Here is a 144,179-nt window from a genome sequence, read left to right on the forward strand (position 1 = left end):
AAATGAAGTCCGTCCCATCCATTCAAAAGCCAAGAGGTGGACGTCTAGGCAAAATATTGGAATCAACAAGTCGGCTCATCACAAGGTCTATCAGTTCTGGCGCGACAAAACATAATAGGGAGATCACAGACATTCATGCAAGGACCATGAAATGCATGTTACACAAGTCTGGAATGGTGGCCCGAAAAAAGGTGAAGAAGCCTCAATTTCAAGATTGTCATGAGAAGCATCAGCTCAAGTTTGCAAAAAGTTTCTAAAAGTGGACAAAAGAAGATTGGAAACGGGTGATTTGGAGCGATGAGACGAAAGTCAATAGACTAGGCTCTGATGGGTGCAAATGGATCTGGAAGAAACAATGGGAAAAGGGGCTAACAGATCAAGAAATTGAAGGAACTGTCAAGTTCGGTGGAGAAAATCTGAGGATATAGGTTTGTTTCACAACCAAAGGCATTGGATACTTGACCAGGATCAATGGTGATCTCAATGCTGAGCTATATGTCAGTATCCTACAAGACCAGTTACTTCGTACACGTGAATACAATGGATATGAAAGGACGACAGTGTTCCAGCAGGACAACCACCCGAAGCATAGGTCGAGATTGGCAAAGAAATGGTACAATGACAATGAAGTAGAGGTGCTGGATTGCATTAAGAGGTCACATTTACTGAAATCAAAAGCTTTTTCAATCAAAAACATCTTAACAGGCCAAGTTATATGTAACATAGGATGCTTCTTTGATATCATCTTCACAATTCTTGCAACCACTTAACTTGTGAGTTTTTAGATAGTTTCTGCTTGACTTTATTCTGCAGAATGTCAGAATGGCCTCCCAGAGCTGCTGTTTTCATGTAAACGGCCTCTCACTCCCATAGATATTTTGTTTCAGGTTGCACAAAAGGTTCTCAATAGGGCTGAGGTCAGGGGAGGATGGTGGCCACACACCATGAGTTTCTGTCCTTTTATACCCATAGTAGCCAATGATTCAGAGGTATTATTGGCAGCAAGAGATGGGGTATTGTCAGCATGAAGATGATTTTGCTAAGGATGGCATGGTTCTTCTTTTTGCACCATGCAAGAAAGTGGTCAGTCAGAAACTATATATTTTACTGAGGTCATTTTCAGACCTTCAGGTATCCTAAAAGGGGCCTACCAGCTTTCCCCACATGATTCTTGCCCCAAACACGACTCCGCCACTTCCTTGCAGACGATGCAGCCTTTTTGGGACGTGGTGGCCATCCACCAACCATCCAGTACTCCATCCAGGGTTGCACGGCAGTCATCAGTAAACAAAGTAGTTTTAAAATTAGTCTTCATATATGTTGAGGCCCACTGCATACATTTCTGCTTGTGAACACTATTTTTGATGGCCAAATAGTAGGTTTATGCACAACCGCAGTCTCAGGCGGATCCTACACCTTGAGGTTAGCCAGACTCCAGAGGCACCAGCAGCTTGAAATACCTGTTTGCTGCTTTGTGATATTTTAGCAGCTGCTCTCTTGATCCAGTTAATTTGTCTGGCAGAAACCTTCCTCATTATGGCTTTATCTGCACGAACCAATCTGTGCTCTGTATCAGCCACAAATCTCTTCACAGTTCGATGATCACGCTTAAGTTTTCATGAAAAATCTAATATTTTCCTACCTTGTCCAATGCATTTCACTATTTGATGCATTTCAGCTGCAGAGTGATCCCTTTTCTTTCCTCTACTACTTGAAACCTGTGGCTTGTTTAATAACGTGGAACTCAATTCTTAAGTAGATTTTCTTTAATTGGGCTCAACTGGCAAACTAATTATCACAGGTGTTTGAGATTGATTTCAGTGATCTAAAGAGCCCAGAGACAAACAATCCATAAAATTATGGGAAAAACACAATCACATCTTTATGACACTTAAATCCAATTTTCATAATAATATGGAACACCGTTTAGTTAATACAAACCCTGGCAAAAACTATGGAATCACCGGGCTCGCAGGATGTTCATTCAGTTGTTTAATGTAGTTGAAAAAAAGAAGATCACAGACATGGTACAAAACTAAAGTCATTTCAAATGGCAACTTTAGGGCTTTAAGAAACACTAAAAGAAATCAAGCTAAAAAATGTGGTACTCAGTAAGGGTAATTTTTTTCAGACCAAGCAGAGGAAAAAAATTATGGAATCACTCAATTATGAGGAAAAAATTATGGAATCACCCTGTAAATTTTCATTTCCAAAACTAACACCTATACTTGAGTATGAATTTCAGAGCCCTATTTTTCTATTGCTTGTTTTCTGGCAACATATGGCTAATACGGGTATTGGACAAAGTGAAACATTTTAGCACCATTAAAGTGTACATTTTTTTTTAAACATTTCAACCACTTAGCCACGTAGTTATCACTTTTAATTTGTGACATGGCCTCCATCATGCTGGAAAAAGCAAATGTTCACTACCAGATGTGTTCTTAGGGAAAATTATGAATGCGCCCACTCCATGGATGAAAACACATGTATGGTCTCAGGATGATCTACTGTTGGCAGACACAGGACTCATGGTAGCGCTCACTTTTTCTTTTCCGGACAATCATTCTTCTAGATGCAACAAACACAGTTTGAAGGGAACTTCATCAGAGAAATAACTTTACCTCAGTCCTCTGCAGTCCAATCCCGGCACTTTTTGTAAAATATTAGTCAGTCCTTGATGTTTTTCTTGGAGAAATTAAGGTTTTTTTGCTGCTCTTCTTGACACCAGACCAGTCTTCAAATGTCTTCACCTCACTGACACCAGCATTCTGCCATTCCGGAGCAAGCTCTGCACTGGTGTTTAAACAGCAGATTTTTCATATAAGATATATTACTAGGTTTCTTAATTTAATTTGTGCTATTGATTTATGAAATAAAAATTATAACAATGGTTATGCTTTAAACAGAATAGGTTTAGTAGTACACGGCGTAACTCAGGAGTAACACATGTATAACGGCCACTCAATGTAAATCCTTAATCTAAAACAATTTGGCCTTTTGATTTACCATAATAGAACCATAGAGAAATTTTCCATACTATAAAACATGAATTATATAAATCAGAAATGCACACAGGTTTCAAAATTAAATATAAAAAAAATAATCTTTAATTCATATAAATTCCCATAGATTGTGAGCCCTCGGGGGCAGGGTCCTCGCTCCTCCTGTACCAGTCGCTGTCACATTGTGTTCAAGATTATTGTAATTGTTCTTGTATTATACCCCTTTTTCACATGTAAAGCACCATGGAATAAATGGCGCAATAATAATAATAATAATAATAATATTATTATTATTAATTCCCCATCCATGCCCTTAAGCTTCCTGGTCCTTCCTCGATAAACATTAAATTACTATTTACATAAAAACTAAATATTTTTCCCCTCCTGCACACAAAAAGCAATACAAAAATTAAAGTGCTGGGGAGGATGACTTGCCAGGAAGTTTGTGTGATCGGCTGTATCTGCTGTTAGTGTAAGGAAATAAAAAATTAGAAAAAAAAAATAAAAATTGGGAATCATCAAATGGGATGTGTCTAAAAACTTATTAGGGTATCCTCCCAATCAATGTGAACTTGACTCCAAGCATCAGGATTTAATAGCATACCTTAAATTGGTGATCAACCCAATGGCCATTTATTAGATTCTTAAGCTCCAGCAAAAGATGTGATGCATTATCTGAAAAATGCTCCAGTCATAACCAACCTCCATTGCCAATTTGCAGCATGGGGGGGGGGGGTTTCTGCCCCCCTTGTCAATTTGAATGGGAAAGATCCAGATGTGCAGCTCGAGTGGCTGCTACTGGTCATACCGTCTAGCTGCCAGTGCTTGTTTAGACACCCATGAAGTTCTAGCCCCTTTGTTTCATGCATGATTGCATGAATATATTAAGGGAGACATACAATAATAATATTTATTTTTATATAGCGCCAACATATTCCACAGTGCTTTACATACATTATCATCACTGACCCCATTGGGGTTCACAATCTAAATTCCCTATCAGTATGTCTTTGGAGTGTGGGAGGAAACCGGAGAACTTGGAGGAAACCCACACAAACATGGGGAGAACATACAAACTCCTTTCAGATGTTGTCCTTGGTGGGATTTGAACCCAGGACCCCACTGCTGCAAAGCAACAGTGCAAACCACTGAGCCACCGTGCTGCCCTATACAATACTATTAGTGATGAGCGAGTGTGTTCGCCACTTGAGTGACATCGGTGTGCTCAGGTACGTATTGAGTATCGCGGGGTGCTTGAGCGCCATGTTCGAGTCCCCAGGGATTACCTGCCACACATGGTAATGCCGTAGCCAACAGCCGCTAAACATGTGGGACGGGGACTTCGACCATGGCACTTGAGCACCCGCGATACTCGATACGTACCTGAGTACCCCAATGTCGCTCGAGTGGCAAGCACACTAGCTCATTACTAAATACTAGGCTTATAGGAAGAGGCTCCTGGTGTAAAGATGAGAAGCTCATCACATTTAGACTGATGAAAGGAATACAATACTTTATCTTGGGAAAAAAAAAAAATAGTCTCCAAACTTGTGAAAACTGCACAGAAAATTTTATCAGCGTGGCATTATGATACTATGAGGTTTAGTTGTTGGGTAAACGCGAATGGTTGCACGAGGAAGCAAAACAACTGGCCCATACAAATACAATACACAGACTGCAGACTTATCCATTTGGACAGGACAACCCCTTTAAAGCACTGATGTCAACTGATTCACTAGGTGGACATACAATACTGAATCCTGTAGCGATAAAGGGGAGAAAAACAAAACAAAAAAACCCACACATACGAAACAAAGTTTGTACAGCAGAATACTCCGAGAACCCCATGCTTGGACGGTGTAAGCTCATTCAAAGCCAGATACAATGTCCGAGATCTGGATCCATTCTTAATTCCTACTACTCTGTTCACTATACCCAACGTAGACCATGTCGCATAAAGCTGGGCATCTCTCCAGATGAAAATAGAGTTAGTCCTTACTGGTAATTCTGTTTCTCGGACTTCTACGTGACAGCACCACATGAGGTTAATACAGCCAGGAAACAAAAAGGAGGCTCACAAGTGTTTTCTGAATCACTTGTCAGACATAGTTTACTCAAATCAATATTTACACCAGATAAAAATACTAGGAAAGTGGAGGAAATATGGATTCATAGAAACCGAATTATCAGTGATATATCTAATTAAATCATCCTCCCTGACAGAGCCACAGGAGAATGCTAAACAACGACATTCTTCTAGAAGAACAATTCCTTAAAGAACTTTCCTCCCAAATGCAAAGTCTTTTACCGACAACAGATCTAGTCTTTATTGTTTGGAGAATGGCTGGTGATGAAAAGGTTGTAAATCTTCTCAAATGGAAGTGAGTCAAGGGGACAGATACAGCCCTTGCCAAAATTAGCCCTTATTCAGCTGAAGATCCAATTGCACACTTTTCTTCCTTTATTGGCTTATAGGAATTAGACAAAGACGTTGATCTCTTCAAGCCTTGGGCATTTTCTGATTTTTAAAATTGTTTTGGGTATGTCTAGAAACTCTTCATAATGATCGTAAGGAAGTTAAAGAAAACAAAAAAAAAGGAACAAAATGTCCTGGGCTAGGTGGACGTCTGAAATGACTTTTGAATGAAATGATGGCTCTAATCTAATCTAAGATACCTGAGCTATAGCACCCTTCAAGGTGTTATCCTCCAAAAAACATTTATCCATTCACAGGATAGGTGATAAATGTACGACAGCAGGGATAGGCAATGCTGGAGTCCACAAGATTAGATTGGTAATAGCATTTTTTGAGTACAAACTGCCAGAATTGTCTTGACTTCCAATGTTCTTACCTTGTGTAGAATCCTTGGGAAAGGGAATAGTGGGAAACTCACAGGCTAGGTTAGACTGCCATGACTAAGCTGGAACATCAATTCCCATACAAAAATCTCTTGGAATTAATTTGTGATGATCTAAACATACAAAGTGATGTACCTCTCGCTGGCCCCACTTTGCGGTTATTAGTTGAAAAGTAGTCGAACATACTTCATTCTTCTCAATTTAGGTCTTTTCAGCTCAAGGAATCTGATATGTTAGAGGAGCCCTTTTGAAAAACTGCAGATAAGACACAAAAGAAAAAAGTCTCTACTCAACAAGATTCTTCTATTCTGTGCCCAATGGTGATGATGATGGGCACCTGCAATCATATTGTCAGAGTATATTCTGACATGAATGACCAATAGGAGTTCTTCATATCGTCAGAGCTTCCAAAACTGGTTTCAGCTCTTGGAAATTTGAAGTGTGCAGTATCATTCGAAGCTAGACTCCCTGAAAAAAAAAATCAGTGCGGAATTGGTTAGACAAGTGAAAGACACTTGTCCTGCAGGAACAGTAGTGATTGAAGTAGATCCTAGAAAAAACATGGCACATCTTGCCCAAGACTGTGATATTAATAGGTCAACAAAATTAGAGGAGTGGGGATGCAAAGCTCAACACCCTCACCAATGAGTTGCTATCAGCTCTGGCTGGATGTAGACCATGTACGTAGCAGGAATAGCAAAGCTCAGCCACAATTAACTTTCAATAGGAGCTCAAAAGTGAAAGAAATCAAGGTGCAATAGCTGTGGACAAGGTGTGATGGTGTTTTTTGGAAGACCGTACCAAGGTTTTTGATAAATCTCAACTCTAGACCTCATATAAGATTATGATGGTAAATTTCTGACGTTCCCTACACCTGTGTCACACATTGATCAATAATCACACATTCCACTACAGAGTCCAATGGGTCATTTCTTTTTTCCTAACTAAAAAGCAAAAAAAAATAATAATGAGAAGTAATTGTCCTAAAGGGACCTTTTCTTTAGAGGAGATTTTTCTCAATAACTTAAGTCTCATACCCATAAATCTGATATATGGGACATGTGGACATCTGGTGCTGGAAGGAAGGCTTGGATGAAAGGCAAATAATCCTTATTAAACGTGATGGGAGATCTCTTAAAAGCCGATTTCATTCCTTTACGCAAGATCAGCATCAGAGCTCAACGAGCAGTGATTAAAACTGCAGCCTTAAAGTAACATTATCAGTGGCACTGTATGTGAATGGATACCTTTTGAATAACATGAATAACACCAGACACCCTTAAAAATTACAGCGAGAGAGATAGATATATATAGATATATAGATATATATATATATATATATATATATATATATATATATATATATATATATATATATATATATATACACATATACATATACACACACACACATACATACATATACACACATACATACATATACACACATACATACATATACACACATACATACACACACAAACACACGCTGCTGACATAGTTGCATTTGAGACACTGGAAATTAGGAATCAATATTTTCGTCAAAGTCAATTAAAGCAGATTTCACATTAATTCAATTGCATCTCTTGTCTGGAGCATGGCATGCTTTTTCTTTTCTAAACTCATCACCGTACGTTTCTATACCACAATCAAATATTTCCCGCATATGTAAATGAAGCATGTAATTTCAGAAAGGGCAACCTCTTTCCCCCCACTTTATCTTAAGGGTTGTGGGAGGGTTTGCCATTACATATCTGGTAGGCCTATCCTAGGGTACAATGATTTGGGATTAGCTTTTTACTACCTTCTACAGACACCCAAGTTTCCCTTACTCGATCTCCAATGGATACATTACTGAACAGACCCATACCGGATATCACGAAACACATACAAAATGAATCTTGTATGTCCCTTGCCGCCAAAAGTAAGGTTGAAACTCTTCTGAATCATGGTTAACAAGAAGCTCTCCAATATCCTTTTACAGAAGGTTACCTTATTGGAGAATACCTGGATACCAAGGATCCAATATTTGGAGTATATAAGATTACTCACCATAGACAGCTGATGGACCAAACAGCAGTTTTGCCTCATGGAATTGGGGACCGGATGAATACTGAATTTCCCCCCTTTTTCTACCTATTCTTTGCTTTTTTCTTCTGTTCTCTTTAAATTCGGTCTTGTTCTTTTAGTTGTTTGTAGAATTTATTTTCGATACATTATTATGATCTGATATATCTATGTGTGCGCACAATTATATACATACACTTTTTTTCCAACCACATATCACCAATTTATTGTTAATTATGTCTTGATTTCTAACGTCCTCATTTCTTTTCGCTTTTTTACTTGAGTGATGACAAGTGTTGTCTTCATACTCTCATGAAGGTAAGTGTTAAAAGAAACTTACCCGATCCTTTGTCCTACTGTATTACTTAAAAGGGTTTTTCCCACGAACAAAAGTTCATTTTAATCAACAGATCTTGGAATAATAATAACTTCCACAATTGGATGTGTTTAAATAAAATGTTCCTGTGCTGAGATAATCTTATAAATGTGCCCCTGCTGTGTACTGTGTAATGGCTGTGTCTGACCGTACAGGAACACGGTCTGATCATACCACATCTCCTGGGCAGGGGGTGAGAAAAAGAGTATACAGACATTACAGCACGGGATCACAGCTGATTCTTTTTGTGAGTTAAAACATTTCCCTTTCTGTTTTTAAATAATGTTTTGCCTCAAAGAAAGAATGTACGGTCTCTGTATGATCAGACACAGCCATTACACAGTACACAGCAGGGGCACATTTATAAGATTATCTCAGCACAGGAACATTATATTTACACACATCCAATTGTGGAAGTTATTATTACTCTAAGATCTATTGATTAAAATGAACTTTTGTTTGTGGGAAAACCCCTTAATGACCAAAGCATTTTCCGTTTTTTTTTTTTTTTTTTTTGCTCCCCTTCTTTCCAGAGCCAGAACTTTTTTATTTTTTGTTCAATATGGCCATGTGAGGGCTTATTTTTTGCGGGACAAGTTGTACTTTTAAACTACTCCATCACTGGTTTTACCATATTGTGTACTGGAAAACGGGAAAAAAATTCCAAGTGCGGCAAAATTGCAAAAAAATGCAATTCCACAGTTTTTTTTATTTTTTACCACGTTCACTGAATGCTAAAACTGACCTGCCATTATTATTCTCCAGATCATTACGAGTTCATAGACACTGTCCGATCGCCTCTGCTACATAGAGGTGATGAGCAGATCGCCTCTATGTAGCAGAAATGCTCCTGTGCTATGAGCGCCAACCACTGGGTGGCGCTCATAGCAATCGAGACATCACAACCAGAGGGGTCTGCTGCAGACCCCGGGTTGTCATGCCATCGCTGACCTGCGAACCAGTGACGGGGTCACTGATGGGTGGGGCCTAGGACACACTTCCCGGAAGTGCGAGTTAGATGCCACTGTCAGAGATTGACAGGGCATTTAACTGGTTAACAGCCGCTGGAGGATCGCGATTCCACCTGCGGCTGTGGCAGGCACATGTCAGCTGTATGAATTAGCTGACGTGCCTGGTTCAGTGTGGGCTCACCGCTGGAGCCCCCGCTGAACTGACCTTTCCGACGTGGTGCGTACTATTACTGACCAGGTCGGAAAGGGGTTAAATTCATCTTGCGCATACAAAATGTGTAGTAACTAGTAAATGTTTTAATTAGAAGGATATACACACATGCACATTATATTTATATATACTGACTCCAATGTAAGGATACAAAGTCACAGACTGCCAGAAAATCAAGTGTTTTTGGTCAAAAATATGAGAAATGCTTTGCTTACTACTTTCTTTAACTGTTACTTACTGCTGCGTGGCCGTTTCCTTTTTTCTACGAATGGATTTTTTTTATTCTAGAATAGATAACGAGCACAAAACAGATAAAACAAACTTTGGAACATACTGTTCGAACGGAAATAGCAACTAACATGTGAAAAAGAAAAATCACTCTTTGCTGCCACATGTTACATATTTAATTGATATCAAGTCATAAAAATGTTAAATATTGAATAATATATCAGCAATATTGATGTATAGCATAGTTATCAAGGGCTCCAGGGAGTGAGGTTGAGAGTTTATAAAAGGTTACACTTAAAAACATTTAAAAAATCATAAAAAAAATAAGTTAAAGTGCTGGATAGAAAATCATAATAATACTGGTGATTATATAAAAACACATGCTCTTCGCATACTTAAAATTAAAATAAAAAAAATGTGACAAATGTCCAGAAAAGATGGTTTATTTAGGTATAGTATTTTATTTTTTAAAATCTGCAGCATGCTCAGAATTTTTTTTATTCTGTAAGTGAATGGAATTGATTAAAAACCCATTTATTTATATAACATATATATAAAAAAATATATATATATATCAGCCTTAACTTGTAAGTTCTGTACAAAAATCTGACAAAATATGTTATCTACATATTGTTAATAACAGGCTGACATTTTTTAAATGGATTTCCGAAAATTACCTTTTCGTGAACAACTCTAAGGACTGACAATTTTTCATTGAATGGCATATAAATCAGCAACTATGCTGAACAACGTAGCTCAGTGAGGAAATGGAGAAAGTCTGAATGCAAAGGAATGAGACTTCTTTCATACTTGGATTCAACTCAGTGTAGTTAACATTAAGCATTAAAGAGTATTATTAAACATAAAAAACATAACAGGTTGCTTTGCCATCCTGTAATTTTACAATGTTAAATCCGAAAAATGTATATTGTGCAATTTTTGTGGCTTTTTCTCCCCAGGTACTTTTGATTTTTCTTGCCGATTTACAATCAGTCCCCTTGTTTTATCCCCCCACTTCTGCAGCGCTCAAAACTAACTTTACAAAAGTAATTTCAAAAGCAAAACACTGGTATATACAAAATTTTAATCAGTTTTTTTCCTACCACCAATGAAAGTCGTTATTCACATGTAAAGATAAAATGATAAATGAATGTACATTAGAATGCTAAAAAAAAAAATCTAAAAAATACTATTACAAATAAGCAGTAGGTAATGGATAAAATAGCTGAGAGATAATCCTCCCAAGCACAAAAAACCCACATTCTAAAGAAATAGGGACAGTAACAAAAAGGGGCTGTCACTAATAATCACAAAGACATTTTATTTTTAAGCAGAAAAAGATTTGTATTTTTGCACAATTTATTCTAAAACTAGGAATAAAAAAAATGGAAAACGTAGTTAGTATTGAATTTAGAGAACACCAGTGGCTTTAAGATGATGGTCACCAAAGCTTAATATATTGCAGCATGCATTCAAACATCTGGGAAGCCAAGCTTGTATCGGAAGATCTTTGACACCTAGAATAGTGAAGTCCCGGGTTGACTAGTCATTGTGCCAATCTTGGATATCAAAGGGTATTATCAAGCAAGTCTCCAATGGGAAAAAAAAAAACTTGTAAAAATTATCATAAATTGACAGATCTCTAAGCTTGTCCATCATTTAACTTTCACGACAGAAGGAATTTATAAAACCTTGTGTCCAGACGGAAGTATTTCACAGTAAGGAAGGGTTAGCTACTGGCAAAACTGGACCTGCATTTTGTTTCCCATCTTCAGATATTTCCAAAGATCCTTCCTTTTTTGCCATAAAGGACATCCACTTACTCATTAACACAGAAGCAATTTCCACCTATTAGGCAATTTAGTTCCTTATAGCTGTCTGCTTAGTTTCTGAGCTTGCCTCTCCTTGGCTTCGAAAGCAAATTTGGTGTCTTGAAGTTGACCAATAGCTTCCCTGGCTTCCTGCATGTCTTGAGTAATTTGAGCGTACTTTTCAGCCAAGTCCTTGTTCTCTCTCCGAATGTCTTGTACCAGTTGGTTGACTTCTTCTGTTTGCTTGGTACAGTGGACCTTTAGCTGCTCAACCTCAGAGAGCATGGCTTCCATGGTCTTCACAAGCGAATCCAACTTCTCCTTAGACATGGTGCTGTGACTGTGCCGAACAGCTAGTTCAAAGGAATCGGCAAGCGATGTGATGTCTGTCTGGCTATCAAGTAGTGTCTGTTAAAACCATCATTTATACAGTCTGCGTTCTCTGAGCTTTACATCATCACTAAGCCGATTTCCCTAAATAATCTCCGTCCCCCACTCACAGTGGAATAATCCATTAGGATTTGGGCCTTATGCTGACTGCTACACATGTAGCTCAATATGGAGACACAGAAGACATTACATTGGTAATCTCTTCACTGTGATAATTATCTCTTTCAGATTCAGAACATACCCAAATACTACATTTAGAGTTCATAATTTCCAACTTCATGATCCTTATAATTAAAATCACCCAAATATCACATTTGAGAAAATTATTTTTTTCCCAGCATAATTTATTATGAATGCATCCTGAAAACTAAAACACTTGGTCTATCTGTAGTATTAAAGAAGTTCTCCACTACTTGGACAACTCCTTGTCATTCCCCACGCTTGGCCCCAATAAAATGAAAAAAAGATTATACTCGCCTCCGGTGCTGGCGCCGCTCCCACGGTGTCAGCACTCGCTCTCCCCAGGGCTCCCGTGCTGTTGTTTTGACACTGGCGCCCAATCAGCACTGACGTCACAGTCTCCATCTCCTGTCGAATTGAACATGAAGAGGAAGTCAGAGATCACCTGGAGCCCGGACTAATCTTAATGTTCAATTCGACAGAAGGCGGAGATAGTGATGTCAGCGCTGATTGGGCGCTGGGCTCACATGTCACAACAATCACTCAAGAGCCCTGTGAGAGCAGACACTGCTGGAACGGCACCGGCATGGGAGGAGAGTATAAGCTTTTTTATTTTAATCGGGGCCAAACATTTAGATCAAGATGGGTTGTCCTAGTAGTGGACAACCCCTTTAATACCAGTCCGCCATGCACCTACATACTCACAGCAAAATCACAGGCTCACTCCAAATCTCATCAGATCTTAGAGTTACTAAATAGACCAGATCTGTTTGGCTCTTACCGCTCCCCCCTTTTCTAAATGCTGTCCAAGTATCTGCCATTACTACCTCCTGGTGTGTCCCATACACATGCATTATTCCCACATATAGGTCTCTCATACAAGTTCAGTTATACACCACAATTGTTCACCACTTGTGTTATGTTCAGACGTGTCGGATTTGTACATTGTAAACTGGATAATTACCATGTGATCCGTAGTAGAATTCTGAGGGTGACACCAACCTTTTCTCAAATTTCTTAAAAATAAAAGCCAACACTTATGATTTTTCCAGCAGTATTATATACAATTACTATACTGTCCACAGGTCTGTGGAGTCGGTAAGCCAAACCTCCGACTCAGACTCCTCAATTTCCATGACTCCGACTCCCTCATACATGGCTCATGTTTAAGTGATAAATTCACTGTAGCACAGATTCATCTCCGCTAAAAGTCTAGACCCTAAGATCAGGAATAGGACAGACATTTATAGGACATTTCATAACTTTCCCAAATTCTTATGAAAAAATATTCCCCACAAACTGCATTGAACTACTGTACCCAATTTATTATATATTTTAGGAGTCGGAGTCGGTCCATTTTATACCGACTCCACCAAAATGGGCTCCGACTCCAGAGCCCTGAATTGTCTATGTACACAAGTAGAACTCCGCTAACTACCCCTCTCCCAACCTTATCTTTTTCAGCTAGTTGTTTCTTCCGAGAAATGACCTGGTACTCCATGAACCCTCCATCATTATACAAAGGTAGTTTAACTCAGATGTTTTATGAATGTCCTTGTGACAATAAGGAAATTGGAGTATAATATTAGGCCTATTTGTATCAAGAGCATATGGTCATACTTGAGGGCTCATATAGGGGGCCACAAGTCACGTGCGATTCCCACTGTCCTAGAGACAAAGCACAAGTTTGGGCGCTTGACAGATTGGCTCAAACCGGGCTGCTAAGCATCTTTAAAAAGTGGTTGTCTGGGTGTAGGTCATCAATGACAGGTTGGTTAGGGTTCACATCCGTTGCTCCCATCAGCTGTTATTTGCTTTGGCGCAGGCCGGGTGTAAACACTTCAAATAGCGATGCGCTGACCTGCTCCATTCAATGTGTTTACATCTGGCCACCGCCAAAGCAAATAACAGCTGATCGGTGGAGGTGCCAGGTGTTGGACCCACACCAACCTGCTATTGATGACCTATGCCCAGACAACCCCTTTAAAGTGTAAAGATCATTTTTCTTTTGTTGTGCCCCTTTACACTTCCTGATGATTGCTATGGACTTGGGTCACCAGGTCCCAGTTTCTAGACCTTCAATGACCTCTGTTGAATACTTTGACCAACCTCATGGAAACAGACCAAAAAAAACTTTTATTAACTTTTTCCCTTTTTAAAAAAACAAAACAAAAACATTTAAATGGCAGTCATTCATATTCTCCAGTGTGACATCCCTTAAAGCAGGCAAATTAAGGAAAAGAATGAAAACATAACAGTAGTTTATAATAGTCTGGAGAGTGCAGTACTTATATTATCACCGTCTCAAGTCTGCAAAACAAACTGTTCCCAAAGAAAGGGCGATCTGGGATTTGGTTCATTTCCAATCCTAAGTTTTTCAGATGCAGATATTCCGGGTAGAGAGTTTTTCGGTGTATCAAAACCACTGTCATGGATTTCAGTAAGGATTCCAATAAACAGTGTAATATGAAAAAGGGGAAAAAATGAATTATAGCATACAAAAGAAAAAAAAAAAAGTACTTTTTATATTCCCCCACTGCGCCCTGCTTTTCTGTAGTGCGACATCTACCCCGTAGGGTAATAATATAAATGAAGGTCTCTTTCTACAAGTGCCTTAACACAAGCACGGACAGTAGAAGACAGGACTTCCTCCCAGTAAATACTTTTGCATTGATATTTCATGAAAAAAAAAAAATTGGTTGAGGCAGAAGTTAACGTAAAAGTATTGGCATTTTCCAATAGTGTTTTATTACAGGAAGATCATATTTGTTCTAGAGAGTATTGCTTTAACTGAAAAGTACTTGCTCTCCCCGCTTAGTGGAAATTTCAGCCACAAACGTCCTGTTCTCCAACTGGCTTTTTGCATTTCTTGCTGGGAATTAAGTAAAAATCCTCAATGGTTTTCGCACCATTTTACCATCCTTTGGTCTCATCTCTTATCTTGCTGCAGAAGGAGTTTCTCACTTTTCGGGATACAGTACAAGGAAAAGGATTTCTATTGTCACCTTAAAAAGACTCCTTGATTTCTTTTCTGCTGGTAAAAGGATTACAATCATTCTGAAAACCTTTAACCATCAAAGCTCTGGGTATGAAAACGGTCCAAAAACAAACAAAAACAATGCACAGGCTTGCTGCGTTTTCAGCATTAAGGGAGTAAATTACTCAAACCCTTTGACCTGGGGAAGAAAAAAAAAAAATCTGAAAAAAAAAAAGCAAAATGCTTTACTTGTATGTATCCATGAACAGTCACATTGACGGAATCAAAAGTACAAAAACAAAGAAAACAAAAGTTGTCCAAAAATGTTAAACATAAAACTGATGGAATGCCAACTGATCCATAAAAGGCCGCACTAAGTTGTCTGTAGCAAAGTAGAATACAAGTCCGAATGTGATAGAGATGGGGAGCGCAGGCAATGCCTTCTTGAAGATTGCAAGAAGCAGGAGGGTAAGGCACAGGCCCTGTGAAAACAGCATCATTATCCAATGTTATTACACCATTGTAGTTGTCCCACATTATTATCGAAAAAAGTATTCAAGAGGGAACTAGAAAAAAAGATTCCGGATTGATTGTAACCATGGATGAACAGAAGTATTGGCCATACTGTAAGGTGCAACCATCTTTCCAATCATCCCTAAATCAATTAGTACCCCCTGAAAAAGGTCTGAAATGTTAAGACCCACCTTAAATTATAATTGAAAGGGTATTGTACAAGTATACATGACTGCATGCGGAAGTAAAAAAAAAAAACAACACCTCTCAATAAAACAGATTCCTTCTCTAGTTGGTTTTAGTAATCACATTACCCATCGAAAAGGAGGTCTGAGACATTTTTTTTTGCTCCACGCCGCATACAGTAGACAGAATACCAGTGGTAGTTTTTTCTTTGCTTGTATACATTGTTGGCCAAGACGAAGGAGAGCAATTCACTTCATTCCATCAGAGAGGAATAGCTGCAGCCCATCAGTAATGGCTGACCAGCTGCAACAGTCACGTAACTGCCAGGAGATACAGCGATGAGATAGCAAGAGCCTGAAGGCGAGTCATGCACTTTAATATATATTATACGCAGCAGACTATACCTATAAAGAAGGGGATGTGTCCAGTAGTGGACAACGCCTTTAAAATCATTGATCGCGTACCAAGTACCAAACTAGGGTTGGTCCTTGTCCTTCTCTATGGATTTAATAGCAGCAGGATTGACTCTTGTGGTACGGCCATCACTGCTTAAAGAGGTTGTCCACTAGTTTTTCATTGATTGCCTATCTTTAGGATTGATGACCTATGTGTGATCGGCCGGGGTCAGACATCCCGCACCCACGCCGATCAGCTGCTATCGGTGTTGGCGGCGGCCAGAAGTACTCACTTGCCGAGCTGCTCAGTCCTTTGATAGTGGCTGCCGCAGGGTACTACACATCCGCTCCCTATTAATTTGAATAGGAGGCAGATGTGCAGTGCCCTGCCGAGGCCACTACAAGTAGATTGAGCAGCTCCGCAAGTGAGTACTTTCGGCCAGCGGCCGCCGACACCGATTAACAGCATATTGGCGGGGGTATCAGGTGTCAGACCCTGGCCAATCAGACAATGATGACCTATACTAAGGATAGGTGAACAATGAAAAAGTAGTGGACAACCCCTTTAAATAAGAATCAGCAATGGTGGAAGTGTTTAGTTATAAAGAGAACCGAATCGGGACTTGTATGCATCACTTACAATCAGTATAGCAACAAAACAAGCCAGGGTCGTGTTCCAGTCCCCACTGGCCGTGGCTGAAGCTTTTCCCACAAGGACACTGTAGAAGATGAAGTCTCCAAGTCCAAGTTTCACACCCCCTAGAAAAAGAAAAAAGTAAAAATATAACAAAACAATAATAGATCTAATTGTAGAGAAGATTCATGAGGAGAATGATCATTTTACTTACAATTAGGATTATTTACTTCCTATAATTATTTACTTCAACAAGTGTTTTCTTAAGACTCTGACAAATACACCTGCACATTCATACGGACAAGCTCAAATTGATGAGACTGTCAGCATTAAACCGATGTCCCCGTGTGAGCCAGGAGGGGTAGAGCAAACAGCAAAGTGTGCATGCAGGTCATGAGTTCAGCTTAAAGTATATTAATTGGAATTCATAGAGTGGCGTCGGGGGGGGGGGGGGGGGTTACAGGCATTACTTGTTTTTATAATGACAAAGGGTCCCAACTTGTCACTTATTACTCTGCTTTTAACCTGTTCATGACTTTTGACGTATCCATACGTCCAGGTCGCTAGGTACTTACTGACCTTTGGCATATGGATGAGGCATGACACAAGCAAAAAACAAGTCACCATGCAGCTCAATCACCAGAAAAAAAAAAAAAAAAAAAAAGTTATAGCTCTCAGAATAAAGCGATGCAAAAATAATTATTTTATCTATAAAATAGTTTCTATTGTGTAAAAGCGCCACAAACATAAAAAAATTATATAAATGTTGTATCGCTGTAAACATACTGACCTAAAGAATAAAGCTGCCACACGCGGAACAGCATAAAAAAAGAACAAAAAAAAACAACAATTCCTGAATTGCTGTTTTTTGTTCATTCTGCCTCACAAAAATCAGAATAGAAGGTCAAAAAAATGTAACGTGCTCGTAAATGGTACCAATAAAAACGTCAACTCGTCCTGCAAAAAACAGGCCCTCACATGACCCGGTCAGCCGGAAAAGGAAAAAAATTATAGCTCTCAAAATATGGCGATTCAAAAACTAGTTTTTGCAACAAAAAAAGAGTCTTTTAGTGTGTGACAGATGTCAATCATAAAAACTCAATATAAATCTGGTATCGCTGTAATTGCACAGACTCGAAGAATAAAGTAGTCTAATCAGTTATACCGCACGAGGAACGGAATAAAAAATAAATAAAACCAATTCTTCACCTGCTGTTGATTTGTTCATTCTGCCTCCCAAAGACTGCAGTTAGGCTCGGCGCACATTTATCCTGCGCTCTGCGCTGAGCACTTACAATGGGATTTCAGTGTAAATCTCTGAAATACGTGATTCAAACGAAACCCCCCGGCCGAAGATTCCCGGTAATGAGGCAGATAGAGGCACTGTGGACGCCGTCTGACCTGTTGCCTGGCGGTGTCCGTATTTTTAGGCATGCATAAAAATGACGTCGGCCACAGTTTTGTGCACTTATGAAAAGAAGGACACTGCTGAACAGAGGCCAGACAGAGTACAGAGTAACTCTGCTGCCTCATTATAGTGAATGGTTCCCTCGGGGGTTTCATCTGAATCACATCACTTGAAGATTTAGATTGAAACCAAGATATAAGCTCTCAGCATAGAGTGCCGGATAAATGTGATCCCAAACGTTATGTGAAATGTTCCTAACAAAGGCATCAAATCAATCCACAAAAAAATCACTTACTCAGGTCAGTCATCTGTTAAAGGAAATATAGGGGGCTTCCACGTTACTGGTAGTACAAAGGGCTCTGAAAAATCAAAATGGCTCCTCACCCCCCAAAAGAAATCCGGCAAATTCTGAGCTCCCAAATCCAAATGTCCCCCTCCCTTCTAAGCATCACAGTGTGCCTAAACCGCAGTTAGCGTCCACATGTTTGGCATTTCTGTAGCGATGAGAGCCCGCCTAATTTATGGGTGCGTGTCTCCAGGAGCACGAGCTGGGTATAACGTACTGGTCACTACAATGTACTGGTCACTACTACGGCAATTTGCAATTTTCACTCAGCAGCATCCACTGCTGCTTGCTCCTGAAAAACACCCATGGAGTCAAAATCGTCACTACACATGTTGATAAATTCCCAAAGGGAATTTCCAAAATGGGGACACTTGAAGGGGACTCTACTCTTCTAGCCCTTGGGGCTCTATATATGGAGTTTGCAAACTATTCTAGGAAAACCTGCGCTCCATCCCTCCCAAGTCTCGCCGTATGGCTAAGCAGTACTGCACAGCCACATATGGGGTATTTCTACATTCAGCAGAAGTTTGGGACAAATTTTGGTGCTAATTTTACCCATTTCCCAGTGTGAAAATGTAAAATCTGGGGGCAAAACAAAATTTTGGTGGCAAAAATGTAATTATTTTTTCCTTCACTGCCCAATGGTATAAAATTCTGTGACTCACCTGTGGTGTCAATATGATCACTGCACCCCTAGATGAATTCATTGAGAGGTGTAGTTTGTAAAATGGGGTCTCTCTCTTATGGGGGGGGTGTTCTGCTATTCAGGCACATCAGGGACTCTGCCAATGCGATATGGCGCTTCTTCCCTTCGGAGCTTTTCACTGTGCCTCAAAAGTAGTTTTCGACCACATATGGGGTATCTGTGTACTATAGGAAAAATTGCACAACAAATTTTGGGGCTTATTTTCTCCTGCTTTCCTTGTGAAAATGAAAAAAAATTGGGGCTAAAACAACATTTTTGTGGGAAAAATATTTTTTTTTCATTATCACAGATGAATGTTGTAAAATTCTGTGAAGCACCTGGAGGTCCAAGGTGCTCACCACACATCTAGATAAGTAGCCTGAGGGGTGTAGTTTCCAAAATGGTGTCACTTGTTTCCATTGTTTAGGCACATCACAGGCTCTCCAAACGTGACATGGCATCCACTAGTTATTCCAGCAAATTTTGCATTTAAAAAGTCACATGGTGCTCCTTCCCTTTCGAGCCCTGCCTTGCACCAAAACAGTAGTTTTCCCCCACATATGGGGTATCAGCTTACTCAGGAGAAATTGCACAACAAAATTGTATGGTGCAATTTCTCCTGTTACCTTTGTGAAAGTATAACTATGTGGGTCTAAAAATAAAATTTTTGTGAAAGTTAAATGTTTATTTTTTTCCTTCCACATTCCATTAATTCCTGTGAAGCACCTGAAGGGTTAACAAACTTCTTGAATGTGGTTTTGCGCATCTTGAGGGGTGCAGTTTTAGAATGGTGTCACCTATGGGTTTTTTCTGTCATAAAGGCCCCTCAAAGTCACTTCAAATGTGATGTGGTCCCTAAAAAAAATTGTTTCGTTAATTTTGTTAGAAAAATTAGAAATCGCTGGTCAACTTTTAACCTTATAACTTCCGGACAAAAAAAAAAAAAATTATATTTCAAAAATTGTGCTGATGTAAAAGTAGACATGTGGGAAATGTTATTAACCATTTTGTGTGACATATCTCTCTGGCTTAAAGGCATAAAAATTAAAAGTTTGAAAATTGCTAAATGATCAAATTTTTTGCCAAATTTCCATTTTTTTCACAAATAAATGCAAGTACAATATGTCACAAAAAAAACCCCAAATCTCGGAATCAGTGGGATCCGTTCAGAGTTATTACCTCATAAAGTAATACTGGTCAGAAATGTAAAATTTGGCCTGGTCATGAAGGTGAAAACAGGCTGTGGGGTGAAGGGGTTAAAGGGTAATAAACCTAAACAAGCAAAGGGGCACTGTGAAAGCTCCTGAAACAGTGTCATGCGTTTGTCATCCTCAGACAGAAAGAGACAGGACTTCCCTTTTTCTTGATTCATATTAGGTAAAATGGGCAGATATATAGACGCCAAAAGATTCAATTATTTTATTTCGTGCACAATCAAGGATAAATTTGTACCATATCGCTAAATAAAGGAAACACCTTTTTTTGTGCAAGAAAACATCACGTTTGCTTTGCTCAGGTATGTTGGATTTAATGTTTGAGCAATTTAAACTTCAATTTACACAATTATGTTACAAGTCTTTATATTAAAAAGGCCCTCCAGTGATAATTCATTAACTAGGAACAGGATAGGTGATGACTTGCTGATCAGTGGGGGTCCATCCACTGGGACCCACAGCTATCGGCATAATGGAGAATTTTTATCCCTGATTTGTCAGACCTCAAAAATGGAGCCGAACCGTTGCCCCAATTTAGTCTCAATAGGGCTGCTGGAAAAAGCAGAGCATAGAAACCAGAGGGAATGAATGGAGTAGTAGGTTGGATGGCGAACCACCCCTCCATTTATTTGTTTGGGACTGTCAGAAATAGCAGAGAATTGCGCCTGGCAGCCCCACATGGAATGAATGGAGCGACAGGTTGGATGGCGGACCACCCCTCCATTTATTTGTTTGGGGCTGTGGGAAAAATTGGAGCACAGCGCTTGGCAGCCCCACAAGGAATAAATGGAGAGGTGGTCGGCCATGTATACAGCGGCCCAATTTAAACAAAGATAAACGTTCCCCCAATCAGTGCAGGTCCCAGCAGTCAGACCTCCCCAACCACAATCACATTGATCCTACACCTGAAGTTTGAGAGACCCCAATGTTCAGCCATTACGTCTTCGGCCAGTTGCCACAATCTACCTCCGAGAGATATTATGTAATAAGCTGGTTACGGAGCCTACGTGCACTTATGTGCAACTCAATGGCATTAACTATTTGTGGAGACCTCTGCTGGTTAGACAAAAGTTCCTTTAAGAGCCGCCCTATCCAAGAACTTGAGATAAAAAAAAAAAAAGTTACTAAAGCAAAAAAGTTAGACGGTGGAATTTTTTTTTTTTTTTAAACACTCCTAAGATAAGATGAGTGCATAGAAAAGGTACGTACATAGCTGCAGGCAAAGTGTCTTTACCAGCATTAAAGGTCACTGTGCGCTGCCGTCTGCCAAGTCGTAGTAAAGGGGCGAAGGGAAGAGCAGAGAAAAAACTAATTGGCCACTTTCAAGCTCACATGAGCAAGTGTAACGCAGAGCAGCCTTTATATTTGTACTGGGAATTAAATAATATAGACATAAATATAATTCTGATATTAGGATTTTAAACCAAAACTCCATTTTGAAAGATCTACTAGGAAACCGTAAGAATACAAAATGCTTCATAGCTGTGGGCGTCATTTTACATTTCCTATGTATCGGTCAGCGAATAGAGAGGATTACAGAACAGCCTGTAGGGTCGAGGCCAGTTCCCATTCCAGATTTTAGTCTTTGGAATAATCTCCATAATTGGAGATTTAATTGTTCGGATGAAAATATACTTAAAAAAAAAGTTAAAAACTAAGGTCAAAGCCCCAGAAAAAGATTGCCACATAAGTGCCGCCTAGGGTGAGCAGACAATATGCTGAACCACTGAGCGGAACATTGGAGAACGTATACAGTATAGTCCTTAAGCAGTTCTTTAGTTATAAACCCATGGGACATCTGCACAGTAACATCGAATAGGTATGTGTCTGTCCTGTGTTCACTCAGACCTTCTGCACATTCCTGCGAAGCGTGCCGAGGGCCATGAGACGGCCCAGAAAGAATCTCATTACATTGCCTATAGGAAAAAGTTTTGATAAAAAAATGTGTCCTGTAAGAGCACACGCCCGGGAGCACTAATCATCTTAGACAGTTTTGCTTCGTAGCAAAATTGGGTGTGGGATACATAGCTGCAGTTTTTAGATCGGTAAGTCCCCCCCTCAGTGCTGGTACCCCCATATTAAGCACTTTGACTACATAACTACCGGGAAGTTAATGAGCAGGTCTTAAAAGGGAACCTGCCAGCAGGTTTTCCCTTTAAATGCATTGAAGCCACCTCCATAATAATGCACATCCTTAAAATCTCTTTACAGTTGCGCAGCACCCCTTCGAAAAATAGATTTATTGATGTCCCGCACTGCATGAGAGGTCTGATGGGCGTCTCCAGACCACGCTTGGCACGGCTTCTCTGCCAGCAATTGCTGCCACTTTGCCTTTGATTGACAGATGAAGTCTCCATATCAGCTGTAGGAGACGTCAATTAAAAGGCAGAGGGGCAGCGATTGCGGGCCAAGAGGTGGTGTCAAGTGAGGGACATTAAATAATTTTCCAGAAGGTATGCAGCGCTGCTGAGAGGCTTTAAAAGGGGTGTAGTTATGTGCATTAGGATGCATAAAGGTGGTGGGCGCAATATCGGAAAAACCAGCCGACCGGTTCCCTTTCAGGACCTTTGACATGAGCCAACAATTTTTTTTCAGACTGGTGTAAACATTCCCAGCAGTTGGCTGATCTTTTCTGTGGAGGGCAGAATATCCCTTTTTGTTAATGTCCTGCCAACAAAAATGACAAAAAATTGATTGTTTATGTAAACTCCTCCTAATCATTATTAGGCGAATGTCATAATGTGAAGTAAGGTGAGCTTTCATTTAAGGCTTCAGATTATTATTTAATTTCTCAGTGGAGTTCGTTGATAAAACATCTGAACACTTACGTTCTTCAGGGTCTTCGCTCGGAGGAGCATTGCTAGGCAGAGCTTGGATAGCTGCCCGCGACTCCGGAGTAGAGTCCAGTGGGCCGATTCTAGCATTATTTTGTAATTCCCAATCAGGATCAAACCCTCCGTCATCCAACGGGGTGCCATCACCAGCTGCCTCTACCGAAACTTTGTGAGATATAAAATTTGAAAAAAAAATTAGCTATAAGCAAATGCAATGAAAATAGTTCATCTTGTGCATCTAATAGAGTAATTTTGCACTAAGTACAGCCTGTGTAGAAACCAAATCTCAGTCCATGGAAACATCAATTTAGGCTTGGCTTTAAACCTCATTCGCACATCAGTGATTTTTTCATAAGAAAAAATAGATCCAAGTTTCACTAGTTTTCTCGGATGAGAAATAAAAAATTTATTTTTTCTATATTTTTTCAGATTTTTGTCATTGACACAGACTTGCCTTGCCCATTTGATAGCTTTTATAACCAAATAAATAATAAAAAAGTATTAGTACTCATCATCAACCCATTGCCACTTCTGTGCTGGACTTCAGAGGACCTAGAGGCTATCGGAGTAAACCTAGCTCCACTAAGGAGTTTGTATGTTCTCCCTGTGTTTGCGTGGGTTTCCTCCAGGTTCTCCGGTTTCCACCCACACTCCAAAGACATACTGATAGGGAATCTAGATTGTGAGCCCCGATGGGGACAGTGATGATGTATGTAAAGTGCTGCAGAGTATGATGGCGGTATATAAGGAAAATATAATAATAATACTAATAATAATGTCAGGTTTCTCAATATGTGACCGATCGCCGATCACAGGAGCGGCAGAGGCTTACTATGGAGAGAGCTCAATACTTTTGTTATTTTACATAATTGTCAGACATTTCTAAATGATTTTATAGAGCTGGAAAACCCCTTTACAGCTACAGGATAAGTCATCATTAGTAGATCGGTGGGGGTCAGACACTTTAAACCCCACCGATCAGATATATTTTGCTCCGGCAGCTATAGGATGTAAGCACTCTATGCAAAATGTAGCGGCGGCGGCCGATGACTATAGCAAAGCAGAACAAGAGCTGTGCTGCAATTGCTGCTACACTTTGAAAACCGCTGATCAGTGGGATCATCCGGTGTCGGATCCCATCGGTGGGACATTGATGACCTGTCCTGTAGATAGGTCATCAAATATCTGTGCTCAGACAATCCCGCCAGTTAGAATACTTATAGAGCTACTTACAATATCATAAGCAAACATGGTAGCACGGAATCGGCTACCGGACCAGAGTAGGGAAAAAACAAGCCGCGTTTATGTACATAACATCCAGAGCGCGGGGAGTCATTCGCACAGAACGTTTCCCTTGGCAAATATGTTTATGTCTACAGTGAGCCTTTGACAAGACATCAAAGCAACGAGTGGTCACCACAGTCCCGGCTTTAAAGAAATGGAGGACACTGCAGAATGTGACCACGGGCTAATTCCTTTCAAAAGGAGAGAACTAAAAAAATCAATTGTAATAATTCTTAGAATATGTAAAAGGAGTGTAGTGAAATGGCAGGTATGTAAGACAAGTAACTGTTCAGATGCGTGTACATTTTTTTGGGGAACATAATAAGTCATTGTTTTTACCATAAGAATCTGTCAGAATGTGGACATAGTCATGATCAACAGATCTTCTGTATACAAAACCCAGGAGATTGCAAAACACAAGCACAATGTGCACATATCGATCACGACAGAGCTGCCCCCTACCTTGCGAGTTGTGTGAAGGTTGCTTTGACCCACTCTGTGTGAAGCCTGGATCTCCATCGGCCATCTTCACTAACCAGATCATTGTAGCTGAAGACAACAGAAGAAAAATCCAATATATTAGGAGATTTTACTGATTTATGTAAATCAAAATAATTTTACTATCAAACGGATAAATTAAAAAGGCTTGCTCTCAACACTGATCTTCAGGAGCACACTGCTCCCCTGCCTCCCAACTTCCTGCCTGCCGGGGAGCAGTGTGCTCCTGATGATTGACAGTTTAGACAAGCGGGATCATCACTTCACTGGCCTGAACTATGCACTCTCCGATGATTATGAGAAACACTTTTGCCTCTGCGATATCTGTGGAGCACAGGGGCACTGAAGCAATCTGGTCGTCTGCAGAGCAGCGCTTTCAAGCTCTACAGAAAAGAGCTTGTATTTACCGCGCTCCTAACCTAGGAGACTGGCCACTGCTAACAGATTGCAGAGTTACGCAGTATACAGGGAAGAAGAGGTAGGCAGTAACCTAGGCAAGAAGTGGTATAAAATAAAAAAAAAAACCCTCTTTTCTTGAGAACAAAGATTCTTTTTAACAAGTAAATTGCAAAGTTACTTGTTTGCACCAAAAATTTATAAAATTTAACCATATGGCTAAAATATGCTGATGTCTACAAATGACAAGCACAAATGGTGGTGACAGAGGCTATGACTCAACTTTAGGTCAAGTGGCAGAAACTATAAAAATAGATAAAAAAAAAAAAAAAAAAAAGGATACGTTGTTCCTGCCAGAGAGGAAGACAAAGTAGTACATTGTACTGTGTCGAGGAGGAGGAAGAAAATAAAGAGCAAGAGGAAGGCAACCACTCTCATCGATAAGTAATAATTCAGCTGTAATTATTCTCTGACATAAAGATGACCGCAAAACGACTTCTCTGAGGCTGGTAAATAAGGATTTAAGCTTTTTTTTTTCTAAAGACCGTGGCAAATACCCCTGGTAATCCCCTTTAATACAGCATACATACAAGAGTAGATTAAAGCTGGGAAGAGGGTTTCATTTCGCTCCTGAGCGGTCTCCACCAGCATGCGGAGGGGACCCTTCGGACACAAAACAGCTATGAGATCTAAAATGAGAACAAAACCAAAATAGTATCAAAGTCACAAACATTAATGGGGCTGTCAGATCTAAAATGAAAAGTTTGCAGTCATCTTAGACTGGACAACCCCTTGAAGAGGAGATATTTTACAATGATGAATTGAAATTTTGATCACACATACATATTATAATATATATATATATATATAGATTATAATATAATATATACACATACATATATATATATATATATATATATATATATATATATATATACACACACACACACACACATACATATATATATATATATATATATATATATATATATATATATAAGTTAATTATATACTCGATAATCAACGTAGTAACGCCAACATATTCTGTAGCCTGGTACAGAGAATGCTTGCATCCCTAATACAGTCTCTCCACTCAAACAAACCATGCAGATATATATATACGGCACAGTATTTGGAATCGTTACCATCTCCTAAGGTGAATCTGTCACCTGAACCACTATACAAACTGCATTCATGATTAAATACATCCCTTACACCTGATAAAGACTGGTGTTTTTTCTTTGAAAATCCATGTGAGAATGGCTGTATATTCCTCATATTAAGATGAGAATTTTATGAGTCCAGCAAGAGAATCAGACCGCTCAAAAGTCCAATGTAAACAGTCTCCGCTCATCCAGTCTAATAGACAGCTGCAGTGCGCACTGAGCAGGGAGAGATCTCGGCAGCGAGGAGGGACCCTGAGGAGCTGTAAATAAAGCTAAGGGGGTGGCAATTGTATTTACTGTGAAATAGCTGTAAAATCTTTTATGAAAGTTTAATATATCAAAATGCATCATAGACCTGATAAGAATGCTGTGCAAAATCTGGCAACAGATCAGCCGTAAAAATCTTCTAGTGTCTAAGAAAACCTCTTAAAATCATTTTTGCTCCCTTTAGCTGTGATAGTCAGCTGAATCTGACGTACTTCTCTCCCAGACTGGAGCTCGTTACCCATGTTCTGATATGACTCCTATACGGCAGTGCATATTATACTCACCATATACAGATATAACTGCGAGAATAAGCCAGGCCGTCCACTCTGGAAGGTACTTGATAAACACCAAAGCCATTAAAGCGCTGATCATAATAAGATAGGCCTGTTGTAGGAGGAGAGGACCCTTCCAGTGAATGCAGATCATACCCACTACTCCAAAATTCCAGATCATCAAGGCGAGAGTGATGTAATCCATGGCTACATTGTACGTCTTGAACACTTCTCTGGAAAACAAATTTTTTTTTTTAAGTTTATATATCATTTTTTTTTTTTTTTTAAGTTTTAACTTAGCCCTAGCTCCTGGCAAAGAGCTGGCTGAACTTACAACTAGCCATCAGGTCATTTAGGTGTCCAGGAAGCAGAGAAATTGATTGCTGTATAATATTATATACACATACATACATATATAATATTGTGTACTGGTGTAAATGCCGCTAGTCTCCTGAATCCGGCGCAGTTTTTCTTTTGTTCCTGCGCTCTCTGTTTTGGAGATATGGCCCTCTCTTGCCTGTATGTAAATCTAGTTGTTAGGTTTAGCCAAGTGGGTACGGCCTGTGCTTGAGGACCACACCCAGTTGGTGATAAAGACTAGATTGACATACAGGGACGAAAGGGCCATATCTCCGGAACGTAGAGGCACAGGAACAAAAAGGAAAACAACGTCAGATTCAGGAGAACAGCGGCATTTACACCAATTAAGAAAACTACATATTTATGGCAAGTGCCCGGCAATTGATACCATACAGATTTTCGCTGGTCTTTTTTAAAGATAAATGAAGTAACAGCTAAACTCAACTCTATATAAACATTAAAAGACGATTTTTCTTATAGTCCGAAAAATACGGTACATAAAAGGGGAACGGACCATTTCTAGTTAAATAATTTGTGCTTACCCCAAATAGATGAAAGAGAAGAAAAATAGTAGCAACAACGAGGAAATGATCAGCCAGCCGTGAATGACCTGCAGAGGGGAAAAAATATATATAATGAAAAATTAGTTACTTCTGAAAAAGGCTCCATACACCAGGAAGGGGGAAGGAACGTACACCAGGAAGGGGGCTATATATACCAGGATAAGTGATAGATATACCAGGATGGGGGATGCACACCAAGATGGGGCCCAGAAAAAGGGATATACAGTGGTGTGAGGTGTGGAAAAGGTTTGCCCCCCCCCCCCCCACCTCCTTAAAACATAAATTATCTGTGGTTTATCACATCTGTGGGAAGCAGAGTTCAATTTCCCTAGCCACACACAGGTCTGATTACTGCCACACCTGTTCTCAATCAAGAAATTCCTTAAACAAGACCTGCCTGACAAATTGAAGTAGACCAAAAGGTCCTCAAAAGCTAGACATCATGCTGCGATCCAAAGAAATTCATGTACAAATGAGAAACAAAGTAATTGAGATCTATCTGTCTAGAAAACATTATAAAGTCATTTCTCAAGCTTTGGGACTCCATAGTGAGAGCCATTATCCACAAATGGCGAAAACATGGAACAGCGGTGAACCTTCCCAGGAGTGGCCAGCCAACCAAAATTACCCCAAGAGCACAGCGACGATTCATTCAAAAGGTCACAAAAGACCTCAAAACAACATCCAAAGAACTGCAGGACTCACTTGCCTCAGTTAAGCTCAGTGGTCATGACTCCACCATAAGAAAGACTGGGCAAAAATGGCATGTATGGCAGAGTTCCAAGACAAAAAACACTGCTGAGCAAAAAGAACATAAAGGCTCGTCTCAGTTTTGCCAGAAAACATCTTGATGATCACCAAGACTTTTGGGAGAATACTCTAGACTGACGAGACAAAAGTTGAACTTTTTGGAAGGTGTATGTCCCATTACATCTAGAGTAAATGTAACACAGCCTTGCAGAAAAGGAACATCATGCCAACAGTAAAATATGGTGGTTGTAGTGTGATGGTCTGGGGCTGTTTTGTGGTGCTGCTTCAGGACCTGAATTTGTTGTGTAAATGGAAACATGAATTCTGCTGTCTACCAAACAATCCTGAAGGAGAATGTCTGGTCATCTGTTAATGACCTCAAGCTGAAGCGCATTTGGGTTATGCAGCAGAACAATGATCCAAAACACACCAGAAAGTCCACCTCTGAATGACTTAAGACAAACAAAATTAAGACTTTGGAGAGGCCTAGTCAAAGTCCTGACCTTAATCCGATTGAGATGCTGTGGCATGACCTTAAAAAGGCTGTTCATGCTTGGAAACTCTCCAAAGTGGCTGAATTACAACAATTTGGCAAAGACGAGTGGCCAAAATGTCTCCAGAGCGTTGTAAAAGACTCATTGCTAGTTATCGCAAACGCTTGATTGCAGTTGTTGCTGCTAAGGGTCCAACCAGTTATTAGGTTTAGGGGACAATCACTTTTTCACACAGGGCCCTGTAGGTTTGGATTTTTTTCCCTTAATAATAAAGACCTTCATTTAAAAACTGCATTTTGTGATTACTTGTGTTATCTTTGTCTAATATTTCAATTTATTTTGCGATCTCAAATATTTAAATGTGACAAACAGGCAAAAGAATAAGGAATCAGGAAGGGGTAAACACTTTTTCACACCATTGTATATACCAGCCATTGGACTCTAGTTATGCCACTGTGCACACAGTCTTTGTAGGGTTTTTCGAGCAGAACTTCCAAGTTTTTGAGGAGGATTTAAAGTACCGTATTTTTCGGACTATAAGACGCACTTTTTTCCTCCAAAATTTTGGAGGAAATTGGGGGGTGCGTCTTACAGTCCGAATACTATCTCCCTGTATATACCATGACTCTGCGTGGTAGGAGGTCTGGGGGAGCAGCAGCGGGGGATCAGCAGGGCACAGGAGGCAGCAGCCGACTGCTGCAGCCTGCGCTGTGCCCGCTACTAAAGAAAATTAATATTCCCTTCTCCCCACGCCCATGGGGAGCAGGGAATATTCATGTTCCTTAATAGCTGGCACACTGTACAGCAGCGCGGCTCCTGCTGCGCTCTGAGGTCTGTGTGCCTGCTATTAAAGCTCATGAATATTCCCTTCAACCCACTCAAATGGGTTGTAGTGAATATCTATGGTCTTTAATAGCGAGCACACTGACCGCAGAGCGGCAGCAGGAGCCGCGCAGCGGTACAGTGTGCGAGCTCTCACACTGTGTGAGGGCACATGGCAGGGACGCCATGCGCGCCCTGCAACGCGCGGCTCACACAGTGAGAGAGTCAGCAGCAGAGCGGCACAGTATGATTGTTTTTTTTTGTGGGCAGCAGGATGGGGGAATCAAGGGGTGCCATGCATACCTGGATGGGGGATAAAGGGGTGCCATGCATACCTGGAAGGGGGATAAAGGGGTGCCATGCATACCTGGATGGGGGATAAAGGGGTGCCATGCATACCTGGATGGGGGATCAAGGGGTGCCATGCATACCTGGATGGGGGATCAAGGGGTGCCATGCATACCACGATGGGGGATCAAGGGGTGCCATGCATACCACGATGGGGGATCAAGGGGTGCCATGCATACCTGGATGGGGGGGATAAAGGCGTGCCATGCATACCTGGATGGGGGGATAAAGGGGTGCCATGCATACCTGGATGGGGGGATCAAGGGGTGCCATGCATACCTGGATGGGGGGGATCAAGGGGTGCCATGCATACCTGGATGGGAGGATCAAGGGGTGCCATGCATACCTGGATGGGGGGGATCAAGGGGTGCCATGCATACCTGGATGGGGGGGATCAAGGGGTGCCATGCATACCTGGATGGGGGGGGATCAAGGGGTGCCATGCATACCTGGATGGGGGGGGGATCAAGGGGTGCCATGCATACCAGGATGGGGGGGATCAAGGGGTGCCATGCATACCAGGATGGGGGATCAAGGGGTGCCATGCATACCAGGATGGGGGATCAAGGGGTGCCATGCATACCAGGATGGGGGATCAAGGGGTGCCATGCATACCTGGATGGGGGATCAAGGGGTGCCATGCATACCTGGATGGGGGATCAAGGGGTGCCATGCATACCAGGATGGGGGATCAAGGGGTGCCATGCATACCAGGATGGGGGATCAAGGGGTGCCATGCATACCAGGATGGGGGATCAAGGGGTGCCATGCATACCAGGATGGGGGATCAAGGGGTGCCATGCACTCCAGGATGGGGGATCAAGGGGTGCCATGCACTCCAGGATGGGGGATCAAGGGGTGCCATGCACTCCAGGATGGGGGATCAAGGGGTGCCATGCACTCCAGGATGGGGGATCAAGGGGTGCCATGCACTCCAGGATGGGGGATCAAGGGGTGCCATGCACTCCAGGATGGGGGGATCAAGGGGTGCCATGCACTCCAGGATGGGGGGATCAAGGGGTGCCATGCACTCCAGGATGGGGGGGGGGGATCAAGGGGTGCCATGCACTCCAGGATGAGGATGAGGGCCACGTATACCAAGATGGGATGGGGTCCACATATACCAGGAAGGAGGGGCCATACATACCAGGATGGAGGATATTAACAGAATTGGAGGACATCACACCAATACCAGTGTCAGCAGCAGACTCCCTCCCCTATAACAGGGCATCATGACCACATTTTTTGCTTAAATATTTTTTCCTATTTTCCTCCTCTAAAACCTAGGTGCGTCTTATGGTCCGGTGCGTCTTATAGTCCGAAAAATACGGTAATAGCATAGAATACCCAGTAACATTAAATCAGACAGCCTGGTAGTTTCTATTTTTATTGTTTATGTCTAGTAACAGCTTTTAAGGCTGAAAGAAGATATTCAACAAGTTCAGCTTAACCTGCAGCGCCTACTATTTTAAACAACGTCTACTTTAGGCAATTTTGTAATACTTTGGCTAGAACCATCACCTACCAAAGTTACCATTACATCCCTTAAACACATTGCATTTCCTACCGGTAAATAAAACCTTTATTTATTTATAACTTGATGGACACATTTTCTATTCCAGAAACAATTTTCCCATCAATAAGTTGGAGGTTAAATAGAACGGTGAAAACAAGAAATTTAACAGAGCTTTACTAAGAAAAATAAAGTATTTTTTAGGCCTCAGACTTCAGTGATTTTCCTCGTACGCAAAAAAAAAAAAAAAGGTCAAACGTTTCATCAGAGTTTCATTAGTTTTTCTCGGATGGAAATAAAAAGAAGAACCTCATTCACTTTGCGGTTACCAGGGAATCCTTCATTTTTCTCATGCTTGATAATTTTACATAGTCTTGTATGACAAGAGTACTGGATTCTATAGTATTCTTTATGTTTGTGGGAAAGTTGTTCAAACGTGTAAAAAGCTCCGATTTGTTGGGCAGGAAATAGGAGACAGTGGCTTCTTTCTACTAAACATTGCAGGTCTATGAACAATCCGTAGAACTGACAGCTCTGCTATGTGACATTACTAATTGTCACACAAGGACATATTTGTCGTGATTGTTCCAAATACTTAATTTAACAATCTATCAAAATCTTGTGCTCAATACCTGAAGTAATAAGTGTCCATCATCTAAAAACAACCCAAGAGCACAAGAGGATGCTTGGCATTTTTTATTTTTTTTACTGTGAGCACTGTCAGGTTTATCTCATGTCAAAAATTAAATTATTGAAAGATTGCAAAGATACAGACATGCATAAGACATGAGAAAAGTACGAGAAAATTAGATATTTCATAGCTGGGGTCACACACAGGACAATGTTGTAGTGCAGTTCTGTTGCTTTTCTGGTAAAATCAGATCAGATCATGCAAGTTAAGGAGACAGATTTGGGGGGAACTTTTCATTTTTGCATGATTCAACTGGTCAGAAAAAATGTGAGAGTTTTACTTAATTTTCATAAGGAGGTCAGGACTGGTGTCATTGCCTCCATATGCCTGGCCGAGCTAATTTACGTTTCAAGTTTATGGTCAAGCTTTAGTAATACGCAAACTTTGTCTTGCCCACATACTTTGCAATTTTTCACATTGACCACTGGAGATTTTTTTAGGCTCATACTCCCTGTCCTTAAAAAGAACAGTTTTCAGCAGGCTCATTATCAGCAGAGGCAGGATTACTCTTACAGGTAACACCTCTATACACAGCTGATAACACAGGATCCACCATATCACAATAGGTGATGTCACAGCTCCCCTGCTCCTCCTCGCTTCACAATGAATGACTAGTTCATTAGACACCTCAAAACAAAAAACAGGGTTGAAGTCTGACCATCGAGGCTGTGGTATGGGTGTGAAATAACAGGAAGTTAGAGTCTAAAAAAAAAAAAAACTCCAGTGACCAAAAGAGAATACTGAAAAAAAAAAAAAATTAACAGAATTTAATGTTAAAAAATATATATATTTTTTTAACATAAAAATATTTAAAGAATACCTTTAAAAACACAAAGATTTGATTTAAACATTAAGTCATTTTCTGACTATAGGATAGCCTACTACTTAAAAAAGGAGGAAAAAAAAAAGGTTTATCCTGGAAAAAAAAGATTTAGAGGGAAGCTAAGGATTTTTGTAATGCACCCTTGTAGAAAATGGTTTTACCCATCTGGCGTTTCTGCATTTAGTCATGTGACCAAAATTGGCGACCATTCAAAATCAGCAACTTTTTTCCACTTGTGTATAAAAATAAAAAATGTGAACAAATATATTTTTATTCTAGGGGAGATTATGGTTGTATTTTACAGTAAATGCTGCTCATGTTTTGTCATCAGTATATTGAGCTATTGACATGCAGCAAATAATTTATCATTCGTTACTGATTGATGATCGGACTTTTTTTTTTCTCACCACATCTTTATGATTTATCGTGCTTGTAATCTACCCCAATGTACCTGTTGTCACTAATGATGACCGTTATCCCCCCAAATGTCACAAAAATGTGCCTGTCTACAGGATATGCTTATTTCAAGAGATAAGTCAATACCAGACATTGATTTAGCTCCAAAGTAAACAAAGGATTGGGCATGATGAAATACAACATGCCTAATCTTTTGATTTACAGGGAAAACGTCTGCGCTGACCTAGCACACATACACCCTGCTGCTGAACGAGCTGTATTTGGTCGGATCCAGACGACATTTACCTAAGAGTTGTATGGTATATCAATTCAATAATGTCAGAACATTAATGATCTGTCGGCTCACACAACTCATCACCAAGAGGGAAAAAGGAGTAGAAACTCAAAATGTGACCGGGGTCATCCATAGGCTCCTTAGTTACTTATTTTCGACCTGTGGCATTACTCTGAGATGACAGACAGTTTGATGACCACTGATAACTGATCCAACCGGCTCTACCCTCACCACCCCACATCTGGCCAAGGCTTAGCACATAGTACAATGTTCGGCTGCATTCTCCCTGTAGGCTCATTTCTATGTGGTTACTTGTGTTATGTACTAGATTTCTTAACCTTGCACAAGTTTTTTTTTTTTTCTAAATTCTGATTTTTATTTATTTTTTCTTCCCCTCTCTGTAAAGCGGTTTGACAGCATTTTTACATAACAAATCTATTAAAATGTAGTGAAGCTGAAGGGGCCAAGACAGGACTCAATTTTTGATGAAAATTCTGAAAGGTTGTAAGCTAATTTATATGCAGATGTATACCATTATGCTTGCTGTGACCTGAAAATACAAAGCAGTTATGGGGAAAAAAAATAGACTTTTTCTATGACAGTTTTTTTTTTTTTTTTAAAAGGGTCAATAGTAAGAATCTAGTTGCTGTTGGTCCGCAAAAAAGGACTGTTGATAATCAGAGAGCGGAGTTCACTGCAGTAGGTGTAAGCAATGGATACCCACTGATGTCAAAAGTCAAGAAATATTACCCCCTTCCCGGCGCGGCCAATTTGCATTTTCGTGTTTTCCTTTCCAAAAGTCATTGCTTTTTTTTTTAATTTTTGCATCCACATAGCCATATTGAGCTGGTTTGTTGCAGGATAAGTTCTACTTTTGAATTACACCATTCTTTTTATCATCATCATGTGATGCACTAGAAAGAGTAAAAAAAATTCCAAATGCATCGAAATTGCAAAAAAAAAAAAGCAATTTCACAAACTTTTTTCTATTTACATATTCACTACAGTAAAAATGACCAGGGAATATTATTCTGCAGGTCAGTACAATTACACACATACCAAACATGCATACATATTTTTTTATTTAAGTGGTGAAAAAAATAAATAAATCGGAAATATGTATAAAAAAAAAAAAAAAAAAAAAAAAAGAATTTTTAGCCTGTGTCACCATTTTCTGATACCTGTAACATTTTCAATTTTTGGTTGATGGGGCTGGGTGAGGGCTTATTTTTTCCGCCCTGAGCTGAGATTTTTATTGATATCGTTTTGGGGTAGATATGAGGTTTTGATTGCCTCTTATTGCACTTTACTTGCAGTGTTGAGGCAGCTGAAAAAAAAACGTAAATTCAGGAGTTCTGATATTTTTTCTCATTACAACATTTACTGTTCGGATTAACTTATTTTACATTCCGATAGATTGAATTTTTACAATACTAAATGTGTATTTTTTTTCCTTTATTTTTAATGGGGGAAAAGAGGGGTGATTTGAACATTTTTTTTCACTTTCTACTGTATTCAATAGTCCCCTTAGGGGACTTGAAGATGCGATTGTCTTGACTGCTTGTACTATACATAATAGCAGGGCTTCAGCACTGCTGTGCATAGCAAAAAATCACTGTCTCCTATGAACACCAGCTACAGGCTGGCTTTACAGGAGTACTGTTCTGACAAGCATAGAGGTCTTCCAGAAGACCCCCGGCTGTCATAGCAACCCATCGGCACCCCGTGATCATGTCACACGCGGCTCAAAGGATGATGTGCCCTCCCTGCCGGTGACCATTAGATGCCACTGCCAGGGATTGACAGTGGCATCTAACAGGTTAACAGTCTCATGATCCGCTCGCTGCTGTTAGAGGGAAGTGATGGCTGAATTACACAGCCATCATCAGCCAGGAAAGATGCAGGCTCAGCTTGCGAGCTCACATTAAAGTCAGGGACCCAACAAATGACGCAACTATACGTCATATGTCGCAGAGAGATTAAAAGGGAATGGGTCAGTTGATTCATGCTGCACAAACCCGGGGCATCAAAAATCAGAGTCTGGTTGCACAATTGAAGCCCAGCATATTTTTCTCCTAAATATTCTGATGTTGTAGAGAAAATGGACTGCACCACAAGTCTGACACAGATGGGAAGATCCTATGTAGCATAGTGGCACCATCTAGATGGAATCTTATCGTTTATCTCCTGAGCACGGCAAGTGATAGGTAATTTGTGGGAGAGTATGAATGCTTATTGTCAATCCTACCCAATTACTTCTCCCAAGCCCCAGTAAAGGGTAGAGGGTCTTTGCAGGTGTCCCTTTGTATATACAAGTTAGACGTTTAGTACAAGGACCTACTTAAGTGATTAAAGGGAATCTGTCGGCAGTTTTTTGCTACGTAATCTGAGAGCAGTATGATGTAGAGGCAAAGAGCCCGATTCCAGCGATGTATCACTTACTGGGCTGTGTCCTACAGTTTCAATACAATCAGTATTTTATGAGCAGGATTATCACTGCAGGACCATGTGTCATGTGCCAAGCAGTCCAGCTAATCTGTGTAACCACGCACCCACCTCTGATTGGCTGCTTGCCACAGGAAGCTGCCAATCAGCTGTGTGGGCGGGATTATACCGAGCTCAGCATTCTGACCACTGCTACATCTAGGAGCAGAGATAAACAGGGATTCTATCAAAACTACACCAAAAAGCCCAGTAAGTGATATATCACTGGAATCAGGGCCTCTGCCCCTACATCATGCTGTTCTCAGATCACATAGCAAAAACCTGCTTTCAAACCTGAGTGAGTTCATCCTTTATAATAGCCAGAGATGTGTGAGGATTTATAAATAACCTGAGCTGGAAATAAGCCAGCCAGGATAGATGCCTACCTGGACATGAGCCTCCAAGTTTTGTAAGGGAAGGAAAAGAGCCTGATCCCATGAGAACGCGTCTCAATCTAACCCCGGCGGATCTGTGCCAGGTTAGAAATGAGTAAGTACCTGAAGCAGGGGGAAATCTGGGTTGTCAAACAAGGTCATTAATGGACCCAATCTATGTGATATAGATGATGAGTTTTAGGCTATGTTCACACACGTTGTGTTTTTTTCCGCAGCTTAATCTGCTGACAACTTTTCTGTGGCAAGAAAACAGCTGCATCAAAAACGCAGGTTTTGAAGCGTTTTTGTTTTTTTTCACTGTCCTGTCTCAATTCATACATGTACATAAAGTTCTGTGGAAAAAAAAATTCTGGTTTTAGCATAGTGGGGGAGGTGAATTATTCAGGAATAGTTTAGACACTGGCAATGCATTGAGTTTGTATGACACTATTTGCTTTCACACTATGGGGTCTGCCATTCAGTTTGCACATGCATTGTTCAATTTCACACCTCAGTGGGCCACAGGTATTGTTCAAAATCACAGGTAGGTCAGGTAATGTTTTACTCTACACATCACTAACTTATTTAAACTCTCCCAATACAAACAACCATCTCAGTGGCCAAGACAAGATGGTTAAATCACAAAATAAAACCCATATTTTGCCATAAAAAAAGCTGAAAGAAAATTTAGCTGCGTTTTTTATGCATTTTTTTACACCACCCACTACTTCCTATGGGGAAAAAAAACGCTGAAAAGTGACATGTTCTATTTTCCAAAAACGCAAGCAAGGTAGAAAATATGCAGCAAACAAAAAGCAACATGTGTGAACAGAGAATTCTGTTTTTTCATACACTTTGCTGGTACTGCAAGACGCAGCTGAAAATTTGCATAAAAATCATCTGCTGCAAAACACAACATAGTGTGTGAACATAGCCTAAGACTTGCTCCCATGTTTGTAATAAAAAGTGTTGAGCTAGTATTGGCAATTGATTAACCTGTACATATACATATTATATATATATATATATATATATATATATATTAGACACACACTAACAGTCCCTGTATTACATTACACACAAACAGATCTTTAGAGAAAGTATTTCTAAAGTCCATTTATGACATGTAAATGAGGGCTTTGACTAGTCGGCCCACTTAGCATGTTATTACGCCCCTGTGGACGTGATAACTTACAAGCGCCGGCATCATTGCTACCGCTATACTTGCGCGCGGCTTCTTCACCTCGCCTCATTGATCCTCTGTAATACAGGGACTGTTAGGCAGTGTGTTAATATATGCAGACCCAACTGCTGGTAGTTCTGGGGGCAAGGGAGAACTGACAGGTTCCCTTTAAGTCCACAGACATGAACCAGTCCACTGCTCATAAGAATCGCAGACGGATGGTATTTTTTCAGATCGGGCAGACTAGTATTCCCTTTATTCTTGGGACGATAGTATTTTAAAATGTATCCTAGGCCTCGACGTTCCCCATACAAACTTGCTAATAGCCTTGTTGAGACTGGAGAAAAAAATCTGAGGAACACAGACAGGAATGGTCTGGAATATATAAAAGAAGTTTAGGCAAAATGTCCATTTTGATTACACTGTTCAAAAAAATAAAGGTAACACTTGAACAGCACAATGTAACTCCAATCAATCAATCACACTTCTGTGAAATCTACCTGTCCAGTTATGAAGCAACACTGATTGTGAATCAATTTCTCCTGGTGTTGTGCAAATGGAAAAGACAACTGGTAGAAATGATCGGCAATCAGCAAGACACCCCCTATAAAGGAGCGGTTCTGCAGGTGGTGACCACGGATAATTTCTCGGTTCTCATCCTTTTTGGCTGCAGTTTTGCATTTTATCATTGCCCTCACCCCTAGGGATACAGTAGCATGAGGCAGTGTCTACAGTACAACCCACGGAAGTTGCTCAGGTAGTGCAGCTCATCCAAGATGGCACATCAATGAGAGCTGTGGCAAGAAGGTTTGCTGTGTCTGTCAGCGTAGTGTCCAGAGGCTGGAGGCGCTACCAGGAGACAGGCCAGTACACTAGGAGACGTGGAGGGTCTGTAGGAGGGCAACAACCCAGCAGCAGGACCACTACCTCCTCCTTTGTGCAAGGAGGAACAGGAGGAGCAGTGAAAGAGCCCTGCAAAATGACCTCCAGCAGGCCACTAACCTCCATGTGTCTGCTCAAACTGTCAGAAACCAACTCCATGAGGGTGGTATGAGGGCCCGACGTTCACAAGTGGGTGTTGTGCTTACAGTCCTACACCGTGCAGTACGATTGGCATTTGCCAGAGAAAACAAAGATTGGCAGATTCCACATTGGCACCCTGTGCTCTTCATGGATGAGAGCAGGTTCACACTGAGCACATGTGACAGATGTGACAGAGTTTGGAGACGCCGTGGAGAGCGATCTGCAGCCTGCACCATCCTCCAGCATCACCAGTTTGGCAGTGGGTCACTAATGGTATGGGGTGGCATTTCTTTGGAGGGCCACACAGCCCTCCATGTGCTCGCCAGAGGTAGCCTGACTGCCATTAGGTACAGGGATGAGATCCTCAGATCCATTGTGAGACCATATGCTGGTGTGGATGGCCCTGGGTTCCTTCTGATGAATGACAATGCCAGACCTCATGTGGATGAAGTGTGTCAGCAGTTCCTGCATGATGAAGGCATTGAAGCTATGGACTGGCCCGCCCGTTCCCCAGACCTGAATCCGATTGAGCACATCTGGGACATCATGTCTCGCCTCATCCACCAATGTCATGTTGCACCACAGACTGTCCAGGAGTTGGCGGATGCTTTAGTCCAGGTATGGGAGGAGATCCCACAGGAGACCATCCGAAACCTCATCAGGGGCATGCCCATGCATTGTAGGGAGGTCATACAGGCACGTGGAGGCCACATACAATACTGAGACTCATTTCCTTGTCTTGAGGCATTTCCACTGAAGTTGGATCAGCCTGTAATTTGATTTTCCACTTTGATTTGGAGTATCATTCTCAATCCAAACCTCCATGGGATATTAATTTTGATATACATTGATAATTTAATGTTTTATTGTTCAAAGAATTCCACTATGTAATGAATAAAGATTTGCAACTGGAATTATTTCATTCAGTGATATCTAGGATGTGGGATTGTAGTATTCCCTTTATTTTTTTTGAGCAGTGTAGCAACACCACATTTTTGAAGTTTGGTAATGGTGTAATTCATCTATTCAATATCTGCAAAGAGCTGTTGCATTTTTTTTTTAACACATACTTTTTAAAAGTTTTGCCATAGGATCAAAAATCTGTCAGATGCCAACACCTTGCACTTTGGTTTTAGGAGTATCAATTTGACGTCTCTAGATAAGAAGCAGATGACAAAACTGGAACTGGCACACGGCAAATCCCGCAATGTTTCCCCATTTCAGAGTTTACAACTCTGACCCATGTTTTGTTGTTGCTTTATCAAATAACCAAAACTGCAGCAACATTACTGAACATTCACGAAGCCAAGGAGCGGACCACAGGCCAATTCTAATATCTGTCTAGAGCATACAAGTCAAACTCTGGCCCATTGGCCAAATCTGGCCCGCAGTGTCTTTAGATTTGGCCAGCGACACCAGAACTGCCACCACTATGTGGGGCCCATTATTCTGTATGGAGGACAGTGTGGGGCCCATTATTCTGTATGGAGGACAGTGTGGGGCCCATTATTCTGTATGGAGGACAGTGTGGGGCCCATTATTCTGTATGGAGGACAGTGTGGGGCCCATTATTCTGTATGGAGGACAGTGTGGGGCCCATTATTCTGTATGGAGGACAGTGTGGGGCCCATTATTCTGTATGGAGGACTATGTGGGTTCCATTATACTGTATGGAGGACTATGTGGGGCCCATTTTTCTGTATGGAGGACTATGTGGGTTCCATTATTCTGTATGGAGGGCTGTGTGGGGCCCATTATTCTGTATGGAGGACTATGTGGGGCCCATTATTCTGTATGGAGGACTATATGTGGCCCATTATTCTGTATGGAGGACTATGTGGGTCACATTATACTGTATGGAGGACTATGTGTGGCCCATTATTCTGTATGGCGGACTATGTGGGTCACATTATACTGTATGGCGGATTATGTGGGTCACATTATACTGTATGGCGGATTATGTGGGTCACATTATACTGTATGGCGGACTATGTGGGTCACATTATACTGTATACCGATAGGCCCTCAACTTTGTCCAAGTAGCCCTCTGTGTGTTTGACATCCCTAGTCTAAAATAAGAGACGAGCAGTCACCTTGTAACACCTGTACTTGTAGAGGACCACTAGCAGGATGGTCATCACAATAATGACGCTGATCATAATTGCAGTATTGAGGATGGAGTTCAGGGCTCTTTGTCCAACCGTTTCTGTTTCTTCTGTGAATGGGGTGTAGATTCTAGAAGAAAATAAGTAAAAAATTCAGAAAATTACATCAATATGCGATCACCCACCACACCTAGAATTCTAGAAATGTTAACATTTGAAACCAGCGCATAGCATTGCAGCAAACACAGAACGGCCTATTATTAAGAACATTGTGCCGACATTTCGAAGGGTCAAATATTATATAATTGTTTAGTAATGTATATCTGCTGGCATTTGTTTAATGGAACGTTTCTCATATAATGTTATATATCTGTGTATATATATATATATTATATATGTACACACACACACACACACCCCCTTGAAAAAAGTAGTCATACCGGTGGGGAAATTTACACCCACAAACTTAAATGTTATTGGTATTTTATGTAATATACCAACACAAACTAGCAAGTATTTTTGAAGTGTAAAGGAAACAATACATGGTTTTCTAAATGTTTTAAAAATAGAAATCTGAAAATGGTGTTGTGCATTTGTATTCAGCCCAGAGTCAATACTTTGTAGGACCACCTTTCGCTGTAATTACTGCTGCAAGTCTTTTGGGATATGTCTATCAGCTTAGCACATCTAGAAGATGAAATTTTTGCCCATTCTTCTTTGCATATTCACTCAGTGAGTTTGGATGGAGGAGACTGAACAGCAATTTTCAGGTCTTACCACAGATTCTCAATGGGATTTGGGTCTGGACTGTGACTGGGCCATTGAATATACTTTTATCTAAACCATCCATTGTAGCTCTGGCAGTATGTTTAGGGTGGTTGTCCTGCTGGAAGGTGAACCTACATACCCCAGTCCCAAGTCTTTTGCAGCCTCTAACAGGATTTCCTCCAGAATTACCCCGTATTTAGCTTCATCCATCTTCTCATCAACTCTAACCAATCCCTGTCCCTGCTGAAAAAAAAGCATCCCCACAGCACAATGCTGCCACCACCATGTGTGACAGTGGGGATGGTGTTTTCAGGGTGATGCGCAGTGTTAGTTTTCCACCACACACAGAGTTTTACATTTAGAAAAAAAACAAACAAACAAACAAACAAACAAAAAAAAACCAGGAACAAGCTCTTCCACATGTTCGCCGTGTCCCCTATATGAAATTTTAAAAATGGGACTTATGGCTTGCGTTCAAAAAAATGCTTTGTTCTCGCCACTCTCCCATAGAGGCCAGATTTGTGAAGAATATGACCAATAGTTGTCCTGAGGACACATTCTCCCACCTGAGCTGTTGATCTCTGCAGCTCCTCCAGACCATGGGCTTCTTGGTTGCTTCTCGAATTAGTGCTCTCCCTGCTTGGGATGTTAGTGCTCTCCCTGCTTGGGATGTTAGTGCTCTCCCTGCTTGGGATGTTAGTGCTCTCCCTGCTTGGGATGTTAGTGCTCTCCCTGCTTGGGATGTTAGTGCTCTCCCTGCTTGGGATGTTAGTGCTCTCCCTGCTTGGGATGTTAGTGCTCTCCCTGCTTGGGATGTTAGTGCTCTCCCTGCTTGGGATGTTAGTGCTCTCCCTGCTTGGGATGTTAGTGCTCTCCCTGCTTGGGATGTTAGTGCATGTGAACAGCCATGTCTTGGTAGGTTTGGAGTTATCCATACTCGTTCCAATTTTGGATGATGGCGTGAACAGTGCACCGTGAGATGCTCAGAGATTTCTTTCTTTTTTTTTTTTTTTTTTTTTAAACATACCCAAAGAGTAAAGCAGGGCTAGGTTATGTGCCCACGATGCGTTTTTCAAGCGTTTTTGCTGCGGAATTTTCCGCAACATAAACGCTTGGGAAACGCATGGTAAGCCTTCTGCCATGGTCTCCTATGCAATTCCGCACTTTCAATGCCCATGCTGTGCTCAAAAATCCGCAGCATGTCCATTAATTTTGCCGAAGCGCTGCGTTTTCGCCGCCATTGACTTGCATTAGACCGTGCCAATTCTGCAAGACTGCATCTGTACTTGCGTAATTGGCGCGTTCTAATGTGCGGATGGTACCCGAGTGTGGAGAAGAGAAGACTCTCATCCACACCCAGGTACCATAGAAACTGTAAAAAAAAAAAGAATAAAATAAAAAATAAAAGATTATATTCACCTTCTGACGGCCCCCGGTCTCCTTCCCTGTGCTTGCAGGCAGGACTGAAGGACCTGTGGTGACGTCACAGTCATGTGACCGCAGGCCCTTCAGTGCAGTGTCCCGCGATCAGCTGGCAGCCAGGAAGGAGCGCAGCAACACACGCATGGCCATCGGAAGGTAAGTATAGGTTTTTTATTTTTATTTTTAACCATTCTAAAAGGTCACACCTAGTTGTCAAGCACTTTCAAAGTGATGCTAAAAATCGCTTTGAAAGCGCTTGTCAATCCGCATGCGGAAACGCATGTGAATCCGCATGTATTGCGCAGGAAAAAAGCATGTACAATCTGCATGCGTTTTTTCTGCTAGGGAGATGCAGAAATTTTCTGCATCGTGGGCACATCGCCTTTCGCTCAACTTTATCCCTGACCTGTTCCTTCGTTTTCATGATGTGGTTTGATCCCTAATGTTCTCACACAAACCTCTGAGGCCTTCACAGAACAGCTGTAGTTATACTGAGAATACATTTACACAGAGGTGAAGTCAATTTACTTATAAAGGCAAATGGTCACGCAGGATTTTATTTCGGGGTTTAAGACTACAGGGGGCCTAATACAAATGCACGTCACAATTTTCAGCTTTAGATTTTTAAAATAATTAGAAAACCATGTGTCATTTCCTTCACACTTCACAAACATTGGATACTTTGCGTTAGTATATCACATAAAACCCAAACATAAATGCATTTTATTGGGATATGTGCACACAACATCTTATAGATGCAAATGCAGCGGCTGAGGTTTTCCCAGGGAAAGCAGTTTTTGGAAGTTACCGGTGGTCATTTTCATGAGGCGCTATTGCCCGTGCTCTTACAGCGGCAAAGCCGCCGCCGTCTGAATCCATACTGTGGAGTATTGAGAGCTGGTGGCTTCCAAGTGGAAGTTGCTCAAAGAATGAACAGGTCATTTCTTTTAGCCAGGGCTGTGGAATCAGAGTCGGAATAAAATGGACAGACTCCTAAAATATGGAATAAATTGGGTACAGTAGCGATGGAATTAATGGCGTTATGTAAGGAAAGCATAAAAAATATGTATATATAATTTGCTATTTTTATGAGCATGTAGGTCTTTTAACCACTTCGCGCCAGAGCCTGTTTTTGCCTTCGTGACCGGGCCAATTTTTTCAATTCTGACCACTGTCACTTTATGAAGTAATTACTCTGGAACGCTTCAACGTATTCCCCTGATTCTGAAACTGTTTTTTCATGACATATTGTACTTCATGATAGTGGTAAAATTTCTTCCATATAACTTGCGTTTATTTGTGAAAAAATCGGAAATTTGGTGAAAATTTTGAAAATTTTGCAATTTTCAAACTTTGAATTTTCATGCCCTTAAATCAGAGAGATATGTCACACAAAATAGTTAATAAATAACATTTCCCACATGTCTACTTTACATCAGCACAATTTTGGAACCAAAATTTTTTTTTGTTAGGGAGCTATAAGGGTTAAAAGTTGACCAGCGATTTCTCATTTTTCCAACAAAATTTACAAAAACATTTTTTTAGGGACCACATCATATTTGAAGTCACTTTGAGGGGTCTTTATGACAGAAAATACCCAAAAGTGACACCATTCTAAAAACTGCACCCCTCAAGGTGCTCAAAACCACATTCAAGAACTTTATTAACCCTTCAGGTGCTTCACAGGAATTTTTGGAATGTGGAAAAAAAAAATTAACATTTAACTTTTTTCACAAAAATGTTACTTTAGACCCAATTTTTTTTATTTTCACAGGGGTAACAGGAAAAAATGGACCCCAAATTTTTTTGTGCAATTTCTCTTGAGAGTGCCGATACCCCATATGTGAGGGAAAACCACTGTTTGGGCGCACTGCAGGGTTCGGAAGGGAAGGAGCGCCATTAGACTTTTTGAATGTAAAATTTGTCTGAATAATTAGCAGACGCCATGTTGCGTTTGGAGAGCTCCTGATGTGCCTAAACAGTGGAAACCCCCCACAAGTGACACCATTTTGGAAACTAGACCCCTTAGGGCAGGGTTCCCCAACTCCAGTCCTCAAGGCCCACCAACAGGTCATGTTTTCAGGATTTCCTTAGTATTGCACAGGTGATAATTCCATCACCTGCACAGGCAATAATTCCATCACCTGTGCAATACTAAGGAAATCCTGAAAACATGACCTGTTGGTGGGCCTTGAGGACTGGAGTTGGGGAACACTGCCTTAGGGAACTTATCTAGATGTGTGGTGAGCACCTTGAACCCCAAGGTGCTTCACAGAAGTTTATAATATTGAGCTGTAAAAATAAAATTTTCACATTTTTCCCACAAAAACGTTTTTCATCCCTTAATTTTGCATTATCATAAGGGTAATAGGATAAATTGCACCATGAAATTTGTTGTGCAATTTCTCCTGAACACGCTGATACCCCATATGTGGAGGCAAATTACTGTTTGGGCGCACTGCAGGGTTTGAAAGGGAAGGAGCGCCATTTGACTTTTTGAATGTAAAATTTGTCTGAATAATTAGCAGACGCCATGTCGCATTTGGGGAGCCCCTAATGTGACTAAACAGTGGAAACCCCCCCACAAGTACCACCATTTTGGAAACTAGACCCCTTAGGGAACTTATCTAGATGTGTGGTGAGCACCTCGCACCCCCAGCTGCTTCACAGAAGTTTATAATATTGAGCCGTGAAAATAAAATTTTCACATTTTTCCCACAAAAAATCTTTTTCATTCTCTAATTTTGTATTATCATAAGGGTAACAGGATAAATTGCACCATGAAGTTTGTTGTGCAATTTCTCCTGAACACGCCGATACCCCATATGTGAGGGAAAACCACTGTTTGGGCGCACGGCAGGGTTTGAAAGGGAAGGAGCGCCATTTGACTTTTTGAATGTAAAATTTGTTTGAATAATTAGCGGACGCCATGTCACATTTGGGGAGCCCCTAATGTGTCTAAACAGCGGAAACCCCCCACAAGTGCCACCATTTTGGAAACTAGACCCCTTAGGGAACTTATCTAGATGTGTGGTGAGCACCTTGCACCCCCAGCTGCTTCACAGAAGTTTATAATATTGAGCCGTGAAAATAAAATTTTCACATTTTTCCCATAAAAAATGTTTTTCATCCCCTAATTTTGCATTATCATAAGGATAACCGGAGAAATTGCACCATGAAATTTGTTGTACAATTTCTCCTGAGTACGCCGATACCCCATATGTGGGGGAAAACCACTGCTTTGGTGTACGGCTGGGTTCGGAAGAGAAAGGAGCGCTATGTTGGCTGGGATAGGCAGCAGACACCATGTCACATTTGAAGAGTCGCTGACATGCCAAAACAGCAGAAACCCCCACAAGTGACCCCATTTTGTAAACTACACCTCTCAAGGAATTCATCTAGGGAAGTAGTGACTATTTTTTAATTTTTAAATTTATACCATTGGGCAGTGAAAAAATCAATTATATTTTTACCACAAAAAAATGTTTTACCCTCAGATTTTACATTTTCACACAGGGCAATGGGTAAAAATGGTGCCGAAATGTGTCACACAATTTCTTCTAAAAGTGTCAATACCCCATATGTGGCTGTATCGTACCGCTTAGCCATACGGTGAGATCTGGGGGGGACGGAGTGCTATTTGACAATTGGAGAACAAATTATTGTAGAATAGGCATTTGGATTTGGGAGCACAACATTTTCTGAATTTCTTTTGGGGGGCAAGGGTCATTTTGCTTTTCCAGAGCCTTTCTGCTACCAGTAACTTGGAAGTCCCTTATATTTTTAACAGATGACGGACCTGAGTGGGGACTAGCTTTTTTTGAGGACTGAGTTGAAGCTTTTATTGGGAACATTTTACGTAACATTTATCCGGCGCTCTAGGCTGAGCACTTACATCGGGGTTTCCATCTAAATTTCCAAGTGATGTAATTCAGATGAAACCCCTGCAGGATCCATTCACTGTAATGAGGCAGCAGAGTTACTCTGAACTCCGTCTGGCCTCTGTTTAGTGGTGTCCTTTTTTTCAGAAGTGCACAAAACTGTGGCCAACCGCACTTTTATGCACGCCTAAAACAAATGACACCGTGGGATCCCAGGCTAGACGGCGTCCACAGTGGCCTATATCTGTCTCATTACAGGGAATCTTCCGTCATGGGTTCCGGCTGAATCACGTATTTCAGCGATTTACACGGAAATTCTGGTGTAAGTGCTCAGCGCAGCGCACAGGATAAATGTGGGCAGAGCCTTACTGGGATCTTTGGGGACATAATAAACAAATCAGTAGCAGGTGAAGAATTGGTTTTATTTATTTTTTACGCCGTTCCTAGTGTGATATAACTGATTAGATTACTTTATTCTTCGGGTCGGTGCGATTACAGAGATACCAGATTGATATCGGGTTTTTATGACTGACCGCTGTCACACACTAAAAGACGCTTTTTTTGCAAAATCTAGTTTTTGCATCACCATATTTTGAGAGCTATAATTTTTCCATATTTCGGCCGACAGAGTCATGTGACGGCTTGTTTTTTGCGGGACGAGTTGACATTTTTATTGGTACCATTTTTGGGGACGTGACATTTTTTGATCGCTTTCTATTCCGTTTTTTGGGAGGTAAAATTAACAAAAACAAACAATTCAGGAATTGTTTTTTGAGGTTTTTTTTTATGCCGTTCTGCGTGTGGTAAAAGTGATCAGGCAGCGTTATTCTTCGGGTCAGTACGTTTACAGCGATACTACACTTACTGTATTTTTTTTATGTTTTGGTGCTTTTACACAATAAAACTATTTTATAGAAAAAAATATTTTTTTTGCATTGCTTTATTCTGAGCGCTATAACTTTTTTATTTTTCGGCTGATGGAGCTGTATGGCGGCTTTTTTTTGCGTAACAAGATGACGTTTTCAGTGGTACCATTTTTATTTCTATTTTGTTTTTTGATCGCATTTTTTTCCACTTTTTGTTTGGCAATATGATGAAAAAGCATATTTTTTTGCTCCGTTTTTTATTTATTTTTATTACGGTGTGCACAGAAGGAGTTAATTAGTGTGACAGTTTTATAGCTCGGGTTGTTTCGGACGCGGCGATACCAAATATGTGTACTTTTTTTGGTTTTGTAAAAATATACGGATTTATTGGTTTAATATTTTATTTATTTATTTTTATTTATTTTGTGATTTTTTTTATTAATAGTTTAAAAATTTTTTTTTTACTTTTTTTCACATTTTTTCTTAGTCCCTGTATGGGACATTAATTTTTATTTTTCTGATCTCTGATCTCATGTAATGTAATAGACATATATTACATTACATGAGATCTTCCCTGACTGTTTCAGTCAGAGTCTCCTGTCTGGCTACAGCTGCAGCTGAGCCAGACAGGACACCATATATGGCAGAGCTGGAGGCGGTCATGTGACCTCCAGCTGCCATAGCAACCCCAGGTCCTGGAAGGACTCGGAGGTCTTCGGAGAGGTAAGTTGACGACCCCCTCTCCTCCTGCTGTCTCCTATATGCCGCGATCACTATAGATCACAGCATATAGAAGACAGCTAAGGGTTAACATCACTGGGACCTGATCTAATCAGGTCCCGATGATGTCCCCTGTCAGAGCTAACGCTCTGCACCGGAATCGCAGCGTTTGCAGGACCCTGGGGGTCCTGAGCGCTGCGAGACCACCCACCGTTTTTAAACGTCGGCGCTGCACAGAGCCCGGCAAGCGCCGACGTTTATCTACAGTGGGCGGTCGGGAACCGGTTAAAGACAACTCCAGCAATACCTTTACATGGCCAGCCCACTCTTCCATCACTGAGAAATCATCATTTTAAGTGATATGCAAATGTCGCTTAAGATCTGATGCCTCTGTCACTCCAGCTCTATTCCTTGCCCAATGTTGCCTCCTCCTACTTAACAGACAGCCTCTATGCTGTGTGACCTCAGGCGAAGGAGCCATCAATTTAGCGGATCTAAGCAGGGTTGTGGAGTCGGGAGTCGTGGAGTCTGTGTCCATTTTGGTGGAGTCGGAGTCAGTATAAAATGGACCGACTCCTAAAATATATAATAAATTGGGTACAGTAGTTCAATGCAGTTTGTGGGAAATATTTTTTCATAAGAATTTGGTAAAGTTATGAAATGTCCTATAAATGTCTGTCCTATTCCTGATCTAAGGGTCTAGACTTTTAGCTGAGATGAATCTGTGCTGCAGTAAATCTATCACTTAAACATGAGCCATGTATGAGGGAGTCAGAGGTTTGGCTTACTGACTCCACAGCCCTGGCTGGGGCTTTGATCCTACATTGGTAGAGCCACTGAGCTCAGTATTTGGTTGCCTTGCTGCAGATGTGACGTCAGTGCTGCAACCAATACCAGACACCACGAGAAGAAGCAAAGACACAAAAGTGGACCCGGGGAAGGTGAGTGGAGCGAGTTTTTATTTTTGATAAATATAAAACTGCACTCAGGGACAAACATTAACTGGAAAGGGACAACCCATTTAAATAAAACAAAAGGTGATGACAGGTAAAAGTCACAAAAAAAGTCCTAAAGCTGGACACAGATATAAGAAGTATTATTGCACAGATTGGGCTGATGGCTGAATAATGGGGCAATTATAACACGACCAGATCAGTGAAATAAAGATCAATACAGCCGATTCTCTGCTCTGCCAAAAAACGTGGGATAATGACAGGAGCGCCAAAAAAGCTCTTACCCTGACAATATTACACTTTTCCATCTATTCACAGTTGCCTCCATAACATACATCATGAGGACTAATTTATGTTTAAAAGCTTGTCAGGGAGGCTGTAAATCAAAGAAATCCACAGTCTGTAAATCATACTAGATACTTTTAAATGCCACATCAGCATGTAGCAGAGAGATTAATGCATTCTTTGGCACAAGCCCTTAAGTGCACGTACACATGCCGCACTTCGTACATCTAAATCTTGGCGAGGAAGTCAAAAGTTATAGAGCTGTCAAGCTGCAAATGATACTCCAGAGGGCGGTCTCCCTGAGAAAAGGACATACTGCAGCCAGTTGGTATTTTTTTTTTTTGCCGGTAGCCCGCCACCATGCATTACTACATAAACTCAACGTTTCTAATCTTGCTCCTCAATAAGAAATCCAACTGAGGCAAATCTTAGAAGTTACTCCACAAAACGTGTAGAACAGTATAGACACCATTAACGTAGAATAGTCATCTGGGAGGAGTCCAGATCAAAAACAGTCATGAGATCAGCGCTAAGCCCTGCCCCCGCCTGGCGTTCGTGACATTCTATGGTCACCAGCACCTCCTATAAAAGAGGTGTCAATCAAGCCAGGATGGGCGGAGCTAGAGCGCTACATGCATGACTGCTCTCGATCTGGGCACCGCCCATATAACTACATATGGCAAGCAGAGATTTCTAAAGTGATTTCTAGGATTGGTTGATGTATTTTACAAAACAGGGGCATGTTTAGATATTAGTCTATGCACTAACACATGGCAAGAAAAAAAAAAAAATCAGAGTGGACAGGTTCCCTTTAACTATAAGCACTTTATAGATATGTAACTATGTACAGAGTGCCCGGCAACCTATGTAGAAATAAAAAGGACACAGATTGAACTTTATTGACCTTTCTCCACCAGTTACACTTCTCTTCTCCCATTTCTCAATCGCTAGATTTATAACCCACAATGCCATATGTTGTGAGAAAAGTATAAAGTCCCTTCTTTAAATGCCGTTTTAGTATCTGCCATTACTACTTCTTGCTGGTGGACTCTCTGACTGCTCTAACTGTAGAGAACCCTTTCCAGTTTACATGCTAGAATCGCCTTGGAGAGAAGCCATTTCTTGCAAAAACTGATAGTATGCCCCAACATGCATTTATAAGAGATGGCCTGAATGTGACAGTTGATACACAAAATCCATGGGCAGCCTGCACCGGGACTAGCTCTATGATCTCAGTCAGGCATGTTTGACTCAACAGGACATTTTCTCTGAAACATTTAAATAGGCGTCGGGGACTGAGCCTTGCTGGAGACTAGTCGGACGGGAGGGTCCTCGGCAGCTTCTCCCCACCCGCTGCCCTCTACTGTCTCGGTGCAGGTAAGCAGAGACTTGTCACTCCAGGGCAGCAGGTGACGGGCGAGTCCAGCACGGCGGTACCTGCATCAGACATTTGTGGCATATTCTGTATAGGGAATAACCTTTTTAAAAGAGGAATTGAGATCCCGACTTAAACCTCAGCAAAAAAAAAAAAAAAGAGAACAAACAAAACCGCTTAGCAAGCAATTCCAAACCAGCGTGAGAACGATACAGGAACACGGTGAAGATGCACGCAGCGCTAGATCATATCTGATCATCTGTGACATCTAGTGGCAGAAGAGAAAATGACATTTAATGCATAGTGTAAGAAGGTTTACACGCGGAGAACACAATCTGCAATGACCAGATAGACCACAGGTGGTCCTGTACAAATCTTCGAGACAAAGTGAATCATTGGTTCAAAAAGGCAAAAAACACTCTCCGTGCACGTGACCTTCTCCAGCTAAAAATACTTATAACGACTACGACGCTAGCAAAATGTGTAGTTTTATTTCTTTCGTTATACCAGTGACGCAACTTAATTTTCTCTCAATGCTGTTGTGTATTTGTTATTTTGTGGATTGAGTTACACAGAGACCATTGCTCTGTTCTGTCCCTTTGGCTGCAGTTTGTCACTTTTGCATTTTGTCATTGCTCTCACCCCTAGAGGTTCAGTAGCATGAGACTGACTCTACAACCCACAGAAGTTGCTCAGGTAGTGCAGTTCATCCAGGATGGCACATCAGTGCAAGCTGTGGCAAGAAGGGTAGATGTGTCTGTCAGAGTAGTGTCCAGAGCATGGAGCAGATACCAGGAGACGTGGAGGGGGCTGTAGGAGGGCAACAACCCAGCAGCAGGACCGCTACCTCCGCCTTTGTGCAAGGAGGAACAGGAAGAACAATGCCAGAGCCCTGAAAAACGACCTCCAGCAGGACACTAACCTCCATGTGTCTGCTCAAACTGTCAGAAACAGACTCCGTGAGGGTGGTATGAGGGCCCGATGTCCACAAGTGGTGTTGTGCTCACAGCCCAACACCGTGCAGGGCGATTAGCATTTAATAGAGAACACCAAGATTGACAGATTCCACACTGGCGCCCTGTGCTCTTCACAGATGAAAGCAGGTTCACACTGAGCACATGTGACAGACGTGACAGTCTGGAGACGCCATGGAGAGCGATCTGCTGCCTGCAACATCCTTCAGCATGACCGGTTTGGCAGTGGGTCAGTAATGGTGTGGGGAGACATTTATTTGGAGGGCCGCACAGCCCTCCATGGGCTCGCTACAGGTAGCCTGGCTGCCATTTGGTACCGAGATGAGATCTTAAGACCCCTTGTGAGACCATATGCTGGTGCGATTGACCCTGGGTTCCTCCTAATGCAGGACAATGCCAGACCTCATGTGGCTGGAGTGTGTCAGCAGTTCCTGCAAGATGAAGGCATTGAAGCTATGGACTGGCCCGCCAGTTCCCCAGACCTGAATCCAATTGAGCACATCTGGGACACCATGTCTCGTTCCATCCATCAACACCACAGACTTCCAGGCATTGACTGATGCTTTAATCTATGGCTGGGAAGAGATCCCTCATGAGAACATCCGCAACCTCATCAGGAGCATGCCCAGGCATTGTAGGGAGGTCATACAGGTACGTGGAGGCCACACACAATACTGAACAGCATTTCCTTCTCTTGAGGCATTTCCACTGAAGTTGGATCAGCCTTTAATTTAATTTTCCACTTTTTTTTTTTTAAACTTGATTTATTAAACTATTTTAGATTGCATTTAATATTGGAAAGTATCCAGAGATATCACATCAACATAGATATACATCAATGAGGACATATTAAAGTAAACAGGTCAGATGGGTTACAGATAGATAGATATATGGTATCTTCCTAATTAGGATACAATCCAAACTTGGAACTCTCAACCATAACTTATCAAACGTCTGCTGTCTTTTCCATGCTCAAATTAACTCAAATTTGATTTTCCACTTTGATTTTGAGTATCTTTCCAAATCCAAACCTCCATGGGATATTAATTGTGATTTACATTGATAATTTAATGTTTTATTGTTTTCAACGCATTCCACTATGTAATGAATAAAGATTTGCAACACAAATATATCATTCAGTGAAATCTAGGATGTGGGATTTTAGTAGTCCTTTACTTTTTTGAGCAGTGTGTGTGTTTGTGTATATATCATACCACACATACATCAGATTTTGCCATACGGTTTAACGTCATAGTATGGTTTGTAACGATTGAAGTGGCACCAAATAAATTTATTTTTTTTATATTGTCAAAATGTTTTCTGTTATAATCTTAAATTATCTATTTTTTTTTTAGCCCCACTAGCAGGTCATATGATGCAAAATCACTTGACGGCTTGTATAACTCTGGTACGCTCAGTATATTGACGCTTTGTCGATCAGCGTAAACCTGCAGTCAGCCATGGCAGGCTTGTTATCCTTTTTTAGACCCCTAGCTGCAATGACAACCCAACAATCTCTCAATCGTGTTGATCAGCAGCACACAAGGGTGTCAGACTGATGGGGGCACAGGCTCCATCTAACATCACGGTAATGGGGATCTGCAGAAACACCCAGCACCAGCAGAACGTAAAAGTAGCTGAAATACATATACGGCGGATTACAGGTACAGTGAAGGAAATAATTATTTAATCCCTTGCAGTTTTTGTAAGTGCCCACTGACAAAGACATGAACAGTCTATAATTTTAAGGGTAGGTTAATTTTAACATTGAGAGATAGAATATCCCCAAAAAAAAAAATCTAGAAAAATCACATTGTATAAATTAGATACATTTATTTGCATTTTGCAGTGAGAAATAAGTATTTGATCCCCTACAAATCATTATGAGTTCTGGCACCTACAGACCAGTTAGACGCTCCTAATCAACTCGTTACCTGCATTATAGACAGCTGTCTTACATAGTCACCTGTATAAAAGACTCTGGTCCACAGACTCAATTGATCAGTCAGACTCTAACCTCTACAACATGGGCAAGACCAAAGAGCTTTCTAAGGATGTCAGGGACAAGATCATAGACCTGCACAAAAGGTGGAATGGGCTACAAATCCATAAGTAAGACGCTGGGTGAGAAGGAGACAACTGTTGGTGCAATAGTAAGAAAATGGTAGAAATACAAAATGACTGTCAATCGACATCGATCTGGGGCACCATGCAAAATCTCACCTCGTGGGGTATCCTTGATCATGAGGAAGGTGAGAGATCAGCCTAGAACTACACGGGGGGAACTTGTTAATGATCTCAAGGCAGCTGGGACCACAGTCACCAAGAAAACCATTGGTAACACATTACGCCTTAAGGCTATGTGCCCACGATGCAGAAATGCTCAGGATTTTTTCCTGAGCGTTTCTGCATCTCCCTGGCAGAAAAAAAGCGGATTGTGCATGTGTTTTCCTGCCAGGGACATGTGGATGTGAAGCGTTCTTCACTTGCATTTCCGCATGCGGGTTGTCAAGCGCTTTCCAAGGGATTAGCATCACTTGGAAAGTGCTTGTGACAACTAGGTCACACTAAATAAATCCATGCAAACGGCATGGATTTATATAGTGTGACCCGAGAGAGTGGTTAAAAATAAAAAAATAAGCCTATACTTACCTTCCTGGCCCCCGAGACTTGCTGCGCTCCTGTGCTGGCTACCGGCAGATCGCGGTATGCTGTACTGAAAGACCTGCCGTCACATGACTGTGACATCAGCGCAGGTCCTTCAGTCCTGTGCGATCTGTCGGCAAGCACAGAGAAGGAGTCCGGGGGCCGTCGGAAGGTGAATATAATCTTTATTTTTTATTTTATTCTTTTTTTAATGGTACCTGGGTGTGGAGGAGAGTCTCCTGTCCTCCACACCCGTGTACCATCTGCACATTAGAACGCGCCAATTACGCAAGTACAGATGCAGTCTTGCGGAATTGGCACGTTCTAATGCAAGTCAATGGCGGCAAAAACGCAGCACTTCCGCAAAATTAATGGACATGCTGAGCGCAGCATGGGCATTGAAAGTGCGGAATTGCATTGGAGACCATGGGGGAAGGTTTACCAAGTGTTTCCGCTGAGGAAATTCCGCAGCGTAAACGCTTGAAAAACACATCGTGGGCACACAGCCTAAAGATTTAAAATCCTGCAGTGCCCACAAGGTCCCCCTGCTCAAGAAGGCACATATGCAGGCCCGTCTGAAGTTTCCCAATGAACACCTGGATGATTCTGTGAGTTATTGGGAGAAGGTGCTGTGGTCAGATGAGACAAAAATTCAGCTCTAGCATTAACTCAACTCGCCGTGTTTGGAGGAAGAGAAATGCTGCCTATGACCCAAAGAACACCATCCCCACTGTCAAGCATGGAGGTGGAAACATTATGTTTTGGGGGTGTTTCTCTGCTAAGGGCACAGGACTACTTTACCGCATCAGTGGGAGAATGGATGGAGCCATGTACCGTAAAATCCTGAGTGACAACCTCCTTCCCTCCGCTAGGACATTAAAAATGGGCTGTGGCTGGGTCTTCCAGCAAGACAATGACCCAAAACATACAGCCAAGGCAACAAAGTGGCTCAAAAAGAAGTGCAGTAAGGTCATGGAGTGGCCTAGCCAGTCTCAAGAGCTTAATCCCATAGAAAACTTATGGAGGGAGTTGAGGCTCCGAGGTGTCAAGCGACAGCCTCAAAATCTGAATGATTTAGAGATGATCTGCAAAGAGGAGTGGACCAAAATTCCTCCTGACATGTGCACAACCCTCATCATCAGCTACAAAAAACGTCTGACTGCTGTGCTAGCCAGTAAGGGTTTTGTCACCAAGTATTAAGTGTGGTTTGCCAGAGGGATCAAATACTTATTTCTCACTGCAAAATGAAAATAAATGTATCTAATTTATACAAATTTATCTATCTCTCAATGTTAAAATTATAGACTGTTCATGTCTTTGTCAGTGGGCAAACTTACAAAAACAGCAAGGGATCAAATAATTATTTCCCCCACTGTAACAGAATAGTATATGTCATGTGATAGGGAAGGAGTTAAAGGAAAATCTAGGCAAAAGTGACTTGAATATGCACAGCCTCCTCAGGCCTTGCAATAAGCAGAACATTGCTTTTCTATGGTGTACTATGCATTAGACAAGTCAGTTTCTCCTGGAGGGTTCTATTAAGCAACCGTAGATACTTTATAAATAACTGACACAGGTAAATCTAGACTGGGGGTATCATTTTAGTTACAGAAATATGAAAAGTTTAATAGATAAATGTAATAAAATTTTATTCATCATAAATTAGTTAGGACCCTTTATGCCATGTTCCCATATAAAATTAATGCTCCGTTTTCTCAGCTGTGGGGCATTTTTCGCACAGAAAATCTGCTGCATTAAGGCCTTATTCACATGTCCGATTTTCTTGTACAAGTGCTACCCATGGTTTTCACAGATAGCACCAGTACTGATGATAGTCTAGGAGGCCATTCACCGTGATTTTTTGCAGACCAAGTGGTCCGTGGAAATTGCGGAGACATGCCAGCTTTAGGATCAAGATCGGTATTGCAAGTTTAAGTAAAGTGAATGTGAAAGGCTACTTTTTAAATGGTACATTATTTTGCTGAGATATAATTTAGAGATATATGTACATTTTATCTCTTTTTTTGGAGATTTATGGATGGGATTGTGTGAAAACTCATGTGACTGTGCGTTTGAAGATCGTGTTTAACTGCGTTTCTGGGTGCAAATATTAATACAGACTTCTACGAGGAGCCTGTAAAAATGTAATGTGTGCGGAATAAGTGCGATTCTGCACGCACACAAATAAAGTTGCAACAAATATGCACCAAAAATGTAATAAGCAGACTGTAATGGCATATTTTGGTTCAGTTTTTGCACACAGCAACAGACTCGAAGGCTAATTAAATAGCTTGCGTGCTCAAAACCCTCCTGTTTTTAAGAGGTTTTGGATTATAGCAGCTATGACAAATGTTTAGGCCCAGATCCATCACTTGTGTTTTGCATGTCAGTCCTAATGAGGAGTGCATTGGACTCAGATTATGAACTCTATGCACCTTTTAGCTGCCGTGCACCACTGCAATAAATGTACCAAAGTGACGTAAATTCTGTCGGATGTGTGGACCCTGCAGCAAAATAATCTGGTGATCCTTTAGTTATACTTACAGCTGCCCATCATTCCTAGTGTAGAAGCTGACGGACTTGATCGTTGCTACAACCACCACCATACAGAGGGTTACGGGCACGAAAAGCATAATCACATGCTTGGCTCCGTATCGCAACGTCAGCTCCTCGTCTTCTTCCTCGTCCTGCTCCAGGACTTGCTGCGAGCTGCTCTGCGTCTGTCCATTGCTCTGAGATTCAGTCCGCTCGTTGTTTCTCCGCTCGCTGTTGTCATTCTGAAAGACCCACATTTATATTAGAAACGCGCAATACTTTGCAAAGTTATAAATAAAAAAACACATTTACAATGCACCATCAACCAATGCACCCTGTGCACTGGAAAATGTTGCTCTACCATTAATTGTTGTAACAAATCCTTCCCCTGTGGATTTTCACATAAGGTGGGAACCACTATTAGGCTACATTTAGTGAATACTGACAATGTACAACAAGGTCGCGGGTCTTCAGAGCTGAACTCTGCATGCTCATATGTGCCCAAGTACAGGTCAGGAGCCCAGTGGCCGGTCAGTACATCGTTAATTAAATAGTGGCATCATGCACACAACTGTATTATATAACGCTATGTCAAGTATATGGGGATTTTTATTTTTTCAGATTGCATATAAAAGAAAAAAAAAAAAAATGTTGAATGTTTTAATCGGTTGTCATATGTTTAGAGATTTTCATTGTAGGCATCAAGAACTCGCCTTCTCTGTGTAAAAAGCTCTGCTACATACAAAGACTTGCTGAAAAGATTAGTAACACAATGTGGCGAGAGAGTATTGTTTGATCTACAGTGAAACGTAGTAAAAAAAAAAAAAAAAAAAAAAACAACAACAATATATATGAGTTGCATTATATTTTTCTCATCACGGATGTGGCCAGTGTCCGTGCACACTGGTAATTTACATGCAAATTACAAAAATAAATGTGTATAAAAAGAAGAGGAAACCCTTTAACCAGATGGTTAACTAACCGGGCTGTGTATTATAATACTTCCTGTTGCTTTAAGCAATGAAATCCTCTAGAGATGAGAACGACCAACAGTCGACTCCTTAGAGATTGGGAAGTAACATACACAATAAGTAGTAACGGCCACTAACCACCACTATAAACAAGAAGGAGCTGTCAGCAATGATATAGGATACACAACACAGGGTTCCAGAAATAGTTGGACAGTGACATATTTAAGATACAATTATATAATCAATATGGGCTTAAAGTGCCGACTCAGCTTTAATTTGAGGGTATTCACATCCTAATTGGAGTGAAGGTTTAAGAATTACAGCTCTTTAATATGTAGCTGACTCTTTTTCAAGGGACCAAAAGGTAATTGGACAATTCCCTCAAAAGCTAGTTAATGGGCTGTATGGGCTATTCCCTCGCTATATAAAAACTACAATGAGCAGCCCTGTAAGTGATACACTGCTGGAATCAGGGTCTCTGTCTCTACATCATGCTGCTCTCAGATTAAATAGTAAAATCCTGGTGACAGATTCCCTTTAAGGACTGGAGTCCAAAAATGCCACCTAAAGCAAAGAGTTGTAGGTTCCCTTCTAACCTGTTATATTTTTATAATACACAGGATAGACATTAAAAGGAATATTTTGGACAAATCGCTTATTAAATCAATGTAAAAGCTTATGAAAAATAAAGAAACTATTATTTCCTTGCTGTTAACAGCATGTGGTGATATGATCTCCAGCTCCAGTCCGTTCAGAGTACAGAGATTATTTTGTCTGTGCCAGTGATCACTGGGCAGTTTCATAGAGAAGGAAAGCAGAATCCATAGAAGTAAGGCAGGCTACACAGGGAGCAAGTAATCTTATGAACTGGTGACTTTGGCCAGAAGAGATGCTCCTGGGCTTCCAGAGTGCTAGATTATACTAGGATAAATAAATCATATGACTCTTGGTCCCCTGGAGTAGAAAGAGCCAGTGTCAACCCTTACAACCTAATTAACTGCAGGACAATCTTAAGAAAAATGATGTATGTAGCAATTTATCCACCTTGAGACTGTACAGTCTCAGGATGGTGCTTTGTTTTTTTTCGTGCCTGGAAAACCTGTAAGCCTATACTGGTAATAACTAAACATCTAACGCTGTATTATATTGCTCGGTTGATACACTTGTGTTATTACTAGTATAAAGCTATTTTCATATATGATATAACATTTTGCACATACAAAATCTAGAAATGTAAAAGGATATTATCTGACATTACTTTAAAGGTGCACATTGGTCTTAGCACAACTTTACCAATATTGCCTTCACAGTATGGAAGACCAGCCTGTGGCTGTAATCTAAAGCAAGCGAGTACATGTGCGACAGCAATAACAAGCAGTTCGATGACCAGCAAGAACAATTTAGTTTTATAATTAGTTTTAAACATTAAGTGTTTTCCTGATTTAGATTACTCTTATGGTACAGAACGAAACCTGACAAATATTTCACAGTCCGAATGGCCGTCGATATCAATAGTTGGATGGTGTTTGTTACAAATAAATGCACCAGAAACAGAACGAAACAGAACCAGTAAAGTGGTGGAAAAAAAATTACAACTACGGCACTGAGATCACTAAGAAAGAAAACTTGTTTGCATCACTCAACTTCCTATTGCAAATCCATGCGAAAAAAAGAACCAAACACATATGTTTCAAGCCCTTCTTGAATGTATAACAGAGGTGCTGTAATGTGTATACATGGTAGATGGAAACACGATATGTAGCCCCCAATACTCACAGGCTGGAGCACAAGCAGTGGTATGGACTCCTCGTCCTCCGACATATCCGAACATGTGGTTAGTGAGGAAGTCAGAGCAGCCGTAGTGCAAAACACCCAACCTCTGATAACAGAGCGGGCAGGGATATTGCTCACTAGTTATGTATTAACCACAGCACAAGTCTGTGTAATGTTCATCCCCCGAGAATACAGGACGGCTCCAGATAACCATGTGACGAGGATAAGCCGCTGCTAAACAGTTACAGAAGCATCATGTGCCATTATAGGGTCACAGAGAGTGTGGCTGCAAGAGTCCAATGAGGAAAAAAAAGAACTAAAAAAAAAAAAAAAAAAAAAAAAGAGGCAGCAAGAAAGAAACAAACAGAAAAATAGAGCAAGCAAAAAAAAAAAAAAAAAAAGAAAAAGGAAAGCAAAAAGGAACAGTTACACAAGCATCATGTGCCGCTATAGGTCACAGATATTGTGGCTGCAACTGTCCAATGAGAAAAAAAAAAAAGGAGAAAAGACAGACAAAAAAAAAGGAGCAAAATAAAAGAAAAAAAAAAGGGAAGAGAACTAGTAAAAAGAAAGAGGAAAAGAACAGTGGCTTTTTTTTTTTTGCACATCTTGAAAGCAATTTCTCGAATAAGTTCCCTCCTCAGATCCAGAGAAGCTGTTCCCATCTTGGCCATCTTGGGTGTGATGTCTACATCAGCAGAACAAAGGGATTTGGACTTTTTAAAAACATAGCCACATCTATTGGAAGATCAGCTGAAAAACATTGTGCACGAGAAAAGAGTGCAGCGGTTTTCAACAAAAGAAATAGCTGGTGTACGTGTCCAGTCACACGTCACTTTATCAGACGCCACGGTCACTAGTCTAGGATGTGGGGCATGCCTTACAAAGGAAAAGATCTACAAACACCTCCATGGATGGGGAAGTAGAGAGGACATGGGCAAGTCAGGTGCTCTTATTTTACAGAATAATCCCAATTTGGGTGAAATATTAAAGTTAAAGGGCTTTTCTGATTTGGAGCAAAAAGTGATCTGGTCGACAGAACAATTATTTACAAACTCAGTCCTTAAAACGGCTCCAGGAGGAATTCAATTTATTGCTTAACACTTTTACCAATACCTACAAATCTGACATGCTATTTCAGCTCAATAGGGCCTGATGGATCTCAGCATACAACATTATCCCGCAATACCATTGCATCTACAGGTCATTCAAAGGGTTTAATTTCTACTATATATAAATGTCTATTGTTATCCCAACTGAATAATCCCCTCTGACAGTTAAAGCAAATGGGAGGGGGGTGTAGGCCCTATATTGAAGGAGTAATGGAGAGAGATTCTAGAAACTGTTCCCAAAGGCTCTCAACTATATTTAATTCACAATTTAATTCCCGACTTGCCCCTATTTATATGTATCTCTCGTATCTTATTTCAAGTACGTAAACTTCTTGCGTTTCACTGGTTAGACACACAACCTCCATCTATGGGAGAGCTACAAGGAAAGATAAATATAATCTGGTTGGAAAGAGGAGTCTATCATAAACGTAACTATAAGCAAATTTGAAAAGGTATGGAGTCCTTGGTGGGATACTCCAGGGCTGCCCACAAATCTTCTAATTAGAGGTAGCATTGTAAATATTCTATCCCTTTAATTGTTAGTCTTTTTTTTTTTTTTTTTTTGCTATCTTCTTCCCTCTTCTACAAAATGTTTTACTCCATTAATCCAGAACTGCTCCGAAAATGAAAATGGTTCTCGCTGGAATGTTGGCATTTGGGTTTAGGGAGTTGGAGTTGTGATACTTGGTCTGTGTTTTATACTATGGCATTATTGTGTCATTCATGTTATTTGAAAGATAAAAAAATTGTATTTGGAGTTTTACAATAAACAATTATTTGATTGAAACAAAAAGGAAGATCATGACAGATCTTCCAATATTAGCTTATTATTAAGCTTCATATCATTTCCCGCACGACTGTTAAAATGAACCTAAAGTGGCAGCTTTTTACTATATAAAGTAATGCAACTGTGTAATAAACTTCAAAACGTTTAAGATCTCTACAAACAACTAGAAATATTCGTAATAAAGCCGCTCACTTCCTTTGTGTGTAAGAATACACAGTACAAGCTTTATTTGTTTGTTTGTCAAAAACACTGAGTCTTTAAACAGCTTCAGGAAAGGTTCTTTCTTTAGGAAGTTTTTAGAGGCGTTTTTTGTTTCTTGAAGCAGTTCTGAAGAATTATTGAACGGTTTTGGAAAGGGTGGCTCGGTGGTTAGCACTGTTGCTTTTCAGCACTGGGGTCCTGGGTTCAAATCCCACCAAGGACAACATCTGCAAGGAGTTTGTATGTTCTCGCCATGTTTGCGTGGGTTTCCTCCAGGTTCTCCGGGTTCCTCCTACACTCCAAAGACATACTGATAGGGAATGTAGATTGTGAGCCCCAATGGGGACAGTGCCGATAATGTCTGTAAAGCGCTGTGGAATATGATGGTGCTACATAAGGCAGACAAAATTAGGTTTGCTTTTTTCCAACTTGTATTAAACAATGCCTAATTAGAAGCCACTTCAAAAGAAGAGACATGCAATTTTTTTTATTCCCCCGGACAAGTTTTTACAAAACCTAAACACTGAATATATGAACAGCAAAATGTTTTTACAATAGAAATTAAAATTAAGTGTCTTTCAGGTTGCTTTTTTGAGAGTGCATCTGCTTTAAGGAAAAAAAAAAAAAAAAAACTCCAAGTGCATATATCATAATATGGGCAGATTTTGCAAACAAAAATCACAGCGCCCTCTAATGATTCTAGTGAATGATAGCAGGCATGTGGACAGCCGAACATCTACTGCTGCCATATTTCAGCAAGTGCACAGCACAGAGACAGGATCTGACTTATCATTTGTCTTATTGCTCACTCCTGTATTTTTCCTGCTATATTCTGGACTGTTCCTACAGTAGGGCACAAGTTAATAAGTTCTGTATGCAGGGATTCTTTTTTTATTACAAAGGGGGTGTGAAAGGAGTTTGTATTGTCTGTTTTTATAAAATACTTAAAGTTTTCAATAAAAAAAAAAAAAAAATTAAGGAGAATCAAACTAGATCAGAAGTAAACTGTTTTACGCTACGTATTTTCATTATATACTGTTGGTTAATAAAAAATAAAAAAAAGTTATAAAGGTTGTAGGAGATCACATTATAGGCCATCCTCACACTAAAGCAGTTATGTCTGAAAGCGGACATCTCAAGATACCAAATCAGCTGAAGCCATCATGTGGTCCATTCATTGTGTGTGGTGGCTTCTGTGTGTCAGAACCCCTAAAAAAAACACATTTATGGCCAATGTGAAAGAATCCTAAATTCAGTAAAGTGTGGTAATGAGGTAAGTAAAATACTGTATTTCTGAAATTATAAGACGCACTTTTTAGCAAGTAAAACTCTTGCTAAAAAGTGTGCGCGTCTTATAATCTCCCTTCCTTTGATGTAAAAGAACGTTGATATGGCATCCTTCCCGATGACTGAGAGAACTGCTCTCTCCTCACGTCCCACACTGATCTGTGTGAGACATATGCATGGCAGGAGTGCTACCGGGACTTACACATCCTGAATAACTGAAGGACCTTTCACCCGACTAGCTCCAGGACGACCTTTGATGTCATGTGATTGGTAACATTCTTGGAAGGAATTGCAAGATGTTGTAACGTAAAGCGTGCGCGCGTATGTAAATGGCACGTAGCCGACCCGCGCGTGTACGTCAATGCGCACGTAGCCGACCTGCGCGCATACGTCAATGTGCACGCAGCAGCGCTGTGCTTGTACGTGTACTGTCCATGCAGCAGTGTTTTGCATACATGTGCACTGAAGAGTGCACATAATGTGCGTGCTGTGAAGCTATAGCGGTATAGTACACGGAGAAACACTAACAATAGATCTATTACCTCCATATTCCACCCAAGTGCATGAAAATTTGTGATAATGACCCCTCTACTTTACACGGCCTGGGAAGTTTTAATTAGTAGGAAAATTATTTTTCAGATTTCCTGGACTGCGTCTTATGGTGAGGTGCGTCATATTGCCCAAAACATACGGTATATATTTTTCCTAAATACCAGAGGTATTCAGCCAACATAAAGATAAAATAGAGGTAGGAAATGCTGATACCATGGTCGCAGCGTGACTGTCGGCAAAGTCCTCTGGCGCCTGTCCCTGCTGCAGCTGAGTAAGGGATGCAGATAATTCCGTCATTCGGAGAAGAAATTCTACTCAAAGCTTTGATGAAATCTGTAATGAGAAAGCCACAAAAAGTCACAGAGAACAAAGGAAAATTCTTAAAATGGGTTGACCACCTCCAGGGGACAGAAAAAGGAATTTTTGCAAATTGGGTTCCATTAAAAATTTTGCAGCGTTTGGTCTCTACAGCCTCCTGGTTTCCCTGCACGTTAAACTTTGATGTGATCTGTGGTCATAAATCCTCTGAGAGGAGCTCAGAAAAAGTCAGAAAAAAGAAAATTACAAACTCCCCGTCAGACCATCATCATAGCGAGCTCACTGATGGATTCTCAGTTATCTCATTCTACAGCCAACGCAACATAAAGGCTATAGTAGACAAACGATGTTAAATTATTTGATGAAACAATTACAAAAATTATTTTTAGCCTCAGATACAAGAAAAAAAAAATAGTGCACATAGCCTTGCCATTCATCTTTCGTGTCTCCCCTATTTCCTCAGATTGTAAGCTTGCGAGCAGGGTCCTCACTCCTCCTGGCATCTGTTGATTTGTGATTATTGTTATTCTGTCTTTTATTGTCTGTACGAGTCCCCTCTAAAATGTAAAGTGCTGCGGAATATGTTGGAGCTATAGAAATAAATTATTATTATCTTTTAACCTCTTCGCATTTCCAAAGATATCAAGCAATTACAGAAGTGAGCCGAGCACTCTTCAGGCGGCTTCCGCTATGAAGACGCTCTATACTGTACAATACAAGAAGCCCAGGTGCCTTTTTGAGCATTGTGACAGTGTTTGCTTGGGAGGGTAAAAAAAATAAAAAAGTAAATCTGGAAAATGCAAGTAAAAAGAAAAAGAAAATATAGCTCAGGTTACGGAAAGGGAAAAAAAAAAACCTCCAAAAAAATAAGTTTCCTGAAGCGTCTTCTGATTGAAAAACACTTTTTAAAAAGGCGGTGTGCCCTTAGTGGAAAAGCAGACAGAATTCTTCTGATATATGGCAGGCAGTTTACGATCCAAGACGACCGCTGCAGCCATTGCACTAATGACACTGCCGTATAGGACACGTGAACTTCTCTGCTGCTGGGCAGAGATTTGTTTGACATTTTAAAAGTTTTAATCTGTTTTTATCTTTTAAAGAAGCAATATAATGATCTAAGCAGTGATAAGGGGTCTGGAAACCCGGCAGCGGGTCAGATACGTCCATGACAGGTGCCCTACGTATTCGCATCCACGTATTAGGCAGATTTCTCTCGTTACTGCAGGGATTTTCTACCTTCCATCTATAGCGATTCAATGCAATCAACTACACCGAGGCAGTTACAGAGTTTTGGATCATGAAGTGGCTGTTAGTGCGGCTCGAGTGTATTTTTGATATCGATGACCAAGCTTTAGGATAGATCAACAACAGAAGATCGCTGGGGGTCCGTCAACCTGAGACCCCACTGATCAGATTTTATAACTTATTTCACTAATCGGATGTAAATAGTGAAAGGCACCGGAACAGCACAGTGCCATTTACTATATAGCGGCCGCTGCCGAGGAATGCAGCTCAGTTAATGTTCAAATGAATGGGGGTCATGGTGTTGGACCCCACTGATCTGATACTGAAGACCCATCCTGGGGATAGATCAACAATATCATTCAGCCCCTTTAAAATAAGTGTAGGAAAAAAAAAAAAAAAAAACACTAAATACTCAATGAAAGAGAAAAATAGATTAGGGTAAATGCTATCAACACTATTTGACATGGAAACATTACTTTTACCTATGCTAGTGTAATTTTATTATCTATCAGTAACCACTAAATTTCAGTTGGAAATCTTCATTCCTATTCAGACCTCCTGATATGAAGTTTGCAGCCTGAGCCAAGTTTTAGATTTTTTTCCCCTCTTGTGGAGTGCCTCTCCCAGTAATATAGGCTGGATGTGAAGTCTCAGTGTATCTAGAGTGCAGCTGTATTCAAATATCAGCACACCTTCTAACCTGCACCTATTTCCTCTTCGTGTGCCTTCTTCCTTATCTGTAGCCCATTTGCTCTGTCCTCCCTGAGAGACTGTAGATAGTTTTCGAATCACCTCTTTTGATGTCTGTATACATCCCCCCCCCCCCCCCACACACACACACACTCAGGTATCTCTAACACCACGTGGCCCCACATACAGTATATGGCTGTCAGACAGGTCAGTGTTCTGCCAACAAGCATCTCTCCCGACTCCTCCACAGCTTGGCCTGGCGCTCCTATGTTCTCTATGAGAAACTTGCTGTCAGACATCTCTGGCGGAGACTTATCTCATACAGAACAAAAGGATCATCAGTCTGAAATAAGAACTTGGTGGATCCTTCTCTGCCAAAACACCATCAGTTGGGGGGGGGTGAGGAGAGGGGAGAATCAGGAGACCCCCATACACATTAGACTGTCGGCAGAGGCTGTTGATAAAAGAACCAAATTCTTTAAAAGTTTTGTGACTTAATAAATTGGGCACGTCTTAAATAAGATTGGGTTATGAACCACCAGTCCTCAAGAACCACATCAAAAGGTGTTTAGCATCTCTTGTGGTCCGAAGCCACTTCTGGTTTCTGGTATCGTTACTGAGAACTAATGTTACTTACAAGGTGTAGTAAAGAATTCAGTGGTCGCCTTTTAGGGTTTTTCTCATCGATTCTTTTGTTCGGCTACAGGACAAAATACAAAAAAGTCATTAAAGGGATCTGAGGAAAACGGTTCTAAAAGACAGAATGGAAGGAGTCAGACCTTAAATACAGAGCGAACGATAATTAGAAGTCGGCACCTCCAGATTACAGAAGCATCTAGCAGAACAGGGTGTATACACAGGCACATTGCTACATTCATAGCTTCCTATGGAGGAACAGCACAAGCTCAGACTTGCAGACATACTTCTCCAGTGTAACAATGTATCGCAAAATATACTGTATAATATCAGATCGCTTCCGGGCTCTCGTCAGTCTGCACCAGAGAGAGAGCGCCATCAATGGTTGTATGATGAACTGTGTCGAGTACACTGACTAGTCTCCACGTCACTGTCACCGTGGACGACCACCATAAAAAGGACTTGAATGTGACACTGTTTGTTGTAAAACCCTGTTCACACTAGGTTTATAGAACTCTACTGGGGGGCTCCATCTGAAACTCCGAAAAACAGAGGATGTTTGAGGCAAGTTTGTGCATTAATTTAGTCACCGATTGCAGTCTTCTGCCGTTTTCAGCGGAGCTTCGCCATCACGTGACCGCATTTGTGATCTGCCAGATTACTCGGTGTCTGCTGCGTGGAGCGGAGGTCACTTTCTCACTACAAGTCTATGAGACTCAGAAATGAGCTCTGCTGCTTCGTTCTGGGTGTCAGATTTCCCCTGAGAAAGTGTAAAAAGGGACCTGCGCTCCACAGAAAAGACACTGTGGGATCGGGCAAATGACGTGCCGCCGGAGCTCCGCTGAGAACAGCAGAAGACGGTGACCGATGAGAATATTACTGCACTCAAGCGTGCACCTTTAAATAATGTTTTTGTGTTTATATGTATTATTTTTTTTTTTTTTTAACTTTTAAAATGTATTTAAAAAGGTATGGATGCTTCTAAAATAATAATTGGAAGCATACTCGCCCATTAGCAGCCCCATGGATCCAGCGGAGGCCGCTGTTGAGATCTGTGCCGGCTCAAAAAGCAATATGTGCTCCATTCAGAGGACACAGCACCGCTGAAGCAGTCAGAGATCTTGTGGCTTCCGAACAGAGCAGACTCTGCTCCCGGCGCCCCCATCGATAAGTTGTTATAAGCTCTAGCAGAGTTGGATACTGCACTGGGCAGCTCCATTCAATGTGTAGCAGCAGCTGCTGGGTCCTGCAGAACAGCTCCTATTAAGAGAATAGCAGCACAACTTCATCTAATGCCTAAATCTGACCACTGCGAACCAATAGTAGAATGATGCTAGGTGTCGGACCCCCACCAATCTGATATTGATGATTTATCCCTAAAGGGGAGGTCATCAATATATGACCAGACAACCCCTTTAAGTAGGATTAGTCACGAAGCAAGAAGTCTGTGGCTGAAACACAATCGCTTGGTGCGAGTCATAGTTTTTAATCTTAATTAAAGAGGTTGTCCACTACTTTAGCATTGATTGATAGGTCAATGTCTGATCGGTCGGGGTCTGACACCCGGCACCCCCGCTCATCAGCTGTTAAAGGTGTTGGCTGGAACTACCCCATCTTCTGATAGTGGCTGAGGAGTACTGCACATTTACCTCCTATTCAAATCAACAGGAAGCAGATGTGTAATATCCTGCCGCCACCACCAACATGGAGCAGCTCCGGCTGGTGCCCACCGCCGCCGGAACAGAAAACAGCTGATCAGTGTAGGAGCCAGGTGTCCCTGACTGATCAGACATTGAGGACCTATCCTTGTACTGAACAACCCCTTTAAGAGTAATATAAAGTTGTATACAAACACCAAGAAAACGAACAATACACTGAGCCTCGCAGACGAGGGACGAAGTCCACGATAACAGGCACTCCGCGGATATTCCTCAGGATACTGAACTCGTCCATGAGCTCATGTTCCCGTATAAGTAACTGAGAGCAATAATCCATATTTCCTGTGTGAACATCTTCCTACAAGGACCTGCCTCGTACACACCCAAAAGGAAGCTACGGCAGCCATCCTGCATCTGCTATATACAGTAGAAATGGCAGTGATGGCGTCCTAGTTGCATCATTGTGCGTTCTGGTTCTCACAGATGGATTTATAATAAAGGTTTGAAAAAAACTGACACTGATGACAATGTATCCAATCCACTGAGGTGTGAATGAGAACCAACTCCTACATCCGTGACCCTGCAATATGGAGCTGTCTGGTTAATGCACCGACAATACCAGCAAACTACCCTCCCACTCTGTACCGGCGGCAGCCCCCCTATACACACTCTGTACCGGCGGCAGCCCCCCTATACACACTCTGTACCGGCGGCAGCCCCCCTATACACACTCTGTACCGGCGGCAGCCCCCCTATACACACTCTGTACCGGCGGCAGCCCCCCTATACACACTCTGTACCGGCAGCCCCCCTCCCCCCTATACACACTCTGTACCGGCGGCAGCCCCCTATACACTCTGTACCGGCAGCCCCCCTCCCCCCTATACACACTCTGTACCGGCGGCAGCCCCCTATACACTCTGTACCGGCAGCCCCCCTCCCCCCTATACACACTCTGTACCGGCGGCAGCCCCCCTATACACTCTGTACCGGCAGCCCCCCTCCCCCCTATACACACTGTACCGGCAGCCCCCCTCCCCCCTATACACACTCTGTACCGGCAGGCAGCCCCCCTATACACACTCTGTACCGGCGGCAGCCCCCCTATACACACTCTGTACCGGCGGCAGCCCCCCTATACACACTCTGTACCGGCGGCAGCCCCCCTATACACACTCTGTACCGGCGGCAGCCCCCCTATACACACTCTGTACCGGCGGCAGCCCCCCTATACACACTCTGTACCGGCGGCAGCCCCCCTATACACACTCTGTACCGGCGGCAGCCCCCCTATACACACTCTGTACCGGCGGCAGCCCCCCTATACACACTCTGTACCGGCGGCAGCCCCCCTATACACACTCTGTACCGGCGGCTGTGCAGATACAATACATATCCCAGGAGCCTGTGCTGCAGAGTTGTGAGACACTAGTTACACCAGTAGTCAGCAGCACACACGCCTGGGCCGGCAGCACACGGCTCCGTACGATGCCGGCACCGGGCAGACATGGGGCTTGTTATTAGAAGCAGACAGTATAAGGAGGAGCCGTTGTTTCCGGTGAACAATAAAAGGGGATGTCAATAAGGCGCCATATGCTCCGCTCCCGGGACCACACACTCACCTCCCGCACTGTCCGCTCACCCCGCACTCCCGGTTATCGCTTCTCTTTAACGACCGTACGGATCTGTGATGATCAGGTGTCTCGGTGTGCAGCGCACACTTCCGGGTCATGACCTCACGTACCAGCGTCACACGTCCGGGGCGCGGCGCCATCTTGTGATGGGAAGCCGTGGGATTTGTACAGTGCAGCTCAGACTAGGAGTGTGAGGGCTCCAGCATTACCTCCTCCTCTCCAGTCACATCCATCTCTGTGATTAATAACAGCAAGGACTCAATTACTATAGTGATAATGGAGTACACCCATTGTAATCTCCATGTTTCAGGAGCCGTCGCCATGGAGATCGCGGGCGGCAGTATAAAGCCATTTCACATGTTCAGTATTTGCTCAATATTTTACCTCAGTATTTGTAAGCCAAAACCAGGAGTGGGTGATAAATACAGAAGTGGTGACGTGTTTCTATTATACTTTTCCTCTGATTGTTCCACTCCTGGTAAATAGGTAAAAAACTGACCAAATACTGAACGTGTGAACATGGCCTAAGGGCTTTGCTCACATGGAGTTTTTGATTAGCAGAAGTTCTAAAAACCATGAAGAGATCAAAGGCCATTTTCCTACTTTTTTTTAAAAACTTATCCTCTCCAAAAACTGGAAAAAATTCTTCCAATTCATGCAACTTGGGACTCGCTGTCATTGCTCTAAAATGTCCACCATATTGCCCTGGCCATATAACATGGACAAGGATTGCAACGCAATGCTTGGACTGGCCGGCGGCTCTCCCCACCCGAACGTGACAGCTTCATGTATTTCTATGCAGCTGTTAGGCTCAGGTGGGGAGAGCCGCCGGCCAGTCCCTGCATTGCGATCCTAGTCCAAGTTATACGGCTGTCTGACTCTTCCCTTAGGTGTATAACTGGTCTTATGCATAGAATAGGGATAACTTATTGATCGCTGGGGGTCTGATCAGTAGGACCCCCAGAGATCCAGAAAATGGAGTGAGGATTGAGCATGTGCATTCTGACCCCATTCATTCTCTTTCGGATTGTTGAGGATAAAAACGGAGTACTGCGCTCACCTCTCGTCGGTCCTATAAAGAATAAATAGAGCGGTGATGCACATGCTCGACCCCAGCTCCAATCAGTGGTCGGACCCCCAACGATCAATAAGTCACCCCCAATCATATTTCTACAGGATAATATATACTTGGCACAATCCTTTTCATGTGAAATTCCTATAAATAAAATTCTCTACATTTTCCATTCTTGTGTAAGATCTTTAAAAAAGACATTGAAAAACTGGGGCAAGTTCAGAGAAGAGCTACCAGGATGGTGAGCGGACTGCAAACTATGTCCTATGAGGAACGGGAAAAAGAGCTGGGAATGTTTAGCTTGCAAGAAGGCTAAGAGGAGACTTAATAGCTGTCTACAAATATGTAGAGGGATCATCCTTATTCTCATTTACACATGGAAACACAAGAAGCAATGGAATGAAACTGAAAGGGAGAAGATACAGATTAGATATTAGAAAACATTTTTTGCCAGTGAGAGTGATCAATGAGTGGAACAGGCGGCCACGAGAGGTGGTGAGTTCTCCTTCAATGGAAGTCTTCACACAGAGGCCAGACAGACATCTGTCTGAGATGGTTTAGTGACTCCTGCATTGAGCCGGGGGTTGGACACAATGACCCTGGAGGTCCCTTCCAACTCTGACATTCTATGATCTCTCAGTACCTTAACCCAGATCTGTATTGTATACGTCACACATGCCTACTGCATACTGGTATCATATATGCGTCCCCCTTAAAATAACATCGTCTCACACAATGCTTTCTCATACTAATGGTGCCACCCCCAATAAGCCCTGAATATAAGGATGGCACACATTAAGCCCAGTGGCGATAACGCCTGATGAGTGCAGGAGTGTGAAGAATCAAGAGGCTGCACTTTTCTGGCTCCTCTTTCGTGGTAAACCTGTGGCGGTAACACAGCGTGATGAGAAATCATTGACCCAGATCAATACTGTTGCCCTCATGACAGACTGCTTTGGATTTTTGGCCAGTGTCCCTGTAGTTGTCATTTCACCCTACTTCCTATTGGTTGCATTTTAATTCCTGAGTTCAGATTTGCTGGTAGCTCTCATAACTATTATCCCATTGCTTATTTTCATTTCAGATACATTGATGATGTCCTTTTCATAATATCCTGGTTCTTGGGCACAGTTTGTTATATAAAAAAAACAAAAACTGCTCTTTGCTTACTGTTCCCGGGTCTGCCGGCGCTCCCAGTATCTGATATTTAGAAAACTGGGAGGAAAAAAAACAGCGCAATAGGGCGTTATCTGGGAGAGATAAAAATAAGGAGGATTTGTGGATGATCCGTGCTGCTGGTCAGCAATATAATAGATCCAAGGCCGGACAAGTGGTAATTGCGCTCATCATTTTTTCTCCTGATAAAGAAGTCTGTCGTACTTCGAAACACGGCGACTAGATAAAGAAAAAACGCTATCACCGTTTGTCTGGACTTGGATCATCCACAAATCCTCCTGATCAGTATCTGATATTGCCTGCACTTCTGACGTCAATCAATCAGTGCGCTCGTTTACGGAGCTCACCGATTGGCTGCTGTCATGACATTAACGCTGCAGCCAAAGTTCAGATAGCGGGAGCATCGGAGACTCAGCAGCAGACTAGGGGATGGTGAGAAAAGAGATTTGTTTGTTTTTTCTAGTTTTTATAACAAATCACCTTGGGAGCCCGGAAATTTTTGAAAGTGGAAAACCCCTTTAAGTTTTAATAGGACCTTTTTTTTCTTCCATCATGACCGTTGATCTGATGGTCCTATAGTTCCCTACAAACTAAACTATTTTGATAGTGTTATTATACAGCACAGTAGACCAATCACACTTGCTAAGCCGCAAGTATTGAGAGGGGGGGGGGGGGGATCTCAAAATCTCTGATCCTGCAATGCACCCTTTGGACGTGTATTTTTCTTTTGGACAGGTGGAAGATACGGTCTAATAAATGCTTTTCAGTGGTACAAATGTGCAAACAACCTCACCGAAACCACGCGGGATTATACCCCATTGCTAGCAAGATGCTTTAAGTTTTACAAAACTAAACTGCTTTTGATCTTATGATTTTATTGTAAGCGTTAACAATAGAATGATTGCTGATGTAGCTTTTTTTTTTTTTTTTTTACCAGGTTTCCAAGTTAGGAAACAATTTATTGATAATTGAGGATTCTGCAGAACCAGGATCACAGGGGAGGAAGGGGGAAACCTCCAGTCGGACCCCCAGCAATCCCTATACTATGGTGCAAACCCTCTATAGGATACTTCTCGAACCAAGAACATGTGCAGTCTTCACTTGGAAACAAAGGTTTCTATGGTCTGGAAGTCTCTTGGAGTTCTGCAATTGAAAGTAAGGGTGGATAGCAACTTTCTGTAATCCATATTCCACCTGCTCAGTCATCCAGGGTTACTTGCTTTTTGTTTTTTCTTATAAGTGTTGCTGACCGTCAAAGCAACATTTTCTTTTCTTCCAGAGACAAATAAATATGCCACATTTTGCAGTTAAAAGAGATTTTCTTTAGTGTGTGAATAAATTGCTGTCAGAATGTAAGGTATCGACAAGGGACCTAAGGGCTGACGTTTCTCCTTGTGGAGAGTGACATGCCTGGCTATGACGGTGTAAGGAGACTTATAGGCCATGCAATGTCCTTCTGGGAAAATAAATTAGCAAATTGCCTCTTCCGTGAAGAAGACACCTTTCACCTCTAGTGCCACCTATTGGAAGTAGCTATCCTAAAAGTCAATATCGACCATTTAAAGAAAAGAGTGATGTCGCAAAGCTCCTTAACCTTTTCACGACCTTGAGTTTTTTTGCATTTTCGTTTTTGCTCCCCTTCTTCCCAGAGCCATAACTTCTTTACTTTTCCGTTAATATGGCTATGTGAGCGCTTGTTTTTTTGCGGGACGAGTTGTACTTTTGAACGACAGCATTGATTTTACCGTATAGTGTACTGGAAAATGGGAAAAAAATTCCAAGTGCGGTGAAATTACAATAAAAGTGCAATTCCACAATTGTTTTTTACTATGTTCACTAAATGCTAAAACTGACCTGCTGTTATGATTTTCCAGGTCATTATGAGTTCATAGATACTAAACATGTATAGGTTCTTTTTATGTGGTGAAAAAAAAAATCCAAAAGTTTGTCCAAAAAAGAAAAGGCGCCATTTTCAGAGACCGGTAGCGTCTCCATTTTTCGGGCACTGTGGCTGGGTGAGGGCTTATTTTTTGCGCGTCAAGAGATTGAGAGAGCGATTTAACATGCTAACAGCCACGCGTGGATCACTTTTTTTTTTTAAGTGGCCGAACAATCAAACAACTTTTTCAAACACCTACATTTTCAGGAGAAACAGGACAAGACAGTTTTAAGAAAAAAATGTTTTACCATTGCGAGGTCATGGGGAACATAAGCATTTAGTAACACGGATGTCAGGAAACCTATAAAGACTAAGTGCACATATCAAATATATACATTTTAATGTTGAATTATATACAGAATAAGCCTTTAATGGCTTGACAATTTCCAAATGCAAGTTGTCTGGCAATCGGATCACAGCTTCCACATTAGACAAACCAATGTTTTTTGTTTTTTTTAAATACATTAACTGATATCGCAGCAGTTTTACAATAAAAAAACAGCAGTTTCAGGTTCAATTGTTAATCCGTCCCAATAAAAAATAAATATTGGTCAGCTGTACAATACGACTACATAGAGTATAGCGAGATCTAGCAACTCATCTCTGTGAATTGGGATTACAGTGTTTATCCCGAGCACATGCTGATGAACGCAAGCCGATAACTGACTGCACGAGGGACATTTTCCCCAAATGTACTGTACCAAAAGAGAAGACCACCACTAGATTTTACAGCAGGTTATTTAATAGACACTGATCTGTGGACAAGCCACGTGGCAGCATTGAGCCAGTTCTCCCCCCTCCCGTCATCCCAAATACTTTTCTTCCTTCTTAGGGGGTCAATCGGAATAAAATAAAATCTTATATATATTCCACAGTTATTGCCAAAAACATCCAATGGAAATCTGCGACTAATGATTTAACATAAAAAAAAAAAAAAAAAGTTTATTTTGCAACAAAATAAAATGTTCTTGATATTAAACTTTTTTTCGGCTGCTCATATTTAATGGAGATTAAAAAGGGAGTAAAAATGTGAAGAAAAAAAAAAAAAGGGGTCGATATAAGACAATAGGTTGCAGCCCTTTTCCAAGGTATTACAACAATTGAACAGTGTTCATCAGAAGCAAGAATCAGCTCTGATGCATTCAGTTAAGGTTTGGTGTCTATTCATCCTTTTAAGCCAAATCCCAAAGGAAAAGCAGCAAAACAGTACTGTGTGAACAAGGGATATGGCTTAAAGTGACAAACGGCTTATTTTAAACTTAGGAATAAAGCGATATGCATCACAACTGCAAGAAAACTGTATAGTATAGAAACACCAGAGGGCGACACAGCCACGACATTGGCATATTACATTGTGTGGATCCAGTTCCATGGAGAATAAGAGTCTTTACACCTCTTCATGTTGGATTCGGTAGAGACAACATGTAAGATTACTACATAACATAGTAAAGCAAGGGGTCGTGTAAAATCAGGAAAGCAGACCGGTCTTCAAAATCCTAAAAAGTCACAAGTGAATCAGAAGTCTGTTCTTCGTATGTACAACAGGCAAGGAACATAAGTGCAAACGGATTGGAAAAAATTGAAAATTTTAATATGAACATGGACTTGAAAAACACCAGGAGATGCCATTTTACAGCAGCTGTAGTTTTTTTTAAACCGTACCTGGTTTACTTGTGTGCCTAAATACTGTGATGATGAGCTTTAAGAGGCCAATAGCCGAGAAGTTACTATTAAATGGAAAAAAAAGAAAAAATCACTTTGTCTACAAAGTCCCGATCTTACAAGAGTCCGAAAACTGTGGAATTCTGAGCATCTCTGCAGAAATCTGGGACTGCAATATATTGCTCCTCAATGTTTCAGTGACGGCTAAGATGTCATTTCGGTATACGGATTTTCTTTTCTTTTCTTTTTTCAAATTATGCGTTATTGTGCTTTATTTCACAAGACCAATTTTCTTTGCTTCTGTTTCGTATATTAGTAGCCTCCACATTTTTACTATGAATACTTCTGCTTCTTCATCCAGCACCTGTGGGAGAGTTAAAAAAAAAAAAAAAAAAAAAAAAAAAATATGTTATACAAGAATAAAAAAAATTTGAAAAAATATCTGCAAAAGGAATAAATAATTCTCATGAAGAGATTTCCAAGGAAAATTATGAACTTAAACATGTGCACAAACACACGGGGGGAAAAAAAATACTTACCATGGCAACATCATCTAAAATGCTTTGAGGTGAACTGTGAGCCATTACCTATCAAGTGAAAAAAAAACAAAAAAACACGAGTCAAATATCCAAAATGTAATAATAGAAGTTACTTGACATCCCCAATAATAATTTCACAAGAACCTTGGGGGTTGAAACTTAAGGGGGTGCGTTTACAATTAAAGATTTTGTAACTCTAAATGACCGCTGATTGGTGGATTTATTTACCAATAGGGGGGGTCGCTTAATAGCCGGTTTATACAGGCGGACCACACAACAGATGAGCACTGAGCGGTCTGTAATAGATCACTCGGTGCTCATAGGATGAGCAGGGCGAATCCTATTTATATAGGGATATGTGCTGCAGAGATTGATGATCTTTTCACCAGACGAACCTAAAGATCATTTCACCCGACGAACAAGCATTTTGCTAATTTATCAGCCCGTTTACACTGCACGTTTATCATAAAGCAATAGTCAGGCAGTGTAAATACACCTTGAAAGGGTTAACCACCACTTTGATATAGGGATAGGCCATCAGTATCAATTGGCGGGGGGGGGGGGTGTCTGATCTGCGCGAACCAGAAGTGCCCAAAGTGTCGAAGAGTTGGCAATCCGCTCCTGTTTATATCCAGTGTCTGCTGGAGCTGCACACTGCTGATCGGGGGGGGGGGGGGGGGGGGTTGAGGGTGTCAGACCCCCACGGATCTGAAATTAATGTTCAATAAAGGTGGAAAACTTCTGTAAGGTGTTCGTGTTTAAAAGACTGAAGGCTTGAACTTCATTAAAGGCTTTACTGAATCATTTAGTGTTACGGGACAGGACATATATGACAGGCCAGGACATATATGACAGGCCAATCAATCATCATCTTGGAGAGTTAGCTACACCTTAGGAACAATTATTAAATCAAATTCAATAAAAAAACTAAAAAAAAAAACTAAGGGCCAGCACTGAAGTTTTCACATTAAACCATTGTAAAATGTTCTAATACAACCACAGTAATTTACTAGGGATCCTCAGTACTAAGGCCCGGTAATAAAAGAAAACCTAAGCAGCGGATTTCATCAGCGTTCCTTCACAAGTTATCATGCAGTAAAAAAACGTCAAACAGACAACTCTAGATCCTAAAAACAAGAGGACTCTGGAAACGATTAAAAAAATAACTAAGTAACCAAGGCAATTGTGTAAGATGACGAGTTATTTCTTTATTTTACTTACTTTGGAACACACAAAATCAACTAGGGTAGCTTCTTCTTCGCCAATATATTCAATGATCTTCTTATTAATCCAGGGCCTAATTCTCCGCTCCATTAACGTCTAAAGGGTCACAAGTTAGAGAAATGGTATCACATTATTAAAAGTCATCTGTATAACCCAAGTGGGTCTAAGTATATGTTAAGTATGTGCACAGTTGACACATTAAGAGCCTACAGTATTTATCCGCTTTAAATTGGGTAACATCTTTTTATTTTTGCAAGTCAAATGGAAAAAAAAATTGCCATTGTCTGCGCTTCAACCTATACAATTGTCACCAAAGTGGAGGAGTAACCGAACATTTTAATGAATTTGTAAAAGAGTATTCAAAATAACTTCTAATTTATTGATCCAATTCTCTGCTCCTTCAGGCTTAGGAAACATTTCTCCTTGTAGAGAGAGACATGCCAAGCCTGGCATGCCAAGGTGAGGAGACTTAAGCCTTGCAATGCTCCTCTGAGAAATTAAAAATGCAAAATTGTCTCTTCAGAGAGGAAGAGGAGCTAGAACTCCGTGCCACCAGCTGGAAGTAACAATCATAAAAGTCAATATTGACCCTTTAATGAGCCTTGCCACATGACAGGATAAAAACTAAACTAGAAACCAGTGTTTCAGGGTGATGCCCCTTGTCAGCGCAAAGTGTGAGATCTGCTTTGGCTTGTCTCATGTATGACCGGATGTGTAGGAGTCCAGTTCACAGTAGGGTCGGCAGGCTTCTAACCACCTAAATTGTGTGCGAAGTTTGGTAGGGCACAGACTTCATATAGCCATCAATAAAAATGTACTCACAGTGTCTACAATGGACCAGTCCAGGGGATAAGCAAACAGCTCTGGTTTAGCGGTGGGTATTTTTTCGATGAGACTCTTGATATGTTTGCGTTTCTCTTCAGTGTTCACATTATTTTTGGCAGAGGATTTGTCGTCATCGCCATAATCCAATGGCACCAGTTTCCTTTTCCGAGGTACCTCATCGCTATCTTCATCCTCAAATTTGTTGAAAACACTATCTACCGGTAGTTTCTTCCTTTTAGTAGCACTTGTTTGGCTGGGACTACTGGAAGCGCCTAAATGTGAAAGAGGGACAGTAAAAGATTATAGGATGCAAGAACCCCACAAGGAAAATACTCATAGCGATTATTGCCATGTTAACACTCCACATTTGTAGAGACAAGCTACGACTTTTTTCATCAAACTCCAGCTTATAAGTGTAACCATCATTTTACTTTGTAAATCAATAGTTCAGGTGAAAATAAGTAAATTTGTAATATATCTTATGAGAGAATTTAGCTTTATTTTCCTCCTGATCGATCAGTCTTAAAACTTTCAGTTCTCGGATAAAATCTATTTTCAGTGAATACAGACCTTCCCATTACGGAGATAGGAGATGACAGCTGGTGCTCAGAAGGTTCTATGGAGAACTTTAAAGGGACCTTGTCACGTAAAAAAAATGCTATTGGAGCATTAGAACTGGCTGTCAGTCAGTGCCGGTGGCCTGGTTAAATCCACCGCTCTCTATGCACAAAACGGTGACTAAAACCGCACCCCTATGACTGAAAGCCAGAGGCTACTGGGGGGGATTAAAGTTCATTTCCTCCTGGCAGTGGGGCTGTCACAGTGTCAGAAGACTAGTAATCTGCAGATTAAACCATTATCTGCAGGTTAATCATTTCAGGAGAACTTGCAGCAGAATGTTTGTTGGCCTCTAGCTCCTCCCCTTGCCATAGAATGTTACGAGCACAAACTGTCATCTAGTTCAGTAATGGGAAAATCTGTTTTCACCAAATACAGATTTTACCCATGAATTGAGAGTGAAAGGATCAATAGGATCAATCCTGGAGGAGAAATAAGCAGATTGCTCTGAGAAGATATATTACAAATTTGCTTACTTTCATGTGATTTATGAAATTAAAGTTAATTACGGTGGTTACTATTTAAATAAAATCTAGAATATAATAAAAACTATTAAATATACATAGAATTATCTCTATCTTTGTAGATATTTAGTATGTCATCATTTATTGTCATGTCTATGGAGGGGAGTTAGAACTCTGTAATATAAGTAGCTTCAACTATATAAATATATATGAAGGAATCAGTATACAATGTTGGACCTAAAAAATATAACAAAGACATCCTGATGTCAAAGAAGGGACATTCACTTTCAGTTGTCAAACAGAAGACACCTCTCACACTCACCTAATTTGAGGCTGAGACCTATTTTCGGTCGGTATTCCTCTTGTGGTTGCTGCTCTGGGGAATTTTCATGGGGAATAATAATACCACACGGAGACTCATCCCCTGGGGAGTTAGGGGTGGCATGGCCACTGCCAGAAGAGACAGACGGGGCAGAACTTATAGGCCGCATGGTGGGCTTAAGGCAGGGTTTTGGTTCAGGTTCTTCCTCCTCCTCAATAGGTTCCTCATGTTTCTCCTCTTTGATGGGTTTCTCCTCTTCCTCCTCTTCAGATTCTGGTTGTGGTTTAATCTGTGGTGGTTGTCTTCGCCTTTCGGCTTCTTGTTCCATCTGCATTTAACACACAGACATGGATTTTAAACAGTGAAACACTTAAGTGTTCTCTCAATATGTAAGAGGTTTCCAAGGCCATGTATCTAATGTAGCTAAAAATGGAATCTAAAAGTAACATTTTATAAGTTTGCTACAGGTACATGTGGGGAAAAAAATCGTTTTTAAGTCCCAACGTACAAACTGTAGTCTCTACAGATCATTAATTAGAAGAGAAGTCAATATTTGCCCCTTCCCACCTTCGGCTCACGTATCCAAAAAAATCTCACAGAAAAAGGAATGACCTTACCAACACCAGGTCAGAATATCAATGCACTAACAGGATACAGCAGGCCGCCATTGGGGGGGGGGGGCGTTATCAATACGCTTCATGTAAGACACTGTGCATCACACATACCTGTGTGACTGGTGCCTTACACAAGCCTCATCTGTGTGCATTTTTTAATACCAGGCAAACACCCCCTTCATGAATTGGTAGGTTTGTGAGTAGCGGTTTCATCAGTATTTTGCACCTGTGCTGTCCCCACCATTATCATGGTGGTCTGCTGCATCCAGTTAGTGCATTGGTATGCTGACCTGGTTTTGGTAAGGTTGCTTCTTTTTCTGTGAGCCCCTTCCCACCTTCCTAACTACTTTCACACTGATGGGACTATCCTTAGGATAGGTCATCAATATGTGATTGGCCGTGGTCCGACACCCGGCACCCTGCGGATCAGTTGTTATCGGTGTCGGTGGCCACAAGTACTTACTTGTAGAGCTGGCCGTCTACTTGTAGTGGTCGCTGCAGGGAACTACACATCCACATCCTATTGATATGAATATGAGGCGGATGTGTAGTACACTGATGCAGCCACTACAAGTAGACGGACAGCTCCGTAACCAAGTACTTCCGGCCGGCGGCCGCCACCGACAAAGGCTTATCAGCAGGAATGCCGGGTGTCGGACCCCGGCCAATCAGACATTGATGACTTATCCTAAGTATAGGCTATTAATGTAAAAGTAGTAAACAACCTCTATAAATTTAGGCCAATACGGATTGGTATCATTTATGAAAATATCATGTTAAATGAATATTTACAGAAAAAAAAATTAAGTGCTTAATACAAACCCTCTGAAGTTCAGCATCTGGGTCCGGATGTCCCTCTGCTAACAGCCGCTGTCTGATTTCTTCTAGCTCTTCTTTCTCTCGTTTACGGTCACGTTCATCTCCCTCAATTTCTTTTTCCCTGTCTCTTAATCTTTTCTGGAGTGCGCTACCTCTGCACAAAACAAATGCTGCACATTAGTAAACTCATTAATAGAACAACTCTTCTTACGTGAGTTTTGATAAATAGGATTATGTCTCTCACTGGAACCCTAGACAGCGGAATAAACAGCAACCTTCATTTTGAGCTAAATAAACTTTCAGCAGCAGAAGGGAAGGAAGGGAGACACAGATCCATTACTAGTGGGTAGGCGGAGCCCCACAGGGATAGATCCCCTCAGATTTATAAAAAGTGACGACCGGCCCCTCCAGCTTAGGCTCCTCCTACTCCCATGTTCCTCAGTTTTAAATTTGAGGTCGCAGAGGATAGTCGCTGCCTTTGCAGCTCCTCAGAAGATTTTATTATTTTTATCCAGAGACCTGGACCCCCCGTGGTCTAGAGGTCTCAGCGCTGCTGGGACCCCTGACCCTCCCCTGGCGGATCTGCGTACCCCCTAAGGAGGTCCCCGCAGAACCCTGCTGGCCCCGGGCGATACAGGGCGCTTCCGGGCGGAGACGCACACCGCTCTTGTGGGGTCCCTGCGCGCTCCGCCATGGGGGGGAGCAAGGGCCACGGCGCCACACATCCATGGGGGTCCCTGTGGCGCTCAGCTGGGTAAGTGCTCTTATGGAGTGCTGTTAGCGGCTGCTGCGGCAGCCGCTGTCACTGTATGTGTTTTTGTGGTGACTGCTGTTTTTTTTCTGCTTGCAGGGACTTCTCTGCATGTAGCGCTTGATCCTCGGCGGGCAGGGGAGCGGGGACGGAGAATTCGCGCGCTCTGTTCATATTCGGCGGGGGGCGTGGCTTAACGTCTCTCTGCTGCCTGTTTGTGACAGGAAGTGCCGGGAAAGCGCGCGCTGGAGATGCCCCAGCCCCTTCTTCCGGCCAGCGTCCATCCTCGTGCTGCGTCTCCTACTCCCTGCTCCCCGCTCTCATCACACCGAGAAGAGCAGTCTCTACCCCAGCTGGTGAGTCTCTCCTGCCTTATAGGCAGAAAGTTCCTTCTACAGCGCAGAGCACTTTCCTTATGTCCTAGCTGACAGGGTGTGCTGTATACGGCGCTGCTTCTTCACATGCTGAGATGGCTCTGACACACACCTCACAAAAAGGGTAGTGTGGATCAGTAGTGCTAACCCCTTCTGAACGGGGTCTGGCCCATCAGGCTGTTAACCCGCTCTGGAGGTGCACCCTTCTGGGATCAGAGGGTGCTTCTCTCTAGTCTGTTAGGTTAACTTTTGCTCTGCAGGCCACTGGGGTAGCTTTTCTCCTTCTAGGAGGAGCTTTAACCCTTCAGTGCCGGGTGATTTTTTGTGCAAGAACAGGCTGTGATAGTGGAATTTACACATCCTTGGTTACTGCACCCATTGTAAGGTTATTACCGCCTTATCCGCGACGCTCACAGCTGTGTGGGGGCATGTCGGATCAGGGACCAGGGAGCGCGGACCTCTCTCCCGGTCCGCTTCAGGATCGGTCACGCGTATCTGATACGCCGGGGTCTTCAACGGCGTCAGGTTCGACGCTAGTTGGGGGTCTCAGTGATGTTAAGGTGGAGGCGCTCACTCGCTCCATTGACAATCTGTCTGACCTCCTGGGCCATTGGGTCTCTGATAAGTCCCAACCGACGTCTAGAAACAAGAAGCGTCTCAGGCCTGTGGCGGCACCGTCTCCTCCGCGCAGTGCGTCGGACGCTTCAGAATCGCCGACAGACTGTTCTGGTGAGATCTCCGATTCTGATGAAGAGAATCGGCGGGGTCGCTCTGCTTCGCTTTCGGGCCGCGTGGACGCTTTTGTTGAAGCTATGCGGGAAGAATTACAACTGTCTGAAGAGGTGACGGAATGCCCTGGCAAATCGGCCCGGCTGTATCAGGAGTCGCGTCGGGCTCGCTCGACGCTGCCGATGCACGAGGAACTTAAGGCGGTGGAGAAAGAATGCCTGTGTCCGGATAAACGTTTCCAAGGGGCGCGGTTGTTTGATGCCATGTATCCCTGTTCCACGGAAACGATCACTAATTGGGTCCCCTCTCCTGAAGTGGATGTGCCATTGTCTCAGCTGAGCAAATCCGCTTTGCTTCCTGTTAAAGGGAAGGCGAGTCTCCAGGACCCGCTGGACAGAAGGAGGGAGTCAGCGGCAAAGTCCATCTATGAGGCTGCCGGTCACGGATTCCGAGCGGCCTTGGGGGCCATGTGGGCTGGTGAGGCTTCGCTGCGGTGGTTGGATCAGCTGCGGACGGCATGGCAAGATGGAACTCCGCTGTCTGAAGTGGAAAGACTCTTCCAGCTCTTGGAAGAAGCAGCCCGATATGGCAGGGACGCAGTGCTGGATACTACTGCGGTGATGTCCAGGGCTCAATCCTCGGCCGTCTCTGTCAGAACACTGTGGCTTAAACAGTGGACCGGTGACGCAGTATCCAAACAGGGTTTGCCGAGTCTGGCGTACAAGGGAGGTCAGCTGTTTGGTTCGGACCTCACGGAGCTGATTGCTAAAGCCAAGGCCAAAAATAAGGCCTTGCCGCAGCGAAAGGCAGCGGTTACTACGTCTGGCAGGTCAAGTGCCGGTAGTGGTCGTCGGTCCTTTCGGCCCCGGGGTCGGTTCGGTCAGCCTTCTTGGAGATCGAATCGTCCCTCGCCTTCCGGAAAGAAGTTCTCCCAGAAATCCCGTACTCCCTGGAAACAACATTTCCGTCAGGACAAGCGGGAGGTTGACAAAAAGCCAGCTAGGCGGACTGACGCCAGGAACCCTCTCGAGGGCTCTCGGGTGGGAGGTCGCCTTCTACAATTCGGGTCTATTTGGGCGTCACGCGTATCGGACGCCTGGGTGACGCGGGTTATGTCGGAAGATTATTTCATAGAGTTTCATTCTCAACCCCCGGACAGGTTTAGTCAGTCGCGCATCCCGTTCGAGCCCAAGCTAGCTGCCGCTCTGCTGCAGGAGGTCGACTCTCTTCTGCAGCAAGGTGTGGTGATTCCGGTTCCGCCGGAGGACCAGGGAAGGGGGTTTTACTCCAACCTTTTTGTGGTTCCCAAAAAGGAGGACAAGTTTCGCCCTATTCTGGACCTCAAAGATTTGAATTTGCATGTCCGGACCCAAAAATTCCGTATGGAGTCTCTTCGCTCCGTCGTGGCGGTCCTGTCGCAGCACGATTTTTTGGTGTCGATCGACATCCACGACGCCTATTTACATGTCCCTATCGGGAGGGCTCACCAGCGCTTCCTGTGGTTCGCCATAGGTCAGGCCCATTACTAGTTTGTGGCCCTACCATTCGGGTTGGCCTCGGCGCCCAGGGTTTTTGCAAAGATTCTGGCGCCGCTCATGGCGCTCCTTCGAAAGCAAGGAGTTACGATTCTCCCCTATCTGGACGACCTGTTGATTGTGTCATCCACAGCGGAGGAGGCGGTAACGGCTCGCGGTCTCTCCCTTCAGCACCTGGAGGTCTTCGGGTGGCTGGTCAATTGGAAGAAGTCGTCTTTGGAGCCGTCGCAGTCAATCCTGTTCTTGGGGATGCATTTCGACACGGTCCGAGCGGTGGTGTCCCTGCCTCCGGACAAACAAGCGAACCTTCGACACCATGTACAGGTTATGAGGTCGGCGATGGCAATGCCCCTTCGGAAGTGTATGCGCCTTCTGGGTCTGATGGTGGCAGCAATGGAAGCGGTACCTTTTGCACAATTTCATTCCCGGGGTCTCCAAAATCTTATTCTGACCCGTTGGGACCGATCGCCGGCTTCGCTAGATCGCTGTGTTGGTATCTCCCGCAGGGTGCGAGAGTCTCTTGGATGGTGGTTACGTCCAGAGGCTTTATCCCTGGGGAAATCCTTCCTCCTCCCACGGTGGTCAGTCATTACCATCGCTGCCAGCATGACTGGCTGGCTGGGGGGGGGTGGGTTTGGAACGATCTCTGGATTCAGGGGGTCTGGTCGTCAGAGGAGTCGTCTCTGCGGATAAACATCCTGGAGTTGAGGGCGATTTTTCTCTGCCTCCGACATTTGACTTATCCCCTTGAGCGGTCTGCCGGTCCGGATTCAAACGGACAATGCGACAGCGGTCGCGTATACCAACCATCAGGGCGGGACGAGGAGTTCCAGACTCATGATGGAGGTCTCTCGGATCCTGGTATGGGCCGAGTCCAGGTCCCAGCCATCTCCGCGATTCACATCCCAGGAGTGCTGAATATCACGGCGGACTTCCTCAGTCGCGAGCAGGTGGATCCCGGAGAATGGAGTCTTCATCCGGAAGTTTTTACACTGCTGTGCTCCCGTTGGGGGACTCCCCAGGTGGACTTGATGGCATCCAGGCTGAACGCCAGGATTCCGACGTTTATGTCCAGGTACAGGGACCCGGAGGCTGTGGCGGTAGATGCTCTGGTGGCCCCGTGGGACCAGTTCGAGCTGATCTACGTGTTTCCGCCGGTATCCTTGCTTCCTCTGGTCATCCGGAGGATCAAACTCGACCGGATTCCGGCAATTTTGGTGGCGCCGGATTGGCCGCGGAGGGCGTGGTATTCAACGCTGGTGTCTCTTCTGGCGGCGCCTCCGTTTCCACTGCCTCTTCGCCCGGACCTGTTATCCCAAGGGCCCATTCGTCATCCGGACCTGAAGTCGCTTAGTTTGACGGCGTGGCACTTGAGACCGAGATCTTGACCCGTCGTGGGTTTTCGGCCGAGGTCATTGCCACCTTACGGGCGGCCAGAGGTCCAGCTACGACCAGGATTTATCACAGAACTTGGGAGGCCTTCTATTCTTGGTGTTCTGGATCGTCAAGGAACCCGAGGGTTTTTTCCATTCCCAACTTCTTGGCTTTTCTGCAATGTGGTTTGTCCAATGGTCTGGCGGTTGGTACCTTGCGGGGTCAGGTATCTGCACTATCTGTGCTTTTTCGGAAGGCTATTGCCTCGCGCAGGGATGTGCGCTCGTTTTTTCGCGGGGTTGCACGTCAGTTTCCGCCTTGGAGGGCGTTTGTGGCTCCTTGGTGGCTCAATCTAATCTTGGAGGCTCTTCAGCATGGACCGTTTGAGCCTGTGGATTCAACTACGCTTTACTTACTTTCTTGGAAGGTGGCCTTCCTGGTGGCGGTCACCTCCTTGAGAAGGGTTTCTGAGTTGGCGGCACTGTCTTGCTCGCCCCCTTTTCTGGAGTTCCACCCGGATCGAGTGGTGCTTCGTACCCGTGGCGATTTTTTGCCTAAAGTGGTGTCGCGTTTCCACGTCAATCAGGACATCGTGTTGCCCTCCCTCTGTCCGAATCCGAAAAGTCCAAAGGAGCGAGCCTTGCACTCATTGGATTTGGTGCGGGCTTTGAAGTTCTGTCAATCACGCAAGGGTTTCGGAAGTCGGACTCTCTTTTTGTGATTCCTGCTGGTCGTCGGGCCTCCAAGGACACTATAGCTCGGTGGATACGTTCGGCTATCCTGGAAGCGTACCGGCTCAGGGGCGAGCCTTGTCCGGTTAAGGTTCGAGCTCATTCCATGAGAGCTGTTGGTTCGTCATGGGCTTTTCATCAGGGGGCCTCGGCAGCGCAGCTCTGCCGGGCGGCTACCTGGCGCTCCGTTCACACTTTTACTAAATTTTATAAAGTGGACGTGAGTGCTTCCGCCGATGCGGCCTTGGGACGCAGGGTCCTGCAGGCGGCGGTGGTTTAGGTTATCTCTTTATCTAGTTTCGGCGCTTGTTGCGCGCTTGACTAAGTTGTTGCGGTGTTGGCGATTCTGCCACTGTTTCCCACCCTTGAGTTCTGGACTGCTTTGGGACGTCCCACTAGTAATGGATCTGTGTCTCCCTTCCTTCCCTTCTGCTGCTGAAAGACAGATTTTGGTAAGACCTTACCTGTAAAATCCTTTTCAGCGAAGGAAGGAAGGGAGACACAGCACCCTCCCAGGGCAGAAGTGTATTATGGTTTCTCTAGATGCGGCGCGACTCCTCTCTGATGGCGGTCATCGAGACTGGGGTCGGCGCGCTAGGGCTCTGTTCCAGCATTGCCAGCTCATCGCAGTTGTCAAGTCCAGTGAGTAGTGCCTGGGACTGTGTGTTTTTTCTGTTATATGCATAACCTGTTCTCTCACATTTCTGAGTTTTCAGAAGAGGCTGTGTTGTTCCGCTGGTGTTGTCTGCTCTTCCTTAGCTTGTGTACGGACTGGAGAATCATGGGAGTAGGAGGAGCCTAAACTGGAGGGGCCGGTCGTCACTTTTTATAAATCTGAGGTGAACTATCCTGTGGGGCTCCGCCTACCCCCACTAGTAATGGATCTGTGTCTCCCTTCCTTCCTTCGCTGAAAAGGATTTTACAGGTAAGGTCTTACCAAAATCCGTCTTTTCCCTGAGTATATACAGCGAAGGAAATAAGTATTTGATCCCTTGCCGTTTTTTGTAACTTTGCCCACTGACAAAGACATGAACAGTCTATAATTTTAAGGGTATGTGCACACGATGCAGAAATGAAGCAGAAAATTTCTGCATCATTTCTGCATCTCCCTGGCAGAAAAAACGCATGCAGATTGTGCATGCGTTTTTCCTGCACAATACATGAGGATCCACAAGCGTTTCCACATGCAGATTGACAAGCGCTTTCCAGGCGATTTTAGCATCACTTGGAAAGTGCTTGATAACTAGGTCACACTATATAAATCCATGCAAACAGCATGGATTTATATAGTGTGACCCGAGAGAGTGTATATACTTACCTCCGATGGCCCGCGCTGTCCTGCTTTACAAAGTTCCCGGCTGCCGGCAACTTTGAATTGAAAGACCTGCCGACGTCAGCGTCACGTGACCCGTCACATGACTCAGCGCAGGTCCTACAACTCACTGCAAGTGCCGGGAACCAAGCGGGAGCGCTGCGCGGGCCGACAGAGAGTAAGTATACATTTATTTTTTATTTTATTCTTTTTTTACAGCTTTTTTAATGGTACCTGGGTGTGGATGAGACTCTCCTGTCCTCCACACTCGGGTACCATCCGCATATTAGAACGCACCAATAGCGCAAGTACAGATGCTGTCTTGCGGAATTGGCGCGTTCTAATGCAAGTCAATGGCGGCGAAATCGCCGCGTTTCCGCAAAATTAATTGACATGCTGCGGATTTTTGACCGCAGCGTTCACGCTGCGGAAAAATCCGCATCATGGGCACAGCACATGCGGATTTCCATTGGGGAACATTGCTTCCCTTCTACCATGCGTTTTTCATGCGTTTCCGCCGGGTTTACGCAACTGCAAAAACGCCGCGGAAACGCATGAAATACGCATCGTGTGAACTCAGCCTAAGGGTAGGTTAATTTTAACATTGAGAGATAGAATATCCAATAACAATCAAGAAAATCACATTGTATAAATTAGATAAGACGCTGGGTGAGAAGGAGACAACTGTTGGTGCAATAGTAAGAAAATGGTAGAAATACAAAAATGACTGTCAATCGCCATCGATCTGGGGCACCATGCAAAATCTCACCTGGTGGGGTATCCTTGATCATGAGGAAGGTGAGAGATCAGCCTAAAACTACACAGGGGGGGGGACTTGTTAATGATCTCAAGGCAGCTGGGACCACAGTCACCAAGAAAACCATTGGTAACACATTGCGCCTTAAAGGTTTAAAATCCTGCAGTGCCCGCAAGGTCGCCCTGCTCAAGAAGGCACATGTGCAGGCCCGTCTGAAGTTTCCCAATGAACACCTGGATGATTCTGTGAGTTATTGGGAGAAGGTGCTGTGGTCAGATGAGACAAAAATTCAGCTCTGGCATTAACTCAACTAGCCGTGTTTGGAGGAAAAGAAATGCTGCCTATGACCCAAAGAACACCATCCCCACTGTCAAGCATGGAGGAGGAAACATTATGTTTTGGGGGTGTTTCTCTGCTAAGGGCACAGCACTACTTCACCGCATCAATGGGAGAATGGATGGAGCCATGTACCGTAAAATCCTGAGTGACAACCTCCTTCCCTCCGCTAGGACATTAAAAATGGGCTGTGGCGGGGTCTTCCAGCAAGACAATGACCCAAAACATACAGCCAAGGCAACAAAGGAGTGGCTCAAAAAGAAGCACAGTAAGGTCATGGAGTGGCCTAGCCAGTCTCAAGAGCTTAATCCCATAGAAAACTTATGGAGGGAGTTGACGCTCTGAGTTGCCAAGCGACAGCCTCAAAATCTGAATGATTTAGAGCTGATCTGCAAAGAGGAGTGGACCAAAACTCCTCCTGACATGTGCGCAACCCTCATCATCAGCTACAAACAACATCTGACTGCTGTGCTTGCCAACAAGGGTTTTGCCACCAAGTATTAAGTGTTGTTTGCTAGAGGGATCAAATACTTATTTCTTATTTCTCACTGCAAAATGAAAATAAATGCATCTAATTTATACAATGTGATTTTCTAGAATTTTTTGGGAATTCTATCTCTCAATGTTAAAATTAACCTACCCTTAAAATTATAGACTGTTCATGTCTTTGACAGTGGGCAAACTTATAAAAACAGCAAGGGATCAAATAATTATTTCCTTCACTGTATATATGTAATGAAGGGCAGTAGCGTCATCATGAAGACATAGCAGAAATGTAGTTTGTATTCCTGTCAAAATCATACAATACACGGAAAAATAAAATACCTATAATACTTGGGATCATCTCGGTCATCATCATAATCTTCTAAAAATTCCTTTAATCTTTTTGCTTCTTTTGCCTGTTAGGAAGGCAGGAATAAAAAAGGAAAAAAATCAATTATGAAACAAAAGTAAAGAATGGACAGAAGAGACTAAATAAGAGGTGGCACATCACAGGACAAAGTACCATATCTCTGCGTTTTTCTTCCTCTCGCTCAGCTTCCTTTTCATAATCTCTAGCTTTTTTCCTTTCTCTGATCTCCCAATTTTTAAGACGCTAAAAAGAAAGAAGGTTTAAAGAAGAATATTTTGGAATACAACTATTAAAACAAAAAGTCACTTCCTTACTAACAGTCAAACATTTACCTCTTGGTAAGCAGCTTCCTTTTCTCGCAGTTTTCTTTCTAGTTTTCGGCGCTCATAGGTTTCTTCTTCATCCTCCTCTCGGTCCCTTTTTTTCTCTTTTTCTCTGTCCCTTTCTCTGTCTCGTTCCCTTTCTCGTTCACGCTCCCTTTCTCTGTCCCTGTCTCTACTTTTCTCCCTGAAAAAAATAATCCAATTTATATAGCTATAATGATTCATCGCAGAAGTTTCTGCAACTATGAAAATCTATTACATGTATCTGAATGGATTTCTCCTGGTTTTGTTCTAATGAATGGAACATAGGAAAATATTTCTGCAGCAAATGTGTGAATTTATTTCATCTCTTGTACTTCTAACCTTTATTCAATACTAATAAAAGGCAAAATATTATTTCAAACACATAAGGAGTCTTGAGAAGGAATGACATGATTTGGAGCCAGAAAAGGGGAAAAATCATGAAACAAAGATCAATGTATAAAACTCTTATTATATAGCCTTAAGCATAGATGTACCTTGATCGGCTGCGATCCTTACTATGATCTCTCCCACGGTCTCTATCCTTTTCACGATCTCTGTCTCTATCACGGTCCCGGTCTCTGTCTCGCTCTCTCTCTTTGTTTCTGTCGCGATCCCGTTGCTCTCTTTCTTTTTCCTTCTCGCGCTCTTTGTCTTGTTCCCGTTCGCGCTCTCTTCGCTCTCGCTCGCGTTCCCTCTGCCTTTCCCTCCGTTCTTTCTCAAACTCTTGTCTCTCCTTTTCCTTTTTGCCTTTCTCCTCTTCCAGTTTCTATGAATAGAGATGGGGATTGTTAATGCAAGATTATATATAAAAAAACCAAAACATTTAAAATAAAAATAAGGAAAAAAAAAAATCGAAATGTGTCGCAAAAATAAAAAAAGGCACAAGACTAGATTCCGTGCAAGAAGTATTAAGCTACAAGGACCAGAAATCTCCAACCATGGTTTTCTAAGGGATCCAGGGCTCATGGTAAAGCAGCAATTCATATCCCGGGAGGAGAAAAAAAGGACTAGAAAAATAAAGGACATGGGATACATTGTGGCTTAGATACATGGCATGAATACAGAAGTGTTTTAGTCCAAGTAAATGCATAAATATTTTAGTACTGAAGATGCCACAAAAAGAAGAGTAGCATTAAAGGGAACCAGTCACCTCTACAAATGTCATTTACCTACATAGTGGTAATATGCAGGTAGTGTGTAAATTCTCTTCACACGTTGCGTTTTTGCTGTGTGTTTTTTTTCTGCAGGCAAAACCTGCTCTCTTAGCAGTAAAGAAGCTGCTTAAAAAATAAAAGCAGGTTTTGCTGCGTTTTTCAGGTACATTTGCATGCTGATACAGTTTAGTGGCTGCTGTTTTTGAGTTTTCTGCACCAAAACCTGATACCTGTATTTTGGCTGTGTTTTTGCACCTACTCATTGCTTTCTATGGGTGAAAAAAATGCTGCAAAAACGCTGAAAGTGACATGCTGCAGTTTTAAAAAAAGCAGCAGCTTTCCAATTCAGTCAGGAACAAAAAACAATGTGTGTGCATGAGATTTCTGAAATCTCAGCTTTTGCTGGTACTGTAAAACATAGCTTTTAATTTGCATAAAAACAAGCAGCAAAAACACAACGTGTGAACATAGCCTTAGACAGGTTTACTGGAACAGCGGCTGCAGAGAGAAAAATCAGGCTGTAATCACTCCCCTGCGCGCTGATCAGCAGCCTGTTTTGCACACATATGCTGTAGAGCAGGCTGTCAATCAAGGAGTGTAATAACAGTGTGCTTAAAGAAGTTGGCCACTACTTTTTATGATTGACCGGGTGCCCATAAGTGTTTTTCTTATTACCTTCTGTTGTCTTTCTTGCCTGTGAGTGGTGCTATTGCTGGCCGCTCACAGGCATCACGTGACCCCCCAGCTGCAGCCGGCTTTTTCTTCCACTGATGTCAGGTCAAGTTCCGGCTAGCCTGTAATAGCAATAACGCCGCTCACAGGCAAGAAGGACACTTATGGGCACAGGGTCCATCAATTGGGGCAATCAGAAAAAGCAGTGGCCAACTTCTTTAATATTTAGTGACTAATTACTCCCTGCACCGCCCCGACGACTGGAAGTGAGAAAACAGCTGTAGAGAAAAATAAAACTTCATTTTCTCCCTGTGTCCGCTGCTCCAGTAAACGAGACTGACTTGATGTGATCGCTATTTACCTGCAGATTACTACTATAATTGAAGGTAAATTTTATTTTTTTCAAGGTAACAAGTTCCCTTTAAAAAAAAACAACTCAGATCCTGATGCACGGACTGGAAGAGAGTCTCCTGACCCGAACTTGGCAGCCTCATGTATGTCTAAGAGGATGCAGAGATCTGGAGCAGAAGACCTGCGGCCAGTCTGTGCATTACGGTCTGAGTACTGACTGAGAAACCCGGCCCGCGTGATACCGGCCTTAGTCTAAATAGCTGGTGGCGAGGTGGATTAGATGTCATTTCTTCATAGACATCTTTTTGGATCGTACTCTTCGATAGAAACTAAGTAAAACTGCAAACATGAAATGCTGCTTTTTTAGAGTAAAATAAAAACACAAGAAAATAGAGTGTGTACTTGTCGCTTCAAGCACACTATCTGACGCCAAATTCTACTGGGAAAGATTGGTGGGCAAGTTGATTTAAAAAAAACAACCAAAAAACGCAACGGCAACATTTACCTACAACAAGACTAGGAATGTCGGCAAACTTACAAAATGTTGGTTTAGCTCTTCACAGAATGACGCTAAACATAGAAACTGCAGGAAGGTTGGAAATCACGTGCGACATGGAATCTACAGGGGGGTATCCACTTGTTCCATAGCAATGGCCAAAAAAATATTAATTATTTTATGGTGGGTAAAAAAATAAAAAAAGTGTGTCTGTGCCCCCAAAATACCTTGAACACATTGGAAATAAAGACATCCACAGATCATATATCCATCCTTGTTAGCAATGGTTTTGAATTAACTTACAGATGATGTGCTAGGACATGGCTCTCCAACACGGGATTAACTTTGCCTACAAGCTATGATTCTGGGAGGAAGAGCAAGTACATTTTCAAAGACAGACAAGACCATTCTAGGTGCACAAATGTCTACGCATCACAGTTTAGATCTGATGGCAATTTAGCAACAAAATGACTTTGCACCCCTTCAATCTCACGTTTTTTTTAGGTAATTAAAACTACAACAAAATACAAACATGGCATTGTAAAAAAAAGAAAAACAAAAAAATACATTCAAATAAAAATCATTTAAAAGATATCTTACCTTTACAAATGAGCCGTTGGTTGGATCCCGGGAAAGAGTATGTACAGGTAAAGGAGGAATAGAGCGAGAAGGACGCAGACAGGAGGGAAGACATTCACAATGCAAATGCAGGAGGTCGTGACTCAATGGGATTAACCCTGCACATTGTAGCAGTACAAGCATGACGAGAAGTGAGAAAGGGAGAAGAAACACACAAAGTGCATCACACAAAGGGGACCTATGTCATATATATATTGGATCGTGTCATTGCTACTTTTGTAACTGTCCTGTGTTATCTTTGGAAACTTACCTCTTTCAGGCATTACAAACTGTAAAAGTTACTCCACCAGGGTTAATACTTACATTTTAATTTTCTAGAAGATCCAAGTTTCATGATGATCCAAAATATCACATGAATGGGATTATATAAATCCAAAGACTAAGGGGGTGGGGATAATATATATTGTATGTGTAAGGAAATAACGCTAGATCCTCAGCCTAGTAATGGTGATATAGCTCAATCAATAAAATGGTTAATATTGGAGGTTTAGTTTTATTTGCACTTTGTTAGTATTAAAAAATGGGGGATAAAAAAAAACGAAAAAAAAAAAAGTGTAGAGAAATCAGAAATCACAGCATAGACAGAAAAAGGTGGAAAGTAATAAGAGAAGAGAAGAGGGGAAAATAAAAATCTTACCTTCTGGTCTTCAGATTCATCAGTGCTGTAAATGGACACCCCCTACATTACTCATACCCTGACAGCCATAAGGGGGCTGCAGTGTTATTTTAGACATCCCTACCAAAACATGCAAAGGTTCACTGTGCTACATAAGCTGCACAAAACCACAGCGCAGCCTTTGCACTTACTCTACAAGGCAAGGAAAGTCCATGTACACACATTAAACGCAATGCACTTTCCTAAGAAGGAAGCATACATACACAGTTGTGCAGAAGGTTTACACACCTTCAGTGTTCCCATAATAAAGCAGATTAGATTAATATAAAAACTTCTAAAGCATAAAATACTGGCCTGGAGTGAAAGTATTCACTTACAGAAGATCAATAAAAAAAATATACAGTGCATTAGAGAGGCACCCCTTACAGAAAATAATGAAGAAATAGCTTAATAACCAAGCCAGTTGCCGCTTTGCACATTTTTAGTTCAGAGGGGGTATCCGAAAAATATAGTAAAAAAAACAGGAGCTCATACTTACATTTCTTATTCCATGTTACTTTCCAAGCTGAGTTTCATCTTGCATTAGTCACCATATGATCTCTATCATAATGGTGGGGGTCAATGAATAGATTAGCTTTATAGGGAATTTACAAATCTTCCATGCATCTTAACTGTGGCACATTTGGAAACCACTGATCTATTTTGATTTTTTTTTTTTTTTTTTTTTTAAATAAAAGCATGTAGAAAGCTTTTTATACTAATTTAGCACTTAAAGTGTGATGTTGGTAAAGTATATGGTGGTGACGTGGTTACAAATAATTTAATGCAGTTAGTTGTTTTTTTGGGGGGTTGCTGAGAACACAACTGACAGCAACAGTGCATTACAATGGTTAATGCCAATCACTATTTAGGAAAGATACACAATGCTGAATTTCACTGTCTACATTCATCTTCTTTGAAATATTAGGCATGAAGCCTGTGTAAAAAAACAACTATGGGGCTCTGAAAATTGTAAGGAGCAGGATTTATCAGAAAGAAGAGAAAAGAAACGTTACCTTGTGTGTATCTCTGAATTTACTGATCTCGCGTGATATCAGGTCTCTCTTGTCGTCTTCCATTTCTATGGCGTTTATGTCTTCTTGCTATAAAGAAAGACATAGAATTTAAGGACTGAAGATGTCTTGTTTCTATTTATTTTACTCACTTCTATAGCACCATTAATTCCACAGCGCTTCACAGGTAAAATTGGCCTTGTCCCCATTGGGGTTCACAATCTAAATTCCCTATCATGATGTCTTTGGAGTGTGGGAGGAAATCCCCGCAAACACGGGGAGAACATACAAACTCCTGGCAGGTGTTGTCCTTGGTGGGATTTTCAATGGGATGATAATTAGGCTAGGACTACACAGTAACGGACCAAACACTGCCGTATTGAGATGCCCCACAAATTGCAAGAAATCCAGCAGGTTTTGGAAATCTATTTCTCTCAGCCGTCATTGGGGAGGACACAGCTGTCCCCCAATGAAGCTACTGGACTTGTGATACAAAGATTTTTGGTACTCGCCGTCAAAAATCTATTTCTCATAGCAGTCATTGGGGAGGACACAGCAGTCCCCCAAGGAAGCGACCAAGAAGTATAACCAGAATCACATTCATTGTACCATTGCATCACTGTGAACTTTGGACATGTGGCCAAAGTAGTCATAAAGCCCTAAGCCTTAAAGGGATGGCCTTCTCTTAATTAGCTTAAGTTGCAAAGTGCTTGTAAAAAACAAGCAATTTTGCAATTTATTATTAAAAATCCTTTCCAATTTCAAGAACATAGGGAGATTTAATTTTGTGGTTTACTGCTCATTGACTAGGTTAGGGGCCACTGCTGCGGTCTTTTAGGTGCCTGGTCTTCTAGGCAAGGAGTGCACTGCTTACAAGCTCTCCATCTGCTGAAGAGCTTGTAAGCACTACTCTGAAAATGGCCAGACGGCTGGAGAGCACTCTTTTTCTGCGAATATGCTACGACAAAGCTGCCTCTGGTTGTAGTATGCAAGAAAACGCAGTTTGGGGCCAATGAGGCAAACACACAACTGGTCCATCCAGTCAATGACTTTAGTGTAACTAGAGCAAACGATAGTCTACTTACTGACAATTCTTCCTTTTTATCTTTTCTTTTCTTTTTTGGGTGTGAATCAGAATCCAGAGATGGAGCGTTCAGCTCACTGGAATACTCTTTTATTAACACATCAATTGCACTTCTAAATATAGCATCACGTCTTTTTGTTTCTTCATCAAGGTCATCCTCTTCATCGCCAGTTGGTTCAGGGCGGGCATTCTAGAAAAATAATTGACAAAGCTAAGTTTGTTTCTTGACCTCCTAGAAGGCAGCAACTATTGGCCATCTCCACATAACAGAAAATATATACAGGACTGAATATACAACACTTTCCAAGCAGGGAAACTTCCTTCTTCGGTTCACACTCAGGAATTTTTTCACACCAAATTTTTACATAGTCTCCATGACTTATGTGGAAAGTCAGAAATGAATACAATAAAGGCACCCCTCACTTTTTATGCTGCTCACCCCATTAGAAGACCTCCTGCTTGCTTTCCAGTCATCCAGTTGAGCTTTTGTCTTAGCGTCTACTTTAACAAGTAGTTTCTTTTCGCCAATCTGTAAGTCATGGAGTAACCGCAGTGCTCGGAGGGTAGATTCAGGCTCTTTATACTCACAAAACCCAAAAGCTGTATGGGAAAACAAGAAAATAAGAGGGAAATTATTACGGTCGTAAAAAAGATATTTCTTATATTCAGTCAATGTGAAATGCTATATGTATAGCAGGGCGGCAGAAGGATAAGAAACTGTAATTACCAACATACAGTATATCACAAAAGTGAGTACACTCACATTTTTGTATTTTTTTTTTTTTCTTTTCATGGGACAAAACTTAACTTATGTCACTTTGATACAATGTAAAGTAGTCAGTGTACAGCTTGCATTAACAGTGTAAATTTGGTGTGCCCTCTAAATATCTCACACAGCCATTAATGTCTAAACCGCTGGCAACATAAATGAGTACACCCCTAAGTGAAAATGGGCAAATTGTGCCCCAAGTGTCAATATTTTGTGCGGCCACCATTATTTTCAAGCACTGCCTTAACTCTTGAGCATGGAGTTCACTAGAGCTTCAACAGGGGCTGCCATTTTTATTTGCTAGTTTATAAGTATATGAGCACAACACATACTCATTGCAAATATGTGCGTCTGACGACATCTCCTACACTGTGGCTGCATCAGATGTGAACTGGGCACCCTACCTGGGCTACCTAGTGCAGAGCTGTGGTCTGAGCTACAATTTCCCTATCACCACCCAACCCAGTGTTCAGCGGCGGTGACAGGAGTCACCACAGTGTTCAGAGCACAGCAGTGAAATCTGCTCAACGCAACGCCTCAGTCAAACATACGTGAAGCATGGATATCTGAATGAGGCTTGACTTCTGCATCTGCAAAGCCCTACCAGGTCCGGGGCGGTGACTTCATCCAACGAAGGGTACTTGTCAAAGGATGAAATCACCGTTGCAGCGCTGGTACCCAATTCTGTGCTCACTGGTAAATACTGTAATCCGAGTGCTGCAATGACATGACAGCTTTGCTCAGATCACAGTGCCAGTCCTCAGAGCTATGTATCTAATCTTATATGAGAGCTGTGAATCCTATTGTGTGTGATACTGTCTGCTGAACTGCATAATTATTGTAACCTGAAGGCTGCAGCCACCCTGATATCACAGCTCTGCTCAGATCGATAAAAACCAATCAGCATCGCCAATTAACAGAATCAGCACTGCCAGCAATTCTTGGCGACACGGCCTACATCTCGGTATTGCAATGCATGCGTGTGTGAGATAGAAGAAGAGAGGCATCAGACACATGCGAGCAGATCCTGACCACATTAACTGCAGGCGTAATGTTGAGCTAGCTATACACTAGGTTTTCATGGCTAATGTCAGCAGCTGCTCCCCCTAGTGTTTAAAAATTGAAAGTATCTAAACTTTTTTTTCTATCGCTTCATTAGGGGACATGGGAAACCATGGGAGTATGCTGCTGCCACAAAGCACAAAAAAAAGTTGGCTCCTCCCCGACAGTGTACACCCCACGACTGGAACCAAATTAATCAGTTTTAGCTTAGTGTCAAGTAGGAGGCCCATTTCTAACTTAGGTTTTCTAACGATTTCCCTTTTTCTTTCAGAAATGGGTTGTGAAGGCAACAGAGTGGAGTTGTGTCACTACTGTATCTTCTCTGGTCTACGACTCAGGATCCTAACCATGTAACACAGCAAGAGTGTTTGGGGCTCCCCAGCTGACGGTCCTTGCCACCATACCCCTGCCCATTTGCCCCCCCCCCCCCCAGTGCCAGGAGGAAAGACTGACCTGTTACCATCCAGCTGCCCCACACAGACATTGTCCAGGACATCTGATGACCATTTTCCATCATTGTTATGCGAAGGATTCTGGGATCTTCAGGACAGGTATTTTTTAAATCACCATGCAGTAAGGGGTGCTGGAAAACAGTTTTTCTCCATATTCACTCCTTGTGTAACCCCCTCAAAGACCAGCTGCGCTTCCTGCGCCACCCTGGTTCTCTTCGGCACCCCCACTTTAAAGCTTAGTCCCCTTTCACTAGGGCTTTCTCGGATGGCCAGACCACGCCCCAACACCCCGGCCAATCGCATGCTCCAGCTGTCTCGCACCCCTTTACCAACACGGCTCCCACTGACTCACCGCACTGGATCACTGAGCCACTGTTCCCAGCTGTTCTCCAGGGTCACAGGCTTCAGCACCTGCATAAGCTGTCACCTGGGGGCAGCCCTCCATCCCCAGCAATGCTCTCTCTGGCGCTTTTCTTCTCCTCTATGCCTAACTCCAGTGAGTCGCTTGTTCTTCCTATAACAGGAAGTTTCCCGCTGGTCAGACCTCATTCCTCTGCCCGGATTGCAGTCCATCCACAATGATATCTCCCCCAGGAGCACCCCACAGCCCACAATTAGAGCCCAAACTTAAGGGTATTGTCCTTTCGCCCAGCCTTGGGACTGCTTTTGGACGTTCCATGGGTTTTCTGTGCCCCCCAATGAAGCCATAGAGAAAAGAAGATCCTCTCTCTTGGAGCATTCACTGGAGGATACAGCATCCGCCCTTGTGTAACATTGTGTTGGCTCTGCTATGTTGTTTTCAGCTATGTTCTTGCCTTTCTATTGCTTCTCCTACTGCTTTTTCACTAATTTATTAAGTTTGTGCCAGTCGGTGGGGTTTACTCTACTGGGGAGGACGTAACTTTTTTTGCATGTCAGCCTCCTAGTGGCAGCAGCACAAACCCATTGTTTTTTTTGCGTTTTCATAAGGGTAACAGGAGAAATTCTCCTGAGTAAGCCTATACCCCATATGTGGGGGGAAACCACTGTTTGAGTGCAAGGAAGGGTTGAGAAGGGAAGGAGCACTGTGTGACTTGTTGAACACAAAACTGGCTGGAATCAAGAGCGGCCGCCATGTCGCGTTTGGGGAGCCCCTGATGTGCCTAAACAGTGGAAACACCCCACAAGTGACCCCATTTTGGAAACTAGACCCCTCAAGGATTTTATCAAGGGGTAGAGTGAGCATTTTGAACCCAGAGGTACGACAGAGTATTTGATAACATTAAGTCATCATATTGAATGAGTTGTCATTAGTCTTGAGCGCGGGTGCTCGCTACTTGAGTTTGCATCGGGTACTCGGGTATGCACCAAGTATCGCGGGTGCTCAAGTGACATGTTCGAGTCCCCGCCCGCATGTTTCACGGTTATTAGACACCCCAAAAAAAACATGCGAGGATCGCTCGTGCATGGCAAGCAATCCCCGCGAGTTTTTTTTGACTGTATAACAACTGCAAAACACATGGGGCGGAGACTAGAGCATGTCACTCGAGCACCCGCTATACTTGGTGCATACCCGATGCAAACGCAAGTAGCGAGCACTTGCGCTCAACACTAGCCGCCATATTGTCGTCATTTTTTCTTTCTTTACCTTTCAAAAAAATCCCAACCCTAGCATTTATTTTTACACCATTCCTCGTGATTAGACGACTTTATTCTTCGGGTCGGTGTTATTACAGCGATAGCAGATTCATATTGGGTTTTTATGACTGACAGCTGTCACACACTAAAAACCTTTTCTTTTTTTTTGCAAAGACTAGTTTTTGCATCGTCATATTTTGAGAGCTACAATTTTTCCATATCTCGGCCGACAGTCATGTGATGGCTTGTCTTTTGCGGGACAAGTTGACGTTTTTATCGAGTACCATTTTCACTAACGTGACATTTTTTGATCGCTTTCTATTCCGATTTTTGGGGAGGCAGAACAAACACCAACAATACCGGTATTGTTTTTTTTTTTTATGCTGTTCTGCGTGTCGTAAAATTGATAAGGCAGCTTGACAAAAACATGTAAAATAACAAAGAAAGAAACATAACCTGGAATAAAAACAATGCATAGAAACACTGCAGTAAGTAAATGAAATAGAAGCACATGTAAAAAAAAAAAAAAAAAAAAAAAAAAAAAAAAAAACATAGGATACAAAACAGTCAGTAACAGTACGTTTACAGCGGTACCACATTTACATTTTTTTTTTTTATGTTTCGGCGCTTTTACACAAACTATTTTATAGAAAAAATAATTTTTTTGTATCGCTTTATTCTGAGAGCTATAATTTTATTTTTAGGCTGATGGAGCAGAATGGCAGCTTGTTTTTTGTGGGACAAGATGACGCTTTCAGCAGTACCATTTTTATTTACATTCGTCTTTTTGATAGCGTTTTATTGCATGGATATGATAAAGCATCATTTTTTGCTTTGTTTTTTTTTTCACTTTTAAACTTTGTCCCACTATGGGACTTTCACTTTTTGCAGCCTGATCGGCTGTATAGCATAGGGAGCAGTAGCTCCCTATGCTATGCAGCCTGTCAGCGCTGCAAAGGGAGAAGTTACTTTGGTCATGCACTGCGCATGATCAAAGTAACTTCCTGCTGTCTGGTGACCCAGATGTTGTCATGATGACATCGGGACACCATGACACCCGGGAGCCGCCGCAGACATCATGGGACGCCGAAGAAAAGGTAAGTATTGGCGCTTACATCCCCTTGCCCCCGCAATGCTGCGATCGACTTAGATAACAGCATTTCTGGGATTAATGTGCCGACGGCGATCGCCCTGCACCGCTTGTGTGCGGGCGTGATCGTATCACGCAAAATAGTACGTAGCTGTTCCACTAGGGCCAGGGCGCATTTACATACTACTACTGACATTGTCATAAAGGGGTTAATACTTTACATTTTTACAATTGAAAGAAAAAAAAATGATGACATTCTCTTTAAAGGTTATATTAAATGTGCAAAAAAATATTTTTTTTATCCTTAAAATATAACTGCACTTTCACTTTTCGGAATAAGCAGTCGTGTCTACATGAGGAATAACTGTTTCTGACCATTATATAGATGCATTTTTTTGCAGTTTTGCCCCCTCCCCCTTATGCACTAGAAAGTTTAGCTATGTCTCTTTCCACTTTTGGGTCTCTTCTCTTCCTTGTCACAATAAACCTTTTATAGCAGCAGATGCAATTTGGATGTTCTCTGTAGTCAGATTTACAGACCAATTTGAGCCGTAGTTATGTATGAATGATCAGGGTAGAAGACAAAAGTGACTGAAGTGAGGAAAGAAGCATTTTTCTCTAATAAGAAATTACAAAGTTTCTTATCTTTACTTGGACTGCTGATGTACGTGGGGGAAAAAAAATAAAAGTGCAGTTATTAACTAAAGTGCAACTATAATATTAATATAGAGAAAAATTGGAAAAGTTTTACATACCGCACTTACCTTGAAGCTTCCCAGAAGCCCCTTGCACTCTTTTCCAGCTCAATACTAAACCACATTTCTATAGACACGGGGGGGGAGGAAAAGATAGTATTTATAATGGTAAAATATCCTGACAATTATATAGATTGCAATTCACTATTATAATGGCATGAGCTCAAATTAACCAGAACTGGGGAAAAAAATACTTACGGCTAGTAGCTGCCGGATAAGCATGTCAGAGGCCTTTTCTGAAATATTTCCTACAAAAACAGTAGTTGTTGGACCACTATTCTCATCATTTTCCTTATTTTTCATACACATTAAATCTTTCCTAGGGCCCATGTGTTTCCCGACCATAGGTACAGTTGGCAACAAAACCTTGAGTTTGAAAAAAAAAACAAGTTAGAACCAAAACTTTAACTTCTGAAATGAGCAGAAAAAGATATTTCACTTGTTATCTGAATCCTCTATCGCACAAAGGGAGTAAAAAATAAAGGAAAATGTCATTTTTCACACAAATGTACTATAGGATTTGCATTTTTATTGTGATAGCTATAGAAGAAGCAGTTACGAAATATTTGTGGATCCATAAAACCCATTAAATCATTGTCATACACAAAGTAAACTTACGGTCGGTCCTGGAGCCATTAAACCCATTGGTACAGGAATCATTTGTGTTCCTGCAAAATAAATGCCATAAAATTAACTTTAAGGGTACATAAAAGTTATGTATTAACAAATAAGGAGCAACCCAATATGGATAGACGACATGCACAAGATGAGTATTAGTTGCCAACTTCCCACATGGATTTTCTAGTGGGATCTAACAAATCGCATTTACACGCTGCAGAGAATATCGGCAAGTGAACTGACATCTGGCGCCAGTTTTTCAGATTTTATATTGTCCTCATCTATGCAATGGTCAGGAGGAAGTCAGCAGCAAATCCACAATAAACTCATGGCAAAACCCACATGTAACACGGACATTTTGCAGTGAATTTTCATTGATTTATCTGTGGAATTCACTGCATCTAGTCCTACTGGTCAGAAAAAAAAAGAGAACGGTCTGGTATAAAGGTTAATAAACTTCATTAACAATAAGTAAAAATTAGATTTACTTTAAATACTGTGAAATAGTTAGAGAAAAACAAGCTTATTTCTAGTACAATGAGATCCCACCATAAAAGAAATGGTACACCCTTTCTAACCCCTTCCCAACATGGTGATTTTTCAATTTGGCACCTTTTTCCCCCTTTCTTTCCAACATTATCATTTTTTTTGTAAAACGCCACCTTACTGAGAACTTTTTTTTTTGCACAATGAGTTGTAGTTTTGAAGGACAATATTCATTTTACCATATAAATGTATTGAAAAAACACGGAAGAAAAGTCCGAGCACAGTGAAATTGCGCAAAGATGAAATATCTTTTTGAAGGGGGTTTGTTTTTAAGGCGTTCATTGTGGGGTAAAAATTACTTCTCCAGGTCAGTATGATTACAGCGGTTCTAAACATATACAGTTTGGGTATTTTTGGGCGGGAAGGAATTTAATGTCATGAAAAAAAAAAAAAAAATGTATGAAGAAAATTAATTTTATTTATTTATTTTTTTAATTTGCTTGTGTCGTGTTTTTCCCCCTCCAAGAACTGTAATGTTTTTAATTTTCAGTTAAATGAGCTGTGAGGTCTTAGTTTTTACGGGCAAGATGACTTTTTTTTATTGATACCACTTGAGGGAGATGCGACATTTTAATCGCTTATTGAATTATTTTGGGGTGACAAAAAAAAATAAATTTCTCTCTCTCTCTTAACGGTGTTTACTGATCGGGTTTAAGAATTGTAGACTTTGATAAGACAAGACTTACAGATGGGGCAATACCAAATATATTTATTTATGAATGGGAATAAAGGGTGGGGATTTAAATGTATTTAATTTATTTTTTTTAGTCCTACAATCATCCGATCTCTTATATTATACTGCAAAATCACAGTATTTCAGTGCATAGTGAAAATCCTGGTCTCCCAAAAAGCCCAGTCACAGTCATCTTCACAAGAGCAACATAATGGCAGGCATGGGGTACTTCAACAGACCCCGCCCCACACCTGCTATAGCAACCCATTGGGGCCATGTAATCACGTTGTGCCGCGTGCTTTCATTGACATGATTGGAGATGGACAGCGGCTCAACTAGCTGCTGTTATTCAGCCAGCATCGGCCTCTAACAGCCGGTGTCTGCCGGGTTTGATGCAGGCTCAGTTCCTGAACTTGCATCGAAGAAGGGGACCCAACATTGGATGTACCAGTATGTCCAAAGTCAGGAAGGGATTAAGTACCCGATCTGGAGTTAAAGAGGTTGTCCACTACTTTTTGATTAATTACTAATCATTAGGATAGGTCATCAATTTCTGATCGGCCAGGGTCCAACACCAGGCACACCCGCCGATCAGTTGTTATCGGTGTCGGCCGGATGTTCTCAATTGCTGAGCTGCTCTACTTGCATGTGCAGTACCCTGGGGCAGCCACTAAAAGACGGAGCAGCTCAGCAAGTGGATACATTTAGCCGGTGACCATGATAACAGCTGATGGGGGTGCTGGTTGTCGATCCCCGGCTGATCAGGCATTGATGACCTATCCTAAAGATAGGCCATCAATGTAAAAGTAGTGGACAAACTCTTTAAGTAAACTAATGGTATTGTCTAGTATACCCTGGACAATCGTTTGCTCGAATTTCACAGTTTTGTCCCCAGTGGGTATAATTTTCTTTTGGCTCCCAGTAGATACGGTGTTCTCAGTTTTCTACCCGTACACCCATCATAAAATTGTCACTTACCAGGAGGGGGAGGAAAACCTGGAAACTGTGGTGGAGGCATACCAGGAGGGAGAGTTGGAATCCCCATAGGGGGACGGTTAAGATGCGGTGGATACGACATATGTACAGTAGCAACCTGTTGAATAAATTAAAAAAAAAAATTGGTTAAACCGAAAATTAGCAACCACAAAAAAAATATGGGTCTGAGTAATGTCTCTACCCATAAAAAACGTAACGGTTCAATTTTTGAATTACACATCTTATATCTAGTAGTAAGGAGAAAGAATACCGAGGCATCATTCACTCATATTCCCAAGTTTTGGCTAGTATTTTGCAGACTACTATGAAGCTCTCATGTTTTGGACCCGGCTTAGGTTTGGGCTTATGATGCAAAGCGCAGAATACGCAAGAATGATTGAGGCCCATCATCAATACCTAATTCACCCCTTCTCCCGCCAATCATTATTAATATTACAGGAAAAACATGAAAGCATTGGGGCTTCCTAGCAGAACTCGCTCTCTTGTTCCCGTGGGTAATAAGCACAAGGATCAGAAATAAGAAGAGCAAATATGAAGTTTGACCCAATATGTAAAGCTTACTAGAGTCCTGATTATGCTAGAAAAAAATCTGGTTTATACATTTCCCCTGCAAAAATAAATCCCTGACCCATTACTGTTCTGACAAATTGTTGGATGAAGTGGTTTATGGTGACATGTAAAGTAAGCATCAAGTCGGTGACTTTCTTTCGTTTATCTTTATGCACCAGGTCCTTTTTCAACACATACGCCAAACATAAAAGGAAAAGTTATGAATATGGCCTCCTTAGGAGCAGTAATGCAAAGTTTTCTGCGACAACCAGCAATCTAGAACAGACACCACATGGACCAGCTGTAGCCAATGTGCTAGAGTTCATAGATGTATCTCCACTCGGACTGATGGTGCCACAATTCACTGCAGCCAACACAACACCGCCACAGGGCACTGCTAGAGTTATATGTCAATGCTTGCCTGGCAAATATGTCTCTCTCTTACAGCCCATTAAAGAGGCACTTTCATGTTGTAGCTTTATTTAAACAACTTAGATAACCCATCTAAAGGGATATTCCTTACAATCTTACATTAGTAACATGTTATAACTTTATGACTGCAGGGCATCCAAACTCAGGAACCCCCACCGATTCTGTGAATGAAGCTTTCCCTGCAGAGCAGCGCTCTTGGACCCCCCTCCTGGACACGGCAAAAGGCTACTTTTATTTGACCGGGGCTGCAGATTCACACAGCCGCCCATTGCAGAGAGAAAAATAGTGAAGGGGAAGAAGTACAAAATCAAAACTTGGCCAGCCGAAGAGCCCTGACCTCAACACCATCCAACATGTCTGAGATGAACTAGAATGGAGTCCATCTCGCTCATCAGTGTCTGACCTCACAAATACTTTTTTGGCTGAAAAATTCCAAAATCTTGTTAGAAAGCCTTCTCTGAGGAGTGAAAGCTGTTATATCTGTAAAGGGATTGGGGGAAATGACATAGTAATACCTATGGAAATAGAATGGGATGTCATAAAAGCTCCTGTAGGTGTAATGTTTATTTATGAGCACCAATACTTTTCTCTATGCAGTGTAACTAACCACTCAGCAATCTGTGCTCCTGTAATGCAATTGTCACAAGATACCCAACAGTGTCCGATACTCGCCATTATCATGTAATAATGGATTTTAAGTATCTGGTCTCTAAGCTATAACCTCTTCTCTGAAGAAATTATCCTAGCTCCTCAAAATGACGATTCATTAGTGCTGTTGGTCAATCCAAAAAGGTTTATAAACCTGGGTATTTAAGCAAAAGTAAGGTTTTGTCCTTCTTAGGAAAAAATATGTATGTGTGCAGAATTATTGGGCAACTTTCAGCGTGCAGAATTATGTAACTAAATGAAAACAGTCAACTTTCCAATCACAATTGTTTATTTTCAGCTGTTACGGTGAGAACAACCACCAAACTTAAAATATACAAAACTACATTTCTGACATTACAGAAAAACTATCAGTGACCAATATAGTAATATAGCCGCCCTTCTTTCCAATAACAGTTATAAGCTCCATCCTTGCAGTTTGTCTGTTTCTTCAATTATTGAAGATAAAAATTTTGGATAGCACCAACCACAGCCCCCTGACACTCCTCAGAGAGGTGACTATTTTCTTTAACCATGAATCTCCCATTTAAGAAGGGCCTACAAGTTCTCAATATGGTTTAGGCCTGGTGAGGAACGGGCCGGATCATTATTCTTTCATCCTTAAAGAAGATGTCCACTACTTTTTATTATCCTCCCAATGTATTCCCCCAGGGCCCATAAGGGTTTTTGTAAATACCTTGCGTTGCAGTTACTGCCTGTGAGCGGCACCATCACTGGCTGATCACAGGCATCACGTGACCCGCCACTGATGTCACGCCTCACTTGACGCGACATCAGTGACGCGGTCGCCGTGGATGCTGATTGGCTGTGGGCGGGGTTTCCCCACGCATCACACACAGCATCCACTGCACGCAATGGATGCCGGGTGCGAGTCGCAGGGTAACCCCGCTCACAGCCCAGCATCCACCGTGGAACGCAGAAGAGAGACCCCTGGCTGCATCTGGAACATGATGTGACATCAGCAGATGTCAGAGCCGGCTGCAGCCGGGGGTCACATTATGCATGTGAGCAGCCAGTGATAGCGCCGCTCACAGGCAGTAACTGCAATGCAAGGTAATTACAAAAACCTTTAAAGGCCCCGGGGAAATACATTAGGGGGATAATAAACAGTAGTGGACACCTCCTTTAAGGCCTTTACTGGAAGCCGAGCAGTGGAGACATCGAGCTCATATTTAATAATACCAGCCCATAGTAGTGCCCACCTCCACGTTACTGAGTAGAAGTGGAGGTTTGTGCCCATTAGTGATCCAGCCATGGGCCCACCCATCTGGTCCGTCAAGAGTCACTCTCATCTCATCAGTTCATAAAACCTATGAACAATCTGTCTTCAGATATTTCTTGGCCCAGTCTTGACAGTTCCCCTTCTGTGACTTGTGGTGGTCAGGTTCAGCCTCCTCACCTCGGCCATGTCTCTGAGCACTGAACACCTAGTACTTCTGTGTCTTGCTCAGTGGTGGTCAGGTTTAGCCTCCCTACCTCAGCCATGTCTCTGAGCACTGAACACCTTGTACTTCTGTGACTTGTGGTGGTCAGGTTCAGCCTCCTCACCTCGGCCATGTCTCTGAGCACTGAACACCTAGTACTTCTGTGTCTTGCTCAGTGGTGGTCAGGTTTAGCCTCCCTACCTCAGCCATGTCTCTGAGAACAGAACACCTTGTACTTCTGTGTCTTGCTCAGTGGTGGTCAGGTTCAGCCTCCCTACCTCAGCCATGTCTCTGAGAACAGAACACCTTGTACTTCTGTGTCTTGCTCAGTGGTGGTCAGGTTCAGCCTCCCTACCTCGGTCATGTCTCTGAGCACTGAACACCTTGTACTTCTGTGTCTTGCTCAGTGGTGGTCGGGCTCAGCCTCCTCACCTCGGACGTGTCTCTGAGCTCTGAACACCTTGTACTTCTGTGTCTTACTCAGTGGTGTTCAGGTTTAGCCCTTTCACCTTGGCCTTGTCTCTGAGCACTGAACACCTTGTACTTCTGTGTCTTGCTCAGTGGTGGTCAGGTTTAGCCCTTTCACCTTGGCCTTGTCTCTGAGCACCATGTACTTCTGGGCCTCCAGGTGGGAGGTTGCAGCTCTGGAATATGACAGCACTGGGGAATAATGGCTTCCTGGACGCTTCACATTTGATCAGTCTCAAATCTTTGGCAATTAATGTGCGTCTTTTTTCTCAACATGTTATTTTGCGACCCTGTTGACTATTTGCAACAAAACTTTTGCTAGTTCTGTAATTGCTTCAACATCTTAGCAATTTCAAAAGTGCTGCACCCTCTGTGAGAATTTTTGACTTTTCAGAGTCCGTTACATCTCTTTTTTTTGGTTCATTGTGCCTGAGGAAAACAAGCTGCCTAAGAATTCTGCACATCTTGATAAAGGGCATTCTGTCCTTAGGCCTCACCTCCCTCATTGCACATCACCTGATCTGCTCCACCCAATAAGCATTCGGGTTTATACAACACGGAGTTGGAAAATCTGAATAAAAATGATATGGTCAAAATAGTAGTCTAATAATTGTACACTGTGTATATGAATTTTGGATTGCACTAATCCTATATACATTATATTTATAAAGGTGAGGAACTTAGCGCACAGTTTGATCAAATAGTGTGAGCCCATCTACCTGTGTGAAGGGAACCTACCTCTCCTGGGTATAAACCTACACATTGAAAGGAACCAGTCACATAATTTTCCCCAACAGGTCATGTAATGTGCATCCCTATCATATTTTTGTAAAGCTGTAAAGCTAGGGTGTATAAGTAAAAAATAATCTTTATTAGTTTAATCTTTAGCCATCTTCTATGTAAATCCCTAGCTTCAAGTCAGGTTGGGTGGTGCTAGATTTCGGTTCCCACTCCTTCACCAAATAGTGACACCCTGGACTTCCCCAAAGTCACCCCACTCGCTGAGTGCGGGCATATGCACTGAAGCGGGGAAAACATACCCAGATTAATTTTTGTTCTGCACATGCTCCAGAAGTTGTACACCCAGCTTCAATGCTCATGCCCTGGAAGCCGACAGTCAGCACGTAAGCGTGGGATTTCCTCGGAGAGGGATGGGCCGTTGGGGCAAACTGCAGTGGGCAGGACTACTGGCCACGGGAGCTTGACTGAAACGATATCCAGTGTCACCCACATGTCAGGAAGTTACATAAATGGCGATTGAAGATTAAGTTTTTATTCCTCTTACTTATATACTGACTGGGGTGTTTAGCTTTAAAGAAACATATAAGGGATGCATAGTATATGACGTATATATGACGCCAAGAAATCCCTGCCTAACTGTTGATAACTCCCCGAAATCCCCACCTGTGTGTGTATTTATCATAATCAGCCCCTCCCCTGCACCTCACAGGACCCTGTGATGTGCACTGTTCTTCCTCACTTGCCTGACATGCGCAAAGTGCCGCTCACCTAGAGCGCTTTGCTTCCTCCCGGCCCAGTCTCTCTGTACACTGCGCCTCAGGTTTCTATTGCGCAGACGGGCACTGTCACTTCCCGGCGCAATAGAGGCCTGCAACGCAGTGTAGAGACGAGACGGGCCGGAAGGAAGCAAAGCGCTCTAGGTGAGCGGCACTTTGCGCATGTCAGGCAAGTGAGGAAGAACAGTGCAGGTCACAGGGTACTGTGACCTGCGGGGGGGGGGGGGGGGAGATTATGATAAATGCACACATGGGTGCGGATTTCAGGGAATAAACAACAGACAGGCAGTGATTTCTTGGCGTCTGGGGGACGACAAGCCTGTGCACAACAGAGTTTGCAGAGAAATCTGCTTTTTTTTTTTATAATCAGACCTCTACTATGGGCCATACAGGTATGTACAGTATTACTTTTCTATACCCTGTAAGGCCATAGTAGAGGTCTGATAACTCAAAGTGGTGACAGATTCCCTTAAATGGCTCAGGGGCCGCCCTGACATTACGACCCCTTTAATGGCACATGCGCAGGAGCCCTCCCCTTTAAACACCTATGGACAGGGTTGGACTGGCCCACAAGAGAACAGGAGAATCCTCCGGAGGGCCCTGGCTTCTCCTTCAGGAGAGTTCATAGCGCAAACCTTGCAGCTTATGGGGCTCCTGAGGGGGGGAGAAAGGTGGGCCCTCATTAGTAAATCCTCTGGTGTGCCCCGTGTTCTTCAGTCTGACACTGTATATGGACCATGTGTATTGCAAAAATAAATAATCCCGGCTGTTGCCCTTAGCAACCGGCCATCTCCCGGCTCTCCCCAGGCTGGATGCTGGTTGCTATGGGCAGCGGCTCTTCGGTCCTGTCCAGCAGTGTGGCCTCCACAGTGACCTCTGCTCCCGCCCGCACGTCAGACACGGGGCAGCGGGACAATGGAGGACAACGAGCTGCCATTACTTCCCGCCAGGACACAATGGCGGCCCGTGTCCCCTCATTACCAGACATGGAGATGCGGGAAGAAACTTCCCCCCCAACCACCTCACGGAGCCCGCGTGACGGCCGCCGTACTCACCCGCCCCCGCTGGGTAGGGGTCGCCGCGCTGCACGCACAGGTTATCGCTTCCTAGACGGTGAAGGAAAGCTCCGCCTGCTCCGGTGCACGCTCCGTCCGTATCCGTTCAAGAAAAAAAGGATTGCGCTCCACGACTAGGCCGCACTCACGCCGCACAGCCGCTCTCTGCGCCCAGCATGCACCGCGGCTATAGGGGGCGTGGCCTGTGCACCAAGCCAATCAGCGGCGGCGGCGGCGGATGACGTCACTCGGAGGGCCACCGTCGGGGGTCGCAGCGGCTGCCTGGCGGTCTCCTCACATGGTCCAGTGTCTCCATAGAGGCCTGTACAATGTGAGAGCAGAAGCCAAGCCGCTCCTTCTAGGGCGCTGTTCACATCTGTATCTATCATACAGCAGCACAAATCACAGCAGTGCCGGACCCGCCTGCGCTACAGACCCCCAACTGACTATAATCACATTTGGTAATGGTCGTGGTCACTTTACGGCATTATTTGTGCATGTGACAAGACCCCCTGATCGAGGGTGAAACGCAGTAGCCCTAGCATCGCATGTTTCCTGGTTGTCGCCCGTCTGTCCCGGGTGAACGAGCAAAACACTCTTACAGCGGAGAAATTCATCGTAAAAATTGTCATTTTTGGCATCAGGGAGCCGATCAGCAGTCGTTTAATGCTCACGGATCGCCCAGTAAATGGTGCTCCGGAGCAGCGCTCGCCCCGTGAATCGCCAATGTGGGACGTTTATAAAATGGTGAGAGCAGCGCTCGCCCCGTGTATCGCCAGTGTGGGACGTTTATAAAATGGTGCTCCGGAGCAGCGCTCGCCCCGTGAATCGCCAGTGTGGGACGTTTATAAAATGGTGCTCCGGAGCAGCGCTCGCCCCGTGTATCGCCAGTGTGGGACGTTTATAAAATGGTGCTCCGGAGCAGCACTCGCCCCCGTGTATCGCCAGTGTGGGACGTTTATAAAATGGTGCTCCGGAGCAGCGCTCGCCCCGTGTATCGCCAGTGTGGGAAGTTTATAAAATGGTGCTCCGGAGCAGCGCTCGCCCCGTGTATCGCTCAGTGTGGTACATTTATAAAATGGTGCTCCGGAGCAGCCCTCGCCCCCGTGTATCGCCCGATGTGGTACATTTATAAAGTGGTGCTCCAGAGCAGCGCTCGTCTCCGTGTATTGCCCAGTGTGGGATATTTATATAGTGGTGCTCCGGAGCAGCGCTCGCCGCATGTATTGCCCAGTGTGGTACATTTATAAAATGGTGCTCCGGAGCAGCGATCGCTACTGTGTATTACATTTTTTAACTTCCTTCCTACAAAACTTCAGTTTCAAATTGTCCCTAACGGTGTGACGTCCACTGCCTGCATCTGACAGGCAAAAGCAGATTGTGGATGTAGGGTCCATGAGGACTTGGCTCCAGCATCAAGGAGAAAATGTTAAAACATAACTCTTACTGTGCAATTCAAAACATGGTGAGAAAAAGCAAAAAGGATAAAAAAGATTAAGGATCCATAATCCTACGCGTTTTGGGTTAACAACCATTATTCATAGCTGTTGTAGGAAGTGTCACGGGTTTTCCGTGACAGAGAGGAGCCAGAAGACCGTGGTGTCTGATTCCTCCCACTCCTGCACTAATTCAAAGCACTTCACCATAGTATTAAACAGTGCAGGTTTCTGCTAGCAGTGCAAGGGTTAAATCTGTTCAGTTGAGAGTCTCTGGAGCTTTCCTGCTTTGATGACCTCGGCTGTTCAGTGTTGGCCACTCCCCTCTGGCAATCAGGGATTGCCAGTGTTAGTTTCATACTGCCTGGTTCTGGAGTTGGAGGTGTTGGTTGTTTGAGGAGACGTTTGGAGTGTTGTTCAGAAGACTGTTGCTTGATGTTTAGTCTGTGTGCATATCCTCTTCTACTTGTTTTTTCCTTCCCTTTATCTCCCCTGTGTTCCGCTCTGTTGTTTGTGAGTGCATATTTGTATGATCAGTATTTTCATTTATCCCTGTATGTCTTCCCTTGTTAGTCTGGTTTGTGTATTCTTATACACAACTACTCCTCACTTTCTTGGGTGGGGAAAGGGGAACGATAAGGGCTCATTCAGGAACTCCGCAAGGTACGTGGCCCCGGCGTCTTCACCATCAGAAGTAATCCGGGGAGCAGGGATAGCTAGGACACCCCTAGCTTTAGGGATAGGGAAGGAGCCACTAGCCCCGGGTTATCAAACTACAGTTACGTGACAGAAAGATATAATTAAATAGTAAAAGTAAAAGGAGTCTAATCAAAAAAGTTTGTTGTAACCAATGACAGATCAGCATGAAAAAAATAGTAGGTCCTATCTTGTGTACATTTTATCGCAAAAACTCTCAATATTAGCAACGTGAATGGGACTCCCAAAGCCCCATGCACATGTCGCAGGAAAATAAATTATTTTGCTAGTATTGGGAGAGTTTTTTTGTGATACAATTTACACAGGAAAGGAACAGGAGCGCAACAAAACTGCACTGTGTACACAGACCCTTATTGACATTCATCATTATTTTTTTCCTGCATTATTTTCTTCTTTGTTAAAATAACACATGAGCCAAATAAAAGCAAAGGAGAAAGTATTCACTGAATTAGGTGTTTCAGGCTCTTTCAGCCTTTAGTCACTATGACTAGAAGAAAATAAAGTGGTTTTTATTTGTTGATGCTGCCTTCCCCTATCTTTGAGTTTACACTATAAAATAGAAGAGGTACTGTTCGACATTTTGGTCAAAATCCGCAGGCTCGCAACCCGTGTCAAGGGACCTACCTGTCTTGCGAGTCCCTACACTAAAATTCAAATCATGATATGGATGCCTCAGTAACAGCACTGCCCAGGTGCTTTCTCTGACCTCTTTAAAAGGGATGTCCGGTCTTAGACTACAAGACTTGTACGCTGTGAGGATTCACCAGAGCAAGCTGCCATGTGATCTCAGTTATGCAATTTACATACTTCCAGCCACATTCCAACTAGTCGTGTCCAGCCTCGCTCAATACACTTGCATTGAGTGAGGCAGCGCACAACTATTCGGCATGTGGCCGCATGTATGCAGATCACATAGTTGTGGTCATGCGCCCGCCGCTCCCAGCACCAGAGAATCCTCTCAGCATGCGCGTTGTGAAGATTCACAAGCTTGCAGTCACATAGAGTGACTGCAGACTTGTAGCCTAAGCATGGACAACTCCTTTAAAGTGTTTTTTCAGGCTTAACAATTCTTTAAGCTGCCTAGGTAGTGAATAAAAAATATAAATAATGGTGAAGTATCACCATTATGCGCATTGACTGCCATCAAGTGAATGGGAGATAGAGTGCAGTACCTGGGAGTGACCACTAATTAATGTACAGCGCTGTGTTGCTGTTCCCAGCTGTTTAGTGGGGTGCTAAATACAGAGAACAGCACCTCTGACAACACAAGGCGTCTTACACAGCCCAGGCGTCTGTGCTACTGTACAATGTGTGATCTGTAAAATCCCATTTTTTTATTTTAGTTTAAGATACATTACACTATGTAGAAAATGATTGTGGTGGATAGAGAATTTCAGAAGGGAAATATTTGCCCTGAGTGTAGGACCTGGCTGTGTTTCTGTATACTCCACACACCAAGATTCCAGTTCATTAGTCCCCACAAAACCAAGAGTTCCCCTTTACTGCAAAAGTTAAATCTCTCAAAGCAGCACGTCCCCAGATACCTGACATTATTCCTCTTCCCTGAACACCACACACACCTGTACTCTGGTTTATTCCTCACCATGTGTTTTGCACATTATTTCCCCCCACAGCAGCTGTACCTCACATTCACTATCTATCAGCACTGGTCGCTCATGTATATTATAACAAACCATGCACCAAAACAATTTTGCAGCAGAGGCTTCATACTGAATAAGCATCCCAGAGAGGCCATGCCAATGCTTGGTCTGTGTCACTGTCATTTTATGACCTCTATCCTTTGTGCTTTAAAGCAATTCAGCATGATGTAGGGGCAGAGACCCTGATTCCAACGATGTGTCACTTACTGGTCTGCTTGGTGCAGTTTTGAAACATTCTCTGCTGTAGATGTAGCAGAGCTCAGCATGCAGAGCTCTGTATAACCCCTCCCACACTCCTAATTGGCAGCTTCCTCTGTACACTGTCAGCAAGCTGCCAATCAGTGGAGGGGGGTGGGGTTACATAGATTAGTTGGACTACCTGGCACAGTACACGTAGTCCTGCAGTGATAATCTCCTGCTCATAAAACACTGATTGTATTGATCCTACAGCAAGCAGCTGCGCAAGTGACAACTTTGAGTTGCGCAAAAATATTGCGTCTTTTGGAGTTTTCATGCTAGCTTCTTTCAGCTCATGGCGTTGAGAGGCCATGATGCTCCAGCTCGTCTAAATCATGACGAGCTGTGGCGTTCCTTACTCCAGTCAGGGACTAGAGTAAGATTTGTTGCGAGGTTCATGCAACTCATCAGACGCTCCTGATGCACCTCTTAATGACTCAAGAACATCAGACTCCTACACGCTCCATCAAGACAGGCAAGAAAATCATCAGTCTTGATAAATCGAGGCCAATAGCTTCAGAAATAAATGGCAAAATACCTGGAGGTTAGCATTTAATTAAAGAAGAAATATAGTATATGACGTGGGCAGAATTAAAGGCACCATTCTCTAATTCTTGGTTTCACAACCTTTGGTAACAATGACAGCCGCCAAACGTTTTACTGTAGCATTCAGTGAGCTTCCTGCACGTGTCTACTGGCAGTGTCTTAAACTGCAATTCCCTCAATATCCTAAAGGGGTTGTTCGGGCTTATCGCAAAAGTCTGTGAGGACACGCATTTCTAGTTGTAATGTGGCCTGGAGAATGCATATCCCAAACTTGTGGTCACATGACGGAACGGTCTCACTGCCGCTACCAGAGAAAAATAACAGCGCGCGCTGCACGCAATGTGAGGTTTCACAAGTCTGCAGTCACACAGAGTGACTGCAGACTTTTGTGATGAACCCGGATAACCCCTTTAAATGTTTGCAAGGCTACTTTTCCCAAGAGCAGACTTTTACTCTCTCCAAATATATTTAATTGGATTGAGATCAGGACTCATCGCTGGACAATTTATCATTTCAAGCCAATTTTCATACATTTTTTCATCAATTTACCTCTATTCACCACCTCAGAAGTTTGAGTTCCATTAGTAGAAAACTTCTTGCTAACAATTGGAACTGTTGAATCCTGGATGCCAGGTAAGGATTCCAGATCACAAACTACAACTATCGGTGAGATGAAACAAATGTTCCTGGGCTGCTTCACTTACTTTGCAGAAAAATGAGATATAAAGTTTCCTTGCAACTAAAAGCAGGTGATTGGGGGGTTGAACGTTCATGCATTTGCTTCCAATCATTGCCCTATGTAGATATGTCCAGCAATCAGATGACAAACCAGCTTATTTGTTGACTGATTGTATCTTTTACGCACTTTAAAACGTAATCATTCTTTGGTCATCTCCTTTAGGGCTCTCATATGAATTAGACTAGTGTTGGCCAATACCGACATGTTCAGCTGACAGTCTAATGTGTATGGGGGCCTCCTGACTGTCCTCTGAGAGATGATGCTGGGTGGCAGAGGGATCAAGCATGTACGATTTCGGACAGCTGATCCTTTTGTTTTCTAAGAGATAATCAGCCGTAGAAGAGTCTGAGAGCAGCTATCTCATAGAGAACACAGGAGCCCTTGGCAGAGCAACTTCTTATGCATGGGATAGCCAGGGGACATAACTATCGGCTGAACCAACATTCATTCGACATCTAAAGTGTATGGGGGGATTTAGCCAATGCCTTGCATTACAGAAAAGAAAGACAAGACAGTCTTGGGCTCTGCCACTTGTGATGTCAATGTTGTGCAATTTTGTTCGGGTAAATCAGCATTCAGTCCCATCAGCAGGCTGTGTTTAGGATGGAGCAAAAACTCCAACCCAGCAGGTTCACTGCAGAACACGGATTGCTTCAAGACTAGCACTGGAATTGTACCAAGTCTACTTTAACACCATCCAGATGTGCCACCTTCACACTGACAAAGCTGCATGAGTATATAAGATAGCAATTCGTATTTAGTAAAGCAAAATTACAGTTTTTAAATAGAGTCTGTCACCAGGTTTTTGCTCCCTAATCTGACATGTAGGAGCAGAGACCCTGATTCCAGCAATGTGTAATTTATTGGGCTGCTTGCTTTAGTTTTGATAAAATCATTGCTTTAATCAGCCAAATATCACTAGCGGACTAGTAAACCTGCTGCCCTGTAGTCCTCCATATTCATTCAATTAATGGACATCGGGAGCATCGCCAGAGACTGAGCGCTGGACCCAGATATGGTGAGTAAACATAGGCGGATTATGAGGGCAATCTGAGCTACCGCCCGGGGCCCAGGGCCTCCAGGGGGTGTCTATGGCCAGATTGTCCTCATTATATGTGCGGCGCCGCGGCACATACCGGCAGACAGTGGCGGGGGGGCCCTTGGACCGCTCCCCCAGCAGCGGTGCATGGCCGCTACTTCTTCGGATGGGCCAGCACTGCAGCTGTTAACTTCCCTGTGCTGGCCCGGACGCGTCACAGCTAGGAGACACGGCCCTGTGCGCGACCGTGTCTCCTAGCTGTGACGTCACGCAGTGCGCGCCCGGCCTGCTCTGCTGCACTGGAGAGGAGCAGGAGGACTGGAGCCGAGCCGGGGGATGGAGTGAGTGTGTGTGTGAGAGTGTGTGTGTGTTATTGAGTGAGTGAGTGTGTGTGTGTGCAGGCGGATATCATTGTGTGATGTCTGTTTATATGTATTTTTGTGTTTCAAATGTGTTTATGCGTGTATGTATATGTCTGCATATGTTTGTGTGTGCATGACTGCGTGCGGCCTCCCGCTGTGTATAGATGGCACCGTACGGCCTACTGCTGTGTATAGATGGTGCCGTGCGGCCTCCTGCTGTGTATAGATGGCGCTGTGCGGCCTCCTGCTGTCTATAGATGGTGCCGTGCGGTCTCCTGCTATGTATAGATGGCTACGTGCGGCCTCCTGCTGTGTATAGATAGCTACGTGCGGCCTCCTGCTGTGTATAGATGGCTACGTGCGGCCTCCTGCTGTGTATGGATGGCTATGTGCGGCCTCCTGCTGTGTATGGATGGCTACGTGCGGCCTCCTGCTGTGTATAGATGGCTACGTGCGGCCTCCCGCTGTGTATAGATGTCTACGTGCGGCCTCCCGCTGTGTATAGATGGCGCCGTGCGGCCTCCCGCTGTGTATAGATGGCACCGTGCGGCCTCCCGCTGTGTATAGATGGCGCCGTGCGGCCTCCCGCTGTATATAGATGGCGCCGTACGGCCTCCCGCTGTGTATAGATGGCGCCGTACGGCCTCCCGCTGTGTATAGATGGCGCCGTGCGGCCTCCCGCTGTGTATAGATGGCGCCGTACGGCCTCCCGCTGTGTATAGATGGCGCCGTGCGGCCTCCCGCTGTGTATAGATGGCGCTGTGCGGCCTCCCGCTGTGTATAGATGGCTACGTGTGGCCTCCTGCTGTGTATAGATGGCTACGTGCGGCCTCCTGCTGTGTAGATGGCGCCATGCGGCCTCCTGCAGTGTATAGATGGCGCTGTGCGGCCTCCCGCTGTGTATAGATGGCGCCGTGCGGCCTCCCGCCGTGTATAGATGGGTACGTGTGCTCAATATTGAGTCATACAATTAATGTATGTGCTAACGATGCAGAAATGCTCCGGATTTTTTTTTGAGCGTTTCTGCATTTCCCTGGCAGAAAAAACGCATGCAGATTTTACATGCGTTTTTCCTGCCAGGGACAAGCGGAAGTGAAGCGTTCTTCACATGCATTTCTGCATGCGGGTTGTCAAGCGCTTTCCAAACGATTTTAGCATCACTTGGAAAGTGCTTGACAACTTGGTCACACTATATAAATCCATGCAACCAGCATGGATTTATATAGTGTGACCGTAAAAGAATGGTACAAAATAAAAAATAAATATATAATTACCTTCTGATGGCCTGCCGACGTCAGCGGTCGCGTGACCCGTCACATGACTAAATGACGCCACGGCAGGTCCTTCTCAGACCATCGCGAGCTGCCGGCAAGCCAGGACGCATCGGATAAAGACACCGGGGGCCATCAGAAGGTAAGTATAATATTTATTTTATTCTTTTTTTACAGGTTCTATGGTACCGGGTCCGGAGGAGAGTCTCCTGTCCTCCACACCCGGGTACCATCCGCACATTGAAACGCATGGAATCCGCATGTACAGTTGCAGTGATGCGCATATTATGCGTTCCAATGCAAGTCAATGGCTGCGAAAACGCCTCGCTTCCGCAAAATAATTGGTAATGCTGCGGATTTTTCCGCAATGATAATCCGCAGCGGAAATTTCCGCAGCATGTGCACAGCACATGCGGATTGTCATTGGGGAACATGGCAGACCTTCTACCAAGCGTTTTTTAAGCGTTTCTGCAGCGGAATTGCAGCTGCGGAAACGCTTAAAAAACGCATAGTGGGCACACAGCCTAAAAAAAATTATTATAATTAATATTGTGCCAAATTAATTTCATGTGAACTATCACATGATCTATCACAGGGGATCATGTGACATGTGATACATCAGGTGTGTGTGTGGGGGGGCCCGCGCCTTCTAAACTGCCTGGGGCCCTTGCTACTCTTAATCCACCCCTGTGAGTAAAGCATGGTTGTTGTTTTTTCAGAACAAACTGCTCCAGGGGAGCAAAATTTTGTAAAAGGGGGAAACCTTGTGTTATAGATTTTGTTCAGCACAGCAAAATGGATAAGGTCTCTAAGTGGATCTGCAGTGCACCAAAATGCAGATTTGAAACCAATTACTTTTTTTCTAGCATCGGCAGTAACATCTGCTTTGGCAAATTTGCATTATTTGGTGCAGATATGAGCAGAAATAATCAGAAATTGAATCTTGGGTCCAAATCAAGGAGAACAGATGCAGGACATTGTTATATTCTCCGGTGTAGGTTAATTGGCTTCATATATAGCTTGTTCTGATGTGTTTGAGGTGGTTAATTCACACTGCGATCAAGGAGTTATTGAACTGATCACAATCTCTGTACAAAGCTTTTTGATCCCGGAAATAAATAGTAGGTTAAATTTTCAATGTTTCAGTTTGTTGCAAAAAAAAAAAGTAATTTGCAACAACAACAAAAAAAAATCAGCAATGCCATACTTTGTGTCAGAAGCGTTACTGATGGTGGGAGGTCATCCCCAGAGCCACGTTATTGTAGACAGATTAATAATGAGATGTCTAGGAAGAACTGTCTTCTCATGGATAACTTCCATGTAGCCATCTTTGCAGGCAAAAATCAAGCTGTTGGGTCTCATAGCAAGTAGAAATTTGCCAGCACTGTCTTCAGGCAAAGGGAGGACAGACTGGATAAAACAGCAGCAGTCATATCTGACACATACAAAGTTTTGTTTGTTTATAAACAAGTGATACATTGTAATGACATTTTATCTGTTGAAATTGTTCTGTGACTGACAATATGAATAGTAATTGCTATAAGGAAATTAATCCTTGCAATTATTCCTTTCTGAATCAGTATATCACTGGCTAGAAAAGTATGAAGAACAGCACTTAATTATAGATATGGGATGGGCCTTGATGTAAGAATTTGTTAACGTTGTGGGTTGGTATGAATCTTATTCCATGACCGCTGGACAAGAGTCCTGAGAACCACCTCTTAGCCCTTGCATTCTTTTGATTAGCCGGCCTGGTGTGACCTCACATGGGCATCACGACGCAATGATGACCTTGTACCAGGCCGACTAATCAAAGGAGAGCCGAGGATATCGTCAATTAACAAGCGTTTCTCTTCCGTCCAGTGGCCACGGATTACTGACCACGTCTTGGGAATTGAGTCGTTCCAACTCTAGATAAACGGGTTGTCCACTACTCAGATATTAAAGACCTATCATTAAGATAAGTCATTAATATTGACGTAGTGGACAATCCCTTTAATAAACTACAGGAAATTTTTGTTTATACTCCATACACATCTTGTTGTGGGCGATGTCCTTGCTCCGCCATCATCTCCATGCCATAAATCGTCTCTCCGCACATCACGATGAAATCTCCTCCAGTGTTGGTTTCTCACTTGCCATAGTAAACCCAGAACCCTATTAACCCCTGATCCAGCAGTGCTCTCATCCCAACACTCATAAACCCCACTGCCACCAGAATCCTTTATACAGAACATGAAATCTGTGGCAATTACACATAAAATCACGGTGGTTCAGTGGTTAACACAATGGCTTAGTGATTAGCACTGTTACTTTGCAGTTCTGGGGTCCTGGGTTCAAATCCCACTAAACAAAACATCTGCAAGGAGTTTGTATGTTCTCCCCGTGTTTGCGTGGGTTTCCTCCAGGTTCTCCGGTTTCCTTCCACACTGCAAAGACATAATGATAGGGAATCTATATTGTGAGCCCCAATGGGGATAATAAATAATAATCTTTCTATTTGTATAGCACCAACATATACAGCAGCGCTTTACAATTCAGACAATTTATAGACACTATCGATACTGTCCCCATTGGGGCTCAGAATCTACATTCCCTATCAGTATTTCTTTGGAACGTGGGAGGAAACCAGAGAACGCGGAGGAAACCCACGCAAACACGGGGAGAACATACAAACTCCTTGCAGATTTGTCCTTGGTGGGATTTGAACCCAGAACCCCAGCGCTGCAAGGCTGCAGTGCTAACCACTGAGCCACCATGCTGCCCTATACATGATGTCTGTAAAACACTGTGGAATTAATAGCGCTATATAAGAAAAGCATAATAATAAAATATCATCAGACCACCTTCATAGCTGCACAGTGGATAAAATCTCCCCCTAAACCAAGTCTCCCAGTGTTCATGAAACCAAACAATCACCATGAAGAAGAATCCCAAAGTAACATTTCATCTTAAAAAGTATACTCATATCACAAAAAGCCTCCTATATATCAGTCCATATAGTATTCTACTTTAATATCCCTCCAGATACCTGAACTGAAATACAGTGGGTACGGAAAGTATTCAAACCCCTTTACATTTTTCACTCTTTGTTTCATTGCAGTCATTTGGTAAATTCTAAAAAGTTCATTGTTTTCTCATTAAAGTACACTCTGCACCCCATCTTGACTGAAAAAAAACAGAAATGTGGAAATTTTTGCAAATTTATTAAAAAAGAAAAACTGAAATATCACATGGTCATAAGTATTCAGACCCTTTGCTCAGTATTGAGTAGAAGCCCCCTTTTGAGCTAGTACAGCCATGAGTCTTCTTGGAAATGATGCAACAAGTTTTTCACACCTGGATTTGGGTATCCTCTGCCATTCTTCCTTGCAGATCCTCTCCAGTTCCATCAGGTTGGATGGTGAACGTTGGTGGACAGCCATTTTCAGGTCTCTCCAGAGATGCTCAATTGGGTTTAGGTCAGGGCTCTGGCAGGGCCAGTCAAGAATGGTCACTGATTTGTTCTGAAGCCACTCGTTTGTTATTTTAGCTGTGTGTTTAGGGTCATTGTCTTCTTGGAAGCTGAACCTTCGGCCAAGTCTGAGGTCCAGAGTACTCTGGAAGAGGTTTTCATCCAGGATATCTCTGTACATGGCCGCATTCATGTTTCCTTCAATTGCAACCAGTCTTCCTGTCCCTGTGTAACATACCTGGCGGCGTCCTTGCATGGTGGTCCATCTCCCACTGTGCAAGAGGGCGCACTTGATCTCCTGTCCAGAATGTCTCTCTGGCTTCCCTCCATGCTGTCTGTTTGTGTCTGTTTCTGCTGCTTAAGGGCGGTGCCCGATCACTTCCTGCCTTTTGTACCTGCTGTGGGTCACACCCCTTGTGCGTCCTCAGCCTATTGCTGTCTGTCACTTGGTATATAGCTCAGCAGCTCCCTTCTATCGCTGCCTGAGCATAGTGTTTCCTTCAGTGTGTGCTTGCACTCTGAAGGTGCCAGGTCCCGTCTCTTGTCTCCTGCTTTTTGTATCAGTTCCCGTGTCTGAACTGAGTCCTGTATGTCTCCTGCTTTGCGGTATCAGCTCCCGTGTCTGAACTGTGTCCTGTATGTCTTCTGCTTTGCGGTATCAGCTCCCGTGTCTGAACTGAGTCCTGTATTTCTCCTGCTTTGCGGTTTCAGCTCCCGTGTCTGAACTGAGTCCTGTATGTCTCCTGCTTTGCGGTATCAGCTCCCGTGTCTGAACTGTGTCCTGTATGTCTTCTGCTTTGCGGTATCAGCTCCCGTGTCTGAACTGAGTCCTGTATTTCTCCTGCTTTGCGGTTTCAGCTCCCGTGTCTGAACTGAGTCCTGTATGTCTCCTGCTTTGCGGTATCAGCTCCCGTGTCTGAACTGTGTCCTGTATGTCTTCTGCTTTGCGGTATCAGCTCCCGTGTCTGAACTGAGTCCTGTATTTCTCCTGCTTTGCGGTTTCAGCTCCCGTGTCTGAACTGAGTCCTGTATGTCTCCTGCTTTTCGGTATTAGTTCCCGTGTCTGAACTGAGTCCTTTCTGTGTTCTCTTGTCTGTCCTGTCTGAACACGCTCCTAGCCTGTTCCTCCTGCCTTCTAGGGGCCGATTTCCTAGACCCGCTCCTGTATCTTGTCTGTCCTGTCTGAACACGCTCCTTGCCTGTTCGTCCCGCCTCTCTGGGGGCAGTATTCCCAGACCCGCTCCTGTATCCCGCTGCAGTGTCGGTCTCCTCCGTACACTCAGTTCCAGTCTGAACTCTCTCCTATCCTTTACCTGTTTTTGCCTCTATGTCCGTTCCCTTCCTTTTTCTGCAGAGTCTGAACTCGTACCTAACTCCTGCCAGTTGTCTCTGTACTCCCGTTTGTGAGTTTGTGGTCCACTCGCTACTTCACTGCAAGTACCCTGTGGGTGTCTGGCTCTGCCTTTCCCTTCCTGTCTGTTCCGTGTGAACAGAGCCCTGTCCTCCCTGCTCAGCCTTGTCTGCACTCTAGCCGTGCTTGCCTGTACCCCTTTGCCTGTATTGTTCCTGTGTCCCGGTGTGTACTGGGTCCTATCCCGCCTGTGTTCCTACCTGCTAGTGCCTCCCTGTCTGCACTCTAGCTGTGCTTGCCTTTACCCCCCTGCCTGCATACCCGCCTGCCTGCATACCAGTCGTGCCTGCCTATACCCACCAGTCTGTGTGCCAGCCTACCAGCCTGTTCCTGTATTCCCCTGTGTGGGTCAACAGCCGTGTCCGGGGTCTGTCCTGGAGTAGCACCTGGTCCCTCTGCTCGGTTCCTCCTTGGTGCACTGGCGTCGTATGCCGTCGTGCGACCCTGGTCGGATCGGGTGAATACTTAGTCACGCCCCTCCAGGCATTCACTCTCCGGCACGGTCCAGTGGAATCACTACCAATCACACGCACACGCCGCTTAGCCCGGGCGTGTGCATAACAGCATGCTCAGGCCATGGTTCCCGTTGAGCCCCACGGCCTTCGCTCTTTGAGAAGTTTTTCCAGCGAATACATGCATTAAAATAAATAAATAAATTTTTTTTCCCCCTTTAGCTGAGTTCCAGGCGAATTACGCACCCGTCCAGATGGATCTATCAGCCCTCGTTCCTGCGGATCCGCCACGTTACTATGGGGATCCAAGACAGTGTCGTGCATTTGTGGAGCAATGCATGCTACACTTTAAGGCCTACCCTCTCTATTTTCCTTCCGATTGGGCTAAAGTGGCCTTTATGATTGACTACCTAGCGGGTGATGCCTTGAAATGGGTCACCCCCCTATGGGAAGCATGGGATCCTGTCATCCTTGACCTGCAGGCCTTCCTGGTGGCCTTTCGTATGGTCTTCGAGGACCCTAACTCTGAAGCCCCTGCTGAAGCTTCACTTCCCAATATCCCGGAGCAGCCCCGACGGGTAATGTGTGTGGGTAGCGCAATAGTCCTCCAGCCCAATGAGACTACTGCCCACCCAGAATCCTCACAGGGTGACTACGCTTTCCGGAATACTTCTCTCAACCTCAAGAGGCAGTCCAGACGTGCTAGACTTAGAGGCAAGCCGTCACGCCAGGGTCTGTCCTCCCTGAGACCTCCTGACCCCAACCTTGAAGTCCCTACTGAAACTTCATCTCCCTGTACCCCGGAGAAACCCCAATGGGTAATGTGCGTGGGTAGTGCACCAGGTCTCCTGGCCGAAGAGACTTCTGCCCATCCAGACTCCACACAGGAGAACTTCCTGCACCCGGCATCAGATGCTTCTTTCTCTTTAACCGGTGTGCATGTCCAAGGATGCTCCAAAGCTGTGGTTACCTCAGAGTCTGTGCACCTCTACTACCTGGCGGAGGATCCCCTGTTGCCTCCTGAACCCTCCGGGATACCACTCGATGACAAATGGAGAGAGACTTCTCTACACCCGGTACTCAATACTTTGTCCGCTTCGTCCTGTGAGCCTGACAATGGGTACCCCAAAGTGGTAGTTACCTCCGAGTCTCTACACCCCTCCGACCAGGCGGAGGATCTCCAGTTGTCTCCTGAACCCTTCGGGGTGCTACCTGGTAGCGAAAGGACAGAGACTCTCCTATACTCTGTACCTGATACCTCGCTCGCTTCGTCCAATGAGTCCAACCTAGTGTACTCCGAAGCAGAGGTTACTCCTGAGTCTCTACACCCCTCCGACCAGGCGGAGGACCTCCAGTTGTGTTCAGAATCCTTCGGGGTGCCACCTGGTGGTGAATGGACAGAGACTTTCCTATACTCTGTACCTGATACCTCGCTCGCTTCGTCCAGTGAGTCCAACCTAGTGTACTCTGAAGCAGAGGTTACCCGTGAGTCTCTACACCCCTCTGACCAGGCGGAGAACCGCCAGCTGTCTCCAGAACCCTTCGGGGTGCCACCTGGTGGTGAATGGACAGAGACTTTCCTATACTCGGTACCCGATACCTCGCCTGCTTCCTCCAGTGAGTCCGACCTAGTGTACTCTGAAGCAGTTGTTTTCTCTGAGCCTCTGCACTCTTCTGACCCGGCGGAGGACCTCCAGTTGTTTCCTGAATCCTCCGGGATACCACCAGATAACAAAGAGACAGTGACTTTTCCTCATTATGTACCTGATAACCCGTCTATTTCTTCCTGTGAGCTTGACAAGATGTACCTCGAAGCAGAGATTACCCTTAAGTCTCTGTCCCCCTCCAACCCAGTGAACGACTGGTCCTCGAATTCCCTGCAGAAGATTCTGGCAGGCCTGAAGAAGAGGGGGCGTAAGGGGGGAGGTACTGTAACATACCTGGCGGCGTCCTTGCATGGTGGTCCATCTCCCACTGTGCAAGAGGGCGCACTTGATCTCCTGTCCAGAATGTCTCTCTGGCTTCCCTCCATGCTGTCTGTTTGTGTCTGTTTCTGCTGCTTAAGGGCGGCGCCCGATCACTTCCTGCCTTTTGTACCTGCTGTGGGTCACACCCCTTGTGCGTCCTCAGCCTATTGCTGTCTGTCACTTGGTATATAGCTCAGCAGCTCCCTTCTATCGCTGCCTGAGCATAGTGTTTCCTTCAGTGTGTGCTTGCACTCTGAAGGTGCCAGGTCCCGTCTCTTGTCTCCTGCTTTTTGTATCAGTTCCCGTGTCTGAACTGAGTCCTGTATGTCTCCTGCTTTGCGGTATCCGCTCCCGTGTCTGAACTGTGTCCTGTATGTCTTCTGCTTTGCGGTATCAGCTCCCGTGTCTGAACTGAGTCCTGTATTTCTCCTGCTTTGCGGTTTCAGCTCCCGTGTCTGAACTGAGTCCTGTATGTCTCCTGCTTTGCGGTATCAACTCCCGTGTCTGAACTGTGTCCTGTATGTCTTCTGCTTTGCGGTATCAGCTCCCGTGTCTGAACTGAGTCCTGTATTTCTCCTGCTTTGCGGTTTCAGCTCCCGTGTCTGAACTGAGTCCTGTATGTCTCCTGCTTTGCGGTATCAGCTCCCGTGTCTGAACTGTGTCCTGTATGTCTTCTGCTTTGCGGTATCAGCTCCCGTGTCTGAACTGAGTCCTGTATTTCTCCTGCTTTGCGGTTTCAGCTCCCGTGTCTGAACTGAGTCCTGTATGTCTCCTGCTTTTCGGTATTAGTTCCCGTGTCTGAACTGAGTCCTTTCTGTGTTCTCTTGTCTGTCCTGTCTGAACACGCTCCTTGCCTGTTCGTCCCGCCTCTCTGGGGGCAGTATTCCCAGACCCGCTCCTGTATCCCGCTGCAGTGTCGGTCTCCTCCGTACACTCAGTTCCAGTCTGAACTCTCTCCTATCCTTTACCTGTTTTTGCCTCTATGTCCGTTCCCTTCCTTTTTCTGCAGAGTCTGAACTCGTACCTAACTCCTGCCAGTTGTCTCTGTACTCCCGTTTGTGAGTTTGTGGTCCACTCGCTACTTCACTGCAAGTACCCTGTGGGTGTCTGGCTCTGCCTTTCCCTTCCTGTCTGTTCCGTGTGAACAGAGCCCTGTCCTCCCTGCTCAGCCTTGTCTGCACTCTAGCCGTGCTTGCCTGTACCCCTTTGCCTGTATTGTTCCTGTGTCCCGGTGTGTACTGGGTCCTATCCCGCCTGTGTTCCTACCTGCTAGTGCCTCCCTGTCTGCACTCTAACTGTGCTTGCCTTTACCCCCCTGCCTGCATACCCGCCTGCCTGCATACCAGTCGTGCCTGCCTATACCCACCAGTCTGTGTGCCAGCCTACCAGCCTGTTCCTGTATTCCCCTGTGTGGGTCAACAGCCGTGTCCGGGGTCTGTCCTGGAGTAGCACCTGGTCCCTCTGCTCGGTTCCTCCTTGGTGCACTGGCGTCGTATGCCGTCGTGCGACCCTGGTCGGATCGGGTGAATACTTAGTCACGCCCCTCCAGGCATTCACTCTCCGGCACGGTCCAGTGGAATCACTACCAATCACACGCACACGCCGCTTAGCCCGGGCGTGTGCATAACAGCCTGCAGCTAAAAAACACCCCCATAGCATGATGCTGCCACCATGTTTCACTGTTGGGATTGTATTGGGCAGGTGATGAGCAGTGCCTAGTTTTCTCCACACATACAGCTTAGAATTATCACCAAAAAGTTCTATCTTCGTCTCATCAGACCAGAGAATCTTATTTCTCATAGTCTGGGAGTCCTTCATGTGTTTTTGAGCAAACTCTATGCAGGCTTTCATAGGTCTTGCACTGAGGAGAGCCTTCCGTCTGGCCACTCTGCCATAAAGGCCCGACTGATGGAGGGCTGCAGTGATAGGTGACTTTGTGGAACTTTCTCCAATCTCCCTACTGCATCTCTGGAGCTCAACCACAGTGATCATGTGGTTCTTCTTTACCTCTCTCACCAAGGCTCTTCTCCCACAATTGCTCAGTTTGGCCTGACGGTCAGGTCTAGGAAGACTTTCAGTGGTCCCAAACTTCTTCCATTTAAAGATTATGGAGGCCACTGTGCTCTTAGGAACCTTCAGTAATGCAGAAATTATTTTGTAACCTTGGCAAGATCTGTGCCTTGCCACAATTCTGTCTCTGAGCTCCTTGGGCAGTTCCTTTGAGCTCATGATTCTCATTTGGTCTGACATGCACTCCGAGCTGTGAGGTCTTATATAGACAGGTATGTGCCTTTCCAAATCAAGTCCTGTCAGTTTAATGAAACACAGCTGGACTCCAATGAAGGAGTAGAACCATCTCAAGGAGGATCACAAGGAAATGGACAGCATGTGACTTAAATAGGAGTGTCTGAGCAAAGGGTCTGAATACTTATGACCATGTGATATTTCAGTTTTTCTTTCTTAATAAATTTGCAAAAATGTCTACATTTGTTTTTTTTCAGTCAAGATGGGGTGCAGAGTGTACTTTAATGAGAATAAAAAATTAACTTTTTAAAATTTACCAAATGGCAGCAATGAAACAAAGAGTGAAAAATTTAAAGGGGTCGGTCTGAATACTTTCCGTACCCATTGTAGTGCTCCCTCTGGCACAAGGCCATAGTATAAAGAATTGTTGAGGAGAACTATAGGCTCAAATACTTAATTAACCTCAAGACATAGGAGATTGAAAGAAAAGACCCAAAAAGTGAATTATTTCACCTTACATAAGGTTGGTTAGATCAAAAGATGGCTGCCATTTCCTGTTTCATCACACCATGCTCTGTTCTGGGAGGAAGCTGCATTCTGTAACGGGTCTGGGAGGCGGAACCTCTGGGCTACTATACAAGGGAGCAGTCCTTGTAAGGGAGCGGGTGGCGACCAGGCAGGCAGTCACAGCAGGTGACCGGGACAGTCTCTGGGTGTACGGGCAGGAGGTCACGGCAAGTGATCAGGGCAGTCTCTGGAAGAACGGGCTGGAGGTCACGGCAAGTGACCGGGGCAGTCTCTAGGTAAAGGGTAGGTACGACCTGTGATGGCTGAACCTCCAGGTAGGCTAGCAAGGCAGATGGAGGATGTGTGCTCCCAGGTCAGCAAGCGAGAGTCTCTGGAATAGCAGGTGGTCACAGCACGTGACGGCGGAGCCTCCAGGTAGGCAAGCAGGCAGGTAGCGGAGAAGCGCTCCCAGGTGAGCGGGCAAGAGTCTGGAATAGCTGGTGGTCACAGCACGTGACAGCGGAGCCTCCGGGCAGGCAAGCAGGCAGGTAGCGGAGAAGCGCTCCCAGGTGAGCGGGCAAGAGTCTGGAATAGCTGGTGGTCACAGCACGTGACAGCGGAGCCTCCGGGCAGGCAAGCAGGCAGGTAGCGGAGAAGCGCTCCCAGGTGAGCGGGCAAGCTGGTCCATAGACAGACTGACCGGAGTTGTAAGGCAGACCGTCGGACCTCAGGCAAGCAGGCAGGTAGCTGACGTGCGCTCCCAGGTGAGCGGGCAAGTTGGTCCTTAGACAGACTGACCGGAGTTGTAAGGCAGACCGTCGGACCTCAGGCAGGCAGGCAGGTATCAGGAAATCAGGCAGGATTAGGACAGCAAGCTGGCAGGAATCTGGCAGGTAACTGGCAACGGGACCTGAGGGCTGAAGCAGAGTAGAACGGTGCAACAACATTGCTCGGGCACCTCCATTTTGGAGGAGGTGCCTTATATATGGTAAAGTCCTCCGGCCATTGGCCGGGGACTCCTTAGGACGGCGCGCGCGGCCCCTTTAAGAGGGAGGGCGCGCGCGCGCGCCCTAAGCACAGTGGCCGGGAAGGAGCGCGCGCTGCCAGCAGAGCGGGAGAGGGACGCCGGGCACGGAGCAGAGCGGTGAGGGGAACAGCGTCCCTGCCTAGCAGAGGGCAGGGACGCCGGCACTACACATTCTATAGAAGGACTAAGCCACCTTGATGACCTCATGGACTACGCCCCCCTGATGACCTCATGGATCAACCCACCTTGATGACCTCATGGACTAAGCCCCCTGATGACCTCATGGACCAACCCACCTTGATGACCTCATGGACTACGCCCCCTGATGACCACATGGACCAACCCACCCTGATGACCTCATGGACTACGCCCCCTGATGACCTCATGGACTACGCCCCCTGATGACCTTGTGGACCACGCCCCCTGATGACCCCATGGACCACGCCCCCTGATGACTTCATGGATCATGCCCCCTGATGACCTCATGGATCTGCCTATGGACTAACCAATGAATACATCTGTTTACTCCCATTCTAGGGTTAACCGAGCCCTACTTACAGTCTATATAAGTCTATGTTCGGGTTGAATAAAGACACTTGGAGCTGTGCCATAGCTGATCAAGGAGAGCTTACATCCGACTGTGTGTGTGTCTGATGTTATTCTTTCTTGCATGCACTTGATCATATCAATTAGGCCAGGAGCTGGCAACTAGTGAACATACCAAAGTGTTCACCCTAACATTTTTGGCGCCCAAAGTGGGGCCAGCAGAGGAAGAGGCCTTACACCTTTAGGACCGGCGAGTGGAACGGCAGGACGCACTGAATAATCGAGCCAGGAGACTGATCACCTCCTTAACCAAACATGGTAAGTCTACTGATTTTTATAATCTGTAGTCTTTTCCTGTGTTCCTCAGGGTATCCTGTGCAGATTGCCTGACTATGTCCGGTTTTTGAGGTATCTGTAAGACGGCAGAAGGGTCTCTCCACTGCTGGCCATTTAATTGCGGAAGAACCGTCACATGCTCAGTTGCCTGCTGCCTGTTATGTGTCGTGTTGAGGGGAGATTGAATGGTATTTAAAAGGGAGCAAGTGGGTTTTTGAGCGGTGTTTGGAGAAGTAAAGGATATTGTCTGTGGTACAGTTCATGTTTGTCGCCTGTGATATGATTTTCAGTTCTGGTGCAGAAAGTAGGGATACTTAGCCTGGAGTGAGTGACTCGGCGTGGCCTAGAGTGAGTGACTCGGCCTGGTACCGGCACGGAGCCTGGAGTGAGTGACTCGGCCCTGGGCCTAGTAAATTGAATTTCGGCACGTAGCCTAGAGTGAGTGACTCGGTACGGGGCCTGGTAATTGGATTAGTAAATTGAGATTCGGCACATAACCTAGAGTGAGTGACTCGGTACGGGGCCTGGTTAGTAAATTGAGTTGCGGCACGTAACCTAGAGTGAGTGACTCGGTACGGGGCCTGGTAATTGGATTAATAAGAGGTGTTTTATTTTTTTATATGGAAATCAGACAGGGACCACGTGGCAGGAGGGAGACAGATAGAAAGTGTGTGCTGCAGACTCAGTTTTCCTTTAGAATCTCAGGTTTGAGTCATCCTCCCCCGTCTTATTGTTTGTTTTGTGTTTATCTTGGTCTATATAGAGAAAAATGGAGAAATTAATGCAGTTTTGTCGTATTGGCACTAAGCCAAATTCAGATGGCAAGTTAGACCCGTGTGCATTAGTTGCGACTCGTGAAGGGAAAAGTCATGTTAAACAATGTAAAAAGCTTATGAAGTTGTGTGGAATGCCAGAAGGGGGGAGGTTACAGCCCCTGGAGTGGAAGACTGTCTTGAAACAAAGAAAAGGTACTTTAGAAGATAATGGATTGTTGTCTACTGCTAGGGCATGGGAAAGAGTCTTTGAAAGTTTGTATAGAGAAAATTGGGTAGAAGAGGAAAGGAAAAAGGACAGAGTTTTGAGTTATGTGTATTACAAAAATGTATCCTGTGAGCGGCTACCGCCGTATAATGGTGGTGATGGTGGCACATTGCCATGTGCTGTTTCTGGTGGTGGCCATTTTGTGGATGCCACATGTGCTCCTTCTGGCGGCAGCCATTTTGTGGATGGCACATGTGCTCCTTCTGGCGGCAGACATTTTGTGGATGGCAGATGTGCTGTTCCTGGCGGCAGCCATTTTGTGGATGGTAAATGTGCAGTTTCTGGCGGCAGCCATTTTGTGGAGGGCAAATGTGCTGTTTCTGGCGGCAGCCATTTTGTGGATGGCAAATACGCTGTTTTTGGTGGCAGCCATTCTATGGATGGCAAATGTGCTCCTTTTGGCTGCAGCCATTTTGTGGATGGCAAATGTGCTCCTTCTGGCGGCAGCCATTTTGTGGATGGCAAATGTGCTGTTCCTGGCGGCAGCCATTTTGTGGATGGTAAATGTGCTGTTTCTGGCGGCAGCCATTTTGTGGATGGCACATGTGCTGCCTCCGGTGACGGCCATCTTGGAACGTTGCCTCAGATCATACAAACTGGGCCATATCATCATGTAACTGACATAGATCTGGCTATATCGAGTGAGGCACAATATACACATGACTTTCGGTGGTGAACATACTAGGCAAATGCTACACACCACAAGACCAGATCCTTTTTACCCAGTAATGACCACTAATGGCCAGTACTATACTCCTTCGGGAAGTGAACAGGCTTTACCCATGTTCCCTGTCACAACGTTGTCCAGTGGGCCACCGACCCTTTCACCTAACCCTCCCATAGTGAGCCCAGCTATTCTCCCACATGGATCATCCCCAGCACCGACCCTTTCCACTGTCACTTCCACTGGCAACTCAGCCGCTCATCCACACGAGTTACTTCAAGCAGCGACTTCTCCTCCCAAAACTTCCGCTACAACAGCACTCTCACGCAGTCTACTTAACTCTATTCCCAGTACCTCACAGCCCCTCTCACAACCGAGCGCACACCTGTATGGAACGGTGGCCACTGAATCTAGGAGGGGCTCAATCTGGGGGGGACACCAACATCACAGGAAGCACGAAGGGCAGGGAATGTTGGCAACCCATTTTTGAAAAGGAACTTCCTGAGGGACCCTTGTTAGTGGTGGGTAAGGGTGACATAACGACAATGGAAACGGACGCAATTGTTAATGCTGCCAACCCTCGGTTAGAGCACAACGGAGGTGTGGCTAGAGCTATAGAGGAAGCAGGAGGGGCGACTATTCAAACTGACAGTCGAATCATTGTTGAGTCACGTGGTCAGATAGCTGTTGAGGACATAGCGGTGACTAAATCTGGCAACCTTCCTTGTAGAATGATCATACACGCCGTAATCCCTACTTTTGACCCTATTCATCCAGATGTCAGTGCTCGACAATTACGCGCGGCAATAACTCGTATCTTAGAGTATGCGAATATTAGTGAGCAGATTGAGACCTTGACAATTCCTGCCATTGGTGTTGGCATCTTCGGGTTCCCTGTTCATGCATGTGCAAGGGAGATTGTTGGAATTATAATGAACAAGTGTAGCCCCCCAAGCATTTGCTGCCTCTCTGAAATCAGGTTAATTAGTAATGAGGACAGGACTGTTGAAGCTTTTAAGACTGCCTGCATCACCTGGACTCCACCCCATGATATAGGAGCTGCCCAAATAGAGCCCCTCATTCCAGGACTGTTACCTCCTCCTGCTTCTTATACACAAGTAATTACACCTCTACTTCCGGTGCCATCTCTACTCCCGCCTCAGGTGCCACCACCAACCGCGCCAACGCCCACGTCTGAGGAGCCCACCCTTTATGTCAAGTTTACACCCCAGCAAGCTGCTACTCTGTTGAACCAGCTCCCAGATCCGGAAAAACAGCCGATGCCTTTCTATAGAAGCATGCTTCAAATCCAAAGGAATTACTCCGCCACATGGCAAGATCTCATTTCCATGGCAAATCTTAAAGCAGGCGATGCATATTGGCCTGTTGTGGACACTGCATTTAATGATGCCTCACTTGTCAGTGACACTACATGGGACTCTGGTGTTCAGTTCTGCCAACAACTTAAGACTGTAGCGCCGGCGTCCCTGCCCTCTGCTAGGCAGGGACGCTGTTCCCCTCACCCCTCTGCTCCGAGCCCGGCGTCCTCCTCCCGCTCTGCTGGCAGAGCGCGCTCCTTCCCGGCCACTGTGCTTAGGGCGCGCGCGCGTGCGCTCCCTCCCTCTTAAAGGGGCCGCGCGCGCCGTCCTAAGGAGTCCCCGGCCAATGGCCGGAGGACTTCACCATATATAAGGCACCTCCTCCAAAATGGAGGTGCCCGAGCAATGTTGTTGCACTGTTCACTACTCTGCTTCAGCCCTCAGGTCCCGTTGCCAGTTACCTGCCAGTTTGCCGTCTGATTCCTGCCTGATATTCCGCTTACCTGCCTGCTAGCCTGAGGTCCGACGGTCTGCCTACCGACTCCTGTCAGTTTGTCTAAGGACCAGCTTGCCCGCTCACCTGGGAGCGCTCTTCTGCTACCTGCCTGCTAGCCTGAGGTCCGACGGTCTGCCTATCGACTCCTGTCAGTCTGTCTAAGGACCAGCTTGCCCGCTCACCTGGGAGCGCTCTTCTGCTACCTGCCTGCTAGCCTGAGGTCCGACGGTCTGCCCTCCAACTCCTGTCAGTCTGTCTATGGACCAGCTTGCCCGCTCACCTGGGAGCGCACATCTGCTACCTGCCTGCTAGCCTACCTGGAGGCTCTGCCGTCACGTGCTGTGACCATCTGCCATTCCAGAGACTCCTGCCCGCTCACCTGGGAGCGCACACCTGCTACCTGCCTGTTAGCCTACCTGGAGGCTCCGCCGTCACATGCTGTGACCACCTGCCATTCCAGAGACTCCTGCCCGCTCACCTGGGAGCGCACACCTGTTACCTGCCTGCTAGCCTACCTGGAGGCTCCGCCGTCACGTGCTGTGACCACCTGCCATTCCAGAGACTCTCGCTTGCTCACCTGGGAGCACACATCTACCATCTGCCTGCTAGCCTACCTGGAGGCTCTGCCATCACAGGTCGTACCTACCCTTTACCCAGAGACTGCCCCGGTCACTTGCCGTGACCTCCTGCCCGTTCATCCAGAGACTGCCCCGGTCACTTGCCGTGACCTCCTGCCCGTTCATCCAGAGACTGCCCCGGTCACTTGCCGTGACCTCCTGCCCGTTCATCCAGAGACTGCCCCGGTCACTTGCCGTGACCTCCAGCCCGTTCACTCAGAGACTGTCCCGGTCACCTGCTGTGACTGCCTGCCCGTCTTCCCTGGTCGCCACCCGCTCCCTTACAAGGACCGCCCCCTTGTATAGTAGCTCAGAGGTTCCGCCTCCCAGACCCGTTACAGTTTGCTCGGGCCATGGAACCCGGTGGCACCCAAGCTCCCTCACTCTCGGACCTGTGTCATGAACTGTCCCGTCAGAGGTCCCAACAGGAGTCCATCCTGGGTCACCTGCGGAATGTCAATTCTCGCCTGGACACTCTGACTGCTCCACCAGCAACCACCGCCAGTGCCATGACTCGCAATTCGGCAGCTCCGCTGCCCACCAATACTATGGTATCCTACCCCGGACCCCGGCTTTCTGCACCTCCTCGCTTCGGAGGCGACTCCGCTCAGGCTCGGGGCTTTATAAATCAGTGCACCCTGCACTTTGAACTTCTGTCCCACCAGTTTAACTCCGACCGGGCCAAAATTGCCTTCATCATGTCCCATCTCACCGGGGAGGCCCTGGCCTGGCTAAATCCTCTATGGGAGAGAGGAGACCCCCTGGTTTCCGACTTGCCTGCCTTTCTCACGGCTTTCCGGAAAGTCTTCAACGAACCTGGACGGAAGACCTCATCCGCATCATCTCTGCTACGCCTCCGTCAGGGAGGTCTCACCGTGGGCCAATATGCCATACGGTTCCGTACCCTTGCCTCGGAGCTGGCCTGGGATAACGACGCTCTGGTATCTGTCTTCTGGGAGGGTCTGTCCGGCCGTATTAAAGATGAACTTGCCGGTCGAGACATTCCTACCACTCTCGATGACCTAATAACTCTTGCCACCCGGATTGACCTACGGTTCCAGGAGCGTGCCAAAGAAGTCACCCGTGAGAGGAGGTTTCCACGTCTAGCTCCTACTTTTCAGAAATCCGTCACTCCCTCCGTTTCTCCCCAGGTACACTCTCCTGAGCCTATGCAGGTCGACCAGACCAAGATGGTCAAAACCCGTCAGGACTTACGCCGTGCCGAGGGGAGCTGCTTCTACTGTGGCAGTAAGAAGCACCGGATCCGTACCTGCCCAGAGAGGTCGGGAAACGCCTGTGTCTAGGTTCGCTCAGAGAGGTCGACCTAGACAAGAATAAATCCTCTCCATCTCTGCTGCTGTCAGTCTCAATTATCTGCGGGGAGAATCGTTATTTCGAACTAGCCCAACTTGACTCTGGAGCGGCCGGGAATCTTATTTCACAGGCCCTGGTAGAAAAATACCGCATTCCCACCAAACCTCTGGCTATACCATTATCTGTCGCTGCTGTGGATGGGGGCCTCTTACCACGTCCCATCCAACTCATCACCGAATCCGTAACTCTGCAGGTGGGAATGCTGCATTCTGAGAGCATCTCTTTTCATGTTCTGCCTGGACTCTCTCATGCCCTCTTACTAGGTCTACCTTGGCTCCAGAGACATGCACCCGTGCTTGACTGGCAGACCGGAGAAGTCCTTCGCTGGGGACAGGACTGTCATAAGACTTGTTTGGTTCCTGTTCATCCCGCCCGTCCTTCTCCTACCCCAATTAATCTACCTGGACTTCCGATTCCCTATTGGTCATTTGCTGATGTCTTTAATAAAAAGGAGGCAGAGACATTACCCCCTCATAGACCATACGACTGTCCTATCGACCTGTTACCCGGTACTACGCCTCCCCGTGGGCGTATTTACCCATTGTCCGCTGCTGAGACCCGGTCGATGTCCGAATATATTGAGGAGAATTTGGCCAGGGGATTCATCCGGAAATCTACCTCCCCGGCGGGAGCAGGCTTCTTTTTCGTAAAAAAGAAGGACGGCTCTCTCCGTCCTTGTATAGACTATAGAGGCCTTAACCAGATCACGGTGAAGAATAAGTACCCCCTTCCGCTCATTCCAGAATTATTTGATCGTCTGAGGGGGGCTAGAATCTTCACCAAACTGGACCTCCGTGGGGCGTACAACCTGGTCCGTATCCGTCAAGGGGATGAATGGAAGACTGCATTCAACACCCGGGACGGCCACTATGAATATCTGGTAATGCCCTTCGGTCTCTGTAACGCTCCTGCCGTCTTTCAAGAGTTGGTCAATGACATCTTCCGGGACCCTCTCTACTCCTGCGTAGTGGTGTACCTGGACGACATCTTGGTCTTCTCTCCGGATCTCCAGACTCACCGGAGAGACGTTCGTCAGGTCCTGCTCAGGCTCAGGCAGAATCACCTCTTCGCTAAATATGAGAAGTGCCTCTTTGAGCAGACCTCGCTTCCGTTTTTGGGCTACATTATTTCTCAGACCGGCCTACGAATGGATCCAGAGAAACTGTCCGCCATCGAGAAATGGCCTCGACCGGAGGGGTTGAAGGCCATTCAGCGGTTCCTGGGCTTCGCCAACTACTACCGCCTCTTCATACCGCACTTCTCTTCCCGGACTGCCCCAATTTCCGCGCTCACCCGTAAGGGCACTAATCCCAGAGAGTGGCCGCCCGAAGCAGAGGAGGCCTTTCTTTCCTTAAAACAGGCCTTCTCTTCCGCCCCGGTGCTGCATCGCCCAGATGGCAACAAGCAGTTCTTCCTGGAGGTTGATGCCTCCTCCTCTGGAGCCGGAGCGGTACTTTCCCAAAAATCATCTTCCGGGAGAATGGTAACTTGTGGCTTCTTCTCCAAACTCTTCTCCTCTTCTGAGCGCAACTATTCCATAGGAGATCGAGAGTTATTGGCCATCAAGCTGGCATTGGAGGAGTGGCATTACCTGCTCGAAGGGGCTCTTCACCCGGTAATAATTTACACTGACCACAAGAACTTGGCTTACCTCCAGCATGCCCAGAGACTTAACCCGTGCCAAGCTCGGTGGTCCTTGTTTTTTGCTCGCTTTGATTTTATTCTTCATTTTCGCCCGGCTGACAAAAACATCAAGGCGGACGCCTTGTCCCGATCCTTTCTGGTGTCTGATGTCGAGGAAGAACCGAAACACATCATCGATCCCACCAGAGTAATGCAGGTGGCTCCCGTGAGTCTAAATCGTCTCCCTCCCGGTAAGACGTTCGTATCAGTACCTGATCGGGAGAAGATCCTACACTGGGGTCACTCGTCTAAACTAGCTGGCCACGCCGGTCAGAAAAAGACCCTCCAGCTTATTACCCGGCACTACTGGTGGCCTACCCTGCACAAGGACGTAATAGACTTTGTTTCTGCCTGTGTGTCCTGCGCCCGCAACAAGGTTCCGAGACATCTGCCAGCCGGTCGCCTCTTTCCGCTCCCAGTACCTGCTGCCCCTTGGCAGTATATAGCAATGGACTTTATAACTGATCTCCCCGTCTCTGCCGGTTGTACGGTCATTTGGGTGGTCGTTGACCGCTTTTCCAAGATGGCTCATTTCGTTCCCCTGCCAGGCCTCCCGTCTGCACCCGAGCTGGCTAAAGACTTTATCCGCCACATCTTCCGTCTTCATGGCCTGCCCCTCCACATCGTGTTGGATCGTGGGGTACAGTTCACCTCACGCTTCTGGAGAGCCACTTGTAAACTGCTAGACGTCACCCTGGACTTCTCCTCCGCTTACCACCCACAGTCCAATGGTCAAGTGGAGCGGATCAATCAGAACCTGACCAGTTACCTCCGGCACTTCGTTAATGCCCACCATTCAGACTGGGTGGATCTCCTGCCATGGGCCGAATTTTCTTACAACAATCACGAGAGCGAATCTTCCTTCAAATCCCCGTTTTTTGTTGTCTTCGGTCAGCATCCTCGGATCCCATTTCCCATTTTCCGGCTGCGGAATCTCTTGTTAACAAATTTTCCTCCATATGGGAGAGTACCCGATCCGCACTCCTTCTGTCATCCGAGCGTATGAAAAGACATGCTGACAAAAAACGTCTGGATCCTCAATTCTGTCCAGGGGATAAGGTCTGGCTCTCGTCCAAGTATGTCCGGCTCAAGATTCCTTCCTATAAGTTAGGGCCTCGGTTCATCGGTCCTCTGGAGGTCATCAGTCAGATCAACCCGGTGGCCTATAAATTGAAACTCCCGGCCAACTTGCGGATCCCTAACTCCTTCCATGTATCTCTCCTCAAACCTGTGGTACTTAACTCTTTTTCCAAGTCTACAGGTACGCCTCCTGCTCCGGTTTCCGCTGAAAACGAATTTGAGGTAGAGAACATTCTGGCCACCAAAAGGGTAAGAGGGAAGACCTTTTTTCTAGTAGATTGGAAGGGGTTTGGTCCTGAAGAGAGAACGTGGGAGCCCCGGGAGAACATCCATGCCCCTCTCATCCTAGCTAAATTTCTCTCTGGCCTAAAAAAGGGGGGGCCTAAAGGGGGGGGTACTGTAGCGCCGGTGTCCCTGCCCTCTGCTAGGCAGGGACGCTGTTCCCCTCACCCCTCTGCTCCGAGCCCGGCGTCCTCCTCCCGCTCTGCTGGCAGCGCGCGCTCCTTCCCGGCCACTGTGCTTAGGGTGCGCGCGCGTGCGCTCCCTCCCTCTTAAAGGGGCCGTACGCGCCGTCCTAAGGAGTCCCCGGCCAATGGCCGGAGGACTTCACCATATATAAGGCACCTCCTCCAAAATGGAGGTGCCCGAGCAATGTTGTTGCACTGTTCACTACTCTGCTTCAGCCCTCAGGTCCCGTTGCCAGTTACCTGCCAGATTCCTGCCAGTTTGCTGTCTGATTCCTGCCTGATATTCCGCTTACCTGCCTGCTAGCCTGAGGTCCGACGGTCTGCCTACCGACTCCTGTCAGTCTGTCTAAGGACCAGCTTGCCCGCTCACCTGGGAGCGCTCTTCTGCTACCTGCCTGCTAGCCTGAGGTCCGACGGTCTGCCTACCGACTCCTGTCAGACTGTCTAAGGACCAGCTTGCCCGCTCACCTGGGAGCGCTCTTCTGCTACCTGCCTGCTAGCCTGAGGTCCGACGGTCTGCCCTCCAACTCCTGTCAGTCTGTCTATGGACCAGCTTGCCCGCTCACCTGGGAGCGCACATCTGCTACCTGCCTGCTAGCCTACCTGGAGGCTCCGCCGTCATGTGCTGTGACCACCTGCCATTCCAAAGACTCCTGCCCGCACACCTGGGAGCGCACACCTGCTACCTGCCTGTTAGCCTACCTGGAGGCTCCGCCGTCACGTGCTGTGACCACCTGCCATTCCAGAGACTCCTGCCCGCTCACCTGGGAGCGCACACCTGTTACCTGCCTGCTAGCCTACCTGGAGGCTCCGCCGTCACGTGCTGTGACCACCTGCCATTCCAGAGACTCTCGCTTGCTCACCTGGGAGCACACATCTACCATCTGCCTGCTAGCCTACCTGGAGGCTCTGCCATCACAGGTCGTACCTACCCTTTACCCAGAGACTGCCCCGGTCACTTTCCGTGACCTCCTGCCCGTTCATCCAGAGACTGCCCCGGTCACTTGCCGTGACCTCCTGCCTGTTCATCCAGAGACTGCCCCGGTCACTTGCCGTGACCTCCTGCCCGTTCATCCAGAGACTGCCCCGGTCACTTGCCATGACCTCCTGCCCGTTCATCCAGAGACTGCCCCGGTCACTTGCCGTGACCTCCAGCCCGTTCACTCAGAGACTGTCCCGGTCACCTGCTGTGACTGCCTGCCCGTCTTCCCTGGTCGCCACCCGCTCCCTTACAAGGACCGCCCCCTTGTATAGTAGCTCAGAGGTTCCGCCTCCCAGACCCGTTACAAAGACATTGGCCTTGGATAAATTGGCTGATCAGTCAACATCTTTCAAGGACGTCACACAAGAACCAGGGGAATCGATGGAGAGATATCATGCTCGTCTAACTCAAATGTTTAGTGACCTTGGCTTCAGTAACCAAATAAAAGTTCAACGGACACTGCTCATTTCCTCTTTTGTTGAGGGCCTTCGGGAAGCTCTGAGGAAGCAATTTCAAGCAATTAGACCTGAATATGCTACATTGGATCTTAAGGATGTCTTAACGATAGCTAAGGGATTCGAAAAAACACTCCCTGAGAAATCTATGACTACCTCAAACAGAAAGACCCATATTCTATGGACTGATGTGCAACACCAAACCCAGAAACCTCCATTATCTTGTACCAAAGATGTCTGTTTCAATTGTGGTAATCCGGGTCACCAAAGACGGGATTGTAGGGCCCCTCTTCAAGGACGCAGATTCAGAAACCGCAATGAGGATAATCGCAGATTCAACTATCCTCGACGCAATGACCAATACTACGAACGACCACCACAAGCTCGGATACATCCAGATACCAATCACACCGCTGCTCTGATGGATCTAAATATCCAATAGAACAAGGGCAAGCCCGTGTCCACTACTTTGGCTTCTATATCTGGTCCAATAGCCCAAGTAACTATCAACGTTCAAGGCAAACCCTTACCGTTCCTTGTAAACACCGGTGCAGCCAGAAGTGTTATCAGATTACAGGACCTGCCTTTTCCCGACCTGATATCCTCTGAAGCCGTGACATGCGTGGGAGTAGATGGCAAGCCTACTTCTAACAAGCTCACCCGCAAAATACAGGTTGGACCATACGAAGATGTGTTTATGCGTCTTGTGGTGTCCCCCACTTGTCCTACTAACCTTCTGGGAGCAGACCTTCTTCAAAAGTTAAGAGCGACCATCGCCTATTCATCAGATGGTCTCACCATCACCATCACTGACCTGCTCGATCCGAGTGAAGAGTGTTAACTTCAAGCCGCACCTCTGCTCATGATGATGGACGAAGCTGCTAACACCACCTCAAGTGTTCCGCCAGAAGTGATGTCACAGGTCCCATCTACTCTATGGTCTACTGGCCCTGAAGATATTGGACGTCTTGCTGTACCTCCGGTACGGGTCATTCTTAAACCTGGACATCAACACCCTAGGGTGCCCCAATACCCACTCAAATCTGCCCAGGAAGAGTCTTTAGGCACTCAAATCAAGGCTCTCCTGGAAAATGGGGCACTAGTCAAATGTAACTCTCGCTGTAACACGCCTTTGTTTCCAGTAAAGAAAAGGACATTAAAGGGAGAAGCCCCGAAGTACCGTATGGTTCAAGATCTCCAAGCTGTTAACGCTGCAACTGTACTAGAAAGTCCAATTGTGCCCAATCCACATACATTATTGTCAGAAATACCATCAGATGCAAAACGTTTCACTGTCATCGATCTGGCCAATGCTTTCTTCAGCGTACCACTACATCCAGAAGATTGGTATCTGTTTGCCTTCACTTACAGAGGATCACAATACACCTGGACGGTCTTACCACAAGGAGCACAGAACTCACCAAGTCATTTCTCTCAGGCCCTTGCCTATTGTTTACAGCCGTGGAGAGAGACTAACCATCAAGTTGTCCTTCTTCAGTATGTGGATTACCTCCTACTATGTTGTCCAGATCACGCGACAGCTGAAGAGTCGAGTCTCAGTCTTCTCCTTCATCTTGCACAACAAAACTGCAAGGTGTCCGACAACAAAATCCAGTGGTGTCAGCCCAAAGTTGTGTTTTTAGGCCACTGTCTCTCTCCAAACCTGAAACATCTAACGGGTGAAAGGAAAATTGCTATTGAGACCGTTCCTCTACCAAAAGGACCTAAGCAATTACAAGCTTTCTTAGGACTTATCACATATTGTCGCCAATGGATTCCAGATGCCACAAAGCTGATGCAACCGTTGTACGATGACCTCAAGAAGTCAGCTTTTCCACTACGTCCCAAATCCGTGGAAGCCTTCTACGCTCTTAAACAGGCCATACAGTCTGCACCAGCTCTTGGAATTCCAAATTATCAACTACCTTTTTACTTGTTTGTCAGTGAAGTAGCAGGACATGCTTCCGGAGTCCTAGCACAGAAACATAGGGGAAGAACAAGACCCATCGGCTATTACTCTGCCCGCCTGGACTCGGTGTCTCAAGCTTCCCAGACTTGCCTCAGAGCCGTTCATGCTGCACATATGCTTCTGGACAAAACTTCTGATATCATTTTAGGACATCCGGTTCTCTTAATGGCTCCACACGACATAAAAGCTATTCTTGACCAAACTCAACCTAAACATCTGTCGCTGCAGCGTCATATGAGACTCCAATGTTCCCTCTTGATTCCGGATA

At 44.1% G+C, this 144,179-nt stretch overlaps 2 protein-coding genes across 6 annotated transcripts; both read right to left on the minus strand.

Annotated features, from left to right (window-relative positions):
- Positions 1-10,158: 10,158 nt before the first annotated feature.
- On the minus strand, positions 10,159-70,803 carry PSEN1 (presenilin 1). 4 transcript variants are annotated; one of them, XM_073638870.1, is made up of 12 exons: positions 70,695-70,803; positions 67,396-67,458; positions 64,719-64,838; positions 57,832-58,064; positions 41,386-41,527; positions 28,076-28,143; positions 27,186-27,406; positions 26,059-26,157; positions 25,037-25,123; positions 23,285-23,455; positions 16,810-16,928; positions 10,159-15,557 (listed from the first exon to the last, which is right to left on the minus strand). In XM_073638870.1, the coding sequence occupies exons 3-12, from the start codon at positions 64,800-64,802 to the stop codon at positions 15,402-15,404; spliced, it is 1,380 nt and encodes a 459-aa protein (XP_073494971.1). In that variant the 5' UTR covers positions 64,803-64,838; positions 67,396-67,458; positions 70,695-70,803; the 3' UTR covers positions 10,159-15,401. The 4 variants fall into 4 exon arrangements, with proteins under 4 accessions (XP_073494971.1, XP_073494969.1, XP_073494970.1 ...); XM_073638868.1 differs by having other exon boundaries at positions 70,675-70,803; XM_073638869.1 differs by lacking the exon at positions 70,695-70,803 and adding an exon at positions 67,538-67,641.
- Positions 70,804-75,099: 4,296 nt separating this feature from the next.
- On the minus strand, positions 75,100-112,020 carry RBM25 (RNA binding motif protein 25). Of its 2 annotated transcripts, none has more exons than XM_073638873.1 (18): positions 111,813-112,020; positions 105,684-105,798; positions 103,487-103,536; positions 103,067-103,234; positions 102,878-102,935; positions 97,563-97,723; positions 97,125-97,313; positions 96,043-96,129; positions 91,554-91,825; positions 91,045-91,219; positions 90,866-90,955; positions 90,685-90,758; positions 81,964-82,114; positions 80,528-80,855; positions 79,121-79,395; positions 78,296-78,394; positions 77,075-77,122; positions 75,100-76,899 (listed from the first exon to the last, which is right to left on the minus strand). In XM_073638873.1, exons 2-18 carry the CDS (start codon positions 105,781-105,783, stop codon positions 76,807-76,809), a joined length of 2,418 nt encoding a protein of 805 aa, XP_073494974.1. In that variant the 5' UTR covers positions 105,784-105,798; positions 111,813-112,020; the 3' UTR covers positions 75,100-76,806. The 2 variants fall into 2 exon arrangements, with proteins under 2 accessions (XP_073494974.1, XP_073494973.1); XM_073638872.1 differs by having other exon boundaries at positions 102,869-102,935.
- Between the last annotated feature and the right edge of the window lie 32,159 nt (positions 112,021-144,179).

Source organism: Phyllobates terribilis, unplaced genomic scaffold (assembly GCF_046119375.1).
Source record: "Phyllobates terribilis strain yellow unplaced genomic scaffold, ASM4611937v1 Scaffold_7__3_contigs__length_470593459, whole genome shotgun sequence".
Lineage (NCBI taxonomy): Eukaryota > Metazoa > Chordata > Amphibia > Anura > Dendrobatidae > Phyllobates > Phyllobates terribilis.

What these genes read in the sequence shown, in the direction of transcription:
- RBM25 (XM_073638872.1), bottom strand. Translation starts at nt 105,783, where the DNA reads ATGTCGTATCCACCGCATCTTAACCGTCCCCCTATGGGGATTCCAACT. An exon ending in TAATGGCTCCAGGACCGACC is followed by an intron (nt 103,235 to 103,486) that starts GTAAGTTTACTT and finishes TTCAAACTCAAG; the next exon opens with GTTTTGTTGCCAACTGTACC. An exon ending in AGGTCTCAGCCTCAAATTAG is followed by an intron (nt 79,396 to 80,527) that starts GTGAGTGTGAGA and finishes TTTCACATTTAG; the next exon opens with GCGCTTCCAGTAGTCCCAGC.
- PSEN1 (XM_073638870.1), bottom strand. Translation starts at nt 64,802, where the DNA reads ATGACGGAATTATCTGCATCCCTTACTCAGCTGCAGCAGGGACAGGCG. An exon ending in CCCAGCTTTAATCTACTCTT is followed by an intron (nt 25,124 to 26,058) that starts GTATGTATGCTG and finishes TGTTGTCTTCAG; the next exon opens with CTACAATGATCTGGTTAGTG. An exon ending in GAGCGAAGACCCTGAAGAAC is followed by an intron (nt 16,929 to 23,284) that starts GTAAGTGTTCAG and finishes TTCTTTTTCTAG; the next exon opens with GGGGTGTGAAACTTGGACTT.